The following is a 123,655-nucleotide window of genomic DNA, read 5'->3' on the forward strand; positions in this document are numbered from 1 at the left end:
GAGCCACATGTGTGAATTCGAGTGACGTCATAATAACCGTTGTGGGTGTCGTTTACAGCTTCGCTGTCCGACCACCTTCACAGCGTGGATTGGAGCCACAGTGTTTTTTTTAATGCAAAGCTCAATGAACCTTCAGCGTAAACTTTGCTGCTCGCGTAAGTTCTAGAATGTACAGGGTAGTCCACAATTATTACGAACACGGTGCAGCGTAGCCGCGCTCCGCGTAGCGCCAGTGCCACGGCGCGGCCACGCATCGAAGCTAAGCGCCGCAGCAAGGTAAATACCTGGTAGCGAAGCTTCCATAGAAGCCCATACGTTCAAAACATGGCGGCTCATCGGCGGTTCATGGGGCGTAACGCATCTGGTGATGGAGGAACACTTCCGGCGGAAGAAAAATAATTTGACGCCATATCCGTTAAAAACAGAAGTGACGTCATTTGCTTTCAAAGGCGCCAAATTTGATTTCGAAGGCCTGCCATTAGAGCTGCATATTCAAATGCCCCCCATTCGATTTGATGGGCGTTTCGCGCTTTCAGCGCGGAAAACGATGCAGGAAAGTTCAGCCGTACGGGTGTCGAAATCGCATCGCTCCATGGACATACTTTCTTTGAAAGCTGCGAACGCTTTGGGCGTAGGTGCTCGTCCTTTCGTCGGACGCCAAGCCTTCGGCCCGCTGTCCCACGAAAACAACTAAAGTAAACAACTATCTGGTGGTCACAACTCACTACTATGATTGAACAGGTGTAGAAACAATGCAACTACCCGCGTCACCAAATTTAGTCGAACGTCGACAAGGAAAGCAACACAACATGTGAGGGGGGCGTGAACTTTACGAGCGCGCCTTTCTGTCCACTTCAAGAGCTGCATTGCATTGCAAGTGACAGACGTCGGTGGGCGCTCTTACGGTGGGTGCTGATAAAAGGTATTATTGATGATGATCAAGTAAATAAAGTTTGTTCTTTTTCGCCATGCCTAAATAAAATTTATTAGGAATTTTATTTTTGTTGAATAAATCTAACTGTGTGTGGCTTTAATTAAAAAAACGCTTTTTTCATTTCCAATGTTTGTTCCCTCCAAACATAGTCGCGCTTTAATCGCTGCTTTCATAACCACCCTTGCTGATGTCGGTGACAATTCGTTCTGAACCGCTTTTCGCCCGAAGCTACAATAGCGACCATTTGGATCGATCTTGCCGCAGCCGCACAAGGGTTTGCCGGTGTGGCTTCGCTTCGTGTGTCGTCTGCTAAAGCGCCGGAGCACGCCGTGCTTTAGCAGACTACACGAAGCCCCGCCTTTAATTCCCTATGCGCCTGCGCCGCTTAGCTTCGATGCGTGGCCGCGCCGTGTGCGCTGGCGCTTCCGCGGAGCACGGCCACGCTGGCGCCATGTTCCTACTAAGAGTGGATGACCCTGTACACCAGTATCCCCGTTGTGCGCAGAATTTCATTACACGAGGCTCGGCGGCAACATAGACAACAGATAGAACCATTGATAACATTCGAGAAACATCGAGTTAAGAAAGGTGAGTCTAGCACTGAGCGACAACCTTCAACATTTGTTACCCGGTGAAATTTGGTCACCGCCTAAAAATACAGAAGTATGCGTGTCAATATAATTATTACGGAGCCAAAGCCTGCATGTATAGGCTCCCGGTGTAGTACATTCCTTTACATGTGGTAGGCAGCCTACATGCAAGCGCTTTTTTAAACAGAGTTTGCATGTAGGCTCTCTAACATGTGCTTTTAGCAAGCGACCCCCTATGCTGATAAAGCTCATCGACGTTTTGCGTCGAAACATATACTTTCAGGCACAGTTGCCTTGCTTCTGGAGTTGTTATTTTAAAAGATATTAAGGAATCTGAAAAATTATTTCCAGCAAATTTTTACGTTAATGTTTCCTTTTATCATGCAAATTAGATATGAAGGCGAAATTCGCAGTCAAGCCAGAACAAGTCCGGGGGCCTTAGAAGATATCGTACGTAAGCAGGCAGTATACATAGGCTTCTGTTAGCAATGGACTAGCTGGTGGGCTCGAAAATTTCCGTTGCAATACCGACCGAAATCTGTCGATACTCAATGCTTCGAAATAACTGTACTTTTCCGTGTGTGGTATGTAATTTTTCAACCTGCTTGTCAATACGCTAATAGGCACGAGTTGCGCACGTGCTAGCATGCACCCGTGTTTGCGCTGCAGTAGACGGTGAACTATGATAGTGCGGATCCCCCGAACGCAGAAATGATTAGACAAACATCTTTCGCATATTATGACAATGAGAACAACTGATACATGAAAGCGAAGCTACATAAGCGACTTCTCACATTCTTCACTGTAGTAGGCGCCACATATCAGCTAAACAGTGCTGCCCTCTGGGCATGAGCAAGGTGGCGCATGCTAAATAATACACTTGGCGTTTGGTTCTGAAGGAGTGTGGTTGTCGTCTCGCATGCTGCGTTCCGTCGTGGCCTGCCAGCTCGGCCTGACAGGAACGCCACGCGACATGGTGTCAGAAGTGGGGTGCTTTTGAAAAACTTCGGTCTCTTAATGGACGTCAACGATAGCATGCCCCTCGAAGAAAGCGCCCAATCGACGAAGTGGCTAGGCCTCGCTCTTCAGCCACCGGACGCGCTCGACTTCTCAAACCCTGCAAGTTAGTCCTCGTCGATGTCTCGCTTCGAAGATTATGCCGCTGCCATCCGGACTACAGAAAGATTCGCAAGACATACAAGTACGTTGCTGCTTTACTGTATGGGCCCGGATGCTCATCCGCTCCTGGACACTTTTTCGCTCGACGGCAGACTCGTTAGCGCCTTACGACGCTGTTGTCAAACGCTTCACCGAGCACTTCGTGCATCCTGCTAATGAACTCTACGAGTCGTCTCGCTTTCATAAGCGTGTCCAACAACCTGGCGAGAGCGTCGTTACGTTTCACGCCGAACTCTGCAAGTTTGTAAAATGATGCAACTGCCCGTCATCGGCAGTGGAAGAACGCTTAGTTCGCGACATGTCCATTGTCGGCTTGCAAGATACGCGTCTCTAAGAGCAGCTGTGCCGCTCCCCGAAGCTCTCAAACATGCTTGGACGCAAGCTCGTTAGTCCGAGCACGCTGATAAGGAACGCTCACTCGCGCAGGCTACTTCGCAAGCCCTGGTCAACATTGATGCCGCAAAAGCTCGAAAGTTCCCTTCCGGCAGCGTGTGAACGCCAGAACAGCTCGCTCAATGGACGCGAAGACGGAACGCTCCCACCGTGAAATTTTTGCAGCAAGAAAGGCCATTTTGCTGAGTTTGTCGCCCCAGAAAATAGAAGCACGCCAAACTTGATGCCATCGATTTGAACGCTCTTGAGTCATCTGCCAAAACCAAGTTCGTGGATGTCACAGTCGACAATTACACCACTAAATTCAAGGTTGACCCAGGAGCTGAGGTTTCCGCAGTTCCAAGTGACTTGCCTAGATTCCCGGCAGAGCGCGACAACTTTGATGCAGTCTTGACAGGGCCCGGAGGACAACCTCTCCGTGCGCGGGGCTCATGTCTAGTTAATCTATTTTGGCAACGGAAGACAAGCTCTCAGCGTGTCTACGTCATTGAATCCTTTTCTGTACCTCTACTGGGTACAGAACAGGTGGAAAGGGCAAAGGCTCAATCGGCGGCTTAGAAAAAAGATCGCAGAGCTTAACAAAGCCATTGAGGAGCACTGTCGGGTACTAAGCCAACAGCAGTGGGATGAAATATGCAATTCGGTGGACGGACAAATCAGAGTGGGCGCCAAGTGGAATCTCCTCAAGCACCTACTCGACGCAACCAATGCTAGATCCAACCAAAGTAAAGTACTAGAGAGAATCGTACATGAGACCACTCGCCAAGAAGACGTGTCGAAAGCCCTGAATAACCTCGCTTGTCGGTTCCTCCCCCTGGGCTTGGCCAACCCAGACGACTACCCAACGTATAGGGGTGGTTCGTGCCCATAGTTGGACGCCCCCTTCAAAGTCTACGAGGTAAGGGAGGCCCTACACTGCCTCAATGCCAGGTCCGCGCCAGGGCCTGATCAAATCACCAATAAGGCTCTTAGAAACCTTGACGACGACTCCATAGCGTGGCATACAGAAGAAATCAAAAAGGCCTGGCAAACAGGTGAAGTCCCACGAGGTTGGAAAGAGGCTCTGGTAATCCTCATTCCGAAGCCCGGCAAAGCTCCAAACCTATCCAACCTCAGACCGATTTCCCTTACATCCTGCGTAGGAAAGGTAGCGGAACACGTAATTCACAATCGGATTTCTAAGCATGTCGAACGGAGCGGTCTCCTTCCCTACAACATGGTGGGCTTCCGACCAGGCCTGTCGACACAAGATGCAATGAAATTAATCAAGACTCAAATCATAGATCAAGATACGAGAGACGTGCGGGGAATTCTCGGGCTTGACCTAGAGAAGACCTTCGACAACATATCACACCGACATATTCTGGAATCCATCTCGGATCTTAACTTAGGACAAGCCTTTCACGGTTACGTAAGATCATTCCTGGAGAACCGCAAAGCCACGTTAAAGCTTGGGGTATTCAGAAGGGTATTCAAATCAGAAGGGTATTCACTCGGACCCAAAGGCACGCCTCAGGGAGCAGTGCTATCGCCCTTGTTGTTCAACCTAGCCCTCAGGCAACTGTCGGTATCCCTGTTGGGAATCGAAAGAGTTCACCACACGATATACGCCGATGACATTACTATCTGGTGCACCGGCGGCAACGAAGGGCAAGTGGAATAGAGCCTACAACAAGCAGTCGACCTTACTGAAACCTTCCTCGATGGCAGAGGCCTATGATGCTCGACAACGAAGTCTGAACTACTACTCTACAGACCGGTCCGCAAAGGTCCTAAACCCATGGGTTGGAAGCCCCTGGACGAAGTTGACATAGAACTACACACCAAAAGCGGGGCGAGCATTCCTAGGGTCGACACCCTAAAGGTGCGGGGAATGTTCATCGAGTCTACCGGAGGTAACATCACGACGCTCAGAAATATCACGACCAAGACGGAGTGCATGATTGGATTAATCAATAGAATCTCCAACAAGAGGAGCGGTCTAAAGGAGGACAATCTCCTACGGCTATTCCACGCATTCTTAATGAGTCACATAATTTACGTGGCTGCAATGCACAAGTGGTACGCTTCTGAAAGGCACAAGCTGGACACGCTCATCCGTAAAAGCATCAAAAAAGTGATAGGAGTACCAATAAGCGCCAGCACGGACCGCCTTCTTCAACTAGGTGTACATAATACACTCGATGAAATCATCGAAGCTCAGGAAACGACTCAAGTATCACGACTCTCTAGCACCCCTGCCGGGAGGGAGATTTTCGCGGTCTTAGAAATCGGCCCCACTGTAGCGATGGAACGCACATGTGAAATGCCAGATTACCTACGGGACAACATTACGGTTGCTCCTTTTCCCAAAAACGTCCATCCACAACACAATGCGAGCAGGCGCAAAGCTAGGGCTGTGGCATTGCTCCGGAGCATAAAAGCCTCGCCTCACACGGTCACTTTCGTTGACGCGGCCCAGTACGAGCACACATCGGACTTCGTCGCAACGGTAGTCAATCACGACGGACACGTCACTTGTGCGGCCTCCATCAGAGACAGCACCCCCGGCTAGGGCAGAGCAGGCTGCGGTCCGCTCTTGCACTTCTCGACGATGAGAGAGCTGAAATATTTACTGACTCGAGGGCGGCGGTTCGGGCATTTGCCTCTGGTGCCATCGCCAAGGAAGCTCTTCGAATTCTCAAAGGCAAAGTCATCCAGCCACATACAATGACGTGGTTCCCGGCCCATCTCGAACCCCCACTCGACTCCCTCCTCAACCTCAATGACATCGCACACGTCCAAGCGCGCGAACTAACCCTCCGCGCTGACGCCACTGCAAGTCGAGGCTCCGTCGATTCTAGGCTCGTCGAGTTCCGTGACACTCTCTCCACCTTCAACGAGGTTACCAAACACTACTACCTTGGTAGAAGACTACACCTCCCCCACACGGGACACTAACCAGACCTCAAGCTGTCACACTACGCATGCTTCAGACGAGATCATATCCCAACCTGAATTTATTTCACTACATCAATCAAAACTGCTTTAGTCCAGACTGCCCTAGCTGCGGACAATGTAGTACTTTGGAACACATGCTCTGGGGATGCCCCTCGTTACAGAGGGGCCCGCATCGATGCACTGCAGAGGAGTGGAGCTCTGCTCTTAGAAGCTCCGACCATTCACGCCAATTTTGGGCTGTCCAGAGAGCCCACGATGCGGCGTTGGAGCTTGGTCTCTCCGTCCCGACGTGGGTGCGGCCCGCGGCTTCGTCGCCTCCCTGAGAGGGGGCAACAGAGCTTCTCCGGACCTCCATTAAAGTTCTTTGTCTGTCTGTCTACTGGGTCTGCCGGCTATCGAGGCCCTTGAGGTCGTCAAATTCCTCGGTGTCGTGAACACTCCTGAACCAACGCTTCATGCTGAACTGTTCCGTGGCCTCGTCACAATCCGAGATGAGTACACAATTCGCTTGAAGCAAGACGCTGTACCATTCTCACTCAGTGCTTCTCGGCGGATACCTAACCCGCTGTGTGAAGTCGTTCGGCAAGAACTGAAGAAACTTGAAGGTGACGGTGTCGTTGATCGTATTCATAAGCCAGCTCCAAAGGTGCATCCAGTTGACACTGTGGAACTTTTCGATACAGAAGTTGTGGCTTCCGCTCCAGATGTGCTACCTGTAAACATACAGGTTATCAGGAAAGCCCAAAGCTGTGACGGAGAATGCAGTGCACTGATTTCCTTCTACCAGCACGGCTTGTCAAACAAGTCAAAGGTGCCTCCTCACGTATCAAAGTATGTATCAGTGAATGCTGAGCTTTACGTTTGTGATGGTCTTCTTCTCAAAGGCACTCGCCTCATTATCCCTTCGTCACTGAGGCCAGCAGTCCTAATGCTTCGGCACGAAGGACACCAAGGCATAAGTCGCACAAAGGCCCTCGTTCGTATGGCCCTCGTGCATCTGTATGGTGGCCGGGCATTGCCGCTGAGATCACCTCACTCGTCTGCAGTTGTGATAAAATGCACCCTTACGCGAGTGAATCCAGTGGAACCGCTCCTCCCTACCAACCTCCCTGACCGTCCCTGGGAACATCTGGGCCTGGACTTGTTTCACCTTAACGGTCAAACATTCTTAATGGCAACAGACTATTATTCCCGGTTCCCGGAAGTGGTGACACTAAGAAGCACAACAGCTCAAGTGGTCATTGATGTGCTGAAGAGCCTGTTTGAGCGACATGGTATACCGCAAAAAGCAAGGTCTGACAATGGTCCACCCTTCTCCTCACGCGAATTCGCCGCATTTGCTGCCTCCTACGGCTTCGACCACATCACCAGTTGCCCCTATTATTCTCAGTCTAATGGGGAGGCGTAAAGGATGATCCGGATGCCCTGTGAAAGACCTCCTCCGAAAGGCGAAAGATCCTCACATGGCCCTCCTCAGCTATAGGGACACACCCGGGGTGAGTGCCTTTAGCCTTGCTCAACTTCTCATAGGAAGAAGATTGAGAACTCGAGTCACGAAGACAGATGAGCAGCTTCGTCCACACTGGCCAGTAAGGGAGGAGGCAGCAGTCACAGATGAACCTTACAAGAAAAAGACTCCTGAAGACTTCAACCGACGTCATCGGGCCAGATATCTGCCGTCACTGCAAGCGGGTGAAGAAGTCTCTATTCGGCCAGATCAGGTTCGCGCCACAGTTTTGAGCCGTGCTCAGCGTCTAAGGTCATTTATAGTTGAAACAGAGCACGGAACAGTTCTGCAGCGAAATCGCAGACATCTAGTTCCCTTCATGCTAACGTAATCAACGAGTCTATTGCTTCAACCTCACTGCCCAATACAAGTTGCCGCAACACCTGAGCGGCCCCCTCCGACGGCAGCACCTGCTCCTTCACGTGATGCTGGTGATAGTGTTGTGCGCACCCGTAGCGGCCATCGTGTAGTTCCACCTGACCGCTTGAACTTGTGACTCGAAGGGGGATACGTGGTGGTCGCCACATATCAGCTAAACAGTGGTGCCCTCTGGGCATGAGCAAGGTGGCGCATGCTAAATAAAACACTTGGCGTTTGGTTCTGAAGGAGTGTGGTTGTCGTCTCGCATGCTCCGCTCCGTCGTGGCCTGCCAGCATGGCCTGACAGGAACGCCACGTGACCACCCTAAGTGCCCTGAAGTAATGAGTACTAAGAGCCTGTTAGCACATCTTATTACGATTCGACACCCGACGCCGCCTGCGCGTTATCATCGACTCCATGGTCACATGGTTGGTTCGAGGCTCCCACACAGGCCGTTTTGCTGAACAACGCCACAACCTTTCACGGCCGCCACCGTACAATCTCCAAGAAGACCTCCAGTGTGGACGCGGTATAATGCCCCGGGAGAAGCAACCATTACGAATTACTGAAAATAGATAAATCTCGCAAAGCCATTGCATATTACAGTGAGGTATGCACAAAGCACATATTATTTTATAACAATTATTCGTTACGTTTTAAACCAAATCTAAGTGACGGCTCCCACACAAGCTACCGTGGCATTACGCCAACTTTCGCCGCCATTGAGAAATATTGCGCAGTCGTCGTCGCACCGTAGTCTATTTGACGTCATCATCCGCAGTTGTGCGAAGCTGTAACGACGACAACGCTATGACCACGACGGAATGACCACGATGGCACGACGACGAAGGCGTGACGACAATTGAGAATCAGTATGACAAAATAACGGCCAGGGATGGCGACTCTGTGACGGCGGTGCATTGTTGATGGCTACAAGATGGCGGCGTGATGTTGAAGATATGACAACACAGGGGCAATGATATAGTGGAAATGGCGGAAGAATGACGATGACATGACATCGAAGGCTGGTGGAGGGAGGGAAAACAAGAGTTTACAGGCAGACAGGTTAACCAGATCAAGTGTGTGGTTGGCTGCTCCGTACAGGGGGATGGGGTAAAGGCGGAAAAGATAAGAAAACAAGAGAAGATTAACAAAAAGTTGCAGTTTCTCCCGAATGGCGAAGCATCGATTGCGATAGCAAATAAGTAGACAGCTATACAAAATAATGTTATATTAGCTCCATCGGTTGTATAAACTTGCAAACATTTGTTTACTAACTAAATTAACAAGCACGGTGTCACGCGCCAAAGGTAAAGATGAACAGATCTGCCTCAATGACCGGGGAAATTCGCCGCCAAAATTCTGGAGTGAGGAAGTGCGTCAGCAGAATTGAAGGAATTTACGTTCGTGCTGCCTCTCGCTTCAACCCGAACTAAGTGTCGAAAGAACAGCACATACGAAGCTACCAGCACTCGGCGCGCTTTGTCCACATCGCAGATCGCTTTAAAAATGGGGCCAGCGCGACCGCGCTCTTTGTCCACATCGCAAATCGTTTTCAAGATATGGCGGCCGCGCGGTCGCGCCGTACGCAGGAGATGCCGGACTAGAACCCCCCCCCCCCCGGCCCTCCCCTCCCCCAGGTGCCTCGCGCACGACAAAAGACGGCGCGCTTCCCTCGCGCTTCCCACCCTAGCGCGCACGAGAATGAGCAGCGATTATCGGCTGACCATCGCAAGCTTTAACTCGAACATACAGCGTACGGCGCGCGGCGACGATGTTACCGTGTTAGCACTTTACACGGAACCGCACAGCGACGTCCACGGCATAACTGCGCTTGGAATGTCCATATAATTCATATCGTAATAAACAAATTAATAAAGGGGACGGGCACCTCCGGTGGACGCGATGCACCTAGCTGCTCCGTCCGTGCACGGTGTCCCCCGCTGCATTGACGTGGAGGTACGTGCAACCGTGTTCACCATTTGTGTCTATATTTGCTGAATAGATAGTTAATCTTTCATAACTCTATTTGTTCACGATGTTTTGTTTATTGCATGTTTATGCTTCTAAAATAGATAGCGCATTTTTCGTAATTAAGTTTGTTTGCCATGTTGTATTGTATTCACTGAAAGCTTTTCTACATTGTATCATGTTGCCTGTTCTGAATAACCTGATGCTGTTCACTGTACCTTTATTTTTCTTTGATGTACGTTTTGCCCGGATGTCTCGCATTCAGTCTTATGACTATGAGACCTCCTTCTGTATTTACGTCTTCTTTGAAATGTACGCTTCAGTTTTTGAAAATAAATTTAACGTTCAAACCAAAAAAATGAGCAGCCCCTCCCCTAGAGGAAATGGGCGTAAGCGAAGCTTGTCGTGTGCTTGTTTGGTGTTCCTCGGATCGAATTGCTCTGACGAGTACCTCTTAGTGCTCAAACCGCGTGCTTACCGTGACGTCTTTTGCTTATGCCAACGACACCAAAACTTCCTTGGCTGGTAGAGGTATACAGCTTCGCTGTAAAAGCTTACATAATTTACCTTATGTTACATACAGTAAGTGGCTCTCCTACGGTCTAATCTTGCAACCGCGCTCCCTTCCTGTTCGTGGCGGACCCGCTGTGGTCAAACGTGGTGGGTGCAAATTGGGATTCTTGCGTCTTCTTTACAAACTCTCTTGACGCCATTTCTGACCCCACGTGCCAAAAGCGGGGCCGCCATAGACGAGCAAGCTTCAAATTTCTGCAACAATTGGCAGACTTGTAACCAATCCAAATCCTGATGAGCACAGGTTTCAGTTTTCATGGATTCTATGGCTGAGTGAGCTTTCTCAAGCGGGACCACTCAAGCTGGGAAACACGAACGTTATGCCGAGCTATGCCGCTCTGAACGTCGAGCGAGAGGCTAAATTTAGCTCCGATCGTGTCTAGCGTGGGGCGTCAACGGTGCCCTCTGTCGACGCGACCCATCACGATCGAGTAACGGCTCCTCTGCCACGCATAACGACACCAAAGTAAGGCACGTGGTTAGTACGGCTGCAAGGATATAAGCGATAAAAATGTCACGTCATAATGATGATGAATTGAATTGAATAATGGGGTTTTACGTGCCAAAACTACGATCTGATTATGAGGCACGCCGTAGTGGGGGACTCCGGAAATTTCGACCACCTGGGGTTCTTTAACGTGCATCTAAATCTAAGTACACGGGTGTTTTCGCATTTCACCAACATCGAAATGCGGCCGCCGTGGCCGGGATTCGACCCCGCGACCTCGTGCTCAGCAGCCAACACCATAGCCACTGACCAACCACGGCGGGCGATCCTAGTGATGATGAAGAACGTAGCAGCAAATCTGTCAATCACGAAACTAAATCTTTATTCGGCGTGCCGGTTCCCTCAAAAGCAAGTGACACTTGACAACGGTAGTGGTGTTAGATACGGATCCTTTTCCTGGCATCGGTCAAGTTTTCCGAACGCAACCACGAGCCAGCGTCTGTCAATCATGGTACGCAGGTGCGCCTCTACCGTGATATCGGACTCGTCAAGCCGGGTGGCTATGCCGACCTGGTGTGATGCGCGTGGTGATTTTGTCTCCCACCCCCAGGGTGAGCCTTGCCGAAACTTCAACGGGAGGTTGACACGCTTCAAGGTTGGTTGAAATGTTGCTTGGCTACTCCGGAATGTCGTCCGAGAACCACCTGACCCTCGAGCCAGCTTCACCGGACGACGGCAGCCATAGGAGAGCACAGCCCTTGGAGAGTCCCCATTGCCCAGCCATGACATCACTTGCACGGGCCCTACGATTGGAGGAAAATGACGGCACCTGAACGGACTCGACGATTGGCTAAAAATTACGTGAACCCGACAGACTGCAGGAGTTATAGGCCAGAGAAAGGTCGAAAAGAGAGGGACGTTCTTCTTGCCACCGGCAGTAGCGTACGTTTTGCTGCCGGATGTCGCTGATTTATTACTGTTATTTGATTCGTTCTCATCGTGTACATAGTAAACAAACCTTCAGTTCTCTAAGTGCTCCTCAACGTCGGCCAACTCCCACACTCAACGGCAAGATCTAAAAGTGGCGAGCACAGTCGACAATCGTCGAAATCTGACCTGCAAATCAGGCGCGTCGTTATTTATACGTGGCCTAAAGAACCTTCCCGTGTAAACGTTGGTGTTCGCATAAATTCTAGAATGTGCACCAGTGTTCCCGTCGCACACAGAAATTGATTACACGAGGCTCGGCGGCAACATATGCAACACATAGCACCATAGATAACATTCGAGAAACTTCCGGTACAGAAAGGCGCGTGTTGCGATAAAGCGATAACCGTTAACATTTGTTAGCTGTTGAAATGCATTCACCGGATAAAAATAAAGAAGTATGTGTGTCAATAATATTACTATCGAGCCAAAGCCTCTATGCATAGGCTCCCTAAGTATTACGTTGTCGTTGCATGCGGTTTTAGCAGGCGACGCCCAATGCTGACCATACTGATAGACATGTTGCCTTGAAACATGTAGTTTCAAACATGTTTGCCATGCTTGTGGTATTTTAAGATACTGCACACCTCCAACAAAATGCCTAAGGAAATGGTATAAATAATAATAAAAATATATTTACAAACTATTTACAGCGAGCTGTAGCACTGGCAAGATGGCGGAAAGACAATCTTCTCAATCTTCGTCTTCTTTTCCCCAGTGGTCAACGTCGTCTTTGTCCCATTGCGCGCCATCTCGTGACACTATGAAGGAGTCTTAAAAATTAATTTCTATAAATTTTTAAGTTAATGTTAGTTATCATACAAATAATATATGACGGCAAAATTAGCAGACTAGCCAGACAAAGTCCGGGGCTTTTTCAAGATATCGTATGTCAGCAGTAAGTGTATATTTGGCTTCGTCGGTGTACGTATGTCTAGTCGTCAAATCTCAGTGCAATATCTCCACTGCAATACTAAGTTCTGTCACAATGCTTAGAAATAAGCATCGCTTTCCATGTGTGGTGTAGCAACCAGAACTACATGTGGTTAACCTCCCTGCTTTTCTATGCATCATTTCTCCCTTTCTTGGACCTCCTTGTCAATATGCGAAAACGCCCGAGTTACGCACTTGCTCGCATTCACCCATGTTTGCGCTGCGGTAGTGGGTGAACTAGAACAGTGTGGAGCCGCCGAACGCATAAATAATTAGACAAGCATCTTTCCGAGCTGTGTGCTTATGAGTACAACTGATACATGAAGGCGAAGCTGTAAAAGCGACTTCTCACATTTTTCACAAGTGCCGAGAGAATGCTTGTTAGAAGTTCTTATCATGACTCCGTGGTTATACGGTCACTTCGAGGCTCCCAAGCAGACGGTGTTACTGAAGAATGCCAGCAGCTGTCAGTGCCGCAGCCATACAATTGCCTAGACAACCTCCGACGTGGAGGCGGTAAAATTCGACTGGAGAAGCAACAATTACGGATTGCTGGCAAAAAAAAATTGCGTAGCTTGCCCGAGTGGCGCAATGCTAAAGAAACAGCGGAGCTGATCGGCACCTAGCTGGTCGTGGCCTTACGGTTTATGCTTTTCCGGAATTTATTGATTATTGATCCATTATCGATTACCTATTGATTGACTATCGATTGGCTATCGCAATGTATTGGCCATGTATTTGGGCTAGGCTAAGCACTTCCAAGTGATCCCCAGAATTTTTACGGAATTTATTAATAATTGATATATGATCGATTAGCTATCGATTAGCTATTGGATAGGTTGGCTATCGCAAGGTATTCTCCACGTATTTGGGCTAGGCTAAGCAAACGGGGATAGCCGATATTCTAGTTGAAATTAAGCGGAAGAAGTGGAGCTGGGCAGGTCGTGTAATGCGTAGGATATGGATAGCCGATGGATCATTAGAGTTACAAAATTGATACCAAGAGAAGGGAAGCGCAGCCGAGGACGGCAGAAAATTAGGTGGGGTGATAAAATTAGGAAATTCGCAGGCGCAAGTTCGAATCATCTAGCTCAAGACAGGGGTAATTGGAGATCGCAGGGAGAGGCCGTCGTCCTGCAGTGCACATACATAGGCTGATGATAATGATGATGAAGCACTACTAAGTCATCCCCAGCCTTTTTATCGGAATTTATTGACTATTGATAGATCATTCATTAGCTATTGGTTGGCCATCGCAAGGTATTGGCCACGTATTTGGGCTATGCTAAGCACTACCAGGTCATACCCAGCATTTTCAGGAATGTATTGATTGTTGATCGAATATTGATAAGCTATTGATTGGCAATCGATTGGTCCACTGCAGGCGACCATCACAGCGGAGGCGGCTACAGTGGCCCTTGCGAAAAAGACACGTGACGGACAAGGCAATCCCGCCTACGTACTCACGGACTCCTAGGCGGCTTGCTGACTCTTCCTCGTGCACGGAAGAATCCCCAGCATCGCCCTTAACTTCTTGGGCGATCGACTAAGAGAACAACATGGCATCGCATGGTGTCCGGGGCATGATCGTGTCACTGACAACATAGGGGCATACGCTCTTGCTTGCGAAACTTCAATCTGAGCAAGGAATGACAACCCAATCGGAAACAACAAGCAAATACCAGCATGCGATGTCTTAGAACATCAACGTCTTTCGCGCCAGGAAGTCGCTGCGCCAAACCCGAATTAATAGTGGAAGAGGTTCGGCTATACAGAAAAATCCAGACAAACCTCCACCCACATCTCGGGCGATGGCATGCAATCTGGCCAACCAGATATGCCCATCAATACCCCTGGTGTGGGGGAGGCCGTCGTTTCCCCATGTGACACGGGAGTACAAATGACGGCCTCAATTTCACCATCATCATCATCTTCATCAGCCTACATTTATGTCCACTGCAGGACGAAGGCCTACCTGCCATCTTCAATTACCCCTGTCTTGCGCTGGCTGATTCGAACTTGCGCCTGCGAATTTCCTAACTTCATCAACCCACCTAGTTTTCTGCCATCTTCGACTGCGCTTCCCTTCTCTTGCTGTCTATTCTGTAACTCTAATCGTCCACCGTTTATCCATCCTACGCATTACATGGGCTGCCCAGCTCTATTTTTTCCACCTAATGTTAACGAGAATATCGGCTATCCTCGCCCGGACTGACCTGAAGACTCAATTGAGCCTCCTTGATCAGCCACGGCCCGTGGCGGTGGCCACTGGAGTCCTGGACTGACCACCCATCCTGCGGCCCCCTTAACCCTATTTTTCATGAATAAAGTGATTTCACTCTCTTTCTATCACACACACTGTGCATCCACGTCATTTTGTGCTTTCATTTTGGCATGGCTTGTTAGCGGTTAGGGAGTAACCATGCAAAAATGCATTATAAAAATGAAAGGACCCTGGTGGTGGATAAACTCCACATTGCAAGAGACCAAAAACATGTGCATCGTCATAAGTGATTTTCGCTCGTTGCTTAGTGGCTATGGTGTTGAACTGATAAGCACGAGGTCGCGGGATCAAATCCCGGCCACGGCGGTCACGGCAACCCCGGCCATGGCAATTCGATGGGAGCGAAATGCGAAAACACCCGTGTACATAAATTTGGGTGCTCCTTAAAAGACCCCAGGTGGTCCAAGTTCTTTCGGAGTCCCATCTACAGCGTGCCTCAAAATCAGATGGTGGTTTTGGCACGTAAAACCCAACAATTTCATTTTAATCGTCAAAAGTGTTACAAGGTTTAAGTAGCCGTTTCACTAAAGGTTCGCTTCACATCAATTCCAACATATGAGTAAAATCTGCATTAGTTTTTCCCATTCTTGCTTCGTTCCGATTTTAGGAGCTTCTAAATTGCGTATGCAGTTACAATGGAGAGGCCGCGACAATGACTCAAGCGGGCGCACTAGCCTTCTGTCTTTCCCAGCTGCTACGCATGCACTGTTGTCGTAATTAAACAACTCAATGCTCGAAAACGCACACGTCATTGGGAACGACACAATTGCATATTGTGCATGAGGGATGTAAATCGGCAAAAAATTACCTTTTCGCAAAATACCTTCCGTTGAACAGAAATATTGCTCGTATTCTTTTTTTTTTCTTTAGTTGTTGGTGTGCTTCTTTCCTTAGCGTGCTTTCACCTGTTCGCCATTGGCTGCTTTAATACATAATTCCTTAAATAACCTTATTTTAAGGCACTAGGTATAAAAAAAACGCCTCCCCCCTCGCTCCCCCCCCCCCAAAAAAAACAAAAACAAAAACAAAGTTCATACTTAAGAAGAAAAAAACATTCTGCGTCGGCCGGGAATCGAACCCGGGTCAACTGCTTGGAAGGCAGCTATGCTAACCACTATACCACCGACGCCTGCTGGGTTATTAAGCTTCCTCGTAGACTTTTATGTTCGAACGTCCACCCGCAGACGGCAGACCGGATGAATGGAGAAACGAGGTCAAGCGTGATCCACAACACGCGGCTGATTCTTTCTTTTTTCCTTCTTCGGAAGCTTGCCTCCAACGGCGTAATCATCTCTTCTCGATGCGTGTCAGATGGCTTCCCAGCTATATATGCAGGGTTTCTTTTTTTAGCCCACACACATTGTTTCTTTATAAAAACGTCAAGAGCGCAGTGAACGTGGCGCTTTCGCAGACGAGTCCTTAGGCGAGGCGGACATACTTTGCCGCTAAGCAGAGCCTAAAGTGCTCTGCTGAGATACTAGTGGTGCTATAGTAACATGTTTTAGTCTCTAATCCTTCATAACGTACCTTTATAGCCATAGCACCCATTCTTTGTTGACATTAGAGATATATATCTTACGCCTTTTAACGCGATACGCATATGCAGTCATCTCAAATCAACCATTCGCAAGTCATCGTCTCATTTCCATTCATCAACATGTGTCATGGCGCTCTCTGGCCATTTCTGATCCTTGGGCGAGAACACAATATCCATCAATCAATGAAACCCTCCATGCTAAGCAAATATGCAAATAATAGTTATAAGATTAGATTAGCTCACTAGATAAAATCTGAGCATATAATGTTGGCTCACAGGCACCTATAATGCACAAAGATATATGAATGACATCATGAAATATATTTACCTCGTTCTTGAAATTAATTTATGTTTTCATTTAGCCCCTAAGCATGTAAGCAGGCATTTGCTTGGCTGATCTTCCAAATTGAGCAAACCCCAGCGGGATTCCTATGCGAAACCTGCACATTCTATTTAGGTTCACAGATATCCCTAAGTTCACCAATAAGTTAATCGAATGGTGTACATTTAGCGGATTCCTTGATTTACGTAATTTTTCATTCAGCCATTCAATACGTGTCACTGGGATAGTGCCGTTCTTGGACAATTCTCGAGAATGGGTTTGCTAGTGTGACACGTAAAGTAATAATACTAATAACAACATTTCATTGCACGCACCCAGTAAAAATATATAAGAATCCCGCCTGCTAAGCCAAATGGGGCTTTACTGGTAGTGCCTGGCAGGCAGCAACAAACTGCTTAGGATACGAGACAACATGCAAAGAAACTAATTCAAGCGATGATACAAAATGATAATACATAGTAAAGAAATTAAAAAATAAATGAAAGTACACATTGTAGTGGCTACTTCTCTAAATACAGAGACGACTCTAGATCTAACAACAACTACAAAAAAAACAAGAAAGAGATGAATCGGTCGAACTATTCTGCACATCAAACGAGGTGTCCAAAATATGCAAAGCAAGCAAAAAAACAACAGCACAGAAAATAAAACAACCCATGGTTCCTAATCAAATTACTATTGGTGTATTTCGCAGGGAATGGACATAAGGGATAACTATTTCAGAGGAAAGGAATAGGAGTCACAACAGAAAATTACACGCAGAATCTCATGTGGGAGTTATGTACATGATGGGTTAGCATTTGCTAATAATAACTTGCTGTTTCCTCTTTGTAGGCTGCTGTGCTTGGTATAATTGCGAGAAACACCACGACATAATCGTGCAGCGCAGAACCACGGTTGCGATGTCGAAATGTTATCTCAGACCAGCATGAGACGACGAACACGGGAGTAGTAGCAATGTTCATTCATGTTATACGACAGTGCGTTTGGATCGTTCCGCTGCTTCGTGGAAGATGAGCATTGGCCGATGCGTGCTGTAGTACGTGACGTAATTGAACAGTGTCACGTTTCGTAGACCTCGTACGGTCAATGACGCTGCCGCCTCTTTATGCGAATCATCATCAAGCACGACCAACCTATTTTGAAAGCGATCTGCGAGAAAGACAGAGTGCGCCAAGGTCTGAGAACTTCGTGTGCGCTGTGTTCTCGCCGCTTAGTTCGTGCTGAAGCGAGAGGAAGCCCGACTGGTCAATTCGCTCGTTACTGCGGGCCCTATTTTGAAAGCGATCGTCTGACGTGACGGAAGGACGGAGGGCCGGACGGATGGGTTTCCTCGTTGGGTAGGCATAGAAATGCTTATGCATTTAAAAGAAATGAAACTACCCATTAATGACAGTCAGTGCTGCAGGTACTCTTAAAGTATTTTGCAAGGCGTTAACAGACGCGGACACCTTGAAGAAAGAAGAAATCCGCAGAGTAAGTTGAAAGGGTAGCACACGAAGTACCAGAAGTACACGCATTGCCAAAAAAAAATACAAAACACGGCTGCAAATTCATATATTTCTGCATTTTATAAGACGCGAGAAGAACAAATAAATCATTCAAAGACGCACATAATTCATAAATATTGCTTGATTTGCGTTGTACTATGCATAAACCTGTCATCAACATTCTTCCTGCAACAAGCGCCATTACATCACCTTCGTTATTATGACGCCGCTGCGAATACTTGTAACACTGTGCGTCCTCCTAAATTGGAACTTTGAGTTTCTGAATAGTGCTTGAATGGTGCCGTGCATAAACATAAAGATTGCACGACAATAATGTTATGACCATTTTGATGGATATACAGGTACATTCCATGGGATTATACGTTGCGCCCGATTAATGTAAACAAAATTGGACGCATTGCCGTCAGTTGCAAAGCATTTAATTGACCGCTTCACTTTAAAGCTTAGCTTCGCATATATTTCAAAATGTGCGATGGATCTGCATATTTCTTTTTTTTATTATTCTTTGAAGCACCAAAGTGTTCAGGTTGCTGCCACCACCCTACTGTAATAGGTTCAGTTGAAAGTGACATTGTATTTACAATAAATCAATCAATACGCCTGAATAAGTAACAGATTGCGCGAAAACTAGCGCATTATTTGTATAGGTTGGCTCTTTACCAAATAAGCTGAGAAGCTATCCGATAGGAGCAGTGAAGAAATGATTACGCCGTTGGAGCCGTCCACTTGAATTTGCACGAGCTGACCTCTTTTGTGCTGTCATCCGGCTCTCCGCCTGTAAGTTGACGCTGCAACACAAAGGGCTGTGGGGAAGCGTTGCGAAGCAACTGGCGTCGGTGGTATAGTGGTTAGCATAGCTGCCTTCCAAGCAGTTGACCCGGGTTCCATTCCCGGCCGACGCAGATTTTTTTTATTTCAGAAGCCGGAATCTTATGTTAAGATCGCATTGTTTTTATACGAAAAGAAAATGTGTTACCCTTTGCGGAATACAATGTTAGCATAGGCGCTTGCCTGAGATGCCACATTGGTGGCGCCATCTTGTGGCGATGATATTCACCTTAGAGGACACAGCTAATGTTGGAGTGACTCGCCAAATTATGCGCAACTGCTAGTGCAAAACGCGTCGGCAGCGACATAATCGTGAACATTCCGTCATTTTAAAACTTTATTGAACGAGAACACTTGCCTAGCACAACAACGTTCCAAACACGGTTTTAGTTGAACAAAACGCCACCATATGTGGCTAGCAGCGTTACTGATGCTGGCCATGGCCATGGTATAACCCTGTACTCTGTGAAGGCTGGCATGTTTACTGCCAAGCCAAACTCCCTCTATTCACTATAATGATCTCTCTTTCTGAAAATACTGTCCTACCAGAGAATGCTGAATTTAGTTATGTATATGTGTATATACGCTGAATAGGTATGTATATATTCTTAGAAATTTGAAATATAACATGAATGCCGAAGAGAGTCGTTTATGCCAATACAGAACACTGGTCTAAATTTCAGCAACGACTAGCACCAGGAAAGTGAGAGCACGGAAATAAAGAAAGCGCACATGATACGCTGTTTCATTGCAGATGACTTCCGCTGTCGGCACCTTGAAGCAATAAAATAAAGAAACAAAACAACAGCGCTTTTGAAGGGGGGAGTGCCTGTAGGCAACACTTCGAGAGGAAATTACCTTTGAGCACCTCGTCTTCTTTAACGTGATCCAAATTAACAGTACACGAGCATTTTTGCTTTCGCTCTGCATTGGAATGCGACCACCGCGACCGAAATAACCTGAAATAGATTGGAACTGCAGTGGTTTGCAGAAGGAAATAAAAAAGTGAAGTGGAGGAGAGGAATTGAGCGCTTCGAAAGTAATGAAAGCACTGCCAAGGACTTCAACATGGCACCGACTTGCTGACAAAAACAAAGATGCACTTTTCCCAAACAAAGCAAAAAAAAATTCATAGTATTTCACTATTGAATTTAGAGGGTTGCTCAACATTGCACACACTATACAGATCTGGTAGAATATTGTGCCGAGAGAAAGGGCAATTCTCTTGCTGAACTTCATTTTTTTTCAGCAATGGTCTATGTTCAATCTACCATCAATGCTGTCCAACAGATATTTGATTTTGAAGCCTTTGTTTTCCACCACAGTGGCCCCGTGCATCAACGCTTCGCTTGAGAAGGCGACGTCTAACTGCAAGTTTCCTATTTTAGATGCGTGCTGCAGTGTAGATAGATAGATAGATAAATAAATGGATAGATAGATAGATAGATAGATAGATAGATAGATAGATAGATAGATAGGATACATATTGTCACCGTAATAACAGGAGAAGCAACAGCTGGCAACACAGCAGAACAGCTGCGATCGAGCAGCACGTCTTCTTCGTTGTCTTCGTCTCTCCTCACCGAATGCTCCACCGCACGCAAAATAAAGCGCAATTGTACGGGAACCGCACAACACTCGTAAATGTACTGAATTGCCGTGTCATTCTCCCCCCCCCCCTTCAAAAGCATCCGCTCAATGCTTTCGAAGTAGGGACGGTAGGCGATCAGCGTGCGTACTATGGCTTCATCCCAGCCACGTGGACGATGTATGGCTGTGGTGTACGGCGGGAGCATCGCGTGGTGCTCTCTGGAACAACCTTGTAGTTGACGTCATTGAGGCGTTGAAGAACCCGGTGAGGCCCGAAATAACGACGGAGAAGTATCTCCGAGCTCCCGCGTTGGCGAACGGGACTCCAGATCCATACTTTGTCTCCGGAGTGGCAGGTAACTTCTCTGTGGCGGAGGTTGTACTTGTGAGCATCGTAGTATCCCTCACATCATGCCTAGGGAAACTCTTTGAAAAAGCAATTCACACGAGGCTCACGAATCACCTAGAAGATCGTAGCCTCCTATCAGACTACATGTACGGCTTTAGGAAACACCTATCAACTCAGGACGTACTTGTCAGGCTTAAAGCGGAGGTCCTAAGCAATATACCTACGGGAGGGGTGCACGTGGTAGTCGCGCTTGATCTCAAAAGTGCATTCGACAACATGTCGCACACGCTCATACTCGAAGAACTTGAAAGAGTAGAATGTGGGGAGAAAATGTTCAATTACACACGCTCCTTCCTAACAGACAGGAAAGCCACGATAGGAATAGAAGACATCAGGTCAGATAAATTCGACATGTCAGGTAAGGGTACCCCTCAAGGGGACATCCTCTCGCCCCTTTTATTCAATTTAGGCATGAATAGACTAGCAAGGCGACTAGAGCGAATTCCAGACTTGAAATTCTCGCTGTATGTGGATGACATTACCCTGTGGGCGACAACAGGCCCTCTAGGGTATAAAGAACAAGTTGTACAAGAAGCGATAGAAACTGTAACTGATTTTGCAGAACAAAGCGGCATGTCCTGAGCGCCAGACAAATCAGAATGGGTAAGGCTACACGGCCGAAACTATCGGAAAGATCAAAGCGTTAGCCTGTGGTTAGGTAACAGGGAAATCCAGGAAAAACAAAGAATCCGGATCATAGGCCTATGGCTTCAAGACTACCGCAGAGCGGACTTCACTATCAAAACGTTAAAAACGACGACCAAACAAATAGCTCGCATGATAAGCAGAGTAACGAGGAAAGGCAGAGGTCTAACCGAGGCGGAGGCCATCCGACTAGTGCACGCGTTTGTACTAAGTATAGGGTCACGTATAGCCTGCCGTATCAAGAGCTCAGCCCTAGCGAAACCAAAGAAGTGGACGTAATAATACGTATGTCATATAAAGCGGCACTAGGACTCCCACCCAGCACGTCCAACGAGAAATTACAAGCGCTCGGACTCCATAATACTTACGAGGAACTAAGGGCAGCGACTATGCTGGGGCAAAGGGAACACCTCGACCGCTCTAAGGCAGGGAGACGGGTTCTTGCGGATTTAAATTTCCCTATTCGACCCCATAACTGCGAGAAGGATCTCGTTTCTGTTCCCGAGACTTTACGAGAACAGCTGATAGGTTCCTCAATTCCGAGGAACACGAGTCCACTCTACCATGGCGCAAGGCGCAAAGCTAGAGCGAGACAACTCACTAAACAGTTCAGTGGGCACCGTGATGTCATTTACACGGACGTCGCAAAGTCCCATCATGGTCACGTTCTAACGGCAGTAAACTACTCCACACACTCAAACATCAAAATCTCGGCCTCAGTGCGCACCCATTGCACGAGCACAGCTGAAGCAACTACAATAGCTCTAGCAATCAGACAAGCAGACGCAAGCGGGAACTCGATAGCGGTCCTGACAGACTCGCAAGCCGCATGCCGGATGTTCATTAACGGACGTCTACCGCGCATAACCCTTAAACTTCTAGGCGAAACACTAAATGCATCCCACGGTATTAATTGGTGCCCGGGACTCTCGGGAGTCCCAGGAAACGAACGGGCGAACGCACTAGCCCGTGAACTAGCGAACCGAGCAGACGACGCCCCAAGTAAAATACCAAAGGACCACACCCCGCACGACATCCTGGAGCACCAGCGTCGCGAACGACAAATCTACGCGTTTCCGCATCCGCAGCTCGGAGTAGGAGACGCTCGGAAGTACAGAAAAATCCAAACTCAGACCTTTCCGCACTTGGGACTGTGGCACGCAATGTGGCCAGCAGTACATGCCGGTCAATGTCCCTGGTGCGGGGGCCGGCCTTCCCTTCCCCACATTATGTGGGAATGTATATGTAGGCCACCGAACATTAACTCGCCCCTAATAATGACCTCACTAAGCCCTGGGAGGCCGTCCTCGCTCGAGCTGACTTGGAAATCCAGAAGGGTCTCTTAGACCAGGCTGAGCGTACGGCAACGGCCACTGGAATCCTGGACTAGGCACCCACCCTTCCCGCTCCCTTGCCTCTTTTTTTTATTCAATAAAGTTTTTTCATCATCATCACAGTATAACACTTTCTTCTTTTCGTATAAGAACAATGCTATATCAGCATATTATGAGCGCTTATGAAATAAAAAAAAGTTCAGAGCTCTGCCACGAATGTGAAGGTGGAAGCCAGACAAGCTGTGACTATGGTGGGCGTATCGTCGTTGGGCATCACCATCCGAACATGTCTATCATGAACGTTTCGATGTCTTTCGTAGGCGTTGCAGGGGGAACATACACAGTCACGATCACCGTACCGTCAAAGCGTTTGATTAAAGATGGCTACGCCAATCGCAGCACGCACACAAGCGCTAACGCGCTGTGTGCGCAATGTGTGTCACGTAATGAAAAAAGTTGTCGCAGTTTCACCTGAACGGCTAAGAATAAATTGCGATAGCAAATTTGTAGAGAGCTATACGGAGTAATGATATTAGCTTTATCAGCTGTATAAACTTGGACATGCAGCAGCACCGGCAACACGCAGAACTGTTGTCGACGCCGTCGGCGTTTTGCCCGCGTTCGCTAAAAATGCGTGCGGCGTTGGTGACTGTTGCCGGAGCCTCTGATATAAATAGGCACTTGGTGCCGCAGCTAAACGCCGCCTCCTTTCCCTCCCCCTCCCCCACGGCCTTTCGCGCGTCGGAAGAAGGCGCGTTTACTCTACATATATAAAGTCCCTGAAAAAAAAGTTGTCGCAGTTTCACCTGAAAGGCGAAGCATCAATTGCGATAGCAAATTTGTAGAGAGCTATACGGAGTGAGGATATTAGCTTTATCAGCTGTATAAACTTGCACATGCAGCAGCACCGGCAACACGCAGAACTGTTGTCGACGCCGTCGGCGTTTTGCCCGCGCTCGCTAAAATGCGTGCGGCGTTGGTGACAGTTGCGGAGCCTCTGATATAAATAGGCACTTGGTGCCGCAGCTACACGTCACCTCCCTTCCCTCCCCCTCCCCCCCTCCCCCACGCCCTCTCGCGCGTCGGAAGAAGGCGCGTTTGCTTTACATATATGGTGATTGTAAAGGAGGAAAGAGACGCCTACTTCTGCAGCCCTTAAGCGAGCACGGCGCGGAACGCGCGTTTGTTCTCCGCCGTGCGTTCACTCCCCGTGAAAGCGCGCGCCCCTCGCGCCCTTTCACTCGCACATACAGCGTTCGGCGCGCGGCGACGATTTCATCTCCATTGACGTCATACGGAACCTCACGGCGACGGCGACGCCGACGGCAGAAATCTGCTTTTGAGTGTCCATATAATTGCTATCGCAATAAAACAGACTTTATACATATATGGTGACTGTAAAGGAGGAAAGAGACGCCTACTTCTGCAGCCCTTAAGGGAGCACGGCGCAGGACGCGCGTTTGTTCTCCGCCGTGCGTTCACTCCCCGTGAAAGCGCGCGCCCCTCACGCCCTTTCACTCGCACATACAGCGTTCGGTGCGCGGCGACAGTTTCATCTCTAATGACGTCATACGGAACCTCACGGCAACGGCGACGGCGACGACGATGGTGACGACGACGGCGACGCCGACGGCAGAAATCTGCTTTTGAGTGTCCATATAATTGCTATCGCAATAAAAGCAAATCTAAGTTCCGGCGAAAACCGCGGTATAACGCACACCTTTTTACAATTCCAAGTTTGAAAACGCCGCCAACCCGGCGTTTTCATACAGCTCCACGAGCAGGGGCCGAGGCGGAGGGATGCTTAAAGCCCCGGAAAAAAATGTCCAGCGGCTTTTGTTTCAAAGGGGATGCTCATATCCATCCAGCGAAGAAGTAGAGCCGCCGGCCTAGCATCGCTAGCGTCCTAGCAGGGCTCAACTCTAGTCGTGTGCAGCTTCCAGTAGGCTTGCCGCGCTAGCCTCGAAGCCAGGCCCAACTCTACTCAAGGGGAATGCGGCATAAAAGAAGGTCGACTGGCGCCAGAGAAGAGAGATAGCGGGGACTCAGCCAGCCGGGAGGGAGGAGGGACCGTGCGCTCAAAAAGACATCTGTTTAACAAATATGTTGAACCACCGTTGCAACTATCTCAACTTCAATTCAGCGGGGGACACCATGCATGGACGGAGCAGCTAGGTGCATCGTGTCCGCCTCCCGCGCCGCTCCCCTTTATTATTTTTTGATGTGATAGGAATTATACGGACACTTCAAGCGCATTTACGCCGTGGATGTGGTTATGGACGTTGCTGTGCGGTTCTGTATTAAGTCCAAACACGGTGACCTCTTCGCCGCGCGCTCTACGCTGTAAGTGCGAGTGAAAGCATGCGAGGGTCTGCCGATGACTGCGGCGCAATCTTCGGCGCGCTAGGGCGCATGGCGGTGCGGAAGCGCGCTTGTGTTGCGCTCGAGGCATGGAGGGGGGAGCCGAGAAGTGTAGAGAGGGGGCGTTTTACTCCGGCGGTGGCTGCGCGTGCGCGGTACCTTGAAAGCGGTTTGCGACGTGGAAAAAGTGCGCTTCCACGCGGGCCTTATCTTCAAAGCAATCTGCTACGCGAACAAAGTGCATGAAGGCTGGTAGCTTCGTATGCGCTGTGCTTTCGGCGTTTAGTTCGCGTTCGATGGACGGCATGAAGGTCAATTCGCTCTCTGCTACAGCTGCGCATCTTCACTCCAGCGTTTTCACAACGAGTTCCCGAGATTACCGAGCGAGATGTGTGCAAGCATAGCCTCAGCAAGGCGCTCCGCCCGTACCTTCTAGTTCATGCTCTCGTCACCACGCCGCACTGCCGCCCCGTACCCAGAGAAGACGACGCGACTACTTTGTTGCGCGCGTGCTTGTGGAGAGAACCTTGCGCTCGTATTAGAGATGGAGCTGTGAAATAAATGCGCAGGTTGCACTCGTGTTTGTTCATGATGTACAGGGGTGATGGGAAGAAACGCAAACAGTGCGGCGCGATGTTTTCATCCTGCTGTGACCCTGGTGGAAATAAGAAGATGGTAGAATAGTTTTATTCTAGTGGCTTCTAGTTATCATGCCGGCTGCAACCACTCGAAAGGAAATGCGAAATATCAGAGAATGTAGGTGCCGCACTGTTCGCGTTTCTTTCCATCCCCACAGTACATTGAAAGCAAGCAACATGAGACATATTGTGAAAACTGGACCTTTCACTTAGGCCACCAGCTGTGAGATCAAGCTCACAGTTTCAGGGTCTTTCGTGACAGCGGCTTTATTGCGAACACTTTGGCGACGTCTTGTTTGTCTGTCGCTTTCAGAGCGAAATTGGCGAATATTGGGCGAAAGAACTTCGTAAGCAACAATTTGAGCAAATTCTCTTGGTGCCCTGGCTTCGAACAGATCAAAGCTTTGTGCTCGCGAAGGATTTCGGTAGCATTGTTCACAGCCTCCTTTAGAGGGTGATGCATACGCCTTCTTCTTGCTAGAAGAACTTCGACGAACTTCTGTAGTGCGTAGAGAACATCTAGAAGTTGTGCGGACGGGTAAAGAAGTCCACCGCGGTCTTGGTGTTTAATGAGCGAGTCCGATGGTGTCGAGGCGTTTGGCTTTGTTAAGAGCGCGAAGCACTCCACACATTCGAAGTTTTCTCGTACGGCTCTTGCGAGGTAGCCACCAACCATAGCCAATGTGGCCACATCTGGAGTGGGAAGTAGAAGCTTATCTCGGTTTAGTCGCTCTATGAGCGCTTTAAGTGCATCTGCAGGGAATTCCTCGCTGGTTTGCTCCCTTGTGTTTTTCTGTTGCGGCAGCGTTGACAACCAATTACTCTCTTCTGCTGCCATTATGTTGCTTGTACTCGACGCCGATGCGATACCGGTCTTGAGGGTTTTCTCAATGCCTGTGAGCACGGCGCGGACGTCCGTTTGGTCATTTGATCCTGCTGATTTCCTGAGCCAGCCAAAGAACGACTCGATTGGGTCCGATAACATTTTCCTCGTCAAAACGAAGTGAAAAGACATCTCTTCAAGAAGATATCTAATGCACTGAACGTTCGAACGAGTTGTGATCACAAGACCTTCATAAGTCTCTTTGGTTAGAAAGTTCTTTGCCAGGCACTGACTTTTGAGATCGGCCAGGTAGTCGTGGAAGCTTGTCTCCAGCCAGATTAGTCGTTCATCGCCTGCAGATTCAAACTGCTTGCAGTCAGCATTCTTCTGATGTATGTGCTGGGTACAATTACTCAAGTCCATGAGCACGAACCAGCGGTGCACGGTGTCCATAAATTGCACCGTTGGTCCGACACCCGCGAAGCTTGCGTTGCACGTGTAGCCCGCCTGCTCTTGCAAGAGCTTCATAGCAGCTGTCACGGGAGGAGAAAAAACTTGCACTGCTCTCTGCACGTTCATGTTTTCCATATTCGTAGGGAATACGTGCTTTCTCGTCAAAAATCGTACTGGCACAGAAGTTGCATAGCCAAGACATTGATCTTGTGGTTGTCTGTGACAATGTGCACGAAGAAAAATCCTATTTCTTCAACTTCCTTCAGAACGTGTCTCATGAGCATGTGCAGCTCACGGCCAGTGCAGTTTCTCGCGAAAAAGTACGCCACGGGTATTTTGAACGAAACTGAAAGGCCGTTAAGGACGAAACACAAGAGTGAGTTGGCCAGCACAGGCTCATTTGTTGTTTCTTTGGGGAAGTTCACACCATAGTCCACTTCGCCGATGAAGGCATCTCTTTGCTTGTGATACAGTAGCCGTTGTTTGACGCGCATTTCGTCTACAATTAAAGAGAATGCCCTCGCATGCAACGAGGGATGAGAAGCGAGTTCTGCAGACAACCTTTGCTTCACGAGTTCGGTCATGCCAACTTCTCCACGTGATGAGCCCATAAAGCGCTCGAGGGTACTTCGACAGGGAAGCCGAAGAATACCTGTGCTCCTTACGTGTTCGTATGCACGAGTCGAGAGGTTACGCAAAACCACAGCATGGCGCACTGTCACTTCAGACCACGTTGGTTTCTTCTTCGCGTAATTCTGAACTTGTTCCACTAATATTGAAGCAGCCAGCTCTTTCTCTTTCGCTTTCTCTACAACTTGCAGGAATGGAGACACATAGCATTCTTCCTTGAGCTTTTTCAGTTCCTGTTTGTACTTGTCGACGGTGTTCTTGAGTCCCTCAATTCGCGCGTTCAAGTCTCGCTCGTTACGTCTCCACTTTCGCTTGTCCATTGCCGAAACCGAGAATAATGACGGCACCTGCACAGCTCTGTCCACCTGCACGGTCGTAGTGATGCAGCGCTCGCTTGCGCCGTTTTCCAGAGGTAGCGGCAGTTCGGTTGCGGAGAAATCCATCAGTGATAACTCTTGAGAGGCGACGTCGACGGACGGCAATCATTGAGAGGAAGCGAAGGACACTCCAGTTGGCTGTAAACTGCTCTTCGTTTCGGCGGTGGTGTGTTCACTGGCGCAGCTGCCTCACGTTTTCTCACAGACGCGTCGCTTCTCTCTCTATTTTTCGGAGGTTGCAGGTACGCAGGATACTCTTCCAAAATGCTGGGAACAGCGTCTTTCTTGAGTTTGCGAATTTTGCAGCCCTCCTTAAAGTAGGAGGAACCGAAGTGTCGGCTGCATACAGTCGAGTAACACGACGTCGTATTCGGTGTCCAGTCGTCCCGAGAAATGACCTTTGGCCATTTCGCTCGCAGTTCCGGATCGCTTGGTATCTCGTGGAACGATATGCCCGGCGTCCATTGTTTGCTCGAAGACTTGCAGCGTGGTACGCAGCAGTACGGCATCTTGTCGGGCGCAGGGCACCCCAACTGATTCCACACTGCGGATAGAAAACCACATCGGTATGTCGAAAGTAATGCAGCATGAAATATTGTCACGTAGGTGACGGTGAGCTGCCTGGCACACAGGTAGACAAAAAATGTGGTTGATCCCTCTTATATAGGAGTCGGTATAGAACACGAAAGTGAAACGTGTCTTCACAGAAATAGTGTAATGTTTATTGCACATTGACATATAATGTCTATTGGTGTTTTGTGGCTAAAGCGCCTTTAGGCGTTGATGCACCCACGCTGACGCCTGGTGGCACGTCTCCTCCATCACGACTACCAACGTCGATGACCATGAGCAACCGTCGTGCATATGGAAGCTGCACTACGCTGCACACGCTAGCACAACGCGAAAGACGAAGCACGTAACTGACACACTAATACAACGCGCAAGACAAAGCACGTAACTGAATCGTCACCGAGTCAAATCAGCGCGTACAGCGCGTCGTAATTGCAGCCTCCGCGATCAACTTCAGAAACATTCTCAGAGCTAATTGCGGAGGCCACGCTCCGCTGTGCTGAGTACGGTGAACGCCACCTAGGTGGCGTTGGTAGTGCTTCTTGATGCCAGCGTCCCTTCGAATGCTGGCATCGAGGCGTCGTAGTGCTGAGACCACCGAAGCGTTCACTGTCGGTGCGCGTTAGTGTCATAATGCAGTACTTCTCTTTTCTGCTCGTAGGCGGCGGCACCGCCCCGAGCAAGAGCGCGGGTACACGGAGGAGTGTTACATATATAAGGCGCGTCTGTGTAGCTCTCTGCAAATGCGTTTGTGGCGCAATGGGTTAAACGCTCGGCGATCTATCGTCGCGGACCGAGAGGTCGTGGGTTCGATTTCCAAATTTTCCATGTTTGTGGAACTTTTTCTTCTGGTTTCTTTCTTTGTATTATGTTCTATGACGTATTTCCGTGACGGAAATACGTCAGTGAAGTCTTGGTGGACCCCGGCATAAAACACTTTCGTGTTAAAAAGTAACACTGCGTCGACGATGAACAGAATTGATTGGGCGAACTTGTGCCCCTAAAGCTAGCGAACTCGGCAAAAGCGAAAACAGCAAGCGCTCCTACGGCGTTCGTCGGACTCTGGCAGCACGAGCGGTGGACCCATATTTATACCCTCTTGCGTCCAAGATCGAAACGCGTCAAGCGACGCCGCTCGCGTCGGCAGGAACGCGAGAAGGAGCTCGCGTTCCTGCCGTATGGGGTGCGTATGGGGGGTTAGGGCACGTTCACACTGGGGAATCCGGCGTCTACAGCGAACGGATTTCTCCTGCCGCCGAAATTCGCGTCGTTCATATACTGCTTGCCTACCGCGCCGCCGGAACGTCGGCCAGACGCCTTGTGGCGTCGCAGACGTTACCCCGCAGCAGCATGGAGCTTTGACAGGCGTTTCACTCTGCTGCATCTAGTTTTCATACTCAGTGATAGAAACAGTGATTTTGTCAACAAAATGCAGTCCACTAAATGGAGAAAGCGTGACAGAAACGATGCGAACGACGCAACAAAGACGGTGCGTCGAGCAGACGACAGCTACTCAGCCTGTGAGCTCTCCTCAGCCTATGGGTGCTTGCCAAGGCGTTCGCTGGACTCACTCCGCCTTTATATACACTCTATTGAAAGTACGCACTTATCTCCTCTCGTGTAGAGTTGGCATGTTTTTATTTTGCGGCTCTTCGTCACTGCTTGTAACGACGATGATGCTACGCCTGCTGGCATACACCTTACTGGCGATGCACGACGCGTAGAAGCATTCGCCAAAGCAACGACGCCAGCGGTGGCGGGGGGTTCGTCCTGCAAGACCGCCGCGAGAAGCTGGGTCACGCCACTTTGTCAGGTCCCGTTGTGCTTCACATGGTGCTTGTCGAAAACGATGGGGTGGGCACGCACCTATTCGATGAGCATTTCCGATGTCGCGACGAGCCTTGAAGACTGCGACATGACGAGCGCGTCGGACTTGGCCGCCATCTTTCGAATTTCTCACTCGCGCTCCGATTGGCCCGCGGTGAGGGAATCCGGCGGCAGCTGCCGCAAAAATCGGTCCAGGAGCGATCGGCGCGGAAAGCGCTATTCCGGCGGATCTCGCCGCCGCCGAACTGGGTTCCGCGCCGCTCCAGACGCCGAATGTCTCAGTGTGAACGCGCCCTTAGGGTGCCTCGATGCCCAGCGCCGCCGTCCAGGGTGGAGACAACCCCGCTGGCGCCGCCATATTGAGTCACACAAGCTGAGACTCAGCTACGCTTGCGTTCATAAATAGTGTTAGTCGCGGCGCACTTCCAAGTGCTTTGCCTTGATGAGGATTTTTTTTATCGGTATCGCATCTGCACATCTTTATAACCAATAGCCGTTAACTCGTCCAAGGCCCAAGACGTAAATGTATGGCGACGGGAACATGCCCAAGTTGCCTAATTCAATTTACATTTAATATGCCGTGTGTATGTTTGAAATACGCACTATTTTTTTGCGCTTCGATGCTTGGTATATAAGGTTTGCGACCCCCTGTGTGTGGAAGTTTTTCTTTTTCGCTGTTGCATTTTGGTTTACACGTCACGCTTCCTTTACCGTAGCCAGCCACTCGCGCACGGCGGTTAGTTTCCCTTGCGTTGCGCGTGCTCTTCGCGTTCGTTGCAATTATTTGACGATATCTACGCGCAATTTTGCTTTTTTTGCCCACAAAACTGTGTGCTGACAGGATTAAGCTGGTGTAAAAATAACTGCGATGTGAAAATAAGGTTTAGTTAGTGCTGTAGAGAAACATGTAACGTAACTTGTCTGTGTCAATCTTGCGTAGTACACACAAGAAACCAAACGATGCACAAAATACATGTACTTCTAATGTCTAGTACAATCAATCATGAAAGAGATATGTACGTGAAAAATTATATGTACTGTGTGGCGCCTGAAGGTTATGTGGAAAGACGAGATAAAAAAAAAAAAAATTCGCAAGGTAGGCTCGACACACAATTCGGGATAGTGAGAGTTTTTTTTTATTTATTCATTACATGGGGGAGGGGGGGGGTTCAACATCAACCTTATTACACACAATATAAATCGAAAACAAGAATGCAAACAAGAAAACGCAACCGCGGGTAATATTAATTAAGATATCCAGCCAGAATACATCAGCTGCCATCGAATACGTCGCATCATCCAAAGACATCGATGGCGAGTGCAGAACATTTTATAAATAACCATTAGAACACTGATAACTACATTGAAAAAATAAACAACACTGCATACATATCGCGTACAAAAACCGTAAATGAAACTAAGACAGTCAAATACAGATTAGCAATGTTTTTCACTTCGAAAATATAGTCCATGATGATGCAGGGCTGTTGACTTGAACAGACGGCGCCCATCCTGTCGATTTCCTCGTACTGGTCCTCTTCAAAGTGTTTCTAAGTACAAGTAAAACAACAAAAGTGATTATTGATATGAAAAGTTGCCTTGTAAATACAGAGAACCCATTACAGTGCCTAAAAATAAATTTTCGCAGAAGTAATGCTGTACGTATTACCTCGCTTCACACGTTTCGAAGAAATGCACAGGCTACAACAGACACCATGCCAGAAAGCGCCGAAACATTTTGGTCCCACGATGCCCCTTAACTCTACTACACCTGGGCATACCGTGCACAGGCATTTAAAGACCGTCACAGTACCCACTACGATCGGGAATGAGCACGAATGACCATCGGCTTACGAGCACCACGCTACAAATATATTCGTCTAAAAAATCAGCTATATAACGTAACAACCTGAGATCCGCAAGATATCTGCTGAGAAATCAGAGAAAATCACAATGCTTCGCTTGCCACGTACACAAGAGCCGCTCTCCCCAGAAGAAGCACTGCGTTCTTTAGTCCCAAATAACCAGTAACGAAAAAAGAAACTGATGGGAAAAAAAAAGAAACAAGAGACACACGATGTGTGCATCCCGTGAAAAAGTAAAATAGGTGGTTTACATGACGATTTGTAGCTAATGTAAGGCTATTTCGCGGCGAAGCATTTTCGTTAGTTCTTAAAATAAGGGTACTACTCGCATAGACTGCGCCGATCAAAACGGCAAAAGCCTATGCGACGCGCGCTCGCAAAGCATAGGCTACTCAGCATCGGTGCAGTGCTTAGTTCGTGAGCGAACGTAGGTACGTGAGCGAGGATCAGAGAATACTTTATTTAAATGAAAAACACGATGCGATAGTCTAAACTTTCTTGACACTTATCTCGCAAATGTAGGAGCTATCCGTTGCCTTCCAGTGATACCGCTTTACTTGGGCTTCCCATCTCTTCCTTCGCTCTGGGTCCCGGGGGAAGCGTAAACAACGAAGCGCTTTACGCGTCGATCCGGTGCACTTGGGAACACAGCAGCCCGTCATGTCGACTCGATGCACTTGAAAAGCGTGTCATTCATGCGGCTGAACACTGTCCAGCAAGTAGAAGCGTCAGCGAAGCATCCGCGCGCACTCTGTCTCGAACTAAGCACCGGCACCAAGCACTCGCAACCGCGCGCTGTGACTCAAGATGGCGTCGAAGCGAGAAAGCGGCGGCGCGGGTGCGGTCAAATAATGGCACCACCCTGAACGGCGGCGCTGGCATCGAGGCACCCTATGGGGGGTGGGGAGCGAGCGCCTCTTGCGGAGAAGGCAGGCGTAAATCGAGGAGGAAGGGGGAGGGCAGCGGACGGCCTCCGCCGCTCCACTGCGCGGGCATTAAAAAATATAGGAGGCTATGGTTCAAGTTTACCTGTGCACGTGTTACACCATGCTTGTTACACCGTTCTTGTTAAATTAGTTAGAAAGAGAACGTTTACAAGATTATACGGGCGATAAAACTACTACAATTTGTTCTTATAGTTGCATACTTATTTTATGTCGCAATCGATACTTCGCGTTTCGGTCGAAACAGCGACATTTCTTTCGGCTTGTTAGGTGGCTGGGAGAGCCGAGTACGACATCCGTGCCAGCTGTCTTTACGACGAGTTTACGTGCTCGCCGGTTCTCTGCAACATTCATTTAACCGTTCTTGTTTCGCCAGAGCAAAAAAATAAAGCACAGGAATAGCCACTAAGGAGTTTGTCATGTGTCGTACACTGGAACTGCGCACACAAATCGTAAGCGGAGGGGTCCGCACATCCGGACATCCCGCACTTTATCTGCGCATGGCTCCAACACCAACACGCCATCATGTCATGCCGTCGTTGTCATAGCATCGTCATTATTTCATGGCCTTCATTGTTTCCTTCGTTGTTTTTATTGCGAGAGCGATTATATGGACACTAAAGAAGGATTTCTGCAGACGTCGTCGCCGTCAGCGCCGTCGTGATGTTCCGTATTGATTTCAAACACGATAACATCTTTGCCGCGCACCGTATGCTGTATGTGCGAAAGAAAGCTTGCGAGGGTCAGCCGATGATCGCGGCTCAATCTTGCGCGCGCAAGGAAGGCAAGCGGGTAGGCAGCGCGCCGTCTTTCATCGCGCGCGAGGCACCCGGGGAGCGCGTTCCACTCCGGCGTCTGCTGCCTACGGCGCCACTGCGCGGCCGCCGTATATTGAAAACGATTTGCGATATGGACAAAGTGTGCGGTCGCGCGGGCCTCATATCTAAAGCGATTCGCGATGTGGACAAAGTGCGTCGAGGGCTGGTAGCTTCGTATGCGCTGTGCTTTTGACACTTAGTTCGCGCTGAAGGGAGACGAAGCCTGAAGGGAAATTCCCTCGCTGCTGCTAACACACTTCCACATTCCAGAATTTTGACAGCGCGTTTTCCCGGTCATTGAGTGAGATGTGTTCATATTTACCTGTGCGCGGGTGAAAATCCTGCTTGTTAATTTCCTTAGTAAGCGAATATTTGCAAACTTATACAGCTCCTCGAGTAAGATCTGTTGATATCTACCTGTGCGCGCGTGGCACCGTGATTTCTAATTTAAGTAGCAAGTGAACGTTTGCAAGTTTATACTGGCTAAAAAAACTAATATCCTTACTTCGTGTCTACTAATTTGCTATCGCAATCGATACTTCGCCTTTCGGGTGAAACTGCAACTTTTTCTCTATCTTCTTGTCTTATCTTTTCCGCCCTTACCCAATCTCCCTGTGCACAGTAGCCAACCGAAACTTAACCTAGTTAACCTTTCTGCCTTTCACCTCTTGTTTTCCCTCCCTCTCCCTTCCTTCGTTGTCATGTCATCATCATTCTTCAGCCATTTTCACTATGTCGCTGCCACTGCAGTTGTTATCCTTACCATCACGCCGCCATCTTCCAGCAGTCAACATTGTACCATCGTCACAGAGTCGCTGTCATTTTAGTCGTTGTCGTTCCCTGGCCGTCATATTGTTGTAGTGATTCTCAGTTGTCGTCATGCCTTTCTCGTCGCGCCATGGTTGTCATTCCGTCGTGGACATTGCATCGTCGTCCTTGCAGCTTCGCCCAGCTGGGCGCGATGACGTCATAAACACTACGGTGCCACGACGACTGCGCAATAGAGCTCAACGACGGTAAAGGTTGGCGCCATGCCGCGGTCGCTTGTGTGGGCGCCGTCAGTAAGGTTTGGTTTCAAGCGTAATTATTACCTGTTGAAAATAAATTGCACTTTGTTGATATGCAATGCATATGCACTGACTTCGCGATGTTTATGTTCTGCCAATAATTCGTAATTGTTGCTTGCCCCATCGCATTTTACCGCCTCCACGTTGAAGGTCATCTAGGAGATTGCACGGCGGCGGCAGTCATAGCTGGTGGCGTTCTTCAGCAACGCTGCCCGAGTGTGAGCCCCGAAGCGACCGTATGACCAAGGATCGGTGATGACGCTCTGGCGGCGTCATGTGTTGAATAGTCATAAGAATTGGCAAGAAACATACTCTTGGTACTTGTGAACCGTGTCAGAAGTCACTTAAATAGCTTCGCTTTCATGTATCAGTTGTTTTCATTGCAAACATCAGCGAAATATTTTTGTCTAATCATTTCTGCGTTCATGGCCTCCACACTGTTCCGGTTGACCAACAAGGAGATTCAAGATTTTCAAGTCACACACGGAAAGGAATGCTTTTTTCGGAACATTGCGTATTAATAAGAATTTGGTATTGCAGCGGAATTGTTACACGAAAACTGCTTGAGCAAAGCAGTATCCATGGAACCAGATACTTCCTGAACGCTACCATTCGGCAACTTGATAAGCCGCCGGACTCTCCAAATTTCGTCGTCATATCTAATTTGCATGATAAAAAACGTTAACGTAGAAATGTTCAGAAAAAGCTTTAAAGATTTCTTCATTTCCTTTAAAATAACAACTCCACAAGCGAGGCAAGTATGCCTGATAGTACAGGTTTCGACGTAAAACGTCTACCAGTATGGCCAGCATAAGAGGTCACTTGCTAAAACAGCATGTAAAGAAAACGCAATACTTAGGGAGTGTATATATCCATGTCACGACTCCCTAGTAATACAATTGACACGCTTGCTCGTGTATTTTTGTGCAGTGTCCGCATTTAATGGCCTGACAAATGTTAACGGTTGTCGCTCACGCTCAGCGTAAGATGCGCCTTTCTCTACCGGAAGTTTCCCGAACGTTATCGATGGTTCTATTTGTTGCCTATGTTGTCGCCGAGCCTCGTGTAATCAATTTCTGTGCGCAACAGAAATGCTGATGAACAAACAGCACACTCTAACGCTTACACGGTCACCAACGATTACGCTGGAAGGTTCATTGGGCCATGTATCATTTTCCGACGCATCAGATTTGCAGATCAGATTTTGACGATCGTCGACTGTGCATGTGTCACGACACAGGTACCTTTCCATGGAGCCAAATGCTTCCCGTCCACTAACATTCGAGAACTGGAAAAGCCACTGAACTTGCTCTGGGTAGTCTGCAAATTTTGTCGTCATATTTAATTTGCATTGTAAACAACCTTAAAGTAGAAATCTGCAGAAATTAGTTTTAATGATTCCTTCATATCCTTTAGAATAACAACTCCATAGGCAAGACAAATATGCCTAAAAGTACAGGTTTCGACGTAAAACGTCTACCAGTATAGTCAGCCAAGAGGTCACTTGCTAAAACCACATGTAAAGAAAACACAATACTTAGCTAGCGTATACATTCATGTCATGGCTCCCTAGCAACACTATTGACACGCATGCTTCTTTATTAAAGACGATCTTGGGCTACCTAAAGGAGAAAAACTTTGTCTGTCTGTCTCTCTGTTTCTCGATTCAACCGCCCCACCAAAACCGATTCAACCGCCCGGCCAAGACCAACCAAGCTACTAGCACTGCTGGCACGGGGTCATACACGTCAACATTATACAGCGCAAAGGAAACCTCAGGCCTATTTGAGGCAAAATATATTGTCACGAGCTCTTGCCATGGACCACGGCTGCCGCGCAGACAACCACATGGGAGAAAGAGAAGAAAGACGTGAGCCAAGCTGCCTCGGGACCGTGCTCGAGAAGCTCTCATCAACCAGATTCATCTGGTTCGACCTCAAACACCTCGTGTGTAACAATATGTACATTACCGTGATCCGCAGCGTTTTTATTAAGAATACACATTGGACGGATTTTCACGCTAGTAAATAAAAAATGAACGCATTAGAAATGGTGTCGAAGAGACGCTACGCGTTAAATACAAGCCGTCTGAAGGCAGGGCTCTGTAGCCGGCTTTAAGCCAACCGCTATAAGAGGTCCCAATAGATGGCGCGTGCAACACTCACGTGTTGCAATCAATCTGCCCGAGGTTCTGACCTCATACTATACGAAATGTTGAAGAACCTGCCCTCTGAAACGAAGAAAACCCTTCTCTGTCTCTATAACTCTATCTGGACCTCCGGCGAGATCCGCTCTGCCTGGAAAGAGGCCACAGTGATCCCTGTCCAGAAGCAGGGCAAGGATCCATTGTCTGTATCGAGTTACCGGCCCATAGCTCTAACAAGCTGCCAGTGGCGTAGCCAGAAATTTTGTTGGGGGGGGGGGGGGGGGGGCTCAGGTTGCAGCGCGGCCTCCTCCGTATAGAATTTGTCGAGGGATCAAATGCATGAATAATAACTGTATTGCCAATTCCATTGTATATTAGATGCTGCAAACGAATTATTGAACGCTATGCACAGTCCATTAAAATATGTATGTTTTCATAAAAGAATATATTCGTATGCCCCACAACTTCTGGCAGAAATTACTGATATCAATGCTTCCGCGTTTTTTTTGTCTAATTAATAAGTAAAGAAAACATCACATGAACTTTAGAACTATCCACCCTTTTCGCGGAGCAGTTTGTTTTAGAGAAACGAGATGGCGCTCACGGCGGCGCGCCATACCTCTCCTCAGCGACCGCGCACGAATACGAAACCATTACCGCTTCTCCCTTGCTTCTGTGCTATCAGCTGTCGGAAATGCAACTGAGTTTTCGCTAACACACTGTGCTCCAATCATGCTAGGTTGAATAATGTGGATTGAAGACGTGTGCAGTAGTTGGCTGCAAAAATAGTGATTGGCATGTTAAGGAATAGAATAAATCTGTACGGCGAAGTTCGCGGACCGCTGCTGCAAATGTCCGACCGTGTTACCAGCACTTCGTGATGTACGGATTTCCTCGAGGATACATAAATTTGCTCATCCGCCAGCCTTGTATCGCTAACCTTCAAAGAAAGAGCTTCATCCCCAGAACGTCGGCAAGAGTGAGTCATCAACATCAGCCTATATTTTATGTCCATTGCAGGACGAAGGCCTCTCCCTGCGATCTCCAATTACCCCTGTCTTGCGCTAGCGTATTCCAACTTGCGCCTGCAAATTTCCTAACTTCATCACCCCATCTGGTTTTCTGCCGACCTCGACTGCGCTTACCTTCTCTTGGTATCCATTCTGTAACCCTAATGGTCCATCGGTTATCCATCCTATGCATTACATGTCCTGCCCATCTCCATTTCTTCCGCTTAATGTCAACTATAATATCGGCTATCCCCGTTTGTTCTCTGATCTACACCGCTCTCTTCCTGTCTCTTAACGTTACTCCTAAGATTTCTCGTTCCATCGCTCTTTGTGCGGTCCTTAACTTGTTCTCGAGCTTCTTCTTTGTTAACCTCCAAGTTTCTGCCCCATATGTTAGCACTGGTAGAATGCAATAATTGTACACTTTTCTTTTCAGCGACAGTGGTAAGCTCCCAGTCAGGATTTGGCAATGCCGGCCGTATGCACTCCAACCCAATTTTATTCTTCTGTGAATTTCTTTCTCGTGATCGGGGTCCCCTGTGAGTAATCGACCTAGATAAACGTACTCCTTTACAGACTCTGGAGGCTGACTGGCGATCCTGAATTCTTGTTCCCTTGCCAGGCAATTGAAAATTATCTTTGTCTTGTGCACATTCATCTTCAACCCAATTATTACACTTCTCTATTAAGGTCTTCAATTATTTGCTGTAATTCGTCTCCATTGTTGCTGAATAGGACAATGTCAACCGCAAACCGAAGGGTGCTGAGATATTCGCCGTTGATCCTCACTCCTAGGCCTTCCCAGTCTAAGAGCTTGAATACTTCTTCTAAGCATGCAGTAAATAACATTGGAGAGATTGTGTCTCCTTGCCTGACCCCTTTTTGATAGGTAACTTTCTGCGAGTGAGTACCACTCGTTAAACAATTACAAAGGGAGTAGCGCCGCTTCCTGTAATAGTAAGTTTCACGCACGTTACCTATACACATCTGTCCAAACGGCAGGAAAACTTACGCCCACTCTATCGCCGACGTATCAAGAATAAGCGAATGGAGGCACAGTTGAATATATGCGCACTGTATGCACATAATAAATAACGGACTACACCTATGGCGCACCAATGGTCGAAGCTGAATGTTTCGTGACGGTCCACAAGAGTAAGCAAGTTACTAGCTGTAATATATATTTGCTACAAGGTATTACAATGTACAAAACAGCTACGTTTCAAGCCTTGTGCGCAGCAAGAACAAATCTATCGGATTCGGAACTGAGCACACCCGCGAGTGATTAGGCAGAAAATAACCAGATAGTGGCCGCACCGAGGAACTTCACTGAGTCAGAAACTGACAAGCCACTGCTTCAAATTATTTGCCGAATAAAGAACAAAGAGCAAAACACACTAATCCTGACAGAATTCATAATCGGAAAGCTTGGAATACATATTTAGCACCGCTTTTAGAAAAGAAGCACCATATACACTGCTTGCGCCGTTTGGACATAGCTTAATCAGCTCCGAAAGCGCTTTTGCATTTTCTCTGAAGCTGTGATCCAAGCTTCGTGTCGTGCACCTAGTCACCGTCTACGATATCTCCGCAAACTCTAAGCCGCGCCGGCGTCATACACTTCCATTGTAAACAAGGAGGCAACGGAGGCAGTTGAGGCAAGCAATGGACGCGTCACCACGTGATCAAATATGGCAGCGCCCACGGGATCGCCGCGAAAAGGGTCAATATCAGTTCGAAACCAACAAAGCAGTGCCTGCCGCTTATATGAAAAACACAAAGGCCATGAAATGAATAAGTTGAGGACAAATATTTTGATGAATCTTTGTCATTCAATAACCTTGTTTACATTTTTTCTACATATGCAACGGCCAGGAAGAAACCTCAATGACGCTATCCCTCGTTGCAATCGATTGCGCAGGAGCAGCTGTAACTCGTCGTGTATTGTAATTACACCGAGATAATACTCACAGCAGTGAGTATAAATAAAAAGTGGGAGTTCTGCAAAATATATATTAGAAATGCGAAGATAGAATGGAATATACAAATGCGAAGATACAAATCGCTAAAGGGCAAAAAAAGAGTCGCTGGAAACAAAGTTCACTGCTTGTATACACAAAACCTCGCAATAAGATATTTAAAAATACGTATGAGTCTCCAATAAATCTGCGTATTTAAGCAAACGTCAGTGTATATAATGCGTTAAATAAGACAAATAAACATGTTGCTCAGTCACAGATAGTAGATAGTAACTTTGCGCAGAGAAATACAGATGATCTAGGCAAGAACACAACTATGATCGGAGAAATCGTGTTATGTACTTGGGCCATGCAGCGGTCGCGATAGCGCCATACAGGTAGAATAATAGAGGAATAATGCATAAATCAGTACGAAAATGTGTAATTTAACTGCCTGCACAACGCCAACAATTATTCTGCACCCAAAATTAAAGGAGGGTATTCCTTCGTTTCAAAAAAGAAATAAAAGCAGGTAGCTGAAAAGGAAAGAAAAAGACAAACGAAGGCCATAGATGATGCGGTAAGTTGAACCACCCAATATCCGAGTGTGTTTTTGGCGAACGCCGCGTGGGCCGGGCTTTCAATGAGCAAGGATGGTCAAAATTGGTTATTGGTATTCTCGTAATTTTTGTATTCGCGTGATAATTGTGATCATGATGCCAACTGCTAGAATAAACGGCGAAAATTTCTGCGGTTTTAAAAGCTAATGAACGGTCATACGTTTTCATAATTAAGAACTTATGAACCTGAAGGAACAGTGCTTTTTACTTGCATTGATTTTTGCTGCCTTCGCTATCTAAAGGACAAACTTTTCTCGGCGGGAAAGTTGAGCGAAGCGTTCAATGACTTCGGACACGTTGATGCCGACGTCTCTGTGAGTGCATAGCAGCGCCAGCCTAACCATGCGTTCCACAGACATTGTAGAGCGCAAGTAGTTTTTTAGTAAACTCGTGCTAAAAAATATTCTCTTTGCGCTGGCAGTGGTCACTGGAAGGGTGACTAGACGCTGCAGCAGTATTTACACATTTACATAGAACCTGCTGTCACAATGAGAAATGGGCATCTATTCCGGTGCTAAAACCTAAAACACCCCCTCGATGTCGTTGGCATACTTGTTTAGGTACCTTGCAGAAACAGTAGGCTGTTCAATTCCAGCGATGTCCGTCGTTTCGTCAGGAAGTATGAAGAATCAGCCTGCTTTTGAATCTAGGCTTTCTTTAATAATGTCACCACAAATTTCTATAATTTGGTTTTGTGCGTCTGGGCTTAAATACGAGGCATTACTGGGGCAACTTTCCAAATGGTTGAGATATGTATCTCCACAATCAGCTCGCATGCGAAGAAGCACTCTGAAAATGCCTGTGTTTTCAGCAGGGGCATTGCTTAAATCCACAGGGCCCCTGTCCCTGTGGCCACGGAGAGCCAGACCTTGTCGCCCGCAAAAAAAATTCTCAATATTAGGCCTTTTACTTTCTTCTGTTTTCTCATATTTTACTTTGCCTGCCCTGGTCCAGCTGATCAATCACATTGGGCACACTTCCTGAAAATGTTTGGAGAAAAGTATCAGCCGCTAGCTGACAGTCCAGGTGATATTTAGTATTTTCGTGTGTGTGGAAAATTGCGAGCGCGTGCTTCCATTTCTGGAACGGCTTGGACAGGAGGGCTCCAGTGCGCGCATGTTGGCCCAAGATTATAAGAACATTACACCCTTAAAGTTCCGGAGTTGAAAATCTTTTAAAGCATGCCTTTGGAAATGTCAGGCACCTTTGGCGTCAAAAATTTATGAGAACTTTATACCCATAAAGTTTCGTAATTGAAATCCATGCGCTCCGTATATTCCGCGGCCGCTGCGAGATGCCGCAACGCGCCCGCTCGCTATCGAAAAGCCGATGAAAGTTTGTGCTCGGATGGGGCTCCTTGCGTTACGTGATTCCAGGTGCAAGTGCGTTGTCACGAAATCCAGCCCGAGTTCGCAATGATCGTGCCGAAATGTCTTTTCGAGCGTGAAAAAGACATTGTAGACAAAATCCAGAATGATTGCCGGCGTCGGTGTTAGTTTTGGTCGGTGGTGCAAGCCAGCACGAAAAAATTTCGGGGGGGGGGCGGGGGGGGGGGGGGCTGAAGCCCCATCAGCCCCCCCCCCCCCTGGCTACGCGCCTGCAAGCTGCCTCTGCAAAGCTTTCGAGAAAATGATAAACCGCCGTCTGATACATTTCCTAGAATCAAACAAGCTGCTTGACCCATACCAGTGCGGTTTTCGCGAGGGTTGATTTACCACTGACCATTTGATACGTATTGAGGCACAGATACGTGAAGCATTTGTTCACAAAAAATTCTTTTTATCTGTATTTCTAGACATGGGAAAGGCCTAGGACACCACGGGGAGGTTTGGAATACTAAGAGACCTCTCCCACTTTGGTATACGTGGTAATATGTTAAATGTCATTGAAAGTTATCTGCTGAATCGCACATTCCGTGTTCGGGTTGGCAATGCTTTACACGACCTTTTGTGCAGGAAACTGGAGTGTCACAGGGTGGGGTGCTCAGTTGCACTCTCTTCATTATAAAAATGAATTCCTTTCATCTATGCATCCCACGCAGCATGTTTTATTCAACGTACGTCGATAATGCACAGATTGAATATAAATCGTGCAAACTTGCAATCTGCGAGCGGCAGGTTCAACTTGGTCTGAACAAGGTGGCTAAATGGGCAGACGAGACTGGGTTCTGCCTAAATCCACAAAAGAGCACCTGCGTCCTTTTTTCTAGAAAGAGAGGACTGTACCCCGACCCCGACATTGACCCGCAAGGACAGCGTCTACCTGTAAAAACGGAACATAAATTCTTAGGCATAATTCTTGACACAAAGCTAACATTCATACCACACCTAAAGCATCTAAAAAACAAGTGCATGAAAACAATGAATGTTTTAAAACTGTTGTCACACACTACATGGGGTAGTGACAAAAAGTGTCTGTTAAATTTCTATAGAAGCCTCACACGAACACGCCTAGACTACGGGGCCATAATTTATCAGTCAGCCACCCAAACCGCGTTGAAGATGCTGGACCCCGTCCACCATCTAGGTATTCGCTTGTCTACAGGTGCCTTTAGGACAAGCCCTGTAGAAAGCCTTTACGTGGAATCCAATGAGTGGTCACTCCACTTGCAGAGGACCTACACAGCTTTCATGTATTTCCTTAGAGTGAACGCAAACAGTGAACATCCCTCATATTCCACCATAAATGATTTGTCCAGCTCTCGCCTTTTTCATAACCGACCTGCAGTAAGAGAGCCCTTCAGGTTGCGTGTGGGAAGTCTGGCTGAGGAAATGAATGTCCCACTCTTTGAACATCGTCTAATGACACCCAATATACAGGTCTCACCGTGGCAGTGGCAGATTGTAGACTGTGATTTGTCTTTTTTACAGGTTACGAAGCACGCCCCGGTTACACACATTCGGATGCACTTTCTTGAACTGCAACATAAATACTCCTGTCCGGAATTTTACACTGATGCATCAAAGTCTCATGCTGGCGTCTTTTATGCAGCACATGGCCCAGCATTTTCGGATGCCGATGTCCTGCACCCCCAAACGAGCATTTTCACAGCAGAGGCTTATGCAATACTGTCTGCTCTTAAACACATCAAAGAATCGAAAATATCAAAAGCAATCATCTACACAGACTCGCTGAGCGTAGTAAAAGCTTTAAAATCTCTTAAAAGGCACAAAAATCCTATAATAGTCTCGCTTTATTCACTCGTATGCAATGTTTATGCGTGTGGGCACCATGTTGTGGTGTGCTGGGTGCCAGGACACCGAGATATCGAGGGAAATGTACTGGCAGACCAGCTCGCCACATCCATCGACGCAAAAGCGGGAAACACATCTATGCGCGTTCCCTTTCCCGATATGAAGCCATATCTACGCAAGAGACTTCGAGCCCACTGGCAACGTTTGTGGGACGCCCAGACTCATAACAAACTTCATTTATTTAAGCCTCGCTTAGGGAACTGGCCATCGACCACGAAATCTAGAAGAAATGATGTCCTATTCTGTAGGCGCAGAATAGGACACACTTACGGCAGGCACAGTTACCTGCTGTCTGGAGGCGAACCCCCGACCTGTACTAGATGTGGGGAGCCACTTACTGTACTTCACATCCTAGTACAGTGTCCACTAATAGAACCCGAATGAAAAAAAAAAAACACTTTGTTCAAGCCTATAGAGAGAACACACTCCTTCACCCAGCGATGTTTTTACATAAGGACCCGATATTTCAGCACGATTCAATTTAGGCCTTTTTAAACGACATCGACATTTTGCAAGTTCTTCGCCCGAAAGATTTGTAGCGGCAGCCTCTTCCAGAGGACGCTGCTGCGACAGCATACTTCGAATGCACTCTCCTCCAGGTGCTTGCTTCTAAGGGTCTCTGTGAGGCAACAGTGCCTTGTATCGTCTATAACTTTTATACTATGTTATGTTACATAACTATATTCATTGCGCCCCTATAACGTCATTGTCATGATCTTATCAATTTTGTCTTTTACGCCCCTTTAGTGCGCAGGAGTTTAGGCCCCTTTACAGCCACGCTACACCGCCCACTATCATTCACACCATTGCTCACTCAGTACATCACGCCTTGGCGCTCGTTGGGCATAGCTTGCCCTTGTGCCATAAAACAACATATATCTTCATCATATCATCATGCTAGTTTATTTTGAACCGGTTTTTATCAATTTTGCGTTTGTTCTGACCCTGTTTTTGCGCGTGACGCCGACATGACAGGCCGACAGCCCGGGCACCTAAAGTACTTCGCACTTGAACATTCACGGGGTCTCTTGAAGTTATCCCTAAGACGACTTGGCGGCGAAAGCCCAAGTGCCGATGCTATAAAGACGGACACATGACGTATACATCCCCCTTAATTCGCTTAGTGTACTGCGCCTAATCATCCCTCTTAATTCCAAAGGTCAAGGGTCCGACTCCCACCGAAGGTCGTGGGTTCTAGTGCCTTAATTAACTTTATCCTTATTAAATGCGCCTTAATTAACTTCGCCTTCATTAAAGGGCCCCTAAACCACCTCCTATACTTTTTAAACATTTCAAGTAAACGAGCGCATAGAGTTCAGAATGCCGTCACGATCAACGATGCCAGCGCTGCAGCGCTACGCGCCGCGGGCGCGCCAGAAAATAAAAAAGTTGTCGCAGTTTCACCTGAAAGGCGAAGCATCAATTGCGATAGCAAACTTGTAGAGAGCTATACGGAGTAATGATATTAGCTTTATCAGCTGTATAAACTTGGACATGCAGCAGCATCGGCAACACGCAGAACTGTTGTCGACGCCATCGGCGTTTTGCCCGCGATCGCTCAAAATGCGTGCGGCGTTGGTGACTGTTGCCGGAGCCTCTGATATAAATAGGCACTGCGTGCCGCAGCTAAACGTCGCCTCCCTTCCCTCCCCCTCCCCCACGGCCTCTCGCTCGTCGGAAGAAGGCGCGTTTGCTTACATACATGGTGATTGTGAAGGAGAACAGAGACGCCTACTTCTGCAGCCCTTAAGCGAGCACGGCGCAGAACGCGCGTTTGTTCTCCGCCGTGCGTTCACTCCCCGTGAAAGACGCGCCCCTCGCGCTCTTTCACTCGCACATCCAGCGTTCGGGGCGCGGCGACGATTTCTTCTCCAAATGACGTCATACGGAACCTCACGGCGACGGCGACGGCGACGCCGACGGCAGAAATCTGCTTTTGAGTGTCCATATAATTGCTATCGCAATAAAAAAGTTGTCGCAGTTTCACCTGAAAGGCGAAGCATCAATTGCGATAGCAAATTTGTAGAGAGCTATACGGAGTATTGATATTAGCTTTATCAGCTGTATAAACTTGGACATGCAGCAGCACCGGCAACACGCAGAACTATTGTCGACGCCTTCGGCGTTTTGCCCGCGTTCGCTCAAAATGCGTGCGGCGTTGGTGACTGTTGCCGGAGCCTCTGATATAAATAGGCACTTGGCGCCGCAGCTAAACGTCGCCTCCCTTCCCTCCTCCTCCCCCCTGCCCCTCCCCCTCGGCATCTCGCGCGTCGGAAGAAGGCGCGTTTGCTCTACATATATGGTGATTGTAAAGGAGGAAAGAGACGCTTACTTCTGCAGCCCTTAAGCGAGCACGGCGCAGAACGCGCGCTTGTTCTCCGCCGTGCGTTCACTCCCCGTGAAAGCGGGTTTCATTTCCAAATTTTTCCATGTTTGTGACTTTTGCTTCTGGTTTCTTTCTTTGTATTATGTTCGTGTACATTTTAAGAACGTCTATCCGTGAGGAAATACGTCATTGAAGTCTGGTGGACCCCGGCAAAACCTTCGTGTTAAAAACAATGCCGTACTCCTGTACGAGCCTATCCTGTACCCCCAGCGGACGGCGCTTCGGGATGAGTCGCCGACGCTCACAAGCCGCAATATTTTCGTACCATTGTTGTCGCTCTTCGCAGTAATTGCACATAAAGAAGAAAATACGCTGATATTAGCGGCGCCTTCGGCTTCGATGCGAGCACAGCCGATCCGGTCGTCTGCCGTCGGTAGCCGTGCACTGCAGCTGAGTTCCACAAGTATCGGAGCTCTCGTGAGCGTTTCACTTTTGAGAGTGAATATCGTTTTTCGCAAAGTATACAATTTACGCATCACTTTCTCTAGCGGAAATTATTTTGCTTGTAGCAGAAGCTGCAGCCAATGTTTGCGTCGCCGGTGTCGTAGGCGCAGCGGCTTCACGGTCGTCGATTGGCCCGGCGGTGGTGCGGTGGGCGTTGCGCCGGCTTAACTGCCGTCTACTTTGGACACCTCCCGCGCGGCAGACGTTCTACAGCACTGGAGGCCGGTTCGCCGTCGGTATGTTTTCCGCTAGCGTGGACGTGCCTTAACCGGAAGTGGACAGTGTTTTGAGAAGCGCGTCGGCGATGACGTATGTCAAGTGACATTTGGAGGAGCACTCGGCGAGGAGGAGAGAGCGAAACGAGCGAGGGCCGTGTTCTGATCATCGAACGCGTGTAACTCCGCTATTACGACACCATTTCGAAAAATTTTCGTGGCTACGTGTTCGGTGTAGACTCGTGCACAACTGCAACACCACAACAAAATTTTGACCACTAGGTGGTTTAGCGGCCCTTAAGACCTATATAGGCCGTAGGTGCGACTCCTACCAAAGGTCGTGGGTTCGAGTGCCCTAATTAACTCTTTCTTAATATCTGAGCCTTAAATAACTTTGCCTTAATTACCACCATTGGTGGTGGGTTCGATTCCTACCAAAGGCCGAGGGTTCCACTCCGACCAAAGGTTGTTGGTTTGACTCCCACCGAAGTCGCGGATTAGTAGCTCTTTTGTACCTTTCGTGTCGCCGACGCGTTTTCGCTCAATGTCGACGGACTGATCAGACAGATAAGGCTTTCTCCGCAATAAAGCGTAGTTTTCTAACCCTTTTATTGTATCAGCGTAATTTTCTAATCCTTTGCTTCTATGAGTGTTTTAGGGCATTCAAGCGTGCTTGCAGAGTAAGCGCGCGGCAAACCACTTCTGTGCTAGCCGACGCTGACTTCGTCTCGCAGCCATACTTTACTGCGAGCAACGAGCGATGTGTTGAAAGCCCAGTGTGAAAACCATGCATACACAGATCTGTGCTCGGAAATGCGAGCACAAGCACGTAGCGAGTTGCGCCAGTCCAATCCAGGGGAATCCAATCAATGAGATGATTGTGCATGTAATGCACTAGGTGGAACGACAAACATGTGAAAAATGTTGCAGTGGCTTAGTTTGGCTATGCCAGGATATACGTAGCGTTAGCAAAGGTTCAGCTGATTATTCTTAGCTTTCCTGGTTGTCTAGATTGTCAAGGATTAGCTTGATTGTCATGCTTACTGCTGCTCCAATGACACACACAAACGCCAGTCAGAAGCGCAGCGGCTACGGCGCAGTGTCAGACGGCGACTGCACAGCGAGCGCGCGCCGGCGCCAGTGCGTCTACCACGGCTACGACGTCACTCCTCTGGAATGCGCAGACCGGCGGCGGTGAGTCGCGCGTGGCGGCGGCGGAGTGCGCGAGAGGTGCCGGCTCCGGTGGCTCCGGTGCGCAAGCCGTGTGACATCACTGATCCTTGCGCATGCGCAGCACGGCTCTTGATGTGCCGCGCGAAACGGGCTTGGCTAGGCCAGTGTAGCTAACGCTACAAAAAGGCACCGACCATGCACCGGCGATATGATCACTTTAGCCTCAGTTAGTCGTCCGACCGTAAGGCAATGCCCAAGGAATGATAACCACCCAGAATGAACCTAGATAAGCGAATGAATCTGGAGGCGTGCCAACGGACAAACTCTGCCTTGGTACCCTTAGTTCTTTTATCTTTGGGCATCGCCAGAGCTCGTGAAGGTCCCAAGTTTCGCCAAACTCGGCGCATCCTGCATAGCACGCGAGTTGGAGCATCATATTCTTGTCTTGCTATTGCGCAACTCAGTTTCAGTATGAAGGAAAAAAGAGAGACAGATGATATAGCGCTCTTCCTGTCGCCTGGATCTCCTTTTTCCTTCATATTTAAACTGAGTTGCGCTAAAGCAAGACAAGAATATGACCCACATAACGTCAAGCAATCTGGCATAGAATTCACCCATTTTAGTATGCCCCGCACGATTATACGTGTTAACATTCCAGCGATTCAAGGTCTCTTTTATCACAATTGCTTCACAAATATTTTAAATAAAATGCTTCTCAGGCAAGGTGTCTTAACGGCTCTTAGAACAGAACTTATATGCCTTGGGTACTAAAGTTTTTTGCTACGGGGATGAATGAGCGGTGTTTCTCTTTATTATATTGTATTTATCTGGGGAAAGGAGAGGCAGCCAGAGGATAAGAGATTTTCACGCTTGTCTGAACGTCTTTGGAATTTGCGCTACAAATATGCTGAAGATCCATGGTCAGACAGAGTCCTCGTTTAACGTCTCAGCATTATAATGAAAGTTAACGATTAGTTGATTCTAGGTTAAGCTTGGTCGATGAGCACGTTTTCAGTATGTACTTGCAGGACTTTCAAAAAATGGTCAACAATTTTCCGTTGCGGCACTAAAAATCTTCAAAATAAAAGTTTTATTACATTTGTGATCTTTTTCCCAAATTATGAGCGTCCATGCACTACGCAAGCGTCTTTTCGGACAGGCTGGAAGAATGTTAAATACTGGTTCAAGTGGTCGATAATAACCATCCATCTTATTTTTCATTATTCCATCTTCAATTCTATCCTTAGAAGCTTCTATTGCGTTGGCAGACGCTTAAGGAGGAGCGGCTGCTCAATAACTCGATCGCTTGTACGCACCAGCCTTCTCTTTGTTAGCCCCAAAGATAAGTTCCTAAGCAAGTTGCTTAGCGGTTTATAAAACGCCCACTGTGCCGAAATGGACGTAACAGGTGCACGTTTTCTATGAGTATGCAAATTAGTACTGAATTTATTTCTCACAGACTCATTTCCAGTGAACAGAAGGCCTGCTGGTCTTCTTTACATTGTTGCTTAGCAGGATCGAAAAGCCAGCTCCAACACAAAGCGCTTCGTTGATGTCCTTCGTGCACTTGTTTGCTTTCTATTGTTGGCCGCTGGCTGTTATAGTGCATACATCCTTGAATCAACCTGTTTTGCCGCCATCTGGTGGTCAAAAAGAGCCAAATAAAAAACAAGCCTTATCAGTTAAAAAAAAAAGTGCGTCTGCCGGGAATCGAAGCCGGGTCAACTGCTATGCTAACTACTATACCAGCGACTCCAGCTGTCTCAGCTCGCTTCCTCGTAACCCTTTGTATTGCGCGCAGGTGGCCAGCCCTACGACTTGAGAAACAAGGTCAGCGCGCGTCACGCAGAATGGCTCCAACAGCGCAATCATCCCCGCATATTTCGTGTCGGATAACTTAACAGCCTTTCTTATATGGCAGCCCCGGGGTATTCTACGCAAAATTCGCTCCGGAAATATGTTGCTGTGGCGTCAGTGTTGTTGAAAAGAAGTGTCAGCAGGAGCCAACGTTTAAACACAGGTACTTGCTTTCGTCAGGGTGCTCTGACCGGGACAAGTCCCCGTGTTAAAGAATTGGCTACAGCGACATCCCTTGCTCAACAACTGTTCGTCTATTCAAGCCTACATCTTCCTGCGAATCTCTTTTGTTACGATAGCCACCAGTATGATTGTATTCAGCAAACTAGAAATTTTAAGAGCAACCTTGAAGATTAATCGGATTGCTATCTCAATTTTTTTGACATATAGGCTTGACAGAAATGAGACGAATTGAGTCTTTAGGTTTCCCCTTACGCTGGTGATTAAATGGTGTTTGCTTCATATACTGCATTTGTTTTTTTCTCCTATTGTCTATGAAATTTATGTTCTACGCACATTTAACATCCTTAAGCCGGGTATAATTTTTGCTTTTACTTTTGAGCATTGTAGTGAATAAAACAACAGTCCCATCACTTTCAACTGAGGTTGGCTGGTGAGCACCAACTTTTTTTTAAAGCGAAGCTTTGTACCTCTACCAGCCAAGGGTTCTGTCGTGTCCGTCGTTGTAAGCAAAAAACGATCCCGACAAACCGCTAACAATTGCAGGTATAGCAGTATAGCTTACTTGAATTCAGGCATTCAGCGTACAACTAAGCACTCGTTTTCGCAAGAACAACCACAAAAACAAGCTTCAAAGTGATGAGCCAACATGATGGATGATAAGGGCTGCGGGCAAACAACGGAAACAGGCTCGGCGCGGTCCGTAAGATTAGATTGCAGCTGTTGCAAAGCTTATGCAGCTGCTTGAAAGAGGGTTGACGTCATTCGAAACCCTTCCAGCCTAGTAACTGCTTCGGTTCATTTTGTAGACTACCCCACTATGGGGTAGTCTAGTAGTGTATATCACACCGATCATACAGCAGTAGTGAACATTGTTGTGAAGTAAATAATAATAAAGGCCGTGGTTAAAGTTACGTTGTAGTGTGTGAAATATCAAGTGCGCCGCTGTCACCGTGAGGGTGGCGTAAAAAGCTTCGCTATCCAACGACCTTCACAGGGTGGATTGGCGGGCAATTTTTTACACGGCAAACATTTAAAACATGTTGAGAGATTTCTCGCTGTGGCATTCAAAGGTCTGCAAAAAGAGGTCTTAAGTTTACATTTTCGATCTTCTATGCAAAATTCTAGTGCCTACGAATCCCTTTCCTGTTGATTGGTCACGGTATGCTGGTCGCAATTACCCAGCTACCCCGTTTCGAAAACATGCGAAAACCAAGCACTCGCAGCCTCAGTTATGTCGCGGAGTAGTAAGAGCTGCATTTCGTTTACCATTCTCTCTGGTGTCACCATGTGAGCAGTAACCATGAAGCTAACGTTATCTAAAATTTCACTGGGTGCTGACCAAAGCCGACGCTTTCCCGCCGGTCGCCGCCTGCACCATCAGGGTGCCGCGCGTGGCGGCGCTCATAACGGCAGGGCTGTTACGGGCAAACATGATAGCAGAGCAGCAGCGTTTATTTTATGCAGACTACATTGCTTTGCTTGCCAGCAGGCAATGTGATATGCAACGTCTGGTTAATATCTGTGGACAGGAACATGAGAATTTCGGAATGAAAATTAGCATTCAGAAATTAGGTTTTATGGATTCATTGAAAACGGTGAACAGATAGCGTCAGTAGAGGGCCAGGAAAGACTTCGGCTAAAAGAATAGAAATACCTTGGTGCATGAATAAACGAATCCAATTGATATATGGTAGCACAGAAAAAACCATAAAATCAAAGGGGAAGAGAAATGCGGCCGTAATGAAACACAAAGCGATATGAAGATACAATATAGTACGAGGTGCTCCGGTGAATGTGGAAAGGTGTAATGGTTCAAGGACTTAGACTTAGAAATTCGGTTGGTTTCTTGAAGTCTGGGGTACAATATGGACCTGACGGCAACGGAAGGTAAGTAGGATTCCTCGCATCGGGGAATCACGTGAAGACTACAAATCAACCTGTACAGGGTGATATGGGCTGGACAAGTTTTGAGGTGAGGGAAGGTCGGAGGAAAAATGATTCCGAAGGAAGACTGAGGAATAATAAATAAATAAATGAGCTGCGGGAGTGTTCAAAGATTGGTACAAGAAAAATGTTGACTCACAGTGTAGGAAAAGAACTATGAAGCTTACCCGCAAGTATGCGGCCGCTATTGCAAGCGTAATGTCAGCAAACAAAGTGAAACGCAAAGTGAGAGGGCCTGCGACAATGTCATGGGGGGGGCGTAATGGAAAGGAAACCTCCTATGACTAACTGCCAACTCAAAAGGAAGCTCTTTTTTTTTCGAAGCGACATCAGGATTCCTTAGAAGGCGTAGTTCTATAGAGAGGTACACCAAGGAAAAGCATGTGTTTATTGCGGTAAGGCTAGGGAAGCGATGGAACATGTTTTATTAGAATGTGATGATACCTACCCAGCTGGTTGTTTAGGCTCAGCTTGTCTCGTTGAAGCCGTTCGGTGCAGGAATAGCAGGGGGAAGGTAAACATCTTCGCACTAGAGATTAGTAAAAGGTGATTGGAGGTTTGGTGGCAGACAGGTAAGGAGACCACAAACAACGGAGGCGTACAAAAGGAACGTTCCGAATAGTGGCTCAGAAAATTTGACGCTGGGAATTCCTAGTGTGTTATTTTTTGGTGTCTTAAAAGCCCGCCAAACACATATTGGTGCACTGGGCCCAGTTGACTTAGTTCCCGGTAGGTAATAATAGATGCGCACAGTATTCAGGAGCTTTACCAACAACTCTGTGCATATTTCCTTCCGATATCTGCTTGCGTAACTTCGGTCGTTCAATGCAACGGATGCGTTTATCGTCTTCTTTGTGACGTGCGAGTAGAGACATTGCTGTCGCCCCCGTTGTCTTTTCGAAGAGAGCGCGCTCAGCATAGCTAGTGCGAATTTTACCAGGATTAATTTTTTTTTCACGTTCCGCCCCCTTCCGTACTACTTTCATACCTCCATTGGCGGGCGCACGCCTTCTTCTACTCTGCTTCTCTGTGCACTTTCTCGCTATCCCACATGGATGCATCAATGATAAGCCTCTGCTTCCACTTGCCTGAAAACGCACTGCACCCATATCACGCTCGCTCAGTTATTGAGAAGTTGAGAAAGACGCCGAGATTGTATCGCTAGAAATATCGATAAATGCACCGATGCGCGCCTGTGGCTTCGTGCTGTGACGTGGTGCGATTGCGGTTATTTGTTTCGTTTAGCGAAAGTAGGGCCGAGTCATGCTTTTAGTTCTGATTTTTCTACGAAAAAATTACCATTCCAACAGAGTAAAGCATTCATTGTTCTGTCAACCTTGAAACCGGATCTTTTCTCCGGCCGCTGGAGCCACTGCCGGCGATTAAACAGCAACATCAGTCGACCTTTTTTACAATGGAAGGACCACAGCGCTACAACACCAGTAAAAAAAAAAAGATCTTAAAATTTGTGTTGGTCGCGAGTCGAACTTCAATCCACTGCTTGGAAGGCGGCTATGCTAACCACAATACTGCCGACGCAAGCTATGTGGAGCGCTTACGCGAGCCCATTTATTGTTAGATGTGCAGTGGTAGAGAGCAAGCGAGTTCAGAGAAACGGGATCGCTGGCCCACCATCCTAGGCGGAACTTTGGTCACGTGGATAATTCTGTCCAAGCACCATCAAGATCTGATGATGCAGCTCTCGTTAAATTGTAATCACATATGTTTAAGTTATGACCACATACGTCTCACAACCTCTCTATATGGCTTTCATAGATGATGAAATAGCATTTGATTCAGACGAGATACCAGTAGTCATAGAGACATTGCGTGATCAAGGAGTACAGGAGGCATACGTGAATATCTTGAGATATATCTACAAAGATTATACAGCTACGTCGGTTCTCCAAAAAGTAGAAAGTTACCCATCAAGAAAGGGGTCAGGCAAGGAGACACAATCTCTCCAATGCTGTTCACTGCATGCTTACAAATATTCAAGCTCTTAGACTACGAAGGCTTAGTAGTGAGGATCAACGGTGAATATCTCAGCAACCTCCGGTAAGCAGATGACATTGTCCAATTCAGCAACAATGAGGACGAATTACAACAAATGATTGAGGACCTTAACCGAGAAAGTCTAACAGTGGGGCAGAAGATTAATATGCAGAAGACAAAGGTAATGTTCAATAGCCTGCCAAGGGAACAAGTATTCAGGATCGCCAGTCAGCCTCTAGAGTCTGTAAAGAAGTATTGTGGGCATTTATTGTGCTCTTCTTCATCATCTGTACATTATCATCATCATGCATGTGCCCTTCATCTTCATCGCGCGTGCAGGCGCATCATCAACATGGACTGTGCCGAAAGCTGTTCATGCTGGTTGGGGACGCCGCCCTTCTTCGTCGTGTCGTCTCTCGGGCTCAATAAAGGTCCGCCCTTACTGTGACGTCACAAGTGGTGGAGGCGCTTCTTGGTTCCCCATCCTCTACACCCCTGGCCTACTCGCTGGAGCTTCGTTCGGGTCGCCGCTTGTGCCCATTGTCCGCCAGCATGTCGCAGGACGAGCAGCCTGGCGCTTCTACTCTAACCATCCTGCCTCCACAAGCCGCACATTCTGTGATCATAAGCGCCACCAGCGTGATCCATATCTGTTCGCTGGTCTTCGCGGTGAAGATTCTGAGAACTGGCTGGATGATTACGAGCGCGTAAGCTCTGCTAATCGGTGGGATGATCGACAAAAGCTCCGCCATGTCTCGTTCTACCTAACGGTTGTGGCGAAGACCTGCTTTTTCAAACATTAGATTGATTTCTCCGATTGGACGAACTTCAAGCAGCAGCTTCGGGAAGTTTGGCATGCCGGCGGTTCGCTCCGCCCTTGCGAAGAAAACTCTGGATTCTCGCAAACAACACTCCAGCGAGTCCTACACATGAGAGTGCAAGCACATCTAGGATTTGCTTGCATTCTGTCGCCATGGCAATGATGCCATGACTGAGTCAGACAGGATACGCCACATTCTTAAAGGTATTGCGACTGTGGCCTTCAACGCACTCGCCGTCAAGAACCCGGCTACCGTCGTTGACATCGTCTTGACGTGCCAGCACCTCGACGAGCTCGAGTCCGTACACTTGCAGCCGGACATCAGCGAACACCGTTCTGCGGCAGAACCTGATAGCATAGGATGATCCGGGCGATAATACGCGAAGAACTACTATCACTTGGCTTGTCATCCCCATCTCCGCCCGCAACGACCGAGACGCGGAATGGTTACCGCACCCCCAGACGCCGATCACCTTTGCCCTTCCGTCGCTCCTCGTTACCGCTTCGGCCTGCCTCATTCACCTTTGACCACCACCCGGAAAACTAAGTAATGCAGTTTTCGGAGGAAAAACTGCACTCACCGACAGGACTACAATTCCTGCAGCGCGCCCTTGTGATATGATGTCCGTGTTTGTTGAATGTGTGCACGTTGAAGCTTTGGTGGACACCGGTCCGACTTTATCTGTTATGCATTCTGACTTGTGTAGGCGTCTCAGGAAAGTTACGACGCCTTACGATGGACCCGCGCTGGTTGCAGCTCAAGGGCAAACAGTTCGCCCTTCCGCGTTTTGTACAGCATGTATTCATCGATGGCATCGTCCACTACATACAATTTGCTGTGCTGTCGCCCTCTACCCACCAGCTCATTTTAGGATGGGATTTCCTTGCATCTGCTTCTGCTTCTGTATGTTGTGGGCAAGGTATCGTACATATGACCGGCACCGACTATTCGCTCGGCGATGAACCATACCAGCCACTTCATCTACTCGCTGCAAAAGGTACCGAGCTACCTCCAGGCTGTCAGCAAATTCTGACCATCACGTCCGACGCCATCGACCATGGCGATGTGTTAGTTTTAACGTGTACGCGTTTGCTCACAAAAGGGATAGCCATTGTTTGAGGCCTAGTTAGATTTGATAATGGTTCTGCGCTTCCCGTCGCAAGGAACACAACACCTGAGAAAATTCTACTTCCTAAAGGCACCACTTTGGCTGGCGTTGCTGATTCAGAGCATCTCACTGTCGTTCCCCTCAAGGCTACTCCCTCTGCAATCACTCCTGCTGGACATTCTGCCTCTACCTCCGCTCTTGTTTCTGTAATCAGCTCGGACTTGACCCCTTCGCAGACGCAACAGCTCCTTGCCTTGTTCAAGAAGCATGAAGGTTCATTTGACGCCCATTCTTCGACATTGGGACAGACGACCGTCGCAGCGCATCGGATTCAGACAGACGGCAGATTCATATTGCGTCACCGGCCGTATCGCGTGTCTTTAGCTGAGCACAAAAGTATTGAGCAAAACGTCGCCGACATGTTGCAACGTGAGATAATTCGCCCCTCTGCTAGCCCTCGGTCGTCTCCCATTGTTTTGGTCCCCCAAAAATGATGGCTCCGTGCGTTTCTGTGTACATTACCGAGCGCTCAACAAGATTACGCGCAAGCATGTGTACCCCATGCCTCGCATTGACAATGCCCTCGATTCCCTGCAAGGTGCCGAGTACTTCTCCAGTCTGGATCTGCGTTCCGCTTACTGGCAAATTCCGATGCATGAAGCCAACAAAAAAAGCAGCGTTTGCCACCCCAGATGGTCTTAACGAGTTCAACGTCATGCCCTTCGGCCTCTGCAATGCTCCCCGCAACTTTTGAGCGCATGATTGACACTGTTCTGCGTGGCCTGAAGTGAAAGACCTACTTGTGCTATCTGGATGCTATAGTTATTTTCTCCTCAACATTTGCACAGCACCTGCAACGTCTCGACGAGGTTCTCACGTGCATAGCCAACGCTGGTCTTCAGCTGAACACCAAAAAGTGTCATTTTGCAAGCAAGCTGATCAAGGTCTTAGGTCATATTGTAAGCAAGGATGGTATTCTACCTGACCCTGAAAAGATTTCGGCGGTGCTTACTCTCCTCGTCCAGAAAAAAACCAAGGACCTACGCAGTTTCCTCGGCATCGCTTCCTATTTTCGCCGATTTATTAGCGATTTCGCCTCCATAGCTGCACCTTTACACCACTTACTTCGTTCTGGTGTTCCTTTCGTGTGGTCACCTGAATGTGAATCTGCCTTTGACCAGCTAAAGGGCGCCCTCACATCTGAACCTGTCCGGTGCCATTTTGATGAGACTGCACCCACACTCTTGCACACGGATGCTAGCGGCCATGGCATTGGGGCTGTGCTCCTCCAGCGAGACCACTTTTTGTGTGAGAGAGTCGTTTCGTATGCCAGCCGCGTGCTCACACCTGCCGAGAAGAACAATACCATCACCTAGCAGGAGTGCCTCGCTGTCGTTTGGTACGTCCAGAAATTTCTCCCTTATCTCGACGGCCGCCATTTTACCATCGTTACGGATCATCACGCCTTATGCTGGCTTTCCACACTCAAGAACTTGTCAGGGCGTATCAGACGCTGGATTCTTCGTCTGCAAGAATATGACTTTGAAATCATCAACAAGTCAGGTAAGAAGCACCATGACGCAGACGCTCTTTCTCGCTGCCCGCTTCCTACAGCCGCACTCATCAATGGTTCCACCACCTCCTCCAGTGACGCACTCACTGACGTCTCTTCTACGGCGGTTTTGTCCTTCGCCGCTCTTGATCATCTCTCTTCGCACGACCATGAATCATTTTCATCTCAACAACTCGCCGACTCGTACTGTCGTCGTATTATAGACCACCTTCGTGGAGCTTCGCGCCCGCCTAACGCCCGGCTTCGTCGACAGCTGACACAATTTTAACTGGAAAACTCCGTGCTGTCCCCCACATCCACCATCCTGATGGACGACGCTGGTTGCCCGTTCAACCTCGTTGCCTTCGTGTGCGTCTCCTTCAGGCCTCTCATGATGATTTGACTGCTGACAACCTTGGCATCCAGAAAACTTACGACCGCATAAGAAGTCGCTTCTACTGGCCTGGCCTGTCTACCAGTGTGGTGTGATACGTCGCTTCGTGCGCCATTTGTCAGCGCCGAAAACGTCCCACATCAGCTCCTGCCGGGCCACTACCACCATTCTCACGTCCTGCGGAACCACTTGAGGTTGTTGGCATCGATCTCTATGGGCCACTTCCCATGACTGCCGCCGGTAGTCGATGGATAGTGAAGGCCATCGACCACCTTACGCCGATGCCGAAACAGCTTGTGCAAGTTCAACATCAGCTTCCTAAGTGGCTGCCTTCAATCTTCAATCCATAATCCTGCACCATGGCCCCCCTCGTGTCCTTCTGAGCGACCGCGGAAAGACATTCCTTTCCCAACTGGTAGGCGAAGTGCTCAAAGCCTCTGGCATCACTCACAAGACTACATCAAGTTACCCTCAAACCAACGGCTGACTGAGCGTTTTCTTCGTATGCTCTGTGACATCATAGCCGCCTGTATTCAACCAGATCATAGAAACTTTGATACAATTTTGCCATACGTCACCTTCGCGTATAACACCGCTGTTCAACGCACAACCGGTTACTCGCCATTCTACCTTATTTATGGCCGTTCAGCCAGTTCCTTTCTCGATGTTTCTTTCTTCTCTGCCCCTGTCAGTCCATCTCGATCTTCCTGCGAAGAATATGTTTCCCGCCTTGTCCATTGTCGCCAGCGTGCCCGCGTCAACACCGCAGCCAGACAACGGGACCGCAAGAATCATTATGACGCATATCATCGCGTAGTATTCTACCAGCCTGGCGATGAAGTGCTGCTCTGGACACCAGTTCGCACTCCGGTGCTGTGCGAGAAGTTTCAGTTTCAGTTTATTGGCCCCTACATGGTTCTGCAAATGACATCTCCAGTTAATTATTGAGTGACCCCTGTTGTTTCCTCAACTGACCGCCGTTGCCGCTCTAGCGAAGTGGTCCACGTTTCTCGTATTAAGCCCTTCACGCCGCGTTCCCCGTACCCTTAGGAAGCGGCCAGGATGGCCGCTTTCGCGCGAGGGAAATGAGTGTGGGCATTTATTGTGCACTTCTTCATCATCTGTATATTATCATCATCATGCGTGTTCCCTTCATCTTCATCGCGCGTGCGGGCGCATCATCAGCCTGGACCGTGCCGAAGGCTGTTCATGCTGGTTGTGGACGCCGCCCTTCTTCGCCGTGTCGTCTCTCGATCTCAATAAAGGTCCGCCCTTACTGTGACGTCACAGTATATTTATCTAGGTCAATTACTCACTGGTGACCCTGATCATGAGAAGGAAACTTGCAGAAGAATAAAATTGGGTTGGAGTGCACACGGCAGGCATCACCAAATCCTGACTGGGAGCCTCAGGACTGTCGTTGAAAAGAAAAATGTACAATCATAGCATTCTACCGGTGCCAACATATGGGGCAGAAACTAAGAGGTTAACAAAGAAGCTCGAGAACAAGTTATGGACCGCACAAAGAGCGATGGAACGAAACATGTTAGGCCTAACATTAAAAGACAGGAAAACAGCGGTGTGGATCACAGCTTATCCACACCGCTGACTGGTATAGCTGATTTTCTAAGTGACATTAAAAGAAAGAAATGGAGCTGGGCAGGCCATGTAATGCGTAAGACGGATAAGCGGTGGACCATTAAAGTTACAGAATGGATACCAAGAGAAGGGAAGCCCAGTCGAGGACAGTAGCAAACAAGGTGGCGTGATGAAGTCAGGTAATTAGCAGTTGCAAGTTGGAATCAGCTAGCACAAGATAGGGGTAATTGGAGTTCGCAGGGAGAGGTTTTGTTCCTGCAGGGGACCTAAATATAGGCGGATGATGATGATGACGTCTCACTATGCATCCAAGTCATTTTGTCCTTTCATTCTGGCATGGCTTAAGCGGTGTAGAGCGTAAACATTAATGAAATGCATTATAAAAACGTAAGGACCCTGGTGGTGGATAAACATCAACAATGCATGAGACTGCACAGAGCGTACGATGAAAGTAGAAAAAAATATGCATCGTCATAAGTGACCAGCCGTGGTAGCTTAGTGGCTATGATGTTGGGCTGCTAAGCCGAGGTCGCGGTATCAAATCCCGGCCACGGCGACCGCATTTACATGGGGGCAAAACGCGGAAAACACCTGTGTAGTTAAATTTAGCTGCACGTTAAATAACCCCAGGTTGTCCAATTTTTTTTCGGAGTCCCCCAGTACGGCGTGCCTCATAATAAGATGGTAGGTTTTGGCACGTAAAACCCCACAATTTAATTTCAATCGTCATAAGCGCTACAAAATTTAGTAGCCGTTTCACTAAAGGTTCGCTTCACATCAATTCCAACATGTGAGTTGAATCTGCATTAGTTTTCCCCATTCTCGCTTCATTCCGATCTTAGGAGTTTCTATTGCGTATGCAGTTACATTGGAGAGGCCGCGACAATGACTCAAGCATGCGCACTAGCCTTCTATCTTTCCCAGCTGCTACGCATGCACTTTTGTCGTCATTAAACAACTCAATGCTCGAAAACGCACACGTCATTGGGAACGACACAATTGCACATTGTGCATGAGGGATGTAAATCGGCACAAAATTACGTTTTCGGAAAATACCTTCCGTTGAACAGAAATATTGCTCGTATTCTTTTTTTCTTCATTTTACAACCTAACAGGATCGAAAAAAAAGCCAGGTGCTGCAGAAAAAAGTTAGTTGGAGTGCTTTTTTCCCTTGCTTGCTTCCATTTGTTGGCCATTGGCTGTTTTAATAGATAATTCCTTACATAACCTTATTTAACGCATGGCCCAAGGTGATTAAAAAAACGCCCACAATATAAAAGCAAGTTCGATAATAAAAATATCACAGTATATCCACGGGCTGAATGATGATGAGTGGGCGAAGCTCCGGAGGGAATCATCGGATCTCCCGCTTAAGGGGACGCTAGCACAAACGCGTTAGAAACGTGCAGTACTCTCTAGTAAGGGGGAGCGGCCACAGCGTCTTACGCAGCCATTTACACATGCCGGAACGTGCACCGCGTTTGCCGACGCCATCACATGACTGCTGAGAGAGTATACCCCCCGTATTCATAAACGCTCCTCGACTTGAACTTGACTTGCCACCGCTTTGGGCAGCGCGTTCGAAACGCGTTGAAGGTAAGGCGGAGAGGCCACAGCGTCTTACACCAGCTTCTTACACGGGCCGTAACGCGCTAGCACAAACGCGTTATAAACGCGCTAGAAACGCGGCCTTTCGTTAATGTTGGGTATTTATTGCCATCGTGGTGCGTGTGTCCATGTCCGCTTCGTGGCGTAGTTGGCTAACGCCGCGCGCTCGGAAGCGAGGGGTCCCTTGTTCGATTCCGCGCTACGGACACAACTTCGGATTTTTTTTTCTCATTTTTTCTCAGACTGGTTACACACTACTACTACGACGACGGGGACGGAACGGGTGCCGCTATAAGGAGCTTCGCCCCTAAAAAAATGTCACAGTTTCACCCGAAAGGCGAAGCATCAATTTCGATAGCAAATTAGTAGGACCGTAGTTTTATCAGCTGTGTAAACTTGGACATGCAGCAGCACCAGCAACGCGCAGAACTGTTGTCGACGCCATCGGCGTTTTGCCTGCATTCGCACCGAACGCGCGCGGTGTTGATGACTGTTGCCGGTGCCTCTGGGGGCAGAACTGTTGTCGACGCCGTCGGCGTTTTGCCTGCGTTCGCAACGAACGCAAGCGAAGTTGGTGACTGTTGCTGGTGACCTTGGGGGCGGGCGGTTCGGAGGTTTTCGAGATCAGAACGCGACACTCGTCGAGCAACATCGAAAGTCTTCACCACCTTCTCGCCTGGAAACATTTTTATATAAATACGCATTTGGTCGCTAAAGCTAAACGTCGCCTCCCCTCCCTCCCTGACATCCCCCCCCCGGCTTTTAGCGCGACGGAATAAGTCGCGTTTGCTCTCCGCCGTGCATTCGCTCACCGTGAAAGTGCGCGAGGGGCTCACTGTGAAAGCTAGCGCACGCCCCTCGCGCACTTTCACCCGCACATACAGAATACGGCGGGCGGCAACCATTTTATCGCCGTTGGACTTCATACGGAACCTCACGGTGACGGAGACGACGACGCCGACGGCAGAAAACCCCTTGGAGAGTCCATATAATTGCAATCGCAGTAAAAATATACTGCGTCGGCCGCGAATCGAACTCGGGCCAACTGCTTGGAAGGCAGCTATGCTAACCACTATTGACCCTTTTCGCGGAGCAGTTTGTTTTAGAGAAACGAGATGGCGCTCACGGCGGCGCGCCATACGTCTCCTCAACGACCGCGCACGAATACGAAGCCATTACCGCTTTTATCTTGCTTCAGCAAGATCAGCTGTCGGAAATGCAACCGAGTTTTCGCTAACGCACTGTGCTCTAATCATGCTAGATTGAATCATGTGGATGTAAGACGTGTGCAGTAGTTGGCTGCAAAAATAGTGACTGGAATGTTAAGAAATAGAATGAATCTGTGTGGCCAAGTTCGCGGACCGCTGCTGAAACTATCCGAACGTGTTACCGCTACTTCGAGGTGTACGACTTTCCTCGGGGATACAGAAATTTGCTTATCCGCCAGCATTGTATCACTAACCTTCAACGAAAGGGCTTCAGCAGCAGAACGTCGACAAGAGTGAGTACCACTCGTTAAACAATTACAAAGGAAATAGCGCCGCTTCCTTTCATAGTAAGCTTCACGCACTTTATTTATGCACATCTATCCGAAATGGCAGGAACACTTACGTCCACGCTATCGCCGACGTATCAAGAATAAGTGAATGGGCGCACACTGGAATATATGCGACTATATACGTACAATAAACGACGGACTACACCGATAGCGCACGAATGGTCGAAGCTGAATGTTTCGGGGCGGTTCACAAAAGAAAGCGAGTTAATAGCAGTAATATATATTTGCTACAAGGTACTACAATGTACAAAACAGCTAAGTTCCAAGCCTTGCGTGCAGCAAGAACAAATCTATCGGAACTGAGCACACCCGCGAGCGATTCGACAGAAAATAGTCAGGCAGTATCTGCACCGAGGAACTTCACTGAATCAGAAGCTGACAAGCCGCTGCTTCAAAATATTTGCCAAATAAAAAACAAAGAGAAAAACACACTAATCCTAGTTCAATTCATGAGCGGAATGTTTGGACAGCTTGGAATACATATTTAGCCCCGCTTTTAGAACAAGCCCCATATACGCTGCTTGCGCCGTTCGGACATAGCTTAATTAGCTCCGAAAGCGCTTTTGCATGTTTTCTGAAGCTGTGACAAAAGCTTTGTGTCGTCCACCCAGCTACCGTCTACGATATCTCCCAAAACAGAGGCTTTCTAAGCCGCGCCGGCAACGGAGGTAGTTGAGGCAAGCAATGGACGCGTCACCACGTGATCAAACATGGCAGCGCCCACGGGATCGCCGCGACAACGGTAAATACCCCAGACGCCAGATGTTTTACAGAGTTTTCTCGTAGACTTTTATGTTGCAACGTCCACCCGCAGACGGCAGGCCGGGTGAATGGAGAAACGAGATCCAGCGTGATTAACGAGATGCGGCAGATTATTTTTCCCCTTCTTTGGAAGCTTGCCTCCAACGGCGTAATCATCCCTTCGCGGTGCGTGTCAGATGACTTCCCAGCTACATATGCAGGGCTTCTTTTTTTATAGACCACACACATTCTTTTTTTATAAAAAAACGTAATCAGCGCCGTGAACGTGGCGCTTTTGCTGACAAGTTCTTAGGCGAAGCGGGCATACTTTACCGCTAAGCAGAGCCTGAAGTGCTCTGCTCATGCACTAGTGCTGCTATAATTAACACGTTTTAGTCTATAATCCTTCATAACGTACCTTTACAACCATAGGATCGACTCATTCTTTATTGACATTATTTTATAGACAAATATCGTGCGCCATTTACAACGAATACAAATATGCAGCCATCTCACATCCATCATTTGCAGCTCATTTTCTCACTGCCATTCAACACCAAGTATCATGGCTCTCTTTGGCCATTTCTGGCCCTTGCGAGAAAAAATGAACAATATCCGTCAATCAATCAAACCCTTCATGCTATGCAAGTATGCAGATAATCGTAATAATTGTTAGATTAGCTTACTACATAAAATCTGAACCTATAACGCTGGCTCACAGGCACCTCTAATGCACATAGATCTGAGAATGAAATCGTCTATTATATTTAACTGGTCGTTGAATTTATTTTATTTTCTTTCATTTAGCCACTAAGCGTGTACGTATGCCTGTGCTTGGCTGATCCACCAAATTGAGCATGGCCCAGCAGGATTTGTATTTGAAACCTGAACATTTTATGTAGGCTAACAGATATCTATCAAGTACATTGAAGTCTAGGGTTTGACGAAAACTTGTCTGGCGAGAAAAGAACATGGCTGTATAAACGTACACTCACCAACTGAAGTACACAAAAACAACAGATTGACGTTTCGGCGCCCAGTACGGGTGCCTTGTTCACAATGAACGAATGCATGGTGACCTTTATTATATATGTGGCGGTAGACGTAAGGCGCTTGCGTACAACTCAGGGAGGGGGCCCCGTGTCCGGTTTATTGTGTCAGTCGTAGATTGTATGCAAAATTATTCGAGAAACAATCGCGATGATAATTGTTTCTCTCTTTCGATGATAGAAGCCGAATACCAGTTAATACTGTGACCAGTCTTCTCGTGATGCTCTGCTAGGGCGCTGGAAACCGTGTGTCCTTTGGCTACATCATTGCGGTGCTGCTGTAGCCTTCTTTTAAAGTTTGCCGTCTCGCCTACGTAGCACGCCTAGCAGTCCTGGCGAGGAATTTTGTAGATGACGCCGGCATATTTTTCTTTTTCGAGGCTGTCTTTGACTCGGACGAGTTGTCGTTTTAGTTTGCTTGAAGGGACGTGGCAGATTTGTACATCATAATCTTTGAAAATTCTTGATATTGACTCGCTCACGCCTCGTGCGTAGGGGAGAGACGCCCGTTTCCTTGTTCTCATCGGCCTGAAAGGGGGGTCAGCAGCACGCTTTTCTTCAGTCTTTATAAACTGGCCGTGGTAGCCATTACTGACCAAATTCTGCGTCACTCTGTTCAACTCAGCTCTGCTTGCATCAGTCCTCGAGCACAATCGGAATGCACGGGTGAACAGTGTAGAGGCCACAGATCGTTTGTGTCCAACGGTATGGGCCGAATCAAAGTGCAGATATTTCCCTGTGTGGGTAGGCTTCCGATAAACGCTTGTTGAAAGGCCTGATGCAGTACGCATGACTTGAACGTCAAGGAAAGCCAGGCGACCATTAACTTCTTCTTCGACGGTGAATTCTATTGCGCTTTGGAAAGAGTTCAGGTGCTGCAGAAAAGGTGCGACGTCTTCGCCGCGGATAATGGAAAAACAGTCGTCGACATACCGTAGGAACTATTTTGGAGCAGGCTGAAACGTCGTGAGGGCTTTATCTTCGAGGGCTTCCAAGGCAATGTTGGCACAAGACACTGACACCGACGCTCCCATTGCCATTCCAAACACCTGCCTGTAAAATGATCCATTAAATGAAAAGTATGTGTTGCGTAAGCAAAACTCCAAGAGGCGTATATTGTATTTACGTAGGCGAGATATTGTTATAACGTATATTCTTAATATACGTATATAACGTATATTGTTATAACGTAGGCGAGACGGGAAACTTTAAAAGAAGGCTACAGCAGCACCGCAATGATGTAGCCAAAGGACACACGGTTTCCAGCGCCCTAGCAGAGCATCACGAGAAGACTGGTCACAGTATTAACTGGCATTCGGCTTCTATCATCGAAAGAGAGAGGCAATTATCATCGCGATTGTTTCTCGAATCATTTTGCATACAATCTACGACTAACACAATAAACCGGACACGGGGCCCCCTCCCTGAGTTGTACGCAAGCGCCTTACGTCTACCAACACATATATAATAAACGTCACCATGCATTCGTTCATTGTGAACAAGGCACCCGTACTGGGCGCCGAAACGTCAATCTTTTGTTTTTGTGTTCTTCAGTTGGTGAGTGTACGTTTATACAGCCCTATCAAGTACACCAATTTGTTAATGGAGTGGTGTATATTTAGCAGATTCCTTGATCCAGTTCTTGGCCAATCCTCGAGAATGGGTGTGCTACTGTGACACTTACAAACATACAACTAATATTACCAATATTTTTTTGCACGCACCCAGTAGTAGGGCGACGGCGGCCGCCGGCATCTTTCGCCACCAGATCGGGCCCGTGAGGGAGTGTGCGTCATATATATGCAAGGTTCGGTAGACGGAGAAGATGTCGCTCCTGAGGAATTTCAATCTCCTGGTTGTACCACGGCTGTTAGTCGACGGAAAGTCAAAACCGTGCCCGACGGCACGGACGAGGCGCCCAGCGGGAAGCCCGGCGTGGCGACGCTGTCGCAGCCTCGTCAGTCCCTCACGAAGGTGAAAAAGCAAGTCATAACGGCGTCAAGACTGCCACAACTTCCGAAAGATCATTTGCGGGTGGTTGTACGTCCACGCAATGGCCTCGACATGAGTGTTAGTAAATTAAAGTTTGCCTTCACCCTGGCCAGGGCGGCGGGTCTGGGCGAGGAAGAAATTGCCGAAGACGGTAGTTGGCCACAACGTCAGGCAGAACATTCCGGTGGTGAGCACCCCGGCAGCGCAGAACGCCAGAGCGTATGTCAGGATATCTAGTATAGCCATAGGCAAAGTGGAGTACGAAGTCAACGCGTATATGGCTGCCCCAGACGACACGTGCAAGGGGTCATACGAGGGGTAGACCTCGACATCGACCCGGCGAGACTTCAGGCGCTTAGTGTTCATGACAGGAACCCAACGGCTCTTCAAGCAAAGCGAATCAAGAACTAGAAAACGGTGGTGATACTTTTCGACGGACTTAAAGTTCCAAATCACGTTATTTGCGGCGCGAGCATGTTCCGTTGCACACTGTTGAGAAGGCAGACAGATGTTTGCTACGCGTGCGGCAAGGTGGGAAATCGCGCTGACGTATGCCCTACGCCAGATAACGTCATATGCAGGGGATGCGGCAAGCAGTTGCCACCGGAGGAACACGATTGCAAGCCGACGTGCAAGTTGTGTGGAGGCGAACACGCCACAGCAGACAGGAAGTGCAAGCAGCGCTTCCAGATCCCGTATGTGGTGCGTCACAGGAGAAAGGAAAGGCAGAAGCAAGACTCTAATCCGGGTTTTCAACGAGGCCACGACGGGGAAAAAGACTTCCCGCCGCTGCACACGGTCATGCCAGGAGGTACAAGAGTGATCCAACGCCGACACTCCCGATCCAGCGGCGGTCGATCCTGATCCAGGGGGAGATCAGCCTGCATAGCAAGATCTCGCTCCAGGACTCCTGCGTTTCGCATCGCAACGCAAGGGTTCGACCAAGGAACGTGGGCCACCAAGGTCAAGAAAATAACACAGCCACAGTTAAAGAGAGGTGCTACTTCAGAGCATGTTAGCTTTGAGCTAGTTAGTCGAATCCAAAAGGAGAATGCTACTCTTAGAGGCATCGTTGAACAGCTCAGAGCTGAGATAGCAGAAATGAAACGAGCTAAGGTGGCGAAGGCTACTCCTCCATCGCAGCCGAACAGGCCTGTCGAGAATGTAGGGGAGTCACCAACAGCTGATGTTCCAATGGATACTGATTCTGAGGTTAGGCCGGCCAAGAGAAAGGCAACTACTGAGCACATCAGGAACGAGGAGCTCGATTTTCGGGTGCAAATCACAGATTGCTTGGCAGATATTAACGAGACTCTTTGGGAAATGGCGGATGCGATGGCCTCTCTTACTGCAAGGACATCCAAGCTTGAGGAAGACGTAGGCAACTTGAGAGCCAAGAAGCGAATAAAGACTGTGGTTAAGAGCAAGGCTTGCTTCCTCGGGGGAGCCCGATGGTAGTACACGGGCTGAATTGGTTGATGTCTCCAATGATGGCTGCGAGTAACGGTGTATTGAACTTTACGATCTGGCAATGGAACTGTTGGGGCTTCTCTCAAAAAAGGGCGGCCCTTCAGTAGTTCCTCAGATCGAGAGATTCGAGACCGCAGATTATTCTTTTACAAGAGGTATTGGTGGATAGAGTTTCTCTGTTGGGGTAGAAATCGTACGTAAAGAAAGGACCGGAGAGTAGGGGGGTCTCCACCCTGGTCTCTAACAAACACATTTTTATTGAGCATGACTTAAACATGGGTAGTTGCAAAATTGAATACCTTTTGGCGAGGTTATCCCGAGCGGTGAGCTCAGGAATAGCGTATTCATACTGAACGTGTACAGTTCCTCTAGAGGGGGACAGCATCGCTTCGTTTCATTGTTGGTTAAGGTGGTTTCTATGGCAGGCAAGGCGAGAGCCCCTATTGTTGTGGCCGGGGATATTAATGCCCAGCATCTGGCGTGGGGTTACCCCCAGACCGCACGTAAGGGCGAGAACCTCTGGCAAGCAGCGGATGATCTTGACTTCACGGTAATCACCGATTCCAACTTCCGTACCAGAATTGGCAACTTCGTGTCACAGGATTCAACTCCGGACCTCACATTCCTGGGGTCGGCAGGGTAATTTTCCTGGGCTAACTTAGGGGTGGAATTGGGAAGCGATCATTATATTGTTAGCACCGTGCCGCAGGTAGGCAGGAAGCCTGCCAGGAGATTCAACTACATACATTGGGATCATTTCCGTAAGATCATAGAGGAAAGAGGGGGTGATTCTCCTGAGAACTTCCAGGAATGGTTGCATAGAGTCAAAATGGACGTAGAAGAAGTGAACAAGTCGATACACACGGAGCTGGAGGTCGATAAAATGGATAGCAGATTAGCACACTTAATAGAGGCCAAGGAATCTATACTGGCTAGGTGGAAAACAAAAAAACTCAATCGTAGGCTTAGAAAGAGGCTAGCTGAGCTAAACAAAGAAATAATATGGCACACTGTCAAGTGCTTGAGAGACAGCAATGGGATGAGGTTTGTAACATAGTAGATGGGCAGATGCGATTAGGTGGTAAATGGAACCTACTCAAGTATCTGCTCCACGAGCATAAGACCAAAAGCAATCAGAAACGGGTGGTGGATAAAATTCTTCATGCGGAAAGGCAGCAGCATGCGGATGACGAAATCACCACGTGGTTTGCACGGAGGTATCTTCCCCTGGCGGACAAGGCTGGGCCCGCGGCGCAGGAATGCGCACGATATGAGGGCAAATCGGCAGAGGGCCTAGACAGGCCGTTTCAGGAGGTGGATGTTCGCAGAAACACTGCAGAAACTAAATGGCAGGTCAGCCCCGGGACCGGACGGCGTAACCAACAGAATGCTGCGCAATTTAGATGACAGGTCCGATTAAGGTCATAACGGCAGAGATCAACCGCATTTGGGAATAGGGTGTATCTCCAGATGAGTGAAAGGTTGCCTCCGCGGTTCTCATTCCCAAGCCTGGGCGCAGCCCCGGGACTGAGAACCTCAGGCCCTTCTCCCTCACGTCTTGTTTGGGCAAGGTGGTGGAGCATGTGATAAATGATAGAATCTCTAAACACATTGAGGACGAGGGTCTATTTCCTAACAACATGATAGGCTTCAGGCCTCACCTCTCCACGCAGGACGTCATGCTACCCATCAAGCACGATATATTAGATAAAGACACCAGGGACACGAGGGCCATTCTCGGTTTCGTTCTGGAAAAGGCCTTCGACAACGAGTCGCATAGGCATATTCTACACCCGATCTCCCGCCTTGACTTTGCGAAGAAATTTTACAGATTCGTGCACTATTTTCCCGGAGATAGGAGGGCCACAATCAAATTGGGTGGCCTGAAATCGGAGGCTTATGATCTCGGGAAAATGGGTACTCCACAGGGGTCAGTTGTCTCGCCGCTCTTGTTTAACATAGCGATTCAGGGCTTGGCCGACGAGCTTGAGCAGATGGAGGGTATTGGCTCTGAAATCTATGCGGACTACATCGCCCTAAGGTACTCTGGCGGGTCAGAAGGCCACGTTGAAGACGCACTGCAAGAGGCGATGCATTGCGTAGAAAAACACGTCAATCGGATGAGTCTCCGGCTCTCGCCTTCGAAATCGGGGTTACTTCTATATCGTGCCACTAGAAGAGGACCCAAGCCTACAAGGTGGAGGCCTCCAGAGGAGGGTGATATTGGGGTGCGAACGTCGTCCGGGAGCGATATCCCAAGGGTTCGTCCTCTCCGGGTGCTAGGAATGACCATTGAAGCTAACGGTCAGCATGGGCATACTGTAGATATAAGCTTAGAGGACATGCTGAAGGAATAATCAGACTCATTGCAAGGGTTTGGAACAGAAAAGGAGACCTTAAGGAAGATAATCTCCTCAGGCTTTTTCACGCGTTTCTCATGAGCCATGTGAATTATGTCACTCCCACGCACAGATGGCAGAAACACGAAATGAACAAGTTAAACACGCTCATCAGGAAAAGTATTAGGAGAGTCCTAGGAATCCCAATGCGCACAAGCACAGAAAACCTAGCAAGCCTAGGCTTCCACAACACATTAGAGGAAGTAATCGAAGCACAGCAATTCACACAAATTGTTAGACTCGTGTCTACGGAGGTGGAAAGGGGGATCCTGGCTAAGGTCGTGAAGGGGGATCCTGGCTAAGGTCGGGATCAATCCGAAGACGTTAGGGGATAGGAACGTTCAGCTTTCGGATAGTGTGAGGCAGACTATTAAGGTCTCCCCAATTCCGAGGAGCGTACATCCGACTTTCAAAACTGGCAGGACGGCTCGCGCCTCTGCGCTTCTGCGGTACGCACATGCGCACGAGGCAGAGTCATGTTTTGTAGATGCTGCGCAATACGAAGGCGACTCCAGCCGTTTTGTTGCTAACATCGTGGACATGAAGGGCCGAGTATTATCGGCCACGTCAATCACGACGTCGTCGGCTTGCAAGGCGGAGCAGCTGGCCATTGCGCTGGCGCTCCTTCGGTAGGACAGGGAAGTCGAGATCAGCCCTTCGAGCTTTCTCGACTGGGGCAGTGTGTGAGGAGGTTGGTAGGGTACTTGAGGGTAAGGTGTTTACTCATCACATGATTACATGGTTCCCGGCGCAAGAGGGCGCCGAACTAGGGGGGCTAGCCAACGTGAATGAGTTGGCCCAAGCCCGGGCGAGAGGTCTTACCGGCCGCGCCGGGCACTGGGAGGCCGGTGTGCCGGGTAGGACCGGCGACGGGCTTGGCCCGACCTTTTCGGAGGCAGAACCCCCCGTTTCAGGGACATTCTCTCCCCCTTAAACGAGATCACAAGCCACTATCAAAAGAGTCGCAGGGCTTTCCCCCTGCCATATCTAAATCTCACGAGGCCTCAAGATGTGACCCTCAGGCTAATACAAACGAACTCGTATCCTACACTCTCCGTCATCAGTAGCTACACGAAGGTCTCCTGTCTGTGTGCCGCCTGCGGCAAAGTTAGCGATTTTAAACACATGCTCTGGGAGTGCCCCTCTTTACAGCACCACACGGACCACGTATTGATGGCGGAACCATTTTATTCATTGGTCAAGAGCTACGAATTCATTGATCAACTACGGGCTGTCCAGAAGGCCCGCGATACGGCGGTGAGGCTTGGCCTTCCCGTACCAACGTGGGAGCGGCCCGCAGTCTTGCCCCTATAAAAACGGGTGAAGATTCTTCCGGACCTAAACAAATTTTACCACCACCACCACGCACCCAGTAAAGAACATACGGGAATCCCGCCTGCCAAGCCACATTGGGCTTGACTGGTAGTGCATGGCAGGCAGCAATAAACTGCTTAGTACACGAGACAACAGGCAGGGAAACTAATTCCAACGATGATACAAAATGATAATACATAATAAAAAAGGCAACGAAGGTACACATTGTAGTGGCTATTTCTATAACTACACACACAACTCTAGATCTAGCAAAAAAAAGAAAAATATGAATTGGCTGAAGGATTCTGCACAGCAAATGAAGTGTCCGTAATATACAAATCAAGAAGAACAACAACACAGAAACAACAGTAGCCAATGGTTCCAATTTCAATTACTCTTGGCACATTTTGCGGGGAATGCACATAACTCCTGTCTTTCAGAGGAAAGGAATAGGAGGCACAAAATAAGATTACACGCAAAGTCTCCTGTGGAAGATTTCTATACGATGCGTTAGAATTTGCTTCTAATAACCTCCTGAATCTCATGTGGGAGTTACCTAAATGATGCGTAAGCACCTGCTACTAATATCTTGCTGTTTCGTCTTCGTATGTTGCTGTGCTTGGTATAATTGCGAGAAACATCGCGAAATATTCGTGAAACAGAGAACCACGGTTGCAACACCGAAATGTTATGTGATACAAGCATGAGACGACAAAGAAGAGGGGAGGAGTAACAATGTTCGCTCATGATATATGACGGTGCGTTTGGATCATTCCGCCGCTTTGTGCTGATGCGTGCTGTAGTACGTGACGTATTTGAACAGTGTCACATTTGGTAGACCTCGTACGGTTGATGACACTGCCACCTGTCGATGCGAATCATCAACCTCAACCACGATCAACCGTACTCCGGCGGCGGCTGCGTATGGCGCGGCTCCGCAGGCCCTATTTTGAAAGCGATCTGCGATAACGACAGAGTGCGCCGAGTTCTGAAAGCTTCGTGTGCGCTATGTTCTCGCCGCTTAGTTCGCGTTGAAGCGAGAGGCAGCAGGTAGGTCAATTCGCTCGCTGCTGTGGGCCCTATCTTGAAAGCGATCGTCTTACGGGACAGATGGATGGTGGGCCAGACGGATGGGTTTCTTTATTGGGTAGGCATATAAATGCTTATGCGTTTAAACAAAATAAAGTTACCCAACTAATGACAGGTAGTGTTGCAGGCATTCTTAAATCGTTTTGCAAGGCTTTAACAGAAGCGGACACCTTCAAGAAAGAAGAAATCTGCAGAGTAAGTTGAAAGGGTAGCACAAGAAGTACCGGAAGCACACGCATTGCCCAAAAAGAAAAAAAATACACAACATGGCTGCAAATTCAATTATTTTTGCACTTTACAAGACGCGAGAAGAACAAATAAAACATTCAAAGAGGCACATAATCCCTAAATATTGCTTGAGTTGCGTTGTACTTTGCATAAACCTGTCATCAACATTCTTCCCTCAACAAGCGTCATTACATCGCCTTTGTTATTGTGACATCTCTGCGTATACGTGTTTCACTGTGCATCCTACTGAATTGGAATTTTGAGTTTTGGAATAGCGTGTGAACGGTGCCGTGCATAAACATAAAGATAGCACGACAATAAAGTTATGACAATTTTGGTGGATAAACAGGTACATTCCATGTGATTAACCGTTGCACACGATGAAGGCCAACAAAATTGGACGCATTGCCATCGGTTGCAAAGCTTTTAATTGAGCGCTTTACTAAAGCTTAGCTTCGCATAGATTACAACATGCGCGATGGATCTGCATATTTCTTTTTTTATTCTTTGGAGCACCGAAGTGTTTATGTTGCTGCCACCACCCTACTGTCATAGGTTCTGTTTAAATTTATTGTACTTACTCTCAAAAGTCACAGGCCGGCGCTGCACACGCAGCACAGTCACAGCTTAAGCTGGTTGAGCGGCGCAATAGTAGCTCCAATTTTGGCACCACGCACAACACGGTCTTCGCGGCAAAGTGTCTTCGCCTCGATTTTGACGAGAACCATTTGAACTGGCCGCCCGGCGTCGACGGCGAGCTGCGGCTTGTAATGCTCTCTGCACAGCAGTCTGCTGAGCCCGATGATACCTGGTTGTAGCCGTGCACGTAGCTCTACGATTCGCTTGTTCAGCAGAGGTTCGTACCTTGCGAGGCGACGTCATATTGTGTACCGAAGAGGTACCCAGAATACGTGGCGCACATCTAACATCGGGATAGCGTTGATTGCGCACGTCGTCCGAATCGTATCTCGTCGTCTGCGCTTTCGCCTGCGCGCGCGATGGTTGCAGGCACTTTAGCTTGATGGCGCCACCATACTGGCGGAGGATCGGGTCGTCTGCGCCTGCGCGCCTCCCTATAGGGCGTGTTTAAAGGGAATATTTCTGCTATCGGATAGCAAGCGCTTGCGTTGCTCAGTGGTAAAGTATCCTACTCCTGGGCCTGGGTTCGATCACAGTGTTGAGCGGGAACTTATTTTCGCATTTCCGGCGATAGCGGTTACGGCCTAACGCCGGCGGCGGCATCATCGCGAACCGAAACGGCTATTGGAATGAGCCTATAACAGCTTAGGCTGTAATAAATCAATAAGCCTGAATGAGTAACACATTGCGCACAAAACAAGCGCATTATTTATCTAGGTTGGCTCTTTCTCAATGAAGCTGAGAAGCTATGCGAAAGGAGCAGTGAAGAAATAATTATGCCGTTGGAGCCGTCCACTTCAATTTGCTCGAGCTCCGCTCGTTTCTGCTGCCATCCGGCCTTCAGCCTGCGGGTTGACGCTGCAACACAAAAGGCAAAGGAAGCGCTGCGAAGCAGCCGGCGTCGGTTGTATAGTGGTTAGCATAGCTGCCTCCAAGCAGTTGACCCGGGTTCGATTCCCGGCCGACGCAGGATATTTTTTCCTCAATTGCCCGAATAATATGTTAATGTAGCAATATTTTATACGAAAAGAAAAGGTGTTACCCTTAGCAGAGTAGAATAATAACAAAGGCACCCACGTTAGTGGCATCATCTTGCGGCGATGACATTCACCGTAGAGGACACAGCTAATATTGGAGCGACTCGGCAAATTATGCGCTGCTGCTGGTGCCAAACGCGTCAGCAGCGACATTGTCGTGAACATTTCGTCATTTTAAAACTTTATTGGACGAGTACACGGCGTTGCACAACAACGTTCCAAACACGGTTTTAGTTGAACAAAACGCCACCACATGTGGCTACCAGCGTTACTGATGCTGTCCATGGCCATGGTATAACCCTGTACTCTGTGAAGGATGGTATGTTCACTGACAAGCTAAACTCCCACTGTTCACTTTAATGATCTCTCTTTCTGAATGTCCCACCTGAGTATGCTGAATTTAGTTATGTATATGTAAATATATATTGTTACGGGGAGATTTACAGAAAAGGGATGGCTGAGATGGGGCGAAGCAAAATTGAAAACTTCGCTTTAAGCGGCTAGCAAGCGACGAAGGTCGTCAGACTGAGCAGCCGAAAGGTCGGGGGCGATCATGGCGTCAAAATGTGCATCAAATGAAGTACTAGTGTCAGGGTTTCCAGAAGACAGGGGGGCATCGATAGTAAGGGCCACAGGGTCGTGTGCGTCTAAAGGGGCTATGCATACCAGCGTGATACCCTCGGGAAGAAACTGTGGAGTGCGTCCAAAGTTCAGAATAGGGATACATGCCCGGTTCGCAGAAACAGTCACAACAGAGTGAGGGAGAGCTACCTGCCTTGTTAAAAGAGCGTCTAGGGAAGGAGAAATGACGTAGTCGCCGTCACAATTGGCGGAATATGAGGTCAGTGTGACATACGTCGCAGCGGCTGGTCGAAGGCGAACAAACTCGGCGACACATAAACGCGGCTGTGACTCGGTGGGGAGATCAGGTACAGAAAGAAGTTCCAACTGGAGAAGGCCAGAGGAGCAGTCGATGAGGGCAGAATGGGTACTCAGGAAGTCGTGGCCGAGGATGACTTCATGTGGACACTGCTGCAGAACGGCGAATAGAACTGAGGTCTGGTGGCTGGCGAAGCTCGCACGCGCAGTGCACATCCCAACGACGCACGATGTACCGCCGTCGGCTACGCGAACCACAGGCGACGCCGCGGGCGTCAGAACCTTGCGGAGACGACGAGAAAGGCGAGCGCTCATAACCGATAATTGCGCCCCCGTGTCTATGAGCTCCGAAACAGGCACGCCGTCCACTTCTATGTTCAAAATGTTTTGTCGGGTGGTCAGGGTCAACAGAGGATTTCCGGGTCGGTTGGTCAATGCAGCATCACCTCCGGGAGCTGTACCAGTCAGTTTTCCGAAGAGGGACGGCGAGGGTATGGCGACGGTGAGCGAGAACGCCGGTTCTGTGGGGACGGCAAGCGGCGGTCGTAGTGTGGAGTCGGAGCAGCAACATAACAGTGCGGCAGGTCATTGCGGGCATGAAAAGGCGAGGACCGGCTGTCTTCCGGGCGGTAAGCGTACGCGGGACGAGGAGACGAAATCTGACGATAGCGACAATGGCGGGAAATATGACCTACTCGATTGCAATTAAAGCATATTGGCTTGTCGTCATGTGTGCGCCACTGGTTTGGGTCGCGGTATCGGAGGTAGGTCGATTGTGGGCGTGGAGGTCGAAAGAAATTGCCGACCGTAGGGCTACTTACAGAACAGATCGGACGGATGCCTGCGTTCGCCAGCTCTTCGCGTACGACAGCTTGAATCAGAGATACTGGCGGGCGGGACTCGTCGTAAGAACGTATCGGGGGAACCGACGGAGACGCAGCCTCAATCTCGCGCCGCACAAGACGCAGCAACTTTTCGGCACCAGGCGGCTGGACGTCTTCACACGATGAGCTAGCGGCGGTACTAGGGAACCGAACCAATTGCTGTGAGACACGACGGCTCTTTGCCTCTTCAAAGCGTCGGCACTCTCTTATAATGTCGTCGACCGTGGAGCAGTCCTTGTACACAGTAAATTAAAGGCGTCGTCTGCGATTCCTTTAAGAATGTGGCTGACCTTGTCCGATTCGAGCATCTTGTCATCGACGCGCCGACAGAGTGCTAATACATCTTGAATGTACACAACGTACGGTTCAGTAGATGTTTGGGCCCGGCAAGAAAGTTCCTTCTTGGCGGCTCGCTGGCGGCCAAGTGGCTTCCCAAAGAGTTCCTGCAGTTTTTGCTTGCAAGTGTCCCAACTGGTCAATTCCTCCTCGTGTGTTCGAAACCAAACACGGGTCGTTCCCTTGAGGTAATAAATGATGTTAGCCAGCATTATAGTCGGGTCCCAATGGTTGCTCTTGCTGGCGCGTTCGTATTTGATTAGCCAGTCTTCAACGTCCTTGTTGTCAGTGCCCGAGAAGGCGCCAGGGTCCCGGAGTTGGGTCAAGACAATCGCTGCTGTGGTAGCCGAAGCCGAAGCAGCAGGCCTCTCAGTCGACATGGTCGAAGGGCCCACGAGATTTCCGCTTCGAAGTTCCGTGATGTGCTGGTGGTGTACCCCGCACCTCCACCATGATGTTACGGGGAGATTTACAGAAAAGGGGGTTTATTTACACTATGTACAAGGAGACTAAATGTTGGCCAGCAACAACAAAGATGGCGAACCACTGTTTCACCTCTTCCTCGTCTCGTCGGCTCTATGCTTCAGCGTCTTCTTTGTCCACCGGACAACTGGCTCATAACAATATGCTAAATAGGTATTTATGTATCCATAGAAATTTCAAATATAACGTGAACGCTGAAGAGAGTCGTTCATCTCAAAAATAAAACTGATCTAAAATTCAGCAACGACTAGCGCCAGGAAAGCGAAAGCACGAACGTAAAGTAAGCGCACATGATACGCTGTTTCATTGCAGCTGACTTCCGCTGTCGTTAGCTTAAAACAATAAAATATAAAGAAAGACAGTACAACTTCATTGGAACTGTAGAGTGCCTGTAGGCAGCACTTCGGGGGTGAGAATAACTTTGAGCACCTCTTGTTCTTTAATTAACGTTATCAAAATTAACAGTACATGAGCATTTTTGCATTCAGCCTCCATCAGAATGCTACCACCGTGACTGAAACAATCTGAAACACTCTGGAGCAGCAGTGTCTTGCAGAAGGAAATAAAAAAGTGAAGAGGGGGAGAGGAATTGAGCACTTCGAACGTAAGAAAAGCACTGCCATGGACTTCGAAATGGCACTGACGTGCTGAAAAAAACAAAGATTCACTTTCCCAAACAAAGGAAAAAATTTCATAGTATTTCACTATTGAGTTTAGAGGGTTGCTCAACATTGCACACACTATACAGATCTGGTAGAATATTGGGCCGAGAGAAAGGGCAATTCTTTTGCTGAACTGCATTTTTTTAGCAATGGTCGATGTTCAGTCAGTGTTGTCCAACAGATATTTGATTTTGAAGCCTTCGTTTTCCACCACAGCGGCCTCCTGCATCAACGCTTCGCTTGAGAAAGCCACGTCTAACTGCTAGTTTCCTATTTGAGATGGATCCCACCTGGAGCCGTGAAACGTAGCTATGCGTTCCATTAGGTGAAATTCCCTTGAAAGTATTGGCCAATTTCTGCGATGAGTAACTTCCTCATTGCACAACCCGAAAAATTGGCAGTTTGCTCTGAGCTTCTGTTGCATCGATAATTACACGTGCTTTGGAATACGTTTGCTTGAACTCTTAGGCATGCTGATATCCGCTATGTCTCGTGCTCGCCGCCATGACTTGTGAATGAAACTTTTATTTTGATAATAACCCCGGTTGTAAGCGTTCACTAGCTTTTGCTTGGAGACCTGTGGAAAAAAAGGCCGCCATGATCCAGAAAAGTCTTACAGGTTGACTAGTGGGAAGAAGAGCAGGTTTTCTCGCGATGGGTTGTGCCAGCGGATCCTTTTTTTGGGGGGATGGGCCCGGGCTAGTACTCCCACTTTTGGAAGCTGCAAGTAGTAGCAGTGTCTCGAAAGGACCGTAATTTGGCAGCCACGTGTACAACTGAATTATACTGTCATCGGCTCGCGGCGCTTGCGTGAATATGCCTTCAGAGAAATTTGCCTGAACACACAACAAGGGGGTTCGATTCCGCCCAAGCACCAGAGAAATCCTAAATGATTTCTTGCCATTGAAAACAGAACATACTAAGTGACACACTCAAGTTGGCGTCAAAGAGGTTCATCGTAGAACGGCACATACCTAAATTCGCATACCCAGTGAACTGCGTTGAGATCAAAGGGGGTCATTGAAGAGCGGCTCATAAGTAGAGGCACATGCACCCAGTAACACAAATTGGCGTGAAAAGGTTTTACTGATGAGCGGCACAAGCCCATTGTCATATATACCGAGTGTCCCAGGATGGTCCTGCGGACGGTTCCGAACCCGGTTACCTAATTCCAGCAGCACCACTCGACCAAGAACTTCCCGGTGACCTAAATTGGCGGAAATTGGTTAGAGATACAGATAGATAGATAGATAGATAGATAGATAGATAGATAGATAGATAGATAGATAGAAATTGGTGAAGTAACCTAAGAATGCTGATCACATTAATACACAAGTTACATTTGTTCACGGATTATAATGCTTACATATTTAGAATATGTTACAGCTAGTGGGGCCCCTATGGTCTAATCTTGCAACCTTGCTCCCTTCCTGTCCGTGGTGGACCCGCGGTGGTCAGACGTGCGGGGGTGCGAATTGGCATTCCTCCGTCTTCTTTACAAAGTCTCTTGACGCCATTTCTGGACTCCACGTGTCGAAAGCGGAGACGCCAAAGAAACGGAAGCGTAAAATTTCTGCAACGAATGGCAGACTTGTAACCCATCCAACCCCTGATGAGCACAGGTTTCAGTTTTATGGATTCTGTTGCTGAGTGAGCATTCTCAAACGGGACCACTCGCACTGGTATTAAAAAACGTTCTGCCGAGCTCCATAGAGAAAGACATTCAACAAGAGCGGACACTCCCATAGAGCCCAGCGGCCGAATTGACTGCAGCGCACCAAGGCGGCGGCATTAATAAGTGTATCACACTTCCGGTTTAGGTTTTGGACGCGCGTGTTTTGAACGCTAGCGGTCACGCGTTACGCCGGCTGCGCCGATCGGCGCGCATTCTTCTTCTTCTTTTTCTATTGCTCCACCGCGCACGGTCTTAGTGCGAAATCGTTTTATTATTTGGCAAAAATGATTGCTAACGATCTTTACAAGCCTTCATTGAAGCTGTGCCACGTGCCATTTCACAAAGTAGAAGCAAGACGCCTTGTGAAATGAGGAAATGTTTATTTTGCTCAATATAAATGCTCGTTCCGGGATTTTTGGGCATTCATCCAACGTTGTGGCCCCAAGTAAGCAGTAGTAGTTTCCATACGAAGCTCCACCAGAGGGCATCAGCTGAAAAAAAATTGCAAGCATATGCCATTTTCATATTCAGACATAGGAATACTTCGTGTAGAGGCGAAACGTGCGAATGTGGTGAATAGGAGTCATTACAAACAAAAGGCAATTCGCTTTTACATACATTTACATACAGGGCGTAGATAATACCCGAGTCATCCCAAACAATACCATATAAGATGACGACAACATCTGATTTCCAGGCATTCTACATTCCCGGGCATTATTCACTGCACTTTAATACCACAAATACACGGGCGACTGCGCGTTTCCAAAGAACTTCGCCTCAGCTGACGCGATGGTCGCTCCGTACACAGAGATGGCAACAGAGGCTCCCAGCCAGACCATGCTAGGCGCTCGCAGAATGCCTTCTACTGGCACCCCGTGCCTGTTTACTCACACCCAGTGCAGTGCCTGTTCTCAGTCGTTCAGAAGACGGAATTTTCGAATTACAAGTTCCTGGTTTTTGTGTTCCTCGGTGTTATCTTTTGCGCGTTCTGCCGGCGCAAGCAACACAGTTCAGTGTTATCACTTTTGGCAAACACTCATCACGTTTTCGACAAGCTTGAGCACGAAAAGAAGGTATATGTTGTTGCGGGGCCACAAAAAGCTTAATGAACTCACCATCATCATCAGCCTATATTTATGTCCACTGCAGGACGAAGGCCTCTCCCTGCGATCTCCAATTACCCCTGTCTTGCGCTAGCGTATTCCAACTTGCGCCTGCGAATTTCCTAACTTCATCATCCCACCTGGTTTTCGGCCGTCCTCGACTGCGCTTCCCTTCTCTTGGTATCCATTCTGTAACCCTAATGGACCACCGGTTATCCATCCTACGCATTACACGGCCTGCCCAGCTCCATTTCTTCCGCTTAACGTCAACTAGAATATCGTTTATCCCCGTTTGTTCTCTGATCCACACCGCTCTCTTCCTGTCTCTTAAAGTTACTCCTAAGATTTTTCGTTCCATTGCCCTTTGTGCGGTCTTTAACTTGTTCTCGAGCTTCTTTGTTACCCTCCAAGTTTCTGCCCCGTATGTTAGCACCGGTAGAATGCAATCTTTGTATACTACTATTTTCAATGACAGTGGTAAGCTCCCAGTCAGGATTTGGCAATGCTTGCCGTATGCACTCGAACTTAATTTTATTCTTCTGTAAATTTCTTTCTCGTGATCAGGGTCCCCTGTGAGTAATTGACCTAGATAAACATACTCCTTTACAGACTCTAGAGGCTGACTGGCGATCCTGAATTCTTGTTCCCTTGCCAGGCTATTGAACATTATCTTTGTCTTCTGCATATTCATCTTCAACCCAATTCTTACACTGTCTCGACTAAGGTCCTCAATCATGAACTAGCCTTACGAAAATTTAGTACACGCCAAGCTAACTTTGTCACCACGGCTGAGCTTCGCTAACTGCATCGCAACGCCAGGCGCGGCGAGCGTGTCTCAAAGGTATCCCAAAAAGTAACGATATAATTACAATTATGTTAGGGGTCAGAGAAAGCGTCACGAACTTGTCCTAGTAAGATTAAGAATGAACTGCGTCACACGGCTGATTCATTTTCGCTAAGTACGTCACAAAAATGGGTACGTCGAGCTAGCCCAAATACTACTAAAATAAGTTAAAATAATGCTGGGGCCCGTAGGAAGCGTCTCAAACATGCCTCTGTACGAATCATTAACTCAAATTACCTGCGCCAAGACGGCCGAGCTGTTTTTGTCCAAGGCGTCGTATGTCTCGGTTCCGTGCCGCAAGCCTAAATCCGTCGCAGACTTCGACACAAAATGTCTCAACTGGCCGTAGTCCAATAGTGCAATGGTGCCATGTTGCATCCAAAAACCATGTTGCATCCAAAAAAGACAGACGGGACGACGAACGTGCGAACGCTGATAGCGCGCTGCCGACCTCGCTCGCAAGAAGAAGAAGTCGCAAATAATAAGTTCACTTTTGCGCGAAACTCTTTCGTTTTAGCGGGGAAGAATAAAAAAAAATTAAACTGTCAGGTAACTTCATTTCACATTCTTCTTGAAGTATTCATTTATTCATTTTATAACATTCGTATATATGCTGAATAGGTGTGTAAAACCCTTACAAATAAGGAATGTAGCATGAACGTCGAAGAAAGCTGTTCATATCAAATGAGAGAACTACTCTGAACTTCAGCAAGGACTAGCCCAAAGAAAGCGAGAGCACGGAAGTAAAGTAAGCGCAAAGATACGCTGTTTCATTGCAGCTGACTTCCAGTGTCGTTAGCTCAAAGCAATAAAATAAAGAAAAACTACAACACCACTTTTTAAGGGGGAAGTGCCTGTAGGCAGCACTTCGGGGGTGAGATTAACTTTGAGCACCTCGTGCTCTTTAACGTGATCCAAATTACCGGTACACGAGCATTTTTTTATTCAGCCCTCATTGGAATGCGATAACCGCGACCGAAATAATCTGAAACAGGCTGGAACTGCAGTGACTGCAGAAGGAAATAAAAAAAGTGAAGTGGAGAAGTGGAATCGAGCACTTCGAAAGTAATGAAAGCACTGCCAAGGACTTCAATATGGCTACCAGTACGACTTGCTGACAAAAACCAAGATGCACCTTTCGTATGCGAAAGAAGAAATTTCACAGTTTTTACTATTGAGTTTACAGGGTTGCTAAACATAGGACATACTATCCATATCTCGTTGAATATTGGCCCGAAAGGAAGGGTCATTATTTCCCCAGATATGTAAATATCTTGTTGCGCTGAATTTTCCTTTATGTCGATGCGCAGAAATTAGATCTGCCGTTGTTTACATTTCTGCAGAGCTGAACTGCTTTTTTGAGAAATAAAAAATGCCACGCCTGCGCGGCAGACGCAGCACAGTCCCAGCGTAAGCTATACGAGCGTTTCGACAGTACTACCTAGTAATTTGAGTGAATGCTTCAGGAACGCGCTTGGGACGCCGTCGCGCGTGCAAGCCGACGCGTTCTATCGCCAATGGCTAGCGGCGTTCGGCCCAGCGAAGCGGCCGACAATGCAACTACGGCTGTCACATTCGCTCGCATTGCAACGCGCCCGACGCAGCCTGCTTGGGACGCCGTCGCGCGTGCAATCCGACGCGTTCCATCGCCAATGGTTAACGGCTTTCCCGCTATCGGATAGCAAGCGCTTGCGTAGCTCAGTAATATTTACCAACCATCATATTACATATGCTTTTCACGTGTTACTTCGTTGAACTGGGGTGTTGATAAATGAGTGAAATTTTCACATGAGACAATAAAGAAAAAAAAGCTTGCGTAGCTCAATGGTAGAGTATCCGCCTCCCCACGCAGCGGGCCTGGGTTCGATCCCGGCGGAGAGCGGGTACTTTTTTTCGCATGCGATAACGCCTACGGGGCGTCGGCGGCGGCATCATCGCGACCCGAAGCGCCTATTGGAATGAGCCCACAACAGCTTTCGCTGTAAAATGCTTGACTATACTCGGCGACAGCTTTTCTTGACGTTGGAGCGAAGGCTACGGAGGTGGAGCCTCCGCACATTTGCGTTACTACGCAAGTAGTCCGGCAGCTTGCAGCCGATTTCAGTACCAGCTTCGGTTTTCGCTAGCTCGCAGCGCTAGTGCGTTTAGCAAAACGTATGCTTGCAAAATGGGAACGTCAGAGTTAAACTTTGATGAGTGTGCATACATGCAGCTAATTACTGTGCTGTATATATACTGGTACACAGAGTTTTCCGCTGTTCAGAAGGTTTTCCCATGCATTATTCAGCCTTTATAACAGTGAAGCTTAGGTTCCGTGTTCAGTCAACAAAAAGTGTGGCAGCCCAGGATATACGGGCACGCGCCACACGTGATCGAACGGTAACGTTGACAGTATTCAGCCTTGGTACACTGCAGGCGAAATGGAAGGCCGGTTGTGGCACGATCCTGCTACGCGCGTGTCTTGTTTCAGTTTTGCTGTATTCGGTTTACGCCCACAATGACTGTCAGCAATGATCGGCGCAGACTGCGCCTCAGTGTTCGAGAAGCTTCGCAATTGTAGTAGATCCTTTTGTTAAGATTGCGCGCAAGACGCGAACAGTCAAGCTTATTTCAGAGTTTGCCAGTGATAAGGCTGGAAAGTTCGATGCGTGATGTATAAAAGACGGCGAGTCCCAACGATGCTCAGCTTTTCCACGGCCGATGCTGTAATCGCCGCTATCAGTGCCAGTGTACATTGCTGTAATCTGACTTTCCGTTTACCGGCCGATTGCTGCCTTCGTCAACGTCACGACGCCGTGACAATATAATAGCTATGCAAACTAAGCAAGGTGACGAATGTCGCCAAGCACACACCGCAGCTAAAATACACAAGTACCATGATGCCGCTGAATTAGAAGATTTTAAGACAGCTTACGATTAATAGAGACTGATACAGATACTTTTATCGAGCTTCGCTGGTCAAGCACCTTCATGTAGGCCGTCGATGTTTTTTCCATCCCTGTGCATGCAGTATGTAGCAGGTATTGTCCATAATACCTAATATTATTGGTAGAAAAAAAATAAAGCATGCATAAAAACAGTTCATATCTTTTATTGCATCGCAGCCATACGCGAAAATTCTCCAGGCTCGTGTATTTAGATTTAGGTGCACGGTAAAGAACCCCAGGTGGTCAAAATTTCCGGAGCCCTCCACTACGACCTCTCCCATAATCATATCGTGGTTTTGGGACGTTAAACCCCATCAATTATTATTACCATAACATTTTGCACTTGTGTCACAGAAGGTGATAACCATAACTTTTTGCTGGCCCTCCATGTCGACATAACATTTTTGCACTTGTGGCACAGAACGTGATAGCCATAACTCGTTGCTAGCATTATAATATTATATTATAATGCTAGCAACGAGTTATAAGCATTGCGTGCCATAAGAACCATTTATAATAAACAAATCAAAATAGGTAACAGCAGGAACGCATTGATAACGAAGAATGAATCGGTAGAATACATTAGGAAATGAGTAAATGAAAAACAAAACAATGACAAGAAGTGGTATCACACTTTCGGGTCCAATTGAGACAGCAATGAAACAAGGCATCAAACACTATTGCCATGAGATCACACAGAAAAATTACCACAATTTTGAACACTTCAACCCCCAACTAAGAAATGTGGTTCTCGCTGGTGCTGCGTATAATGTAAATGTTCACGGCCGTGATACGCCATCACATCACAGCCGCCGTGACAGTACAGTGCACAGTACACGGCCGCTGACAGAAAAGCACAGGTTTGAGCCTGTCGCATTTCGAAGGATCAGAAATGCCAGACGCCCGTGTACATATGTTTCGGTACATGTTAAACAACACCGGGTGGTCAAAACTTGTGCAACCCTCTAGCACGGCATGCCGCATAATCACATAGTCGTTTTGGCACACAATATTCCAACAATTATTATCACATCACATTAACGTAACCAGAACATAAACGAAGTGCAACGAAACATAGAGAGATCAGCAGATTAAATTAAAAGGAAGTCAATAAGCAATAAAAGTGTAAATAAATAGCAGTGACTGATGGACCTCAAAAGCAATATCACAGTTTCTGGTTAAGCACGCGTGTAATCATTAGGTTGAAGCTTTGAAAAAGCACACATGGAGATGCTCATAGCAGTTCATCAATTCCGCTCATGTCAGAGCTGCTCGATTCATCAGAAGTACTCGGATCTGTGCCCAAAAAAATATGAGACTTTCTCTTTCGCTGTCTATAATGCCATACCGCTCCCATGCCTCATCCTGAAGCCTTATCACGTGAGTGCAGTCTCGGAACTAGTTCTGCGGGGTCACACCTGCGATTCCTTCCAGCAGCAGCTTCTCGACTGAATCGATCTTGAAGTCAGTGTTCTTCGAAGCAACATAGCCTTTGACCTGGCTCCACACGAGCTCTATGGGATTGAGCTCGCAGTGGTAAGGAGGCAAGCGCAAAACCTCATGACCGTCAGCGCTGGCAAGAGTGTCAATCTGGTAAGCAAGGAACATGTGCTTATGCTGCTTAACGAGCTGCAGCAGTTCGCTCTTCAGTTGGTCATCCGAAAAAGGGATACTTTTTGATTTCAACCAGCACTGGATGTCGGCTTTTCTTGATGATGAACTTGGCACCTTTTCAACTTGAGCATTGTGATACGATGCATTATCCATCACAATCACACTGCGTGGCTTGATGTTCGGTAGCAACTGTTCAACAAACCATTTTTGAAAACGCGGAGCATCCATTTCTGTGTGGTAATCACCAGCGCCCTTCTTGGCACGAAACACTAGGGCGGCTCCATCAACAAAGCCTTCCGCACTGCCAGCATGCAAAACAATTAGGCGTCCTCCTTTACCACTCGGTGCACGGACACCTGTTGAGAGGCCTTGACGAAATGCGTCTTGACGGGACATCACTTTGGTGTCTGTCCATACAGTCTCCTTGGTGTGGCCAGCGTTTACATAGGTCTCATCAAGGTAGTATATGGTCCTGTAATGGAAAAGAAATCAGTCGTATAGTCAAGAGCTTACCTTTGCTGGCAACAGCCCATTAAAAAACCAGCGGCCTTGATTCAAGGTTATGCCTATGTTACAGCGTGAAGAATCCACTGACAAAACCCATGTGAATACATATAACAAAGATGAGCAGGCAAAACTTCCCCTGAGGAAGACTGAAGCGAATGTTTACAAAACATGTTTCAGGCTGCTCATAAAAGCTAATGAAACCACATCCCCAATTATGTGCACAGCATATTCGCTCAATAAAATTAGCTACTCTTTTCTTTAAGTCATTTAGATTCCTTGCTGCTACGCGGAAAAAAAGGCAGTAAATCTTCCCAAACAATGCGACGGGAAATTCTGCAATAGCGAAACGCTCAGTTACATCTGCGGCACAGATCATCGCATCCTCGGCTGGTACTATTTTCCACCGTACAAGCGCAAACATGAACAGCTACCTTATATTACGGGGGAATTTCGCAGCGACTCAAGTTAGGATTATGTAAGGCTTTCGATCACTCGCGTAAACAGCACACGTTTGGCGATCACTGATGCAAAGCATACCTCTCGTTTTCGCTCACCGTTAGGTACACACGCATGCTCACCATTCGCGTCTATACTTTTACCAACAAGCACGCGCAACGAACGTTTGCGGAAAATAAAAGAACGCAAGAACTTACCGCTGCTGCCTCCGCATTTCTCGGATTGTTCGGAGGTACTTTCGACGCCAAGCAACGATGTCGTCTCTTTCGAGCAATGCGGAATTCCTTTTTCTCTTTCGGAAGAGGAACCCCAAGTCGTTCATCGTTCGTTGCATCGCGCGAGTGCTGATCTTCGGCATGTCCATGTGAGGGTCGATGATCACCTCGTTGCGTAGCTTCTCGGACGTAGGCAGTTCATTGCGCATGAAATAGCTGTGCACTTTGCGCCGGAATGCTGCCAACGTAAACGTGTCGTAACGCAGCAGCCTCGTCTTGGCGGTCATGCGCTTCCCAGCTTCGCCCGATAAATCCAGTTTCTTACGCTTTGGAGAGGAGAGTAGGGCCCGCAGAGCTTCAGCCTTGATTCGAGCTACCGTTCGCATACTCACTCCGGTGAGCTCGGCGACAGTCCGGCACGCAGATTTCGTCGACAGCTCGGGCTGACGGCGCCTTACTCCAGCGTAGACATTGCAGATAACCTGCTTGGTTTGTTTGGAGACCCACTTCTTGTCACAGTTAGAGTATAGCCTCCTCGGAGAACGAAAAGGAGAGTTTGCGGCCACACACGGTACCGCCGGCATCGGGGACGCCATGTTTACTGCGAGAGCAAGCAGCAGGCGTGCGGAAAACGTGGTGCCGTCCAAGAAATAAAATAGCAAAAAAAATAAGGCGCACGATAACTTTTTTTCCATAAACAGCTTCCCATACTTGTTCTATATTTATAATTAAGAAAGTTTTATTTATTCGGGCCAAGTAACTCTTAGAATCAGAAAATAAAATACGTACTATTTACTGGCGCGCGCGCATACAGGCGGTTCGGCTCTCTAGCTTCCACGGTGCTGTCAAGGAAAGCTGTCGCCGAGTATAGCACCAAAAATGTCCAACAGGTATTTCATTCGGAGGTTTAGGTTTCCCCCACAGGGGCCTCCCGCATTAAAGTTTCGCTTCAGAAGGCCACTTCTGATTGCCGTTAAGACGTGAAACTTAGCTGTCCGTACCATTATCAGAAATTCCCTTGAATTTATTGACCAATTTCTGCGATGAGCAGCTTCCTGATTGTACGAACAGAGAAGTTGACACATCCTACTGAGCTTCTGTTGCATCGATAATTACACGTGCTTTGGGTTACGTTTGCTTGAACACTTAGGCATGCTGATATCCGCGATGTCTCATGCTCGCCGCCTTTGGTGAAATGTCTATCAAATTTTCATTTTGATAATTACCCAGGTAGTAAGCGTTTTCTAGCTACTGCTTCAAAAAATGTAAAAAAAAATCCCGACATACATTTGCATCTGGAAAAGACTTACAGGTTTTTAGCGACAGGTAGTGCTGGCCGATCCTTACTTCGGGATTGGATGCACCCTGCCTCATACTCCCAATTTTAGGAGCCGCGAGTTTTAGCAATGTCTCGAAGCGACCGTAATTTGGCAGCCACGTGTACAACTGAATTATACTGTCATCGGCTTTGAAAAATACTCTCATCGGCTCATGGCGCTTGTGTGAATATGCCTTAAGATAAGTTTGTCGGAACATTTACGAAGCGCGCGTACGATACCACCCAGGCACCGGAGAAATCTTAAACAATTTCTTGCCATTGAAAACAGACATACCAAGTGACACATAGTCACCCAAGTTGGCGTCAAAGTGGTTCATTGTAGAACGGCACATACCTAGGGAACAACCCAAGTGACCCAAGTTGGCGGAAATTTGTTAGAGGCACAGATAGATAGCTAGATAGATAGCTAGCTAGCTAGCTAGCTAGCTAGATAGATAGATAGATAGATAGATAGATAGATAGATAGATAGATAGATAGATAGATAGATAGCCCCCGAAGACTAGGTGAAGTAACCTAAGGATGCGAATCAAATTATTAGAGAAGTTACATTTATTCGCGCATTCAGGTTGCACCTAAAGGGGGGCTCCTATGGTCAAATGTAGCAACTTTTCTTGCTTCCTGTTACTGGTGGACTCGCTGTGGTCAAACGTGGTGGGTTTTAATTGGCATTCTCTGTCTTGTTTCCTCACTCTGTAGCTGCCATTTCTGACCCCACGTGCCAAAAGCGGGGCCGTAGCCGCGCAAGCGTCAAGTTTTTGCAACGAATGGCAGACTTGTAACCCGTCCAACTGCTGACGAGCACAGGTTTCAGTGTCGAAAACGGCGCCATCTGTCGACGCGACCTATTATGATCGTGTAGTGTAGATACCAAAGTAAGACACCTTGGTAGTACGGCCTGCAAAGATATAAACAGCAATATCATTAGGTAGTAGTGACAGTGAAAAACAGAGTAGCAAAACTGTGAATCGCGACACCAAACGTTTATTGGGCTTGCCTCTGCCCAGGAAAGCAAGTGACACTTCAGGCACCACGGTAGTGGCGAGCACAGTCGACGATCGCCAAAATCTGATCTGCAAATCAGATGCGTCGGAAAATGATACATGGCCTAATGAACCTTCCAGCGTAATCGTTGGTGCTCGCGTAAGTGGTAAAATGTACTGTACATCAGCATTTCCGTCGCGCACAGAAATTGTTTACACGAGGCTTAGCGACAACATAGGCAACAGATAGAACCATCAATAACGTTCTAGAAGGTTCCGGTAGAGAAAGGCGCATCTTTCGCTGAGCTGTGAGCGACAACCGTTAACACTTGTCAGGCGTATAAATGCGGTTACCGCATAAAAATAAACGAGCATGCGTGTCAATTGTACTACTACGCTTCCTAAGTATTGCATTTTAGGGGCGAAGCTCCTTATAGCGGCACCCGTTCGTCCCCGTCGTAGTAGGTAGCCACGTCTAGTTTTATGAATTGCTCAATAGATGGCGTTGTGTGTCCCTATATGTATGTATACCCATATATACATATATATGTATATGTATAGTATAACCGGAAGCCGACTTCCGCTTCCGGTTCCACTTCCGGTTCCGCTTCCGGTTCCGGAAGCCAGCTTCCGGCTTCCGGAGAACGCATGGACACACGCACCACGATGACAATAAATACCCAACATTAACGAAAGATTGCGCGTTTCTAACGCGTTTGTGCTAGCGCGTTACGTGACCACTTCGCCATCACAGGTTGGCTATTCCGGATTCGCATAATAAATTGCCGGGCCATGGTAGGGAATGCAGTTTTTGTCCTCAGTAGTTAAGAAATAGATATGTGCGATGCAGATTTGCTGTCTTCTAAATGTTACCACTGTCATGCGGGAAAGTTTATTTGGGCTAAACTCGTCGATATGTGAATATCAGATAAACGGAGCACTTGTCATCATTAAAATGTACGGGGGGTTTGCACTTGCAGGTTCACTGTAGAGAGTGTGGGTGCCGAGGGGTAGAATAAAATACAGATTGTTTTTTCTGGATAAAGATCAAACTACAAGTAACTTATGGAAAACTATCATATCGATAGGGAAGGGGAAAGAAGTATTAGTAAGCCGTCTGTCGCTCTTAGTAATAAAGAATGAAGGTTTTTGCAAATCAGTATTTCACGGTAGCTTGAGTTTGACAAAGATAGTCTTCTGTTGGGTTTCTATTTGTTTTTGTTGTTTTTATTTGTTTTGGTGACACTATCGCTTATGCCTCATGGGCTTCGACACGTCACCCGGATGGTTACTGCTGTGCATGTTAATATCGCTTTTTGTCGTCCTGTCGGCCATGGTGTAAAATGAGAATTTTCCTTTTAATAAAATTTACTTGTCAGTCAGCGCCAGCGTCGTGTTCTTCCTTGTTTCCTTGTCTACCCAGCGCTGTTTTTTCCAAATATGGTGCGCTATAAAGTAAAATGATTCCAAACTGTTTTGATTCCAAATTCTGCAATCAGCCTCCGCGATTGGTCAAAACATTTTTGGGCCACTTCTGACTTCGCCTGTCTGCCAGGCGACGTCACGAAAACCGCGATAGCTCCCCATCTGTTATAACGTGTACACACTGATTACGCATCATTAAACTGCACAAAAGAAAAATAATCAGTCCTGATTCGACGCCTTTTCACTATTAGCCCTCTGCTATTAGTCAAATGTATTCTGGCTACTCCCACTTCGCCTTTCTGTACCGCTACCTCGCAAAACCGCGAAAACTCACCACATCAAAGTGACGTGTACGCGAAAAAATGCATTATTATGCGGAACAAAACTGAAAAATTTTCTGCATAGCCACAGACTGCCCCGTTCCGCAAGGAATAGAAGATGGCAGCCCGCCGATCGCTCAGGCCCTCGCTACTCGCACCTGCCTGTGAGCATGTATTTATTTGCGCATGATAATTAAACCTTTTTTTTTGCGTGGCAGTAAAACGTTATCGAGCCCTTTCGGCATGCATACGACATCGCTGTGCCAACTCTTTCTTGCGGAGGATCTGTTTTAGCGGCATTCTTATCCTTCCGTTGGACGTCGGTGCAATTTTTGACCAGCCACCGCAAGCTAAGTAAGGCGAAGCGGAGCAATCGGAGAAGCCGGCACCACCCTCTTCATGCGGTTATCTATTTTCACTGTGCTGGCTCGGCCCCATTAAAACCCTCTCCACTAGAGCGTGCTCCTCGCCTGTTGTGAGCCAAATGGATAAGAAAAACCGCTGAGTGTAGACAATGTTATTGGTTTTGAAAGCCAACAGAGGTGATCTCCTATAAACGAGGATAGTGTTTGATTGGGTTGTGCAGACAACTGCGGGTCACCGTCTGATGCGTCGGTGGTTACGTAAATTTGACGTCAGAAGTGTGAAATCAAAAGAGTTTGGAAACATTTTACGTTATTGCACCCATGACTTCCCACCAATTCGCCCAAGTTTCTCTTCTAGTACAATCTATAATCTTCTTCGTGTCCATGCCTAACCTAAACGGCCCATCCGTCTTAAGTACTATTATAGGTGGACTTTAGCAGTCTGTGAGCTCTGCCACCTTTGCAATGATCCCGCCTTCCTCCATGTGCTGCAGCTCCTCACGCAGTGGCTCCCGAAGGGCTAGCGGTGCCCGTCGCGATGATTGCACAACCGGCACGGCATTATCGCGGAGAACTATGTGTTAGCAACGCTCCATGCAACCTGACGGGGTTCACACCCCCCCCCTCCTAAATTTTTTCCGCAACGCACCCCCCCCCCCCCACTTACCCACTGTGATGAATTTGGTTCGAGTCTTATTTAAGCGGCCGAGGTGTTGCCTCTGGGCAAAAAGAAACAAAGCCAGCTGCAAATTACAAACACAACAACTACACTTTATATCAACAACAACTCCATCAATCAATACAGAGCAGGGACAGGATATTAATTCACTGAATCTCAACGTCAGTTGGCTGATGCTATGGTAACCAACTTAAAGTGCAACCCTGTGCACGCATCAAACAGCGCGAGATTCAACACAACGCTCTCAAACTGAACGCGCTCAACGCGAAGGCTATACAAAGTCCGGGTTCTACTTACTCAAGTCGTGAAAGAAAGTTCACCGGTGTTAAGTTCCTGCTCCAAATGGTCTGGCTGAAGAAGGAATAGGAGCGACACTCACAGACGCTCGAGGACCGCCGAGCCGTGCAGCTGTCCGGTCGTCGCAACGCCGCGCCGTATCCGCAAACCAGGAGACGCCACAGGTCGCCGGGAAAACACTTTGCGTCTGGGTGGAGGCCTCTGTGAGCCCGGGTCCAGGAGCCCGTCAAGCCCGTACCTCCGCACCCCAGCAGCCTTCCTCGAACGGTCCCTGTTTAAGTCGCGCCCGGTAGACACCAGGCCATCGGGGAAACATCGATGTGGTTGGGTGAAGGGCTTGTACGCTCGGGTCCCTCTGGCCCTACGCGCGTACATCTCCGCACCCCAGCAGCCATTCTAGAACCGCGCTGACGTGCTTGCTTGCTTGCTTGCCTTCAAAAGTGCCTCGTACCCACTATGGTGGATTGGCCAAGAATCGGGTGATTGAAGGAAAGCAATTATCGTGTCTTGCGGACTTCTTCAGATTCCTTTTTTTTTTCTTGCGACGCTCGGCGCGCTCGCGCCAAAGCCGCGTGGCACGTCGCCGCCGTCGTCTTCATTGCACACAAAGCTCGCGCGGCAGCCGTAAATTCGCTACTCCTTGATGCTATGTCGATGACCACTAAGCGCACATCATGACACCCACCCTTTGTTCTCGTCGCTTCGCACTGACCTAATTCAAGAAACCGGTGCTACTATCACAATTTCATTCCTGGGCGCTTCAGTTTGGATTGGTAATTTACAGCGAATCATGTCTGCAGATGGAAAAAAACTGTCACGGTGTTTGTCAAGGCTTTGACACTCTGTGAGGTTTTGGGCGAGGATGTGGCGGCCGCATTCTGAAGCAACAAATGCGCAACAAATGAAGCAGCAAATGCGGCAGCCGCATTTTAGATGAAGGCGAAAATGCTCGAGGCCCGTTTAGATTTAGGTGCACGTTAAAGAACCCACGTGGTCGAAATTTCCGGTATACATTTCCGCCACTTCCCTTCAGGTGTCGGTTAGGCCGCGCTCGCGCAGGTAGTCTGCGCGCGAAACGTCTCGTGTTTGCGAGTGCGCCCCTACGGAAGGCTAGTAGTTACTGTTGTGTTTTTGTATCCCAAACCAGCAATTACGGAAGGCTGGTAGTTGCTGTTGTGTACACACGAAGGGGCTGATGCCAGCAGTGAAATTCTACCGACTCACATCAGAATGCACGAAACAGACAGCCGACAAGCATGGATTACTGCTGTGCGCAGTACAGCGTAAGTAAACTCTTGTTGCAGGCGCCGATAGTTCTCGTCGGAGTTCACGCGTCCTGAGAAATTGATTATGTGCACTATACACTGAACACGACCGGAGTTAATTCCTGCATCACTAGTATACCAATCAGTCGAGATTCTGTGAGGTACAAGTTCGCTTCCTGTTTGCAACGGCGTAAGAGAAGCAGAAATGAGTTGCACGCACTACTTAAAATGCGTACACATGCCATACCTATGCTGTACGGTGAAATATTCTCTACAATTCTCAATCTGTTGACGTAAGGGCAAATGACGGCTGCACGCTCGCACACAGCGGAAGACACACCGCCTCATGCACTAGTCCGCAGGAAATGCAACTCTCTCGTATGAGGGAGCAGGGCGACGAAAGCTTTGAAAAAAAAAAGCAATACGCGTTTTTGCGCGTATTTCAGTTTTCTAGCGCAAAGAAGCAGCGAACAAGCTATTCCTATGGGAGTAGGTATAGCCTGGTCACACCTGCATTTTCACGTGTATAGCCGTCCTTGACTTGTGAAACGCACTTCGCCCCGACGAGGACGACGACATCTACGCTTAACGGAGATTAACAATTAATGTCTTCTCCGATCGGGCGGGTGGTCTCACTGATGCGTTTTCGAAGACTGGTCCATTCAGTGGCGCGATGAGAGACCGTTGCTCCAAACACCCACTGTACCTGTCGTACTTTCTGTATTTTCCTGAGCTTACTTTACTTTTAGGGGCGAAGCTCCTTAGGGTGTGGGTCTGTCCCTCCTCTGTAGTAGTAGTAGTAGTCGTCGTAGTAGGTAGCCACGTCTACTTTTATGAGAAAAAAAATTCCGAGAGTTGTGGCCGTAGCGGAATCGAACCAGGGACCCCTCGCTTCTGAACGCGTGGCGCTAACCACTACGCCACGAAGCGCACATGGACAGACGCACCACGATGGCAATAAATACCCAACATTCACGAAAGACTGCGCGTTTCTAACGCGTTTGTGCTAGCGCGTTACGGCCCGTGCAAGAAGCTGGTGTAAGACGCTGTGGCCTCTCCGCCTTACCCCCGTATTCATAAACGCTGATGGCGTCGGCAAACGCGGTGCACGTTCCGGCATGTGTAAACGCGGCTGCGTAAGACGCTGTGGCCTCTTCCCCTTAGAGTACTGCACGTTTCTAGCGCGTTTGTGCTAGCGTCCCCTTAAGCGGGAGATGGTGCAATTATAATGAAGGGCGCTGTTATAAAATAGGAATGACGTCACATATGGCGCGTGTCATTGGTGGAAGTGAATCGTTCGATTTAGTGCGGCGAGACTGGGCGAATTACATGGAATATTCACGGTTTACCGATGATTCCCTCCGGAGCTTCGCCCACTCATCATCATTCACCCCATGGATATGCGGTGTTTTTTTTCCGTAATGCCTGCACAAGCGCACGCACACGCGAAGGGGGGGGGGGGGTCCCATGGCTTTGATATACATGTATAGAGTCTGCTTAAACTGCCGATATTTATTATCGATCACGTCACGTAGAGGAAAGCAGACACTTGCCCCCCCCCCCCCCCGTTCGGACCGGTGAACCCCCTCCCCCCCCCCTCGAAAAAAAATTCTGTCTACGCCCCTGCTTCAGACTACGTCCTATCCCAACCTGGCCCTTTTTCATTCGATCACTCCAGAGGCTTTTAGCTCTACTTCCCCGACTGTGGCAATCTAGTACATATGCTCTGGCGATGCCGCTCGTTACAGGGACCCAATTGCATCACCGAAGAATGGAGCTCTACCATCCAGAGCTCAGAACTTTCAGGACAAACTTGTACTGTCCAAAGAACCCACGATGCGGCGGTTAGGCTCGGCCTATCCGTCCCCACGTGGCTGCGGCCCGCAGCTCTGCCCTAAGGCAGGGCTTCTCAGGAACTTGTCATTTAAGTTCTTTGTCAGTCTCTCTGTCATTCTTGGCGATAGCTGTGACGGACACTGGCGGTGGCGGCGGCGGACACCACCGCCAACCGACACGGCTATAGGAATGAGCTCGTAACAGCTTCCGCTGTAACAAATACTATCTAATTTACGAATATAAACTTACAATGAACAGAACAATGTCAAGCAATAGAGTTACGAAAGATTAACTAGCTATTCAACAAATATAGAAGCAAATGGTAAACATCGTTGCAACTTCCTCCACGTAAGTGCAGCGGAGGAGACTGTGCACGCACGGAGCAAATAGGTGCATCGCATCCGCCTCCCCTTCCCCCTCCCCTTTATTATTATTATTTTTATTGCCTTGTTGGTTCCCTGGAAGAACTGAGAGTGACATCTGTGCCAGCATTATTTACGGCGAATTCACATGCTCGCCGGTTTTCTTCAATACTCACTCAACCTTCCTTGTTTGTCATACCAAGAGAACTGGAACATCGGGAAGGACTTCATGAGTTTGTAACGTGCCGTACACTGGAACTCTTAATGGGGAGAGGGGGGAGGGGGTCAGTACATCCAGACATCTCGCAGAGGATCCGCGCATGGTTCCAACACCTTCCAGCCATCGTTGTCATGCTGTTGCCGTCATTGCCTCATCATCATTTCACCACGCTCATGATACTGACATATATATTTCGTTGGTTTTTATTCTTCTCTTGTTGTCTTATCTTTTCTGCTCTTACCCCATTCCCCTGTGCAGAGTAGCCAACCGAACACTTAAGCTGGTTAACCTCTCTTGTTTTTCTTTCCCGCACCCTCGCTTCGTCGTAATGTCATCGTTATTCTTCCGATTTCAATCTGTCGCTGCCACTGCGTTGTCGTATCATCATCACGCCGCCATCTTCCAGCCACCACCTTTGCCGCGTTGTCACAGAGTCGCCGTCATTTTGTCGTAGTGATTCTCAATTGTCGTCATGCCTTCGTCGTCACGCCGTCGTCGTCGTTGCAGCTTCGCACAACTGAGCACGATGACGTCATGAAGATGACGGTGTGACGATAGTTGCGCAGTAGTGCTGAACGGCGGTGAGAGTTGACGGAGTGATGCTGCCATGGCAGCTTGTGTGGGAGCCGTCACTAAAAGTTGGTTCAAAACGTAATTGTTAGTTATTATAAAATAAAACTTACCTTACGTATACTTCACTGTAAAATACAGTAACATTTTTGCGAGGTGTTTTTTTTTGCCAGTAATCTGTAATTGCTCCCTCTCTCATCGCATATTACCTCCTCCACGTTGGGGGTCACCTAGGAGATTCTACGGTTGCGGCAGTGAAAGGTGGTGGCGTTGTTCAGCAACGCTGCCTGCGTGGGAGCCCCGAACCTACCGTATGAATCCTTGGTATGACCACGGAGTCGGTGATAACGCTGTGGCGGCGACGGGTGTTGAATAGTCTTAAGAACTGGTAACAAACAGGTCCGTAGTACTTGTCAAGCGTGTGAGAAGTCGCTTATAAAGATTCGCTTTCATGTATCAGTTGTTCTCATTTGCAAACATCTGCGACATATTTTTGTCTAATCATTTCTGCGTTCGGGGGCTCCACACTATTCTGGTTCACCAGCTTCCATAGCGGAAACACGGTTGAATGGAAGCACGGGTATAACTAACTCATTGCATATTGACCCTCCTCAGGATGCTCAAGAATGACAAATCACACACGGAAAGAAATGCTTTCTTCGAAACATTGTGTATTAGCAGAATTCCGTATTGCAGTGCAATTGTTACACGAACTAGTACGAGCGCGGAAGTTTCCATGGAGCCAAATGCTTCCTGACCGCTAATATTCGAGAACTTCAAAAGCCACTGAACTTGCTCTAGGTAGTCTGCCAATTTCGTCGTCATGTCTAATTTGCATTACAAACAACGTTAACATAGAAATCTGCAGAAATTAATTTTAAAGATTCCTTCATATCCTTTAGAATAACAACTGCTGAAGCCAGGCAAATATGCCTGAAAGTATAGGTTTTGAAATAAAACGTCTATCATTATGGTCAGCATAGGAGGTCACTTGCTGAAACAGCATGAAAAGAAGAAAAACACCGCATATCCACGGGGTGAATGATGATGAGTGGGCGAAGCTCCGGAGGGAATCATCGGTAAACCGTGAATCTTCCGTGTAATTCGCCCAGTCTCGCCGCACTAAATCGAACGATTGACTTCCATCAATGACACGCGCCATATGTGACGTCATTCCTATTTTATAACAGCGCCCTTCATTATAATTGCACCATCTCCCGCTTAAGGGGACGCTAGCACAAACGCGTTAGAAACGTGCAGTGCTGTCTAGTAAGGGGGAGAGGCCACAGCGTCTTACGCAGCCGTTTACACATGCCGGAACGTGCACCGCGTTTGCCGACGCCATCACATGACTGCTGAGAGAGTATAACCCCCGTATTCATAAACGCTCCTCGACTTGAACTTGACTTGCCACCGCCTTGGGCACCGCGTTCGAAAGGCGTTGAAGGCGGTGGCAAGTCAAGTTCAAGTCAAGTTCAAGTCAAGTTCAAGTCGCCGTTCAGCACTACTGCGCAACTATCGTCACACCGTCATCTTCATGACGTCATCGTGCTCAGTTGTGCGAAGCTGCAATGACGACGACGGCGTGACGACGAAGGCATGACGACAATTGAGAATCACTACGACAAAATGACGGCGACTCTGTGACAACGCGGCAATGGTGATGGCTGGAAGATGGCGGCGTGATGATGATACGTCAACGCAGTGGCAGCGACAGATTGAAATCGGAAGAATAACGATGACATTACGACGAAGCGAGGGTGCGGGAAAGAAAAACAAGAGAGGTTAACCAGCTTAAGTGTTCGGTTGGCTACTCTGCACAGGGGAATGGGGTAAGAGCAGAAAAGATAAGACAACAAGATAAGAATAAAAAACCAACTAATATATATGTCAGTATCATGAGCGTGGTGAAATGATGATGAGGCAATGACGGCAACAGCATGACAATGATGGCTGGAAGGTGTTGGAACCATGCGCGGATCCTCTGCGAGATGTCTGGATGTACTGACCCCCTCCCCCCTCTCCCCATTTAGAGTTCCAGTGTACGGCACGTTACAAACTCATGAAGTCCTTCCCGGTGTTCCAGTTCTCTTGGTATGACAAACAAGGAAGGTTCAGTGAGTATTGAAGAAAACCGGCGAGCATGTGAATTCGCCGTAAATAATGCTGGCACAGATGTCCAACTCAGTTCTTCCAGGGAGCCAACAAGGCAATAAAAATAATAATAATGAAAGGGCAGGGGGAAGGGGAGGCGGATGCGATGCACCTATCTGCTCCGTGCGTGCACAGTCTCCTCCGCTGCACTTACGTGGAGGAAAGTCGCAACGGTGTTCACCATTTGCTTCTGTATTTGTTGAATAGCTAGTTCATCTTTCGTAACTCTATTTGTTGACATTGTTCTGTTCATTGTAAGTTTATATTCGTAAAATAGATAGTATTTGTTAGAGCGGAAGCTGTTACGAGCTCATTCCTATAGCCGTGTCGGTTGGCGGTGGTGTCCGCCGCCGCCGCCGCCAGTGTCCAGTCACAGCTATCGCCAAGAATGACAGAGAAACTGACAAAGAACTTAAATGACAAGTTCCTGAGAAGCCCTGCCTTAGGGCAGAGCTGCGGGCCGCAGCCACGTGGGGACGGATAGGCCGAGCCTAACCGCCGCATCGTTGGTTCTTTGGTCAGTACAAGTTTGTCCTGAAAGTTCTGAGCTCTGGATGGCAGAGCTCCATGCTTCCGTGATGCGATTGGGTCCCTGTAACGAGCGGCATCGCCAGAGCATATGTACTAGATTGCCACAGTCGGGGAAGTAGAGCTAAAAGCCTCTGCAGTGATCGAATGAAAAAGGGCCAGGTTGGGATAGGACGTAGTCTGGAGCAGGGGCGTAGACAGAAATGTTTTCGAGGGGGGGGGGGAGGGGGTTCACCGGTCCGAACGGGGGGGGGGGGGGGGGGGGGCGGGTCAAGTGTCTGCTTTCCTCTACGTGACGTGATCGATAATAAATATCGGCAGTTTAAGCAGACTCTATACATGCATATCAAAGCCATGGGCCCCCCCCCCCCCTTTCGCGTGTGCGTGCGCTTTTGCAGACATTAAGGAAAAAGTAAAGGAAGCTCAGGAAAATACAGTAAGTACGACAGGTACAGTGGGTGTTTGGAGCAACGGTCTCTCATTGCGCCACTGAATGGACCAGTCTTCGAAAACGCATCATTGAGACCACCCGCCCGATCGGAGAAGACATTAATTGTTAATCTCCGTCAAGCGTAGATGTCGTCGTCCTCGTCGGGGCAAAGTGCGTTTCACAAGTCAAGGACGGCTATACACGTGAAAATGCAGGTGTGACCAGGCTATACCTACTCCCATAGGAATAGCTTGTTCGCTGCGTCTTTGCGCTAGAAAACTGAAATACCCGCAAAAACGCGTAATGCTTTTTTTCTTTCAAAGCTTTCGTCGCCCTGCTCCCTCATACGAGAGAGTTGCATTTCCTGCGGCTAGTGCATGAGGCGCTGTGTCTTCCGCTGTGTGCGAGCGTGCAGCCGTCATTTGCCCTTACGTCAACAGATTGAGAATTGTAGAGAATATTTCAGCGTACAGCATAGGTATGGCATGTCTACGCATTTTAAGTAGTGCGTGCAACTCATTTCTGCTTCACTTACGCCGGTGCAAACAGGAAGCGACCTTGTACCTCACAGAATCTCGACTGATTGGTATACTAGTGATGCAGGAATTAACTCCGGTCGTGTTCAGTGCATAGTGCACATAATCAATTTCTCAGGACGCGTGAACTCCGACGAGAACTATCGGCGCCTGCAACAAGAGTTTACTTACGCTGTACTGCGCACAGCAGTAATCCATGCTTGTCGGCTGTCTGTTTCGTGCATTCTGTTGTGAGTCGGTAGAATTTCACTGCTGGCATCAACCCCTTCGTGTGTGCATTGTTGGTTTGGGATTCCACAACACAACAGCAACTACCAGCCTTCCGTAATTGCTGGTTTGGGATACAAAAACACAACAGTAACTACTAGCCTTCCGTAGGGGCGCACTCGCAAACACGAGACGTTTCGCGCGCAGACTACCTGCGCGAGCGCGGCCTAACCGACGCCTGAAGGGAAGTGGCGGAAATGTATACCGGAAATTTCGACCACGTGGGTTCTTTAACGTGCACCTAAATCTAAACGGGCCTCGAGCATTTTCGCCTTCATCTAAAATGCGGCTGCCGCATTTGCTGCTTCATTTGTTGCGCATTTGTTGCTTCAGAATGCGGCCGCCACATCCTCGCCCAAAACCTCACAGAGTGTCAAAGCCTTGACAAACACCGTGACAGTTTTTTCCATATGCAGACATGATTCGCTGTAAATTACCAACCCAAACTGAAGCGCCCAGGAATGAAATTGTGATAGTAGCACCGGTTTCTTGAATTATGTCAGTGCGAAGCGACGAGAACAAAGGGTGGGTGTCATGATGTGCGCTTAGTGGTCATCGACATAGCATCAAGGAGTTGCGAATTTACGGCGCCGCGCGAGCTTTGTGTGCAATGAAGACGACGGCGACGACGTGCCACGCGGCTTTGGCGCGAGCGCGCCGAGCGTCGCAAGAAAAAAAAAAGGAATCTGAAGAAGAAGAAGTCCGCAAGACACGATAATTGCTTTCCTTCAATCACCCGATTCTTGGCCAGTCCACCATAGTGGGTACGAGGCACTTTTGAAGGCAAGCAAGCAAGCAAGCAAGCACGTCAGCGCGGTTCGAGAATGGCTGCTGGGGTGCGGAGATGTACGCGCGTAGGGCCAGAGGGACCCGAGCGTACAAGCCCTTCACCCAACCGCATCGATGTTTCCCCGATGGCCTGGTGTCTACCGGGCACGACTTAAACAGGGACCGTTCGAGGAAGGCTGCTGGGGTGCGGAGGGTACGGGCTTGACGGGCTCCTGGACCCGGGCTCACAGAGGCCTCCACCCAGACGCAAAGTGTTTTCCCGGCGACCGGTGGCGTCTCCTGGTTTGCGGATACGGCGCGGCGTTGCGACAACCGGACAGCTGCACGGCTCGGCGGTCCTCGAGCGTCTGTGAGTGTCGCTCCTATTCCTTCTTCAGCCAGACCATTTCGAGCAGGAACTTAACACCGGTGAACTTTCTTTCACGACTTGAGTAAGTAGAACCCGGACTTTGTATAGCCTTCGCGTTCAGCGCGTTCAGTTTGAGAGCGTTGTGTTGAACCTCGCGCTGTTTGATGCGTGCACAGGGTTGCACTTTAAGTTGGTTACCATAGCATCAGCCAACTGACGTTGAGATTCAGTGAATAATATCCTGTCCCTGCTCTGTATTGATGGATGTTGTTGTTATTGATATAAAGTGTAGTTGTTGTGTTTGTAATTTGCAGCTGGCTTTGTTTCTTTTGCCCTGAGGCAACACCTCGGCCGCTTAAATAAGACTCGAACCAATTCATCACAGTGGGTAAGTGGGGGGGGGGGGGGGTGCGTTGCGCAAAAAATTTAGGAGGGGGGGGGGTGTGAACCCCGTGAGGTTGCATGGAGCGTTGCTAACACATAGTTCTCCGCGATAATGCCGTGCCGGTGTGCAATCATCGCGACGGGCACCGCTAGCCCTTCGGGAGCCACTGCGTGAGGATCTGCAGCACATGGAAGGCGGGATCATTGCAAAGGTGGCAGAGCCCACAGACTGGGAAAGTCCACCTATATAGTACGTAAGAAGGATGGGCCGTTTAGGTTAGGCATGGACACGAGGAAGATTAATGATTGTACTAGAAGAGAAACTTGGGCGAATTGGTGGGAAGTCATGGGTGCAATAACGTAAAATGTTTCCAAACTCTTTTGATTTCACACTCCTGACGTCAAATTTACGTAACCACCGACGCATCAGACGGTGACCTGCAGTTGTCTGCACAACCCAATCAAACACTGTCCTCGTTTTAGGAGATCACCTCTGTTGGCTTTCAAAACCAATAACATTGTCTACACTCAGCGGTTTTTCTTATCCACTTGGCTCACAACAGGCGAGGAGCACGCTCTAGTGGAGAGGGTTTTAATGGGGCCGAGCCAGCACAGTGAAAATAGATAACCGCATGAAGAGGGTGGTGCCGGCTTCTCCGATTGCTCCGCTTCGCCTTACTTAGCTTGCGGCGGCTGGTCAAAAATTGCACCGACGTCCAATGGAAGGATAAGAATGCCGCTAAAACAGATCCTCCGCAAGAAAGAGTTGGCACAGCGATGTCGTATGCATGCCGAAAGTGCTCGATAACGTTTTACTGCCACGCAAAAAAAAGGATTAATTATCATGCGCAAATAAATACATGCTCACAGGCAGGTGCGAGTAGCGAGGGCCTGAGCGATCGGCTGGCTGCCATCTTCTATTCCTTGCGGAACGGGGCAGTCTGTGGCTATGCAGAAAATTGTTCAGTTTTGTTCCGCATAATAATGCATTTTTTCGCGTACATGTCACTTTGATGTGGTGAGTTTTCGCGGTTTTGCGAGGTTGCGGTACAGAAAGGCGAAGTGGGAGTAGCCAGAATACATTTGACTAATAGCAGAGGGCTAATAGTGAAAAGGCGTTCGAATCAGGACTGATTATTTTTCTTTTGTGCAGTTTAATGATGCGTAATCAGTGTGTACACGTTATAACAGATGGGGAGCTATCGCGGTTTTCGTGACGTCGCCTGGCAGACAGGCGTAGTCGGAAGTGGCCCAAAAATGTTTGACCAATCGCGGAGGCTGATTGCAGAATTTGCAATCAAAACAGTTTGGAATCATTTTACTTTATAGCGCACCATATTTGGAAAAAATGAACAGCGCTGGGTAGACAAGGAAACAAGGAAGAACACGACGCTGGCGCTGACTGACAACTAAATTTTATTAAAAGGAAAATTCTCATTTTACACCATGGCCGACAGGACGACAAAAAGCGATATTAACATGCACAGCAGTAACCATTCGGTTAACGCGTCGAACCCCATGAGGCATAAGCGATAGTGTCACCAAAACAAATAAAAACAACAAAAACAAATAGAAACCCAACAGAAGACTATCTTTGTCAAACTCAAGCTAGCGTGAAATACTGATTTGCAAAAATCTTTATTCTTTATTATTAAGAGCGACAGACGGCTTACTAATACATCTTTCCCCTTCCCTATCGATATGATAGTTTTCCATAAGTTCCCTTGTAGTTTTGATCTTTATCCAGAAAAACCAATCTGTATTTTATTCTACCCGTCGGCACCCACACTCTCTACAGTGAACCTGCAAGTGCCAACCCCCCGTACATTTTAATGATGACAAGTGCTCCGTTTATCTGATATTCACATATCGACGAGTTTAGCCCAAATAAACTTTCCCGCATGACAGTGGTAACATTTAGAAGACAGCAAATCTGCATCGCACATATCTATTTCTTAACTACTCAGGACAAAAAACTGCATTCCCTACCATGGCCCGGCAATTTTTTATGCGAATCCGGAATAGCCAACCTGTGATGGCGAAGTGGTCACATTACGTAGAAAGACTCAGAATGGACGCTGGGTTGCCTTCCGGTGCAACAGGTGCCGAAAGCAATTGTCGCAGTTACACGCTACGGCTGCTGCAGTGCACGGGCAAGAGAGGCGAAGGATGTTACTTCGCCAACACGAACTGTCTTGGACGATCGAACGTCCACTTCTTCATGCGGGGATTTGGCTCGGGTATTGCGTGAGCAAAAGCGTAGACGTGTGGTTGTTGAAGGAGATTCACGGCGACTTGTTTCCTCTGTCGAGCCCGCCATCGCCGACTGGAGGAACTACGCCGTGAGGTCGTGAGGGACGAGCTGTAGGCGCGATCTCCACTCGGCGCCCGCGGTGAGATAGTGTAAATTGACGAGTGCCTTTTCCCCAGCAAGCGAAAGTACAATCGAAGCCGCCTGAAGGACACGCTACAACGTTCCGCGGAGCCACCAAAATTACTATGGTGTTGCATATCGTGGACCATGGGTCTTCGGCATAGTCTGGGTGACCGCAGGGGAGTTGCGACTTTTCACAATCCACCGACGAGATGCGGCGACGCTAGGCCCCTAATTGCAGCAAATGTTTCATCATCATCATCATCATCATCAGCCTATATTTATGTGCACTGCAGGATGAAGGCCTCTCCCTGCGCTCTCCAATCACCCCTGCCTTGCGCTAGCCTATTCCAACTTGCGCCTGTGAATTTCCTAACTTCATCATTCCACCTGGTTTTCTGCCGTCCTCGACTGCGCTTCCTTCTCTTGGAATCCATTCTGTAACCGTAATCGTCCACCGGTTATCCATCCTATGCATTACATGGCCTGCCCAGCTCCATTTCTTCCGCCTAATTTCAGCTAGAATAGCGTCTATCCCCGTTTGTTCTCTGATCCACACTGCTCTCTTCCTGTCTCTTAACGTTACTCCTAAGATTTTTCGTTCCATCGCTCCTTTGTGCAGTCCTTAACTTGTTCTGGAACTTCTTTGTTAACTTCCAAGTTTCTGCCCGATATGTTACCACAGGTAGAATGCAATGATTGTACACTTTCCTTTTCAATGACAGTGGTAAGCTCCCAGTCAGGATTTGACAATGACGGCCATATGCACTTCAATCCAATTTTATTCTTCTGTAAATTTCTTTCTCATGATCAGGGTCCCCTGTGGGTAATTGACCTAGATAAACGTACTCCTTTACAGACTCTAGAGGCTGACTGGCGATCATGAATTCTTGTTCCCTTGCCAGGCTATTCACATTATCTTTGTCGTCTGCATATTCATCTTCAGCCCAATTCTTACACTTTATCGAATAAGGTACTCAATCATTTGTTGTAATTTGTCTCCATTGTTGCTGAATAGGACAATGTCATCTGCAAGTCGAAGGTTGCTGAGATATTCGCCGTTGATCCTCACTGCTAAGCCTTCCAGTCTAAGAGCTTGAATACTTCTTCTAAGCATGCAGTGAATAGCATTGTAGAGATTGTGTCTCCTTGCCTGACCCCTTTCTTGATAGGTAACTTTCTACTTTTCTTGTGGAGAACCAAGGTAGCTGTGGGAATCCTTGTAGATATTTGCTAAGATATTCACGTATGCCTCCTGTACTCTTGATTACGCAATGCCTCTATGACTGCTGGTATCTCTACTGAATCAAATGCTTTTTCATAATCTATGAAGCCATTGTTGATTGTACTCCGCAGATTTCTCGATTACCTGATTGATGACATGGATATGATCCATCGTAGAATATCCCTTCCTGAAGCCAGCCTGTTCTCTTGGTTGGCTGAAGTCAAGTGTTGCCCTGATTCTATTGGAAGTTATCTTGGTGAATATTTTATATAATACTTAAAGCAAGCTAATGGGTCTGCAATTCTTCAACTCTAACATCTTATCTACGCCGATGACATCACCATCTGAGCGTACCGAGGCAGCGATGGTCAAGTGGAGTCAGCCCTCTAAACGGCGATTGACACGGTTGAAGCCTGTCTCCAAGGGACCGGACTGCGCTGTTCGCCGGCTAAATCGGAGCTTCTTCTCTTCAAGCCCATTCAGCGGAGACACCTCCAAAACACCAATCTGAGCATGACCCTGTGACTCTATCACCTTACGCCTTCAAGATGGCAGTCCTACCCACGTCCCTAGTATCCGGGTCCTCGGTCTCACCATCTCTACCAACGGCTCCAATGCCTTGGCTCTCAACAAGATCTCAGCCCGATCTCAAAACACCCTACGCTTCTTAAACGCATCTTCAACTGACGAGGTGACTCAAAGAAGAAAGCCTTCTCCGCCTCGTGCAGTCCTTTGTCATATGCCACATCACCTACGTTGCTGCGTACCTCAACTGGTACCGGGCTTAGCAAAACAAGCTCGACACCCTCATACGAGGGGTTTACAAGCAAGCACTTGGCCTCCGCATTACACCAGTACTGAACTCTTCAACCAACTAGGGAGTTCACAACGTCCTTGCCGAACTCATTGAAGCACAACAACGCTCTCAGCTTGAATGGATCACCCTTACTGAAACGGGACGCTTTATTCTGTCTACGCTTGGCTTTACTTACCATCAGCAACAGGCCCCCAAACAATCGAACCCGACTTACATCCGTAGCTGGATCCACACAGACCCTATTCCTAGAAATATGCACCCTGAATATACAGGGCCCGGCGCCAGCTCGGGCCGGAGCAATCATAAAAGCCTTTGCTCGTGTACCTGGCGTTACATTTGTTGATGCAGCCCAATATTCCATGGCACACGATTTGTGGCCGTCGCCACACGTGATGGACTCCTACACCACGCCTGCAGCGTCACTAACACCACTGCCGAAACGGCTGAAGAAGTGGCCATCGCCCTGGCCACTCTAGATCCCACCTGTCACACCATCGCGTGTGACTCTCGCTCAGCCGTCACTAACTTCAGCAAAGGCCATATTTCTCCTCAAGCTCTTCGTATCCTCCGCTAGGCACCACACTCTAAGAAAGCATGATCTCTCTGACATGGATCCTGGCCCACGCGGGCACTGTCCACCCACACCTCCCCAACATCAACGAGGTCACCCACTCACCCATTGCGCGAGGACTAGTCAACAGCGCCGGAGACACTGGAGACGAGTTGGACACCAGGGACAATCTGACTACTTATAACGATCTCGTCAAGGCATTTTACCTTAGTCGTCGAACCTTCCCCCCACCTCACCCCAAGTTCGGCCGGGCGCAGGCTACCACCCTGCGTCTGCTAACAACAAATACGTACCCTCACCCGCCGCCCCCACCTTATATTCCCTGAAGTTTACAATACCCCCAACTGCCGGTGCTGTGGCACTCACCCGGCTACACTTCCGCATATGCTGTGGGAGTGCCCAGCACAGTACACACCCACATTAACACCACGACCCTCTCGTCGAGGTTGCGTGAGGCTCTGCGGAGCTCCGCCCTCGACGACCAAACCTGGGTGACCCCGCACGCCGTGAGGCGGCGGCGAGGCAAGCACTCGACGTCCCCTCATGGGAGGCTGGGCCCGGCCATTTAAAGTGCTGGTTCTGCCAATAAAAGTTTATTCCTCCTCCTCCTTTAACGTCTACCTTCTTATGGATAAGTATAATGTTGGTGTTCTTCCAGCTCTCTGTTACACTTGAAGTTGTGAGGCATTGCGTATAGAGGGCAGCAAGCTTTTCAAGCATATCTCCTCCATACTTGATTAAATTTACTGTTATTCCATCTTCTCCGGCCGCTTTTCCCCTGTTCATGTCTTTCAAGGCCCTTCTAACCTCATCGCTAGTTATAGAAGGAGCGTCTGTATCCGGTTCATCACCTATTTCGAATGGAAGTAGCTTGGCTGTTTTGGGAACTGTAGAGCTCAGTATAGAATTCTTCCACTGCTTTTACAATGTCATCTAATTGCTGATGATATTACCATGCTTATCTTTCAGCACATAATCTTGCCTTGTCCTATGCAAGCTTTCTTCTTACTGATTTCATGCTTCGTCCATTTTTCCGGCTTCCTCAATCTTTCCCGTGTTATAAATTCGGATGTCCTTACGTTCTTCTTGTTGATCAGTTTCGACAGTTCAGCAAATTCTATGTGATCTCTTGAATTGGACACTTTCATGTTTTGACTTTTCTTTATTAGGTCCTTTGTTTCTTGGGAGAGGTTCCCTATGGTTGCCTTGGTGCCTTACGTAACTCCCACTTCAATTGCTGCTTCTCGGATCATCCTAGTTACGGTCTCATTCATTACCTCTATGTTATCTTCATCTTCCTGTCTAAAGCTGGATATTTGTTTGCGACCCAGAGATTCTTAGCACCCTCTGCCACGTCGCAGGTCTGACCACCGTCTTGGTCAGCTGCTCCGCAGCACTGGGGACTGAGGGACATGGGTTAATTGCCGGAGTCATGCGGGAGGTAGTGGCCGAATACTGCACCAGGGAGGCCAATTCCTGTTCTGGTGAGGGAGTGACTTTGATGAAGCTTAGTGGGCCTGCCTAGCTTGGTTCAACCGAACTAGTATAGCCCCACTAGCTCTCAGCAATATGTTTTTTTTTGCCGGTGTCAGGCACCAATCCATGCCTGAAAATCTTTAGCCGGGACTATTACTCACAGTGACGAATGGGCCGCATACAGCTGTATCCCAAATTAGTGGATGCCACTGGGGCGAGCCTCAATCTGCATTGGGAGACAGTCAACAAAAGCGTGACCTTGTGGACCCATCACGGGCGCTCACGCGCTAACAAAATAGAAAGGTATTGTCAAAACAAAAAGCAAAATGGGGCAGCTTTGCACTAGTGTACAAAGTGTGAGCAAACAACGAAGCTGGTGGCCTTTCCCTAGCTTGAACTTGACTTTTTCTTAGCTGTAACTTGGCTTTCTTATAGCTATAATTTGGCGTTGTCTTAGCTTCAACTTTTTTTTCTCCCTCTATGCATTAGCTGGTGAAACTAGGGAAGGGCCACCAGCTTCGCTGTTTGCTCAGACTTCGCACCACTAGTGTGAAGCTGCCACAATGTTCTTGTCGCGATCGGGTCACCCAAAGAAGACTCTCGTTTCATTAAAGTGTCTCAAAACCAGCTTTCGTCTCTTCTTTCATCGTCGTCCGTCAGGGCCACGTAGGGTAAATCTTCGTCCAGTGCGTCTTCGCCCCAGTAGACGTCGGCCTCTTTGTCAGCTGCGCCAGGCGGAACCTGTGGATCGTCAAAGGGTGCATCCCCAATTGAATCCATATCCCATTCATCTTTAGACACGTTCCAATCGCAAACTTCGTCCTACAACTAGGATTCTTACAAATCTTAAGCAAGACCGCCTTGTAATCGCTACGGTAGACTGCGAGTGGCATGCCAATCATTTGCACGCTAGCCGATTTTAAGTTGCCAAAGACCAAGTAGATGCACGTTCTCCGAACGGTAGTGGGCAAGGAGCTCCAACTATGCAAGTAGCACACCATGCCGAACGAGTTCAACTAGTCCTTTACTAGCCATTTTTCTTTTATAACGTGACGTTTAAGTCTCCCGCGATCAAGACAGGTCCCTTGTAATATACGCCCCGAAGTTTAGTGTTGATCAACCGCTTAACCTCGTCCTGCGTTGCACTCGGTGAAATGTACAGGGTCGTCCATTCTTAGTACAAACACGGCGCACCGTGGCCGCGCTCCGTGGAGCGCCAGCGCACACGGCGTGGCCGCGCATCGAAGCTAAGCGGTGCAAGCGCACAGGGGCTTGGAGGTGGGCTTCGTGTCATCTGCTAAAGTGAACGATTGCGCTATGCTTTAGCAGACAACAGACGGCACATACCCGGTTCACTCACGCACTTTACCAGATGACACGAAGCCCCGCCTCCAAGCCCTTGTGCGCCTGCGTCCCTTAGCTTCGATGCGAGGCCGCGCCGTGTGCGCTGGCGCTCCGCGGAGCGCGGCCACGCTGCGTAGTGTTCGTACTAAGAGTGGACGACCCTGTACATCACGAGCAACGTCACAGCGTCGTACAATCGGACCGCCAGTGCCTCGCGCATCTCAAAGCCACAGCCCGTCTGAATGTGATGCGGAGCACGCGCACGGCGTGATGACGTCATGGCTAGGCAGGAGAAGTGATGCGGCGGGCGCGATGACGTCATGGCTCGGCTGCACAGCTGTCGCGAGGCGTTGCTAGGCGACGCATGTGACGCAATCACTCGGCGAGGTTTTAAGTGCTAAGCACTTTAGGGGCCCGGGCTGTCAGCGTCTCATGTGATGTCACGTCGTCGTGGTCACGCGCAAAAACAAGATCTGCCGAAAACTCACGTCTCGTTCACTTGCTATACAGAATTGGCATGGAAATTTGCGACTGTATGGCTAACATGACTGATAGGTCATGACATCAATAACATCACATACCCGTCAGTTACATCATGATTAACGATAATGAAAAAACGTGTGGCGCATACCCGCATATCCAATGCGGGTATGAGCCAAGGATTTGCGCGAATTCGCAGTAACTTGTGAAAATCACTTTCGAAACGCCAACCAGCTACGAGCGCAGCGCAAGAGAGAGCGCCACCACCCACAAGCGCTCGATTTCTCCTCACTTGTGCATGAATAAAACAAGAATAACATAAGGGAAACACCGGCGCATCACTGCTTCGCTCTTCCCCAGGTTTCACGCTAGTGGAGCTGCATTAGCGCTGGATTTGAACTACACAGGAGAAAACTTCAGCAGGATTGCAGCTACATCAAGCACAGGATTTGAGAAGGGTTTGAACTACGCAAGTGCAGGAGTGTATTTTAAGTGCGAAGCACTCTATTGGCCCGGGCTATCGGCGTGTCACGTCGTCGTCACGCGCAAAAACACGGTCAAAACAAAATTGATCAAAACCGGTTCAAAATAAACTGACATGATTCACAATAATGTCAAAGATAGAAATAATCAAGCATTAAGGGCATTATTTAGTTGAAGCTCATGAAAATCGTAAGAATCTTGTCATGTGATCTCGTCGTCGTGGTCACGTGCAGCAAAGGCTTTGGCTCCAAGTGCATGTCGGTTTTGCTCCATGTGCGCTGCGGTTTCCCACCAGTTGTGCCTTAGCACAGGTGTCAAAACGGATGATGGGGTGCTTAACACAAGATAAACACACGATAAAACAAGATAAACACAAGGGATACACCAGCGAATTACTGCTTCGAACTTCCCCAGCTTTCACGTTGAGTGGAACTGCATTGCCGCAGAGTTTACCAAGGACACTGTCCGGGACCGGTACCAGATCATTTTATGATCGCCTGACATTGAGCGAGTGAGTGAAATAACTTTATTGGATGTCCAGCGAATGCGCGAACTCGTCGCGCACCCGAGAAGTCCCACGTCGGGACCGGCAGGTATAGCCCACCGGCCCGGCCGCGGGCACGCCGGACAGCCAGGATTTGCTTGTCTAGAGTAGGGCTACGCAGTAGCGAGTCCCACTCCTCCTTGCTGAACTTGGGGTATCTCGACCCGCACTCCTAGAGTATGTGCGCTAGAGTGGAGGTCTGCCCACAGGTCGGGCAGGCGTCGTCGCGACATTCGTCGGCGGAAACGTGTAGAACGGCCAGACACGGATATGTGCCGGTCTGTAAAAGTCGAAGAGAGAAACCTTGCGCCCTCTTCAACTGAAGGTGAGGGGGTGGAATGACCCTTTAGGCATGTAGAAGAATTTCGTAACCATAGTGCGAGCAGCGGGAGCGTCCCTGTTGCCGTAGGGGGGGGGGAGGGGGGAGTCGGCGCTCCTTATAGAGGACGCGCGGTCGAGGAGGTCGCGCACAGCCTCGTGAGCAGACTCATTGAGGTTCGGGGGGAGCACCCTCGATCGACGTTACATGAGCGGGAAACCAGTAAATGGAATGATGCGTGAGAGGATCCGGAGTCGAGACGCTAAGAAGACGAGCAGCTTGCTCGGCGATGCGACCCTTCTGAAAGCCTTAACTGCCGTTTTGGAATAGCTGTAGATCACGGACCTACGACCATCCAGCAGGGCGAGGGCGAGTCGATGGCGACTTGTTCGGCGACTTCGGGGTCTGAAGTGCGAATCGAAGCGCCATTGGAAATCTTGCCGCTGAAGACAAAGGCATTCCCATCGCTCTACTCCGCGGCGTCGACGAAGCTTGCTCTGATGCCTTGTTGCTTGATCTGTTTGAGGATCGCCACAGCTCTCGCCTTGCATCTGCCCTCGTTGTGGACGGGATAGAAGTTTCGGGGCAGGGGGCTATTCTCGAATGCACCTAGCGATCGGGGTACTGACCCTCGAGGATCCCGCAGCGGGGTAAAAGCCCATCGGGGTAACCCAGCTCATCGAGGACGCGTTTACCTGCCGCTTAGGTGGTCATGCGAGTGATTTGCGCGCGTTCTTGGGCTTCGGCAACCTCCTCGGTGGTGTTGTGTACCCCCAGCTTGAGATTCTCGGTATGGGTCCTGATGCGTAGCCTAAGAGCCCTTTTGACTACTTTGCGGATGAGAGCGTTGAACTTGTCTCGCTCCGCTCTGAGCCAGTTGGGCATAGAAATCGTGTACGTGAAGTGGCATAATACGAAGGCGTTGACCAGGCTGAGGATACTGGCTTGCTTCATGCCTTGGTGTCTGTTTGCGATTTTGCAAACGAGGCGGAAAGCGTTGTCCGTCTTTGCAATGATCTTGCGGAAAGCCGTTTCGTTCCCTCCGTTGAATTCGACAAACCTGCCCAGGGCCCGAATAACGTCAACCCTGGGTAGCACCCCTCCGTCACAAGTGCGAGGACTGATGCTGCTTTCGGAGACTGGCTTCTAATCTTTGGGTCTGCCTCCCTTCTCTTTTCTGTAAAGCAGAAGCTCCGACTTGGCGAGAAAGCACCGATGTCCGGTGGGGCGTCGATACTCCTCGATCACGTCGGCAGCCTCCTGCATGGCTTCTTCGACTCTGCCCTCGCAGCCCCCGGCGAACAATATGGTAATGTCGTCGGCGTAGATGGTGTGCTTGACGTCCTCAGGAGTGAGCCCTGAGGAGTGTCTCGTCCTCCGAGGGGCACATCTTCGGAGCGGAAGACTCAAATGCGAAGCTTGGCCTTCATGTCCGTCAGAAAGGAGCTGACGTAGCTGTGCAATGTGGAACCGAGATCCAGGTCCGAAATGGTCTTGACGATGAAGGTGTGGAGCACGTTGTCGAAAGCCTTCTCGAGGTTCAGACTGAGCACAGCCTTGACGTCTAAGGAACAGCCGTGCAAGATCTGATGCTTTATTAGTTTCATGGCACCCTGCGTCGAGAGTCCGGCGCGGAAGCCGATCATGTTGTACGTGTGAACCTCATTGTCGTCGAGGTACCGGTTGAGCCTGTTGAGGACGACGCGCTCCATTACCTTGCCGACGCAGGACGTTAGGGAAATCGGCCTGAGGTTCTAGCTGTTCGGGGCCTTGGTGGGCTTGGGAATGAGCCCCGTGCAGGCCGTCTTCCATTCTGCAGGAACAATGCCGCTCTTCCATGACTCGTTGATCTTGTCGGTCATAAAGACGATTGACGGTTCGTCGACGTTTCTCAACATTCGGTTGGTGACTCCGTCCGGACGCGACACAAACTTGCGGTTGTGCGCGAAGATGGCCTGTCTGACCTCGGCGACGGAGAAGTCTTCGTCCAGCTCGGGCGAATAGGTCCTCGGTAGTCCGGGAATTGTGTCGCCGGATCCCTTTCGCGACGGGCGGGCAAGTACTTGTGAATGAGTTTGGAGACGAGTACATCGACCGTGTGAGACCTGCTGGCTTCGTGAAGGGCCAGGGCCAACGTATGCTTCTGATTCGACTTGGATCCGCTTTCGTCGAGAAGCTGCTTCAGCATACCGCGCTCCTGTCCGTCAGTGGATTCGCAGAGCTTGTCGAACTGCAGTTTAATAAAATCCTGTGCTTTTACATGCGAAAGTAATAATATCATTTTGAAGCGAGCCGTAGTGGGTGGACTTTTTAAAGCTTAAATTCATTAACGCGCACGCAACGCGCTGCACAAAAGTGTTTTCGCATTCCGCCCACATCAGAATGCGGCCACCGTGGCTCGGACCGAACTCGCGACCTCGCTCTCATCAGCGCAACGCCATAGCCCCTGAACTACCATTGCGAGTGAACTGCAGTTTACTGAGATTCCTACAACATGAGCAGTCACTGGAAACCTGTATTGCTTAGTCACGCAAAACGTTAGACGTGAACGAAGAGTTCGTGGCTCTGACGATGAGCAGCTCTTCGATGTCGAGCTTCAGGTGCGGATTCCTCAGATGCTGTAAAAGGAATCGAGAACTTCTTTTTTCGGCGCATGATCCTTGGAATAACCTCCGACTTAAACAGCTTTGCTGTTAACAGTGAAGTGCCACCTCGTCGGCGGCGGGTACAGAGTAACTGACTCGCTGCTGGGGTCCCACCTAACATAGATGTGATTGTAGTCAATTAACGCCCACGTGCGCGGCAAAGGCTCTTTCCTGATTTTGTTAAAAGTCATGTCTCGCTTGGGCCTACAGAATATGAAGGTGCGTCACAAAGTAAAATACAAAAATTGGCCACCATACCGCCCTGCGAACGTGAATTTCGAGCGAAGCTATAGCAAACACCACACACGGTCGAGCATTGTATTCACGCTGTTCTTCTGGTGTCCAATTTCAGTATTGTACCCATGCCAACCTTAGAATGAACCAAATAAGTTGCTAGACAGGTCTCCCTTTTATATATGAAAGCGTGGTGACGTCACTAAGTATTATATTTATATTGTATATATATATATATATATATATATATATATCATATTAATTCGTATAATGAACGAACTCGCGTAATAAACGACCCACAAATTGGTCGCGAACAATCAGTTTTTTCCCCTCGCGTAATGAACGCACCCCCAACTTTTCTACTGTGCGGTCCTACGATCGAACGGCCGTGCTTTTGCTTTTCGGAGATACTAGGTTCTTTTACTCTCGCTCGTGTGTTTAAAGCAAGCGCATTTAATCTCGATGCCCGTTCATGACAAAGCCATGAACAGCGAACAGTGGCGGGAAGCATGCGGTAAGAAAAATTGATGGTCACATTGTAAATTCTAAAGTGTGTTCGAGAAAGCCTGTGCCCATTCGAATTGAGCGAATGTGCGAAGAATCGAGCGAAAGAATTCGAATCGAGCGAAGAATGAGCGAATGCGCCGCATGCGCATTCGCTCATTCTTCTTCTGGCGTTTTGTATCGAGTGAATCCAGTCTTGGGGCGCTTCTCCGAACCGCTTGTCGTGGAATTATCACTGAGCCGCTTGGTGGAGCCATCCGACTAACTCGACTGCTGCAACGAGACGTATGACGAAGGAGCGTTGCCGCGCGCGCCGCTGTGCCATCAGGTGCTTGCTGAGAGAGTCTAAGGCGGAGAGGCCACAGCTGTGGCGGCGAAACTGTGGCTATGCGCTGCTGTGCCATCACGTGATTGCTGAGAGAGTGTGAGGGGGAAAGGCCACAGCTGGCACCTTTCCAGAGCACGGACGGACGGACGGACGGTCGGGCGCCGCGAGTATGAGCCATTAAAGCTTTCGCCTTAAAGGGCTGCTCATTATCACGGTCGCTTGGGACCTGACGGAAACGGCGACCGCGATATCGCTCAGCCTGTTCTTACCGCATGCTTGCCGCCAGTGCCGGCGCAAATGCAGCGCGCAGGCTCGAGAGAGGTAAAAAAAAAAAGTCAACTGGTTCTCCTCAACAGTACTTAACGTTGTTTACTGGCTCTGCTCTGACTTAAATTTAGAGCTTGCGCGCGCGATGCGCGGCAGGTCGCGGCGCTTGAGAGAGTCCAAGTGAAGGAGCGGCAGCCGGCACATGCTCGGCGTAGTCCGTTGTTCTGACATGCCGATGAGCAAGACGGTCGAGCAAAGAGACGCACACAGCATGCTTGCCAAAAACAGTTGCCGAAAAAGAGCGCTTCAACCTGATGCTTCCCATAACGGCAGACGGCGGGAAGGGGCGACGAGGACGAACTGTCGAGGAACCACAATGTGTACGAAGCGGCCAGTGACCTGGATGACAGTCCGTTGGTTTCAATGCTTGCTGAAGGGAAATAAAATGCTGTTACGGTGTGAATATAGCATACGTCTATTGTTAATGCAAGGATAAGTTTTCTAATGCAGTGTTCAAATAATTACGGTCCTAGTTTTCAATTATTGCTGTTTCGTGAAACAGCAAAAATTCATGAAATGAAGTCGCGATCAAATTTATTATACACCGTAACTTTCATTCCATGAAAGTTACGGTGTATAATAAGCGTGCCCCCGACTTTTCTTTGATTTCCTGGGAAAAGAAATGCGTTCATTAAGCGAGTATATATATGTGCTGTGTGCCTGATTGCAACGGAAGAACTGTGGCAGTTTCTCCCGAAACGCGCAGCATCAATTGCGATAGCCAAATAGTAGAGAGCTATACAAAATAAGTTTAGTAGTTTTATCAGCTATATAAACTTGGACATGTAGCTGCACCCGCAACGCGCAGAACTGTTGTCGACGCCGTCGACGTTTTGCCCGCGTTCGCACCAAACGCACGCAGCGTTGGGGACTGTTGCAGGTGCCTCTGGCGGCGGCTCGGAGGTTTTCGACGAGATCAGAACGGGACACTCGTCGAGCAGCGTCGGAAGTCTTTACTACCTTGTCGCCTCGCAACATTTTTATATGAATACGCATTTGGTGCCGCAGCTAAACGTCGCTTTCCCTCCCTCCCTCCGATCCCCCCACGGCCTTTGGCGGGAGAGAAGAAGTCGCGTTTGCTCTCCGCCGTGCGTTGGCTCCTCGTGAAAGCGCGCGTCCCTCGCGCGCTTTCACTCGCACATACAGCATACAGCGCGCGGCGACGATTTCATCGGCCTTGTACTTCATACGGAACCTCACAGCGACGGTGAAGCCAACGGGAGAAGTCCGTTTGGAGTGTCCATATAATTGTTAACGCAATAATATGCCGTTTGCCTTCAATTGTTAACCTCGCGTTTTAAGTTTACACCACGAAATTGTCCGACCGTCGATAGGTATACAGCTTCGCTGTAAAAATTGGGTACCGGTCCGGGACAGTGGCATGGGTAAACTCCATGGTATTGCAGTTCCACTCAACGTGAAGCCTGGGGAAGTGCGAAGCAGAGATTCGCCTCTGTTTCCGTCTGTTTATTTTGTTTTATCATATGTTTATCTGATGTTTAGCAATCCATCATCCCTTTTAACACCTGTGCTAAGGCACAACTGGTGGGAAACCGCCACGCACATGGAGCCAAAGCCTTTGCTGCGCGTGCCACGACGGCATGACACCACATTACAAGGTTTTCACGAGTTTCTGCGAATTCATGCACGTAATGCTTGATTATTCCTATCTTTGACATTGTTATGAATCATGTTAGTTTATTTTGAACCGGTTTTGATCAATTCTGCACTTGTTCTGACCCTGTTCTTGCGCGTGACGCCGACATGACACGCCGACAGCCCGGGCACCTAAAGTGCTTCGTACTTGAAAATTCACAGGGTCTCTGAAGCTATCCCTAAGACGACTTGAAAGCAAAAACCCAAGTGCTTATGCTATAAAGACGGGCATATGCCATATACATCCCCCTTAATTCGCTTAGTCTACTTCGCTTAGCCACCCTTCTTAATTTGCTTACAATCCTCTTAATTCGCTTAGTCATCCTCCTTAATTCGCTAACTGTACTGCGCTTAGTCACCCTCTTAATTCCAAGGTCACCACCGAAGGTCACCACTAGAACCCACCGAAGGTCGTGGGTTCTAGTGTCCTAATTAAGTATATCCTTATTATATGCACTTCAACTAACTTCGCCTTCATTAAAAGGGCCCTAGACCACCTCCGATATTTTTTAAACATTTCAAGTAATCAAGCGCATGGAATTCAGAATGCCGTCACGATCAACGATGCCAGAGGCTGCAGCGCTAAACGCCTCGGGCGCGCCACAAAATAAAAAAGACCGCATATTCACGAAGTGAATGATAAGTGGGTGAAGCACCGGGGGATCATTCGGGTAACCGTGAATCCCCCGTACATTGCCCACTCAAACATGCAAATGAGTGACAACACATGCGTACCGTATATAGAATGTTGTTTTATTGGTCGTATATGGTATTGAGGTGCGGACTTCGTTTTCCCTTCACCAAGACTACCTTGTGATCAGTGCAGCAGCTCGGGGACGCCGGCAAGCGGACCCAGAGGCGGCGAGAACGTGGGAAGCGTCGGCAAAACCGACGAGGGTGGCAATGTGGGCTTGTTGGTCTGTTATCATGGAACGGTAATTTGGGAGCGCATAAAAAACACGGACACGAGAAGAAACGAAGACGACGACAATAACCGAATATATGTATAAGTACGACCGGCCCCGGAAATAAATTTCGTTGTTGAAAGTTAGTGCTTGTCTTCGTTTTCGTTTCTTCTCGTGTCCGTGTCTTTTTTGTGTGCTTCCAAATTACCATTCCATGACGTCGGCAAAACGCCGGAAGCGTTCTCCGCAAGCCGGAGCTTTGCGTACATATATATATATATATATATATATATATATATATATATATATATATATTGTGGGCGTTTATTACGCACATCTTCCTCATCTGTATGTTATCATCATCATCCTCGCACTTTTACCTATCCTCCTCTTCGCCTGTATATGTGTTCATCATCATCGCCTGTGTGCTGCGCTGGTTCGCTGACGAGCTCCCGGGCCTAATAAACGTCGTTCCAACCGAGACGTCACAATATATGTATTGTGACGGAGGGAAGAAGAAAGACGGGATAATATATTTACAATATTTACACGATTGACGATGATTGACACAACCAGTAAGTCACTGAAGCGTCGTCTTCTTCAGCCCTCCAGCTCGTGCTCCTCTTCCTCGTCATGTAGCAATATTGTGCAGAGCAGTGTAAGATATGTCCGCGCGGCGTGGGAGCGCCGTCCCGGTGCTTCCTAGGTAGAAGAGGACTGTTGGCGTTTCAGGCGGCTGAGATGAAGGATGTCATGGGAAGTCTGGAGAGAGCGAGTAGTAGGTGTGACCGGAGAGATCTCGTAGGTCACGTCGGTCACCTGGCGAAGGACCCGGTACGGACCGGAGTAGCGAGACATTAGTTTTTCAGAGAGGCCGACGTGGCGGGTCGGAGACCATAGAAGGACAAGATCCCCGGGACCATAGTCAGAGTCACGGTGACGACTGTCATAAATGCTTTTCTGTTTGATCTGGGAAGCACAAAGGTGATGGTGAGCAACTTGGCGTGCTTCTTCGGCTCGGGCAATGACGTCGCGGGCATACTCAAACACGGGCTCTTGAGGGGTAGGCAGTATTGTGTCAAAAGGCAATACGGGATCGCGGCCGTACAACAAATAAAATGGCGAGTAACCGGCAGTGTCGTGGCGCGAGGAATTTTGCGCGAATGTGACAAAAGGGAGAGCAGAATCCCAGTCACGACGATCATCAGACACATACATGGAGAGCATGTCCGTTATTGTTCGATTAAGCCGCTCAGTAAGACCGTTCGTCTGCGGATGGTATGCAGTAGTAAGCTTGTGTTTGGCAGAACAGGAGCGGAGCAAGTCGTCCACAACTGTAGAGAGGAAGTAGCGACCCCGGTCGGTAAGAAGTTGACGAGGAGCACCGTGGTGAAGAATGATGTCGTGCAACAGGAAAGCGGCTATGTCGGTTGCACAGGAGGTTGGGAGGGCTCTGATTATCGCAGACCAAGTTGTATAATCGGTTGCGACGGCAATCCACTTATTGATGGAGGTAGATGGTGGAAAGGTCCCAGGAGGTCTACACCAACGCGAGAGCAGGATTCGGCAGGAACGTCAAGAGGTTGGAGTCGACCAGCAGGGAGCGCAGACAGCTTCTTCGGGCGCTGACATAACTCACACGAAGCGACATAGTGGCGGACAGATCGGTACAGACCAGGCCAAAAGAATCGTCGTACGTACGAGATTCCCCAAGGTGACCAGAAGTTGGTACATCGTGCAGCTGGGACAGAACAGTGCTACGAAGATGCCGGGGAATGACAAGCAGCATCTCAGGTCCGCTAGGGTGCATGCTGCGCCGATGTAGAATGCCGTCCTGGAGTACGAACAAGCGAAGGCAGGGATCGCTTGACCCAGATGTGAGCTTGTCCAACATACCACGTATCGTTAGATCTCTGCGCTGTTCGGTAGTGAGGTAAGCAAAAGCAGATAGCGAAAATACAGAAGCATCGGTCGCAGGAACATCAGGAGGGTCGACTGGATGGCGGGACAAGCAGTCAGCATCTTGGTGTAAACGGCCGGACTTGTAGGCAACTGTGTACGAGTATTCCTCTAAGCGTAGCGCCCAGCGCCCTAGGCGACCGGTAGGGTCTTTCAGGGACGAAAGCCAGCAGAGTGCATGGTGGTCTGTGGTGACCTTAAATGGGCGACCATATAGATAAGGGCGAAATTTCGCCACTGCCCAGACAAGCGCAAGACACTCACGTTCAGTGATGGAATAATTACGCTCAGCTGGAGAAAGCAGACGGCTGGCGTATGCAATCACGCGGTCGTGACCTCGCTGATGTTGGCATAAAATGGCACCGATTCCATGACCACTGGCATCAGTGCGGACTTCTGTAGGAGCATACGGGTCGAAGTGCGCCAGGATGGGTGGAGACCATCCATCCTGGCGCATCCATCATACGCGTCTTGCGCTAAGGCAAGACAAGAATATGACCCACATAACATAAAGTGATCTGGCAAAGAATTCACCCATTTTAGTCTGCACCGCACGATTATACGCACGATTGCTTCCCAAATATTTTAAACAAAATGCTGCTCAGGCAAGGCGTCTTAACGGCTCTTAGAACAGAACTTAGACGTCCTGGGTAATAAAGTTTTTCGCTCCGGGGATGAATGCGCGGTGTTTCTCTTTATTATTTTGCATTTGTCTGGGCAAAGGAGAGGCAGCCAGAGGACAAGGGACTTTAACGCTTGTCTGGATTATAAGTAAAGTTAACAACGTTTAATTGATTCTAGGTTAGCTTGGTCGATGAGCACGTTTTCTCTATGCACTTACCAAACTCCTGTCTTTCCTCTCTGTGTTGTTCGAAGATATATCTCGCAGTCGTTGGAAAGTCCCTACGTGGCGAGAGGTGGACCAACCACATAGGGACTTTCCAACGACTGCGAGAGATATCTTAGAACAACAAAGAGAGGAAAGATGGGAGTTTGGCAGGCCCCATCCAAAATTTACCAGACGGCAAGCGACGGACTGTCACCGACTCCAAACAAACACTTATCGTTATCTACACAAGCAAAGACAAACACATGGCGAAGCGTACGCAGACAAATGTCCGTGGTGTGGCGAAAAGCTACATTGGCACACATCACACTCATATGCGCCAGAAGACCTCCACAAGCGAACACACGCAAATTAACTAAAGATCACTTTCTAAGGCAGTGGGAGGCATGGCTTGCGGACGAAGAACAGGACAGTCAGGTCGCTCTCCTGGACCAAGCCCAGCGAGCCGCTCAAGCCAGTGGGGCCATGGACTAGGGGCTCCACCCACATTTTCCTTTTTTTGCCTTCTCCCATTAAAATTTACTCTCTCTCTCTCTCTCTCTTGCAGGACTTTCAAAAAATGGTCAATAATTTTGAATTCCGGCATTAAAATCTTCAAAATAAAAGTTTTATTACTTTTGTGCTGTTTACCCAAAATATGAGTGGTCATGCGCTACGCAACGTCTTTTCGGACACGCTGGAAGGATGTTCAATACTGGTTCAAGCGGCCGATAATAACCATCCATCTTATTTTGCATTAATCCCTCTTCAGTTCGGTTTTTAGAAGCTTCTAATGTGTCGGCACACGCTTAAACGCGGCTGCTCAATAGCTCGATCGCTTGTACGCACCGGCCTTCTACTTTGTTAGCCCCAAAAATAAATTCCTAGGCAAGTTGCTTAGCGGCCTATAAAAAGACCACTGTGCAGAAATGGACGTAACAGGTGCACGTTTTTCTATGAGTATGCAAATTAATACTGAATTTATTTCCCACAGACTCATTTCCAGTGAACAGAAGGCCTGCTGGTATTCTTTACTTTGTTGCTCAGCAGGATCGAAAAGCCAGCACCAACATAAAGCGGTTCGCTGATGTCCTTCGTGCACTTGTTTGCTTTCTATTGTTGGCTGCTGGCTGTTATAGTGCATACATCCGTGAATCAACCTGCTTTGCCGCCATCTGGTGGTCAGAAAGAGCCAAATAGAAAACAAGCTTTATGAAAAAAAAAGTGCGTCAGTCGGGAATCGAACCCGGGTCAACTGCATGGAAGGCAGCTATGCTAACCACTATACCACCGACGCCAGCTGTCTCACATCGCTTCCTCGTAACCCTTTGTGTTGCGCGCAGGTGGCCGGCCCGACGACTTGAGAAACTAGGCCAGCGCGCGTCACGCAGAACGTCTCCCAACAGCGCAATCATGAGTTCATATTCGTGCCGATAACATACCAACATTTTTTATATGGCAGTCCCGAGGTATTCTACGCGAATACGCTCCGGAATATTTTG

The 123,655-nt window shown here is 48.5% G+C and overlaps 1 protein-coding gene and 3 non-coding genes across 4 annotated transcripts; 1 reads left to right on the plus strand and 3 right to left on the minus strand.

The window, feature by feature from the left end:
• Nucleotides 1-16,156: 16,156 nt before the first annotated feature.
• Nucleotides 16,157-16,228, minus strand: Trnag-ucc (transfer RNA glycine (anticodon UCC)). The gene has a single exon. It is a non-coding gene; the product is annotated as a tRNA-Gly (tRNA).
• Nucleotides 16,229-19,320: 3,092 nt separating this feature from the next.
• Nucleotides 19,321-19,392, plus strand: Trnag-ucc (transfer RNA glycine (anticodon UCC)). The gene has a single exon. It is a non-coding gene; the product is annotated as a tRNA-Gly (tRNA).
• A 7,138-nt stretch (nucleotides 19,393-26,530) lies between these two features.
• LOC119463549 (uncharacterized) lies at nucleotides 26,531-88,426 on the minus strand. The gene is made up of 3 exons (XM_037724384.2): nucleotides 88,023-88,426; nucleotides 86,667-87,334; nucleotides 26,531-27,744 (listed from the first exon to the last, which is right to left on the minus strand). Exons 1-3 carry the CDS (start codon nucleotides 88,424-88,426, stop codon nucleotides 26,531-26,533), a joined length of 2,286 nt encoding a protein of 761 aa, XP_037580312.2.
• Nucleotides 88,427-123,378: 34,952 nt separating this feature from the next.
• Nucleotides 123,379-123,450, minus strand: Trnag-ucc (transfer RNA glycine (anticodon UCC)). Its single transcript has one exon. It is a non-coding gene; the product is annotated as a tRNA-Gly (tRNA).
• Nucleotides 123,451-123,655: the final 205 nt, after the last annotated feature.

Source organism: Dermacentor silvarum, chromosome 9 (assembly GCF_013339745.2).
Source record: "Dermacentor silvarum isolate Dsil-2018 chromosome 9, BIME_Dsil_1.4, whole genome shotgun sequence".
Lineage (NCBI taxonomy): Eukaryota > Metazoa > Arthropoda > Arachnida > Ixodida > Ixodidae > Dermacentor > Dermacentor silvarum.

What these genes read in the sequence shown, in the direction of transcription:
- LOC119463549 (XM_037724384.2), bottom strand. Translation starts at nt 88,426, where the DNA reads ATGCGAACGGTAGCTCGAATCAAGGCTGAAGCTCTGCGGGCCCTACTC. An exon ending in GAAATGCGGAGGCAGCAGCG is followed by an intron (nt 87,335 to 88,022) that starts GTAAGTTCTTGC and finishes TTTCCATTACAG; the next exon opens with GACCATATACTACCTTGATG. An exon ending in GCTGCTGGAAGGAATCGCAG is followed by an intron (nt 27,745 to 86,666) that starts GTGTGACCCCGC and finishes CTTCTGTGCCAG; the next exon opens with TACGATTTTTGACGAGAAAG.